The sequence below is a fragment of the Oncorhynchus mykiss genome, chromosome 3 (genome assembly GCF_057628025.1).
Source record: "Oncorhynchus mykiss isolate SJ-2025 chromosome 3, ASM5762802v1, whole genome shotgun sequence".
Taxonomy (NCBI): Eukaryota; Metazoa; Chordata; class Actinopteri; order Salmoniformes; family Salmonidae; genus Oncorhynchus; species Oncorhynchus mykiss.
Window position 1 is genome coordinate 73,596,638 of NC_143024.1, and position 144,179 is coordinate 73,740,816.

The 144,179-nt window shown below is 40.5% G+C and overlaps 4 protein-coding genes across 23 annotated transcripts in view; 2 read left to right on the forward strand and 2 right to left on the reverse strand.

The window, feature by feature from the left end:
- Positions 1 to 2,830: 2,830 nt before the first annotated feature.
- On the reverse strand, positions 2,831 to 7,503 carry LOC110520322 (dual specificity protein phosphatase 19-like). Its single transcript, XM_021597555.3, has 4 exons — positions 6,970 to 7,503; positions 6,594 to 6,640; positions 6,350 to 6,502; positions 2,831 to 5,028 (listed from the first exon to the last, which is right to left on the reverse strand). Exons 1-4 carry the CDS (start codon positions 7,190 to 7,192, stop codon positions 4,810 to 4,812), a joined length of 642 nt encoding a protein of 213 aa, XP_021453230.2. The 5' UTR covers positions 7,193 to 7,503; the 3' UTR covers positions 2,831 to 4,809.
- A 259-nt stretch (positions 7,504 to 7,762) lies between these two features.
- Positions 7,763 to 66,753, forward strand: LOC110520324 (nck-associated protein 1). Of its 16 annotated transcripts, none has more exons than XM_090230089.1 (32): positions 7,786 to 8,099; positions 17,501 to 17,518; positions 18,724 to 18,834; positions 24,002 to 24,088; positions 25,492 to 25,548; positions 27,391 to 27,533; positions 27,828 to 27,918; positions 28,150 to 28,287; positions 28,485 to 28,533; positions 28,934 to 29,090; positions 29,253 to 29,309; positions 29,419 to 29,515; positions 32,409 to 32,515; positions 32,868 to 33,000; positions 37,598 to 37,679; positions 38,182 to 38,240; positions 42,592 to 42,737; positions 43,473 to 43,605; positions 46,382 to 46,501; positions 49,524 to 49,663; positions 50,629 to 50,760; positions 54,467 to 54,685; positions 55,097 to 55,227; positions 55,487 to 55,584; positions 59,045 to 59,138; positions 59,398 to 59,480; positions 59,663 to 59,743; positions 59,996 to 60,089; positions 62,905 to 63,021; positions 63,221 to 63,330; positions 64,106 to 64,195; positions 65,586 to 66,753. In XM_090230089.1, exons 1-32 carry the CDS (start codon positions 7,980 to 7,982, stop codon positions 65,700 to 65,702), a joined length of 3,411 nt encoding a protein of 1,136 aa, XP_090086215.1. In that variant the 5' UTR covers positions 7,786 to 7,979; the 3' UTR covers positions 65,703 to 66,753. The 16 variants fall into 16 exon arrangements, with proteins under 16 accessions (XP_036830727.1, XP_036830728.1, XP_090086217.1 ...); XM_036974831.2 differs by having other exon boundaries at positions 7,839 to 8,099; positions 23,996 to 24,088; XM_090230088.1 differs by having other exon boundaries at positions 7,849 to 8,099; positions 23,996 to 24,088; positions 59,401 to 59,480.
- A 4,254-nt stretch (positions 66,754 to 71,007) lies between these two features.
- On the forward strand, positions 71,008 to 78,175 carry LOC110520325 (secreted frizzled-related protein 3). Of its 3 annotated transcripts, XM_021597566.3 has the most exons (6): positions 71,008 to 72,044; positions 72,235 to 72,273; positions 72,450 to 72,509; positions 72,799 to 72,864; positions 73,232 to 73,436; positions 75,342 to 78,175. In XM_021597566.3, exons 1-6 carry the CDS (start codon positions 71,585 to 71,587, stop codon positions 75,478 to 75,480), a joined length of 969 nt encoding a protein of 322 aa, XP_021453241.2. In that variant the 5' UTR covers positions 71,008 to 71,584; the 3' UTR covers positions 75,481 to 78,175. The 3 variants fall into 3 exon arrangements, with proteins under 3 accessions (XP_021453241.2, XP_021453242.1, XP_021453243.1); XM_021597567.3 differs by lacking the exon at positions 72,235 to 72,273 and having other exon boundaries at positions 71,019 to 72,044; XM_021597568.3 differs by lacking the exons at positions 72,235 to 72,273; positions 72,450 to 72,509 and having other exon boundaries at positions 71,019 to 72,044.
- A 46,274-nt stretch (positions 78,176 to 124,449) lies between these two features.
- Positions 124,450 to 144,179, reverse strand: part of il1rl2 (interleukin 1 receptor-like 2) — a 26,486-nt gene continuing 6,756 nt past the window's right edge. For all 3 annotated transcript variants that reach the window (XM_021581389.3, NM_001124360.1, XM_090218665.1), the window contains 9 exon segments: positions 128,087 to 128,306; positions 127,650 to 127,818; positions 127,207 to 127,384; positions 126,899 to 126,961; positions 126,669 to 126,804; positions 126,360 to 126,499; positions 126,085 to 126,228; positions 125,765 to 125,923; positions 124,450 to 125,673 (listed from right to left, as the gene is read on the reverse strand). In XM_021581389.3, coding sequence (XP_021437064.2) covers positions 125,234 to 125,673; positions 125,765 to 125,923; positions 126,085 to 126,228; positions 126,360 to 126,499; positions 126,669 to 126,804; positions 126,899 to 126,961; positions 127,207 to 127,384; positions 127,650 to 127,796 — 1,407 coding nt within the window. In that variant the 5' untranslated portion in view covers positions 127,797 to 127,818; positions 128,087 to 128,306 and the 3' untranslated portion in view covers positions 124,450 to 125,233.

Genomic DNA, 144,179 nt, shown 5'->3' on the forward strand with positions numbered 1-144,179 from the left:
TCTTCCATGGCCTGCATACACACCAGACATGTCACCCATTGGGATGCTCTACATTGACGTGTATGATAGTGTTCCAGTTCCCTCCAATACCCAGCAACTTCACTTTTTTAAGGTATCTGTGATCAACAGAAGCATATCTGTATTCACAGTCATGTGGAATCCATAAAATAGGGCCTAATTTATTTATTTCAATTGATGGATTTCCTTAAATGAACTGTAACTCAGTAAAATTATTGAAATGATTGCATGTTGCATTTATATTCTTGTTCAGTGTACTTTAACTATTGAACACTGGAATACTTTGAGTTTGTCACGCCCTGACCTTAGAGATCCTTATTTATTCTCTATGTTAGGGTGTGACTCGGGTGGGAAAATCTATGTTTTCTATTTCTTTGTTGTTTTGCCGAGTGTGGTTCCCAATCAGAGGCAGCTGTCTATCGTTGTCTCTGATTGGGGATCAGATATAGGTTGTGATTTTCTGTTTAGTGTCTGACGGAACTGTTTGCTTTCGTTTCTGAATTTGTTATTTTTGTTTGAGTGTTTCTTGAAAATAAATATCATGAAAACTTTCCACGCTGCGCTTTGGTCGACTCTTCCTTCCACCGACGACGAGCGTTACAGAGTTGGGTTACTACAATTGTTCTAGGCAACGGGTTTCCCCCAAAAAAAATGTTAGCAGAACTAATTACTTTCTACAGTTTATAAAAAACAATTAAAAGTTGTAGTCTGTCAGAGACAATGTGAGTGTACAAAACATTATGAACACCTGCTCTTTCCATGACATAGACTGACCAGGTGAATCCAGGTGAAAGCTATGATCGCATATTGATATCCCTTATTGATCACTAAATGCACTTTAATTCATATAGATGAAGGGGAGGATGCAGGTCAAATAAGTAGTTTTAAGCCTTGAGACAATTAAGACATGGATTGTGCATGTGTGCCATTCAGAGGGTGAATGGGCAAGACAATATATTTAAGTGCCTTTGAACAGGGTATGGTAGTAGGTGCCAGGCACACAAGTTTGTGTCAAGAACTGCAACGCTGATGGGGTTTTCACACTTAACAGTTTCCCCTGTGTATCAAGAATGGTCCACCACCCAAAGGACATCCAGCCATTGGAGTCAACATGGGCCAGCATCCCTGTGGAACGCTTTCCGACTCCATATTAGGAAAGTTTTTGTTTTGTACACTTAGTGTAGGTTAAGTTGAAACATTGAATGAACTGAATGACATAAATACCTGCATAAATATTTTAAATCGTAAGCCCTTTATTGAAGTGCACAATATATGTAGTGTTTAGCCTACAATATATAGAAACTTGACTCTTTTTTAATTCTCTATTCAGCGCACTGACATTCACTCTTGACTACAGGGTACAGTTAATGATGCGTTGATGAGGGCAACGAAAGTTTCAGCACTTGCCTTCTTCGCTGATGACAGACACCTTCTGCACCTCTCGAGCGACCTTTTGAACCGCATTTTTAATGACGGCGCTCGGTCCAGCTTCGGTCAGGTGGTCCTCGTTCTCTGCTGTCCAAACCGGTTCTTCTCGCTCGGTGACTATGACGGAGACAACTGCCGTTTTCCGTCGCGTGAGGGTCGAAGAGAGAGTGCCCATGTAGAATACGGAATTCCCCGCCGAAACTTGTCAACGTGTGAGAGGTACAGCCTTCCCGCGAGCGAAACCTCACAGCGATAGAAAGCCCATGGCCACACCTGTTGGATGCAATATTCGCCTGTAGATTTTTTTCTCACAAAATATGGAGCATGCCATACAGCCTAGTTGTAGCCTATTAGTAGTTTCGTGGTGTCACTTCCCAGCTATTGATGTTCAGTAGTCTAAACACAGTTGTCTTTTCTACCACAGCATCCTCTCGATTAGGCTGCAATATTAGAACCGCTCTTATTAGGCTGCAATATTAGAACCGCTCTGTTGGGATTGAACCTGACAAGCATAAATGCAAACGGCATTTTCCATTATTGTGGCCTATTCAAACATGTGAGTGGATAGTCAGATTAATATAATAGTTCGTTGAAAACGTTTACATGCTTTGCGAGAAGAACGACTCCCTAATGATCCTGTTTACATGGACACATCTGACATCAGTACCTGATGGGACTTTTGATAAATGCAGGAAATCGCCAATCAAAATAAACGTTCTAACACAGTGACCATGTCATTTTTGCGAATCATATTTGATTCTGAATTCGGACATATAAAGTCTGGACATGAAAACTATTTCTAAAATGCATACTTTTATTTTTTGTGAACTCACTTCACTCGCGCATAAGAGGGAGGTTTGCGCTGCTGGTGCTGGCACATGCGCAGATCAAATACACCGATTGTACTTGGATTACTATGTCATAACAATTCGAAAGATTGTTCAGAAAACCAGGTGTTTTAATCGGCGTATGTTTACTTAGATTTTGGCTTTGTGCCGATTTGATAAGCAGAGTAAGGTGTTTACGTGACTATTTACATACTCTGCTTACTGCAATATCAGGTTAATATCGAATTATTAGTGTGCATGTTAACATACTTAATGTGTAGGCTAATAATAATGTTCTAATCATCAAATTACACTGCTTTGACGATGTGTGATATTAAGCCCATTAATCGAGTGCATCTGTCCAAAGAGTTTAGTCCTGTCTAAGTAGCTTATAGCCTACTAAATGTTATATTAAATGATTATAACATGTTTATAAGTGGTTATTATGCATGAGGACATAATACTGCCATTGTAAGCAGATGTAATTAATGTCACGATAATCAGCCAACAAGGATAGAATAGGATAGAATAACGTTATAAACTCAATTGAATGGAGATTTTCTCTTCAGTAGCAATATTTTATTCAAACATATTCTGAATTTACACACACACATTGATCCAAAGGGTGAATTTCTGCATTAATCAACAGGTTATTGACAACGCAATTCACACTAGTTCCCGAAACATATATTATGTTGTAAATGTTAGCAGTAGCCTAGCCTACATTGAGTATGGAAGAATAAGTAACTAGAATAATTATATGTTTACATTCTAGAACAAGAGTTCATAACATTTTATCAAACATGTTCATATAAAATAATTTAACATTAATAAACATCATATTTCAAACACCCACAATCATAGTAATTTTTTTGCAATAAAAAACAACATTTAAAACTTATAATAATAACATAAAAACATAAAAACTGTTACAACAACAACAAAAAATCTAGCCTCCACTATATTATTCTCTTAGTTTATTCAACGTCGCATAGATCAGGGGTTTTCAAATTTGGGGGAAATATTTTCGAGGATTTTATGTGAAAAAAACATTTTTTATGAATATCGCTGCTACAACAGAATACCATCGTGGATACTATTGTTAAATCTCTGCGTCCAGTATGGAGGACGTTAGAGGTAATTTCACGAGCCAATGCTAACTACCGTTAGCACAATAACTGGAAGTCTACAGGAACCGTTAGCATGCTAGCTAGTATGCTACCATCTGACTCTGGGGAAGTAGATAAATGGCTTCATAGCCATAATCTCGAATTATCCCTTTAATATGATGCTAATTACCAGGGTTTTTTCTGTATAGAAAATTCTTAGGCCGCCGTTTCAGGATGGAAAAACAGTTTTAGTGTCAACTTAAACTACCTAAACCAGATAGAAAGCATGCAGAAAAGATATTGAACTATGTATAGTTTTAAGTAGTAGCATCTTTGAGAACTAACAATCAAATAAAAGCTAGACAGTCAGGGAGAAATGAAAATTCCAGGGCACATGCACATTGATTTAATAATATTTGAGCAAAAGCACACAGCAGTAGCCACGGAAAAATGCATAGAATTGCTGGAAATTAGCTTCAAATCTGCTAAATGTTCTCTCAACTCAATAGAAAAATATGTAGAGTTATATGAAAGTTATATGAAAATATGAAAATTTGCTTCACAACAGCAAGTTGAGTCGAGTTTACACTTGCAATGAACTGCGGCTAGGTTAAAATAATTAAACAGTCCAAACCAAATCTATTAATTTAAAAATGATTACTTATACTTGCAATTATCATTCACCTAATGATAAGACAATACATTATTTTACTTTTTGCTAACAAATGATTGGGGTCCCGGGGTTGTCGGTTTGCATGGGTGGGGGACCCTGGGCAAGGAAAGTTTCTGAAATCCCTTGCCATAGATAACATCCCAACATGCAATAAATAATATGTTAAGACAAAGTAAGGATGTCCATAATATTTCTTAAACCAAGATATAAGTTAACAAAATTAAAACTATATTAAATAATACAGTTTAGTCAGTTTTCTCTAACTTTCACCTCACACATTTTGGGACAAAAAAGGAAAGACTCAAAATGAACTTAAGAATTGTTGTACAGACATGGTTCATCAAGTTGAGAATTGTATATTTATACCTTTCTTACATTCCATTGTGGCCTCATTACCACACTCAGTGGTTTATAGAAATTGATAACAGAGATGTTTAACTATTGAATAACACTGGACCCACAGTGTATATTGACAGGGCATTGTAGGGCTTTTGAAAAAATGGCGTCAAATGAACACCTCAACATGATGTTGGGGTACCTTGGGTATTAGGGGACATAGTAAGATTCAAATGACATCTTATTCCCTATATGTTGCACTACTTTTGACCAGGGCCCCAGCGCATTATACTATATTATCCTATATGTATAGGAAAATAGGGCACAATTTTGGACACATCAGAATGGCCTCCTTGTGAGAAACAGTGGCTGATGATGAAATGCATTACTCTGGCCCTGGAGGTGTTGCTGTTGTTGCTCATGCATAGCCCACACCATTGGCTTCTATGCCCCCTTTCGGTTTGAAACCTTTCAACTGTTCAAGAAACCCTGGGTTTGGGCACGTGGCTGGCCGAGCCGATTTCACCAAGGTAAACGCATCATTGAAAGGCTTTCCTTCTGTGGACATCAGGTACCCAATGACGACCGAGGCTGACCTCGAGACTCCAGAATTGCAGTGAACCAACACAACTCCTTTCTGAGGGGGAAGACGAGAGAAACAAGCCTTATGTTATTAGAATGTGCATAAACACACTTCAGCTCAGCTTGAACAAAAAAGTAATCAGGTGGTCAACTGAGGGACTTAATTTTAAAAAATGTGTTCCTTACCCCAGGAAACCTGTTGAAGTGTCCTGGGGTAAGGAATGTTTTGGGGGAATATGATGCCTTATGTCAGTTTAGTGCTATCCAGTCCAAAGGCATGAGACCTGATGTGCTCGGCTGCTTTAAATTTGAATCCAATGTCTTCAATTCACACAGGTCAATCTAATAAAATACTTTCATGCTAATCACACATAATGGGAAAATTACAAGCTATAAGGTGATAGAGTTATTCTCCCACTTAGCTAAAGGCAACATGGAGGCTTTGATTAGGCAGTTGGAGTTACCCCTGCATGGTATCCCAGATTACATAGGGAAGTAAAAAGAGCCACTGACCTCCATTCAACAGAGAGTGGAAACTTATTTCCAATAGGACCAGTCATTGTAATCATAAACCTTTGGTGAATTTGCAACATGTGACAGTGTCGGGTTGTTGCGTGATAGGCACAGCGATTTGGTAAAAGGTTGTATAGCAAACAAAGGGCCACTAGTGATAAGATCTTTCTACAACATGCTAAATTATGCATGGTGAAAACTCAGCCCTGTATTATTTACTACAGTGTGGATACAGAGGTAGGGAGGATGCCTAGATACCTACTGGTAGGGAGGGAGGCCTTGCATTGGCTCACTGCTGTCCAGTATCAGATATATGCCAGGTCATCAACTTGAACACTCAAAGAAATGACTATTAAAGTAAAGTAATTGTACCTACAGTATGTACTGTATAGAGCAAAGTGATTATCAAATCAAATTGTATTTGTCACATGCGCCGAATACAACAGGTAGACCTTACCGTGAAATGCTTACTTACAAGCCCTTAACCAACAATGCAGTTCACTAAATGGAGTTAAGAAAATATTTACTAAATAAACGAAAGTGAAAAATAACAATAACGAGGCTATATACAGGGGTGCCGGCACCGAATCAATGTGCGGGGGTACAGGTTAGGCAAGGTAATTTGTACATATAGGTAGGGGTAAAGTGACTGCATAGTTTCTCCTTGATATAAAACATCTTTCATGATGTGTCATCTTTCATGATGAGTAGGAATGTTGAAACTGTCAGGTAAGATGAATGCAGTGAAAGATACGGTATTAAAGCATAAATTGAAAAAGAAAACAGCGAAAAGGAAACTGGATATTGCAGCCCCCAATTACACTACATTAGCCTACAATGTTGTGAAAACACATACAACTTACCTCTGCATTTGCTTGGTCTATGAATTTTGAGCACTCTTGGAAATAGGATGTTATGTCAGTATCAGGAACATCCAGAATGCTCAGTGTTTTATAAATGAACAGGTCTGGAAATGCGTTTTCAACACCGTAGGCTACATTCAAAATGTGGGACACCTGAAATGGAAGAAGAACATCTATGAAACACCAAAACAAGACAGAAAATAGTGTTAAATATAAAGCTTATCTCTATTAAATAAAACAATACCTTATATTTTCTCAAAGTGCCAAAGTCATGTGCAGCATCTTGTGAGCCTACAACAAGAAAAAACAACCATCAAATTGTAAGCCTGTAAGAAATTGTTTTAAATTGAAATATTATTAACTGAGCATAGATATTTTTAGGATATTTACTTCATTAATGATAAAGATGTTGTTTTTTTTCAAAAACATGAGTTTAAACTGTCTATAGGGGGAAAATTTAAATGTGTTTACATGCAATAATCCAGTAGACTCCGTCTCAGAGACAACAAACTGAAAACGTAAGGCCTCATATCATACTGACAGCTACAGTATGTGTGTCTGTGTAGGCACCTGTCAATTATCCCCTGTCAATAACACATATCTCATCGACATCCACTCACCTAATAGTAAATAAGGTTTAATAACTCCAACTTGTACGTCCCAGCTGTTGTCCTGTACATAGCCGCATGCTATCTCAGGCTGACTTTTATCCTCTACAACATGTATAGTCGACCCTTTCCATGTCTCAATTATCCTCCTGCCGCTCAACGTCGTCACGCGGGTGCATTGCTTTCTCAAATTGGTCTTGGAAAATGTCTTGATTTCCTGGGCAAGAGACTGCATCTCCTTTGTCTTCTCAAAACAAAGCAAAGGAGAAAAAAAGAATCCAGTGTTAGATTGGTCTGCCGCTCTACCACTCTAGGCTACTCCATAGGATGTAATGTTCACAGTGCGAAGCTCCTGCTTCAAATGGACTCCTGCATGTTGATGGGCAGGTTTTGTCAACTCCAACTTGAAAATTGAGAACTCAGATTAGTCACTCAGCCTTTATGGGGGACCAGAGTCTTTTTCTAGGCGTCACAGATGTCACTATCACATGATGCCATCATGAAGCGTGTGTGTGTGTGTGTATGTGTGTGTGAGTCCCATAGGCTATTCAGTTTGGTGCAGTGGTATAGTATTTCAAAGTCTATTTTACATGATTTCATCATAATGTTCAAACATAGCTGAGGATTTAGGACATTAATATAAAATGTTCACATTGAGACATCCAGCCACACTTTGTTGTTGCCTTTGTAATGTAGGCCTTCAATGTAGGATCAAATACTTGAGAACTATTTTGTCGTGGGTGTAACCGCCTACATATAGGCCCATATTCCTTCCCTATAATAAAATGCGGGTCACGTGACGTGCATTTGGATTGCAGGAAACAGCCTGTCAGCCTCGTTTTCGTAAAATAGGACAACACCTAGTAAAAACCGCGACGGGAGAGAGGAGTGGGGATTGGCGAAACCGCTCCACCCACATAATGGGCGAATTGTAACATTGTAGCACTGGAGTGTCACTATTTTCACAACAAACAAAACGCAGCAGCAATTCTACAACAAATATTTTACAAGAATCAGTAGCTATGTCGGCAACACTGTCGCGCGGCTCGCTCCAACCTGGCCAGCAAAAACTGGCCGAGAAATTTACCATTTTGAACGACAGGGGCATCGGAATGCTCACTCGCATCTATAATATCAAGAAGGTAAGGTACCAGTGTAATTCTTCGGTTCATAATAAATTGTACTGCATTCAAGAGATTGAAAGATCAAACCCCCCCAAACTCATATGTGGTGTATGGCAGAAACCTTTATTTTGAAACCCAATTCATGACAGCTACGGCTGCAGAATGCCAGTCAAGGAAGGCCCTCTTGAAAATGTGTTGCAGATAAGCTAACGTAATTTGGCTAGCCAAGCCCACTCATCAATAGGACAAATAAATCACTGTTTTCTGAGATTGGTCTATTTCAATCTTCGTGTAAAAAGAATAATAACTCATAGGCTACTTACTGAAAGCTATGGTTCACTGGCTTGAAATAAAATAGTATCTCACTGAAATAGCCTATAAATAATAACATGCCTAGCTTTGCAGTAATTGTTGCTTGATGGCTAGCTAGCTACATAGTTTCTCCCGCATACTTGCATAAAGCACCACAATATGAGTTAAATACATTGACAAAGGAATGCTTTTCTAGGTTCTTTAGCCAATGCTAAGATTGAAGTCAGAGATCAATATAATGGGAACACATTTATAATCAGTCAGATTAGCAGTTACCATCTGACAGACACATATTGGCACATCATGACTGAAGCATACTACTTACTAACCAATGGCACGGCAGTATCTACAGTTGGTATACATGTATGTTATATGGTTGTTATGTAGTTGTTATAAATGCCTGATGCACCGGAGCACATACTGTATCCTGGTCCTGGTTTGAAAAACATTCAGTAAACACATTTTCCTGAGATGGAAGGGAGAAGTATTTTAAAGAAGCCACAGTTTTAGAGATACTTATGATTTGTTTGTTACACTTACTCATAGTGATAGTGGGGATGTTGTGATATACCGATTCCACACTAGGGCCACTTTCCTGGACACAAATTAAGACTTGTGCTTTTTAGTCCAATACTCTTAATCTGTGTCTGGGAAATTGGCCCATGGTGTTTAATTTGCTCATTGTAAAACCCTACAGAGAAAACCACTCTTAGTAGCATTATTACTAGTGTATTAGTATTCACTATTAATTTATAATTTAAAAAAGTCATCAACGTTTATTGGTTGCGTACACAGTTTAGCAGATGTTATAGTGGGTGGAGCAAAATGCTTGTATTACTAGCTCCAAATGATGCAGTATAATGTCAAACAAGTACACAAATAATTAAAGAGTAAACAAGTTACAATAAGCAATCAAGAACGTCAGGATGAATCCAATTAACAACTCAAATAGCACTGTAACAGTAATAAAAATGCAATCTATATGTATGTACACCGGGATAATGATATGTACATCAGTAGATATCAATGATAAGTACATCAGTAGATATATTAGTGAGCAATGTCAAGAATCCAGTATATAAATAAATATGCAGTGTGTATAAACAGTGTAACTAAATACAAAGTACAGTTGTATGAATATTAGAATGCATTATGTCGGGAATACAGTATTTAAATACTCAGTGTGAAACAGGAAGTGTCCAGTGGTTCAATGTCTCTGACATGGGACAGCAGCGTTTTGTGTGTGTGTGTGTGTGTGTGTGTGTGTGTGTGTGTGTGTGTGTGACCTGATAGACGGCTAGTGATGTCTGTTCAACAGTCTGATATCCTGGTAATAGAAGCTGTTTCTTAGTCTCTCGGTCTTGGCTCTGATGCACCTGTACTGATTCCATCTGCTAGACGGTAGCCAGGTAAACAGTCCGTGGCTTGGGTGACTGATATATTACTTATTCATAGTGGGGACTGGCGAGGTGTGTCATGAATGGCAGATTCCATACTAGACGTTAGGTTTGGGCGACATACCATTTATAATGTATACCGAGGTATTTCGAAACACCAAAGGTATGATTTTCAATACCATTAAAACTGTAGCAGCTCCGGGGCTGTGTGCTACGCCACTGCTTATAAATATAAGTATAACTATATGAAATCTATATCCAGCTCAGGGCTCCTGCTATGTATTTGGTTTGCTAACTTGCTAGCTAAGTGGCTAGATGTAATGATCAAGCTTCTTGGTTACAGCAGAAACATTCAATCCCATCCTGGATCAAGATCCCTGCTAAAATTGATTTGTGTGTCCCTTGTGTGCACATTCAGTAATACCTTATACCTCAGTATGGTACAGAGACGGTATGACAGTATGAACATCTGGGTACCAACCAACCCTACTAGACGTTTCACAGAGACGTGTAACAGAGACGAGCATTCTTAGAGTGTAGCTGTCCATTTTAATGACTTTGATACAGTGACAGTCAGTTCTTTAATGATGAGAGAGAGTACTGTGTTTGTGTCCCAAATGGCACCCTATTCCTTACATAGTACACTACTTTTGACCAGGGTAGTATACTATATAGGGAATAGGGTGCCATTTGGGACGACGACTGGGTATTAGAGATTCTTTGCTGACTTGGCAGCAGATAGAAGATAGCTGGAGGCTGTCCAGTGTGTAGTTGAATGGAGGCTAGTGGAGAATCATGCCTCTCTACCTTGACTGTCTGTCTGCTAGTACCCTCCAGCCAACCAACCCTTGTGCTGAGGGTCTACCTGGCCTAGTAGGCCTATCCCTTTATAGGCACCTCACAATCATCTTCTGTGTCTCACTCCCTCAACTCTCAATTCAAGTTAGATGTGATAGAAACATTATGCAGATACAGAATTCAGATGAAAAAAACGTACCCCAGGACACAAGATGACTATCACGATGGCCGCAAGATACAGGATTGTCACAACACGCGAGAGCTTAGTTGTGTGACAATTTGTCACTCTCTGTTGCAGTCAATTTGTGTGTAATATTGAGCCTATGACTCATATATTTCCATTCATATACCTCAGTTTTTATGTTCAGCACGACACAATAGGCTACATGCCAAAGGTTTTATACCCATGGTACATTTCTTTTTTTATCAAAAAACATATTGTACTTATTGAAACTGTGGCGGCAGGTTGATGCTTGTGCATTGAACTAACAGATCTGTTGCTTAGCAACTGGTAGGCATTGATACTAGCTGACAGAAGAATTTAGGAAGATTCTCAGATGTCTTTTTCTGTTTCATCTGTGATTGTAGGCTACTGTGATTGTAGGCTGGTGCAAAGGCCTACCTCAGTAAATCAAACAACTGTACACTTCTGCAGTAGGCCTACGGCACACGTTTACTGCCCATTACTACTGCACAAGCCTTCTAAGCATTACACTGTGAGTCCACACATGTTGTTTACGAAGCATGTGGCAAATACAATTTAATTTGATGTAATACTACTACCACAGGTGTATCCCTTTACTGTAGTCTACTGCACAAGTCTACTAGGCCTACCTCAGTAAATCAACCTGCTTAGACAAGCTGCTTTATCAGACAGAATTAAACAGACAATTGGTCCAAAATAGAGATCTATTGTATTTTGTTCATATCCACTCGGCAAGTAACGTGAATCTGAAGATTCAGTGGCCAACAATATGGGATTGTGTACCAAGAAGAGCCTATAGTTAAGCATTAACATTGTTGACAGCAAAACAATGAGACCCCTGCTATGACAGCTCTCTGCAAGTTGGACACTACTGTCTGGGCCAGCAGTATTGCTTTTTATATTGATGTAACTTACACAACCGCCTGATTCCCATGATAATATTTCTGATAATATTTCTGTCACGATAATGTTTATGTAGTGTATCAGTGTCACCGAGTGCAATATTTGTTTTAAAAGTGAGTAACCGGTATAATACTTTACGGTGTAGTTATAGTACATTGTAAGACTTGTCATAAGCATGTATGACCCCCTTATAATGCAATGTAGCGTTTAAAAAAAGTATTTGTTGGTTTCCAGAATGATCAAAAATAACCTTGTTTGTGGAGAGGAGAGCTTCTTATGACGTCATATAATTGAAAGGGAAATCTAAACCGGAAGCAGCCCAGAGCCCCTCCTCAGAACCCTCCTAGTCTTTACAGAGACAACAGGAAGCCCACTCTTATGTAGGATGTTCTTATGCAGGACTTGTCAGTAGAGAGGAGATATATATCAGGGAAGATGGTACTGTACTGAAGGCCTACTGTATCTAGCAACTCAGCCTGAGAAGAATTACATTAAACTATGCACCCAACACCAATATAGTGGAAGTTTAACTGGCAGTATGGACCCCACTGTATGGTAGGTACATTATTAGAACAGAATAGCAATACACAGTTTAATCCCAATGGGAAATACTGTACTTACAGAGACACAGTCACAAAAACAGCAATCAATGTAGTAAAAAGAGATAGCAGTTCAGCAGAAAAAACATAAATCATCCATCCATATGTCAATAATCAGTTCAACAGTTCATTAGTACACTGATGTAGTGGATGATAAAGGAATTCAGTTAGCTCCTTTGTATTGTGTGTTTCAGTCCAGATAGACAAGAGTCCTGTCATAGACAAGAGACTGACTGAGAGTGCAGGGAGGGAGGGTCTCTACTATGCGGTCAGAGGGAGGGTCTCCTATGAGGAAACAGCCTTGACCTCAGTCTGTTACTCACTCTCCAATGACCCTGTTAGCATTGGGAAAGCACTTGTGAAGCACTGTTACAACTGGAGAATCACAGTTAGCACTGTATTAGCACTGGGAAAGAAATGTTCGCCCTGGGGACGTCAGTACACTGTCAGTCCTGGAAAAATCACCTGGTACCGATAACCTGGATGATGAATCGCTGAAGTTGGTAGCGGAATACATTGTGACTCCTGTTTGCCACATGTTCAATTTAAGCCTAAACAACGGTGTGTCAGGGAGGTAAAGGTAATTCCGCTACCCAAGAATAGCATAGCACCCTTTAGTGGTTCAAACAGACAACCAATCAGCCTGTTTCAAGTGCTTTTAAAAAAAAATGTGTTTGATCAAATGCAACATTATTTGACAGAAAATTAACAACAGACTTTCAGCATGCTTATAGGGAAGGGCACTCAACATGCTCGGCATTGACACAAATTACTGATGCTTGGCTGAAAGACATAGGTAGTAAGAAGATTGTGGGAGCTGTTCTGTTAGACTTCAGTGCAGCTTTAGATGTCATTGATCATAACCTATTGCTGAAAAAATGTAGATTTGCATCCTCTGCCTTATTATGGATTGAGAGTTACCTATCTAATAGAACACAGAGGGTTTTCGTTAATGGAATGTTCTCATGTACATTCAGTTGAGTGTGGTGTACCGCTGGGCAGCCGGGTAGGGCCATATCTGTTTTCACCTTTTAAAATGTTTAATTTTTTTGTACCTTTATTCTTAACTAGGCAAGTCAGTTAAGAACAAATTCTTATTTTCAATGACGGCCTAGGAACAGTGGGTTAACTGCCTTGTTCAGGGGCAGAACGACAGATTTTCACCTTGTCAGCTCGGGGATTCGATCTTGCAACCTTACGGTTACTTGTCCAACGCTCCAACCACTAGGCTACCTGACCTTCCACTGCCCTTGAATAACGCCTGTGTGTCTACATATGCTGACAGCTCAACAGTATACACGTCGGCTGCAGCAGTAAAATAAATAATTGACACCCTTAGCGTAGATCTCCAGTCAGTTTTAGAGTGGGTAACTAGCAATAGGCTGGTGCTAAGTATCTTTAAAATATTATTGAATAAAAAATAAAAATAAATCTATAATTAAATAATGTGGTGATTTAAGCAAGTTGAGGAGACTAAACTGCTGGGTGTAACCCTAGATAGCAAGCTATCATAGTCAAAACATATAGACTCAATGGTTGCTAAAATGAGAAGAGGTCTGTCGATTGTCGTGACTTGACTTTAACATTAATCTGAAGACTGTTATTTATCTTAATTGTTACCCGATTTTCAATTAATCATGTAACAATTAACTCATTAGGATCTGGGCCACCACGAGAGCAGTTCTTTAAACAGTTACCATTTCCCAAATTAAACGCTAAAAGGTCTTTACCAATTATGTCTATAAACAGTCAACTTATTAATCATAACTCAATATCACATGACTGGAGACTTAATACGCTGAAAACAGGTCCCTAACAGAATGACAACAACATGGATGCTTATTAAAGGAGAGATGGAGACGGGGTCTGATTGAAGTTATTCATTGCAAACTTGACCTGACCTATTTGGATTCTTGTGGACAGCCATGATAGGGCATTGCTCTGCCTTCTTGACATCTGAGTTGACCAGACCGGTCCTACAGCCTTACTTTTGTTACACCTGGACTACTGCCCAGCTGTGTGGTTATGTGTGGCAAAGAGAGACATAGGTCAATTGTAGTTGGTCCAGAACAAAGCAGGACGTATCACACTTACATGTACACGGAGGACAAGTGTCAGGAACATGCATGTCAGTCTCTACTGGCTCAAAGTTGAGGAGAGATTGACTGCATCACTTTTGGTCTTTGTGCAAGGTGTTGAATGTACCAAATTGTCTGTTCAAGCAGTTGGCACACAGTTTGGACACTCATCAGTACAACAAAATACATGCAACCCGAGGTCTCTTCACAGTCAAGGTCCCCAGGTCCAGAACAAAGGCTGGGAAGCACATATTTCCGTGTCATATCGCCAATTGGCAACCCATTCCTTATGGGATTAATTGACACATAAACAAACATTACAATAATTCACTATGGTAATTCAATTATAATTCTTCTTCCGGTATTCTCTGCATTGTGCATCACATAATGAGTGAAAAAATAACAATCATTGGATTGTAGTATTAAATATCGCCATGACTACATGGAACTCTGCCACCCCAGGTAACTCAAGCTAGCAATAAAACCAGATTTAAAATACAGATAAAATAACACCTTACTGCACAAAGGGGACTGTGAAGACACACAGCCATTTTATATATATATATTGTAATGTGCACTGTATTATGTATTAGACCTAGATATTGTGTGCATGTACTGATATGTAGGCTATGTGTGATGTTGTAAATTGATGTATTTACGTCCTTGACTAACAGTGTTCTGTACTACGTATCATGTCATGTTTTATGTGGACCCCAGGAAGAGTAACTGCTCCTTTTGCAGCGGCTAATGGGGATCCTAAGTGCTGCTCATTAAATTAAATTAGACCAACTTACCTTTAACTAGGGTCTCAGACCATGGTTGTGTTGGATGAAGTAGAGAAATATATTTTCTGTTTACTCCTTTTGATTTAGCACATTTTTAATAAAAATACAGTATTTACAACAAAGTGAATTTTGTCATTTTACTGTTAGACATTTTTTTTTTATTGCAATGTATATTGCAATGTATCTGGGAAATTAACAGTACAGTGAGTAAAATGTGTTGCCTTATACTTTACGGGTTGTGTGCATGAAATGTATTAGCCCATATTCTTTTTAAGTTAATTGGTAGATGGTTCATTGGATTGTAGGTTCCTTGGGTTTACATGCATGTGTCTGTTCCTACTTGTACTAATCAAAGACTACCTTACAGTGAGCTCCAATAGTATTGCGACAATGACACATTTGTTGTTGTTTTTCTGTGTCTGTAAATTTCTCACTAATCATTATTCACGATTCATTCAGGACTATCCGTAATCATGGTAGCATCCACATTAATGTAGAAGTGTTTAGAAACATATTCTGTTCTTATTTACAATAAAAGTGACTCCTAAATGACACAATACATTATTTACCATTAATTTCTATTGGGCATAAAATAATCTGAAACATAACCAAAACAAGCAGCAAATACATCCAACAAGTTGTAGCGTCATAAGCTTGATGTAATCATTGCGTGCTAGGATTATGGGACTAAATACTAAACTTTTGACTACTTTAATACACATACAGTGCATTCGGAAAGGATTCAGACCCCTTCCCCTTTTCCACATTTTTTTACATTACAGCCTTATTCTGAAATGAATAAAATTAAATAAATCTCATCGATCTACACACAATACTCCATAATGACAAAGTGAAAACAGGTTTTTAGAAATGTTAACACATTTCTAAAAAATAACAAACATAAATACCTTATTAGAATAAGGCTGTAACATAATAAAATGTGGAAAAAGTCAAGGGGTCTGAATACTTTCCGAATCCACTGTATAAGTGAATTTGTCCCAATACTTTTGGTCCCCTAAAATGAGGGGTCTATGTAGAAAAAGTGCTGTAATTTCTAAGCGCTTCACCCAAAATGGATTTATACTGAACAAAAATATAAACGCAACATGCAACATTTTCAGCAATTTGACTGAGTTGTAGTTCATATAACGAAATCAGTCAATTGAAATACATTTATTAGGCCCTAATTTACAGATTTCACATGACTGGGCAGGAGCGCAGCCATGGGTGGGCCAGGGAGGGCATAAGCACACCCACTTGGGAGCCAGGCCCACCCACTGTGGAGCCAGGCCCAGCCAATTAGAATGAGTTTTTCCCCACAATAGGGCTTTATTACAAACAGAAATGCTCCTCACTTTTATCAGCTGTCTGGGTGGCTGGACATTCCCGCAGGTGAAGAAGCTAGATTTTGAGGTTCTGGGCTGGTGTGATTACACGTGGTCTGCGGTTATGAGGCCGGTTGGACTCACTGCCAAATTCTCTAAAACGACGTTGGATGCGGCTTATGGTAGTGAGATTAACATTATATTATCTGGCAACAGCTCTGGTGGACATTCCTGCAGTCAGCATGCCAATTGCACGTTCCCTCAACATTTGAGACATCAGTGGCCTTTTATTGTCCCCAGTACAAGGTGTACCTGTGTAATGATCATGCTGTTTAATCAGCTTCTTGATATGCCACACCTTGAAATGCCACACACCTGATATGACACACCTCAGGTGGATGGATTATATTGGCAAAGGAGAAATGCTCACTATCAGGGACGTTAACAAATTTGTGCACAACATTTGAGAGAAATAAGCTTTCTGTGCATATGGAACATTTCTGGGATTTTTTTATTCCAGCTCATGAAACATGGGACCAACACTTTACATGTTGCGTTTGTATTTTTGTTCAGTATAAATACCCTCAAATTAAAGCAGACTGTTTGCAATTTAACCTCAGAGCCAAATCAAAATGAAATTGTCACTGTCACAATATTTTTGGAGCTCTGTATATCCTTTCTTAAACTTAAAGCCTTGATACTCTACAGTCTACAGTGTTACTACTCTAGGAGGAGTGTCTCCACCATAGGCTGAGCTAGTTGTTGAACAATGCTTTTACAAGCAGCACATTAATTATTGTGCACAGTGTATGAAGCCAAACTATTCCTCAACAAACTATCCTGGAAGTAAAACCTAAAGCCTTTTTCATGTAGATGCATGGTTCTATGTTTTAAACATGACTCTACCTGTGTTTACCTGACTTTACCTGTGTTTACCTGACTTTACCTGTGTTTACCTGACTTTACCCGTGTTTACCTGTGTGGTTTTCTCTCTTTCTATCACAATGCTTCCCTCAGCAAGGACAAGTTTGGAAGGTTTGCTCAGCTCTTCCCTAAATCTCTCCCTCTCCCTCTACCCTTCCTTGCTTTCCTACCAGTATCATGTCCCAGAATTACTTGTATGCTTTTCAGTACTAACAACGTTCACAATTCAACAAACAGGCCCATCCCAAATTTCAATTGAATCTCTCTGATTATTTCACTAGGTCAAAATAGATATCATATTTGCTAGTGTGAATTTTTTTCCAGTTGATTTCTTACATGATATCTAACAGTTGCAGACTATCTAGCTTGTTATGAAAAGCAGTGAGCAGCTATAGCCTAACAATTAGATCAGAATACATTATTTTGGTTTGTGAGCATCAAATTGAACAGTTTCACAGTTCCAGGACATGTGCACCACAAAAACAAAAATAATGTATCTTTAGGGATTGACGAGGCAATGGGAAGACATAGGGCCTAGTTGAATTCAGACACTTCATTTTGCAATTCAACACAGCTCTGCTCTCCTCTGCAAAATGAAAGTATTCCCTGCATGGATCCATGGCATCATATCACTAATCTTAAATCCAGTCTTGATCATATTGGGATTTGAACATTTATAACTGTTCTCATACTTCTATCAAGCTCATATTATTTCTTTACATGTCTGTCAGCTGTACTGTGTTCATTTGAGTGTATTGCGAACCTCAACTCTTACGTGTTATAGACTCAATACTAAAACATTGCTATTCCTGTTTTGTCAGGCTGAAGTGCATGCCCAGTGTCATATACCATACACCACCCTACCTCAAACATACATCTGCAAACTATTTGTTGCTTCTAACATCTAAAATGTAACAAACACACAGTTCAACTATCTTCTCTCCCAGTAGAAGTATGCCTATGCACTGCTTTCTCACTAACTGCTCTCCAACCTCCCATATACCACTCTGTCAGTAGAAATGTATTCTCTCTCTTTCTCTCTCTCTCTCTCTCTCTCTCTCTCTCTCTCTCTCTCTCTCTCTCTCTCTCTCTCTCTCTGTGTCTCTATCTCTGTGTCTCGCTCGCTCTCTCGCTTGCTCTCTCTCACACAGTCTCTCTCAATGTATTTTCAAGTCGTGACCGAAATACCACTTTCTTAATTTGACTTATCATCCTATCACTTCTTATCTGCCAATGTTTTGTTGTTGATATGTTGTTAGTATTATTGTTGATGCATCTTTAGCATTTGTCTGTGTTTTTGGCCCTCTTCATTATAGGCTTGTGGTGACCCCAAAGCAAAACCATCCTATCTAATAGACAAGAACCTGGAGTCCGCTGTCAAGTTCATTGTCAGAAAATTCCCAGCAGTTGAAACACGCAACAACAATGTAAGTCTGTCTTTTGCATGTATATTACATATATATTACATTCTATTTAAGCTAATTTTAAGCCTTTGTATCTATACTATATGTAGTCCTTTCTCTATTTGAACTACTAGGTCTGTACAATAAATGTTGTGTTTTGTCATATTTATTTTTTATTTTTTATTTTTTGGATCAAATAGGAATTGTAAATTAAATTGTATCTGAGATTCATCATCCTATCTTTTCATTATTGGTGTACCACCCACATGTACATTTCCATAAATGTTATGTTATGTATGCTAATTCTATCTTTATAGCTAAACATTTTCAGTACAACTAATATATTCTCACCATGTTTGTCTTTTCAAGTAATTTTTCTCCCCAATGCTCAGCTGTCACCGTTGGCTGGCTTTATATTTTGTTAGAAATGTTAAATTGCTTCTTTGGTGTAGCTGTGATGTGTTTTGCTATGTTGTTGTACTTTTTGCTGCAGTGTTTTATGTTTTACTGTCTGTGTTTTTCTTTTGCATGCTAAACTTCTTGGCTTTTTTCTGGAATATTCTTTTGGTAAGTTGAAGCTCCTCATAGTTCCTTTTTTTTCTACTGAGTGGCCGCAGATTCGACTTTTCTGGACTTTATTTCTCAACAGCTAAATGTCCCGACGCTTCTGAGCATGTACAGGATCCTATCCTTCTCTGCTCTACTCCTAGAGAACAGGCTAGTCTTGCGAAATGGTGCTCTTTTAATAAAGTTTGATCAAAGTTTAATCAATGTCTGCAAAAACACGATGATAGCATTCTACATAACAAAACTGACTATAATAGTATAACATTACTGTAAGACAAAAACAACAAGGTCATTTCTTATGAGATTTTAGGATGATTGAGCAAATGGTTGCATTTTTCTCTCATGTGACCAAAACTCAACAGGACGCGCCACTAAGCAAAATATGTGTTTTGATTGAAACTAAACACAGGTAGGCAATGCTACAGTGTGTTAACACCATCTGCTATAAAATTTGCTCACTGCATTCGGAAAGTATTCAGACCCTTTAACTTTTTCCACATTTTGTTAAGTTACAGCCTTATTCTAAAATTGATGAAATAGTTTTTTCCCTCCTCAATCTACACTTGGGGATGGGGAGTGTTGGTGCACAGATATTTTCAGGTCTTTCCAGAGATGTTCAATCAAGTTCAAGTCTGGGCTCTGGCTGTGCCACTCAAGGACATTCAGAGGCTTGTCCCGAATTCACTCCTGCATTGTCTTGGCTGTGCTTAGGGTGGTTGTCTTGTTGGAAGGTGAACATCCACCCCAGTCTGAGGTCCTGAGCGCTCTGGTGCAGGTTTTCATCAAGGATCTCTCTGGTCTTTGCTCCGTTTATCTTTCCCTCAATCCTGACTAGTCCCTGCCGCTGAAAAACATCCCCACAGCATGGTGCTGCCTCCACCATGCTGGTCTGGTTTCCTCCAGACTTGACAGTTGACATTCAGGCCAAAAAAATCAATCTTGGTTTCATGAGACCATAGAATCTTGTTTCTCATGGTCTGAGAGTCCTTTAGGTGCCTTTTGGCAAACTCCAAGGCTACATTCCAAACATATAAAAGACACACCCAATCCCCTCAGTCCTTAAATTAAGTGGACACTTCTGATGACATATCATGACGTCTGACGAGTATACACTTGCAGGGCGATGGAGGAAGGAATTTTAAATGGACCGCCCTTGCCTGGAAATTCGTCGCTCGTTCATCCCGCGATGATTGTGTTTTCAGACACCCTTAGCTTGTGGGTGCTTTATATGCGCTACAGTCAATTATGATTGCATGTCTACTTATATTAACTATATAATTAATAATATATGCCTACTGTATGATAGCTAGCAAATGTATTAGCTAACTAACGTTAGCCTGCCTAGCTGAAACATCTGAAGAAGAAAAATGTTTTATTTCTACAATTTCCAAAAGATAACCAAATAAAAACATCATTACGTTTATGAGACGTGTTTGTGCCGTCATGTGCATTAGTAGCACAATTTCAAAACTTTTACATTCGTTTTTACTTACACTTGTATGTTGACTTATCCATAGTGACGTTGAAGTTTAACATTTCGGCTGACTTTTCTTAGCGAATGTACAATCATTGCAAATTGAATTATGGGGCGTTTCAGGCCCTGAAGTGAACATAATTGTACATTCGCAAACTAGATCAAAAACGAGGGCTGAGGGGCTTACGTTGCAAACTCCCCTTGTTTGGCTAATCATTTGGACCGATGTCCAAGATGGTGACGGGGAGTCCCCCAAGGGCATAAGGCGAGGCTAAGTGGACGAGGGTGTCTTTTTATGAGTTTGAAATGCTGCCAAATTGGGCTGTCATGTGCCTTTTACTGAGGAGTGGCTTCCGTCTGCAGAGATGGTTGTCCTTCCACAGAAGAACTCTAGAGCTCTGTCAGAGTGACCATCGGGTTTTTGGTCACCTCGCTGACCGATGCCCTTCTCCCCCGATTGCTCAGTTTGGCATTGTTCGGAAAAGGCATTGTTTGTCACCAAACTGTTCCTGGATGGTTGGGAGAAGTTGCTCTCGGAGGATGTGTTGGTACCATTCTTTATTCATGGCTGTGTTCTTAGGCAAAATTGTGAGTGAGCCCACTCCCTTGGCTGAGAAGCAACCCCACACATGAATGGTCTCAGGATGCTTTTGTTAAGTTACAGCTTAATTTGAAAATTGATTAAATTACTTTTCTCCCTCATCAACCTACACACAATACCCCATAATGACAAAGCGAAAACCGGTTAAGAAATGTTTGCAAATTGCATGACACAGGACTGATGGTAGCGCTCACATTGTCTTCTCCGGACAAGCTTTTTTCCGGATGCCCCAAACAATCGGAAAGGGGATTCATCAGAGAAAATTACTTTACCCCAGTCCTCAGCAGTCCAATCCCTGTACCTTTTGCAGAATATCAGTCTGTCCCTGATGTTTTTCCTGGAGAGAAGTGGCATCTTTGCTGCCCTTCTTGACACCCGGTCATCCTCCAAAAGTCTTCGCCTTACTGTGCGTGTAGATGCACTCACACCTGCCTGCTGCCATTCCTGAGCAAGCTCTGTACGGGTGGTACCCCAATCCCGCAGCTGAATCAACTTTAGAAGACGGTCCTGGTGCTTGCTGGACTTTCTTGGGCGCCCTGAAGCCTTCTTCACAACAATTGAACCGCTCTCCTTGAAGTTCTTGATGATCCGATAAATGGTTGATTTAGGTACAATCTTACTGGCAGCAATATCCTTGCCTGTGAAGCCCTTTTTGTGCAAAGCAATGATGATGGCACATGTTTCCTTGCAGGTAACCGTGGTTGACAGAGGAAGAACAATGATTCCAAGCGCCACCCTCCTTTTGAAGCTTCCAGTCTGTTATTCGAACTCAATCAGCATGACAGAGTGATCTCCAGCCTTGTCCTCGTCAACACTCACACCTGTGTTAACGAGAGATTCACTGACATGATGTCAGCTGGTCCTTTTGTGGCAGGGCTGAAATACAGTGGAAATGTTTTTGGGGGATTCAGTTCATTTGCATGGCAAAAAGGGACTTTGCAATTAATTGCAATTCATCTGATCACTCTTCATAACATTCTGGAGTATATGCAAATTGCCATCATACAAACTGAGGCAGCAGACTTTGTGAAAATTAATATTTGTGTCATTCTCAAAACTTTTGGCCAGGTCTGTATATAGTCAGGTGTGTGCCTTTCCAAATCATGTCCAATCAATTGAATTTACCACAGGGGGACTCCAATCAAGTTGTAGAAACATCTCAAGGATGGAAACAGGATACACCTGAGCTCAATTTCGAGTCGCATAGCAAAGGGTCTGAATACTTTTTTAAATAAGGTATTTCTTATAAGTTATTTCTGTTTTTTGCAATACATTTGCAAACATTTCTTAACCTAATTTCGCTTTGTCATTATGGGGTATTGTGTGTAGGGAGAAAAGTAATTTAATCAATTTTCGAATTAAGCTGTAACTTAACACATTGTGGAAAAAAAGTCAAGGAGTAGGAATACTTTCCGAATGCACTGTAATTCAAAACAACACAACACTGTTCTGCTTCTAAACAACGCTATACCTCAAGAAGATCTAAGTGCATAACTTGCATTGGTATTCAGATGCTGCGTGGATGTTTCACCGGTAAAACTTGAATGAATTATCATTCATAATTGACAGTAGACATGTGAAAGGAGGTTGTCTACGAGTAGAGCAGAGACTGAGTGTAAAGTAGAGAATCCCGCACATGCGCAGAAGCTTAGGACTTTTAGCTGTCGGGAAGAAGGGTCCATTAAAGTCAGATCCGCAGCCTATGACTTTTTTCTATGTTTTGCATGTTCTCTTATTTTCTATGTAGTAGATTCTTGTTTAAGTAATATTGCTAATGATTCATGTTTTTATCATCTTTCACACCTCAAGATCGTTCAAGTTTTTCTATACTGCTAGGTAACAGTTAACTGTTAGGTAAAATTTTGTTAGGTTTTTGTTTGAAAAGTAGAATAAGTAACATTTATGTTGTAGGGAAAGAGACCAGGGCTGTCTAACAAATGGCACCCTATTCTCAATATAGTGCAGTACTTTTAACCAGAGCCCTATTGGCCCTGGTCAAAAGAAGCACTCTACATAAGGAATAGGGAATATGAATAGGGTGCCAATTGGGATGCACACCAAAGATAACAATCCAGCCAACATGACTTCACATTTGGTTTGTGAGAGGCTATCATTGGCTAAATAAAGGCCCCATTGTGACAGTGCTAAAATGCAGAGATGTTATCAAGCGCAACATTAGTATTTTGGAATAATAAAGTTGTTTTTTGCTTAGAGCGCTACGTTTTTGAGTTGTCAAAATGTCACCCTGACCCGTTGTGTGATATCCTTGGTAGTATTTCTCAGGATATCAAGGGATGTTAACAGATTGAGACCACTTACACTATCCAGAGAAAACATGCACTACCAAGCACAGATGGCAATGGGAACAAATTCATGATGAAGTATAAGATGTTACCACCATACTACCAGATTCCATCAGCCTATTTTACTGTGCTCATCATTCATTATCCATACCATTAAGCTTTGTGTGTCCTGTAAAGTTGAACTTGAATATAAAAACAAAATGTTTCAGTTTACAACCATGTTTTTCTTTACTTCTACAGCAACAGCTTGCACAACTACAAAAAGAGAAGTCTGAAATCCTTAAGAATTTAGCGTTGTATTACTTCACATTCGTAGATGTGATGGAATTTAAGGTATGTGCAACTAAGCATCATTCAATGTAGTGAAAAAAGAGTATCTTATATCTTAACATTAAAAACCAAAGTCTATCAGAATTCCAGTCATTCCAATAAATGTTATATCACTTGATCTTCAAGAATAGGACCTGGAAATATGGAAGTATAGATTAGCCAAATTGTTTTACCTGAGCATAACCCCACAACTAAGGACTTATTGGCCAGCCCTACACTGTTGTTTATGATTTTTGTTGTCATGGAGGACTGATTGGGCTCATTGATTCGAGTTGAAAAATAAATGCTACGCTCATGGAATGTTTAAAGGGCAAATCCACAGAGGAAACTATAGCAAAACGGTCTCCCTATCTCTGTTTTGGTGAAAAGCTGAGGGATGGGCCTGGAGAAATAAACCACTCTCAGATTAATAGACATAGCTATGGATGCAAGGACTGATCATCCATGATATCAAAATTGTTTTAACCATGTTATGAGACTATACAGTGTTTGTTTACATTTTGGGTTCTCATGTAGTGTGACAGTTGAACTAAACTCATGAGGCATTTATAAGTTATATTCTTCAAGAATCAATGGATGTATAGATGTATATTTATACGTCCAAAAATGGATGTAGCAACTACAGATTGCCCCTTTTAAGTCTATCAAAAGTGTGTGAGTTTTAGCATGTGTCCATTAGACCTATGGATTTTGTTTGTTTGTTAGCAGCATGAATTAGATTGAGCAATAAAAGCCACTGGTTTCAAAAACAATGATTTATAGGCAGCTTGAACTTGTTGAATTCAACCATTATTATTAAAATTAGAAATGTGAACAGCGATCCACAACAACCACAATTCGTAAGGCGCAAATAGCTAAATGAGAGAGCAGCAGTGTGATTCACATCAATGTAGATATCAATAATAAGTGATATCCGTATCGCCATAGACTACACCACTGCTGTCATCCTTACCTCCAAGCGTTTATTCAATTTGGATCATCTTTGGATGCCGACAGCAGTCGCACCATTGGAAGACGTGTTGGACTGTAGCCTACAAAAGCCCATTCCTGCTCTTTTCCCGCGATCCAACTACACATTTGGTGTGTCATCATAGTGGTCTCTGATTTATGGTCAGACTCACTCAGGTGGAACAAACTTGCCTTTTTTCAATGCTGATTTGAATGTCATTGAGCAAACATTCTTTCTCAATTTAAAAGTAATCCTCAGAAGTAATCATCTAGTTTTTCAAAAGTATCTGTAATCTGATTAGAATATTTTAGCTGGTAACGTTACAGATTACAGTTACGTTACTCCTCAACCCTGATTGTACATGTATAATGATAATCCATCACAAATAATAGTTACTTATCATCAAGTTACTATACTGTGAAATGTACATCCGTCTAATATCTTTCTCTCCTTCCAGGACCATGTCTGTGAGCTACTGAACACTATCGATGCTTGCCAAGTCTTCTTTGATATTGTAAGTTAAAAGGCACATTGATCTGTACATAGCATAACAGGATGCTTTCTCAAATGTTTTCTCAAAGATTATATTTCATACACTGCCTTCAGAAAGTAGAATTAGTCCTTTTGGAAGTTTTTCTTGGTAAGCCATTTTCATTATTTTTGTCTCTGTTGTTTAGCACCCCTTCTTTCCTTTGTTTGCTTAAGCGGAGGCCCACCTGAACTCTTGCCTTCAGAAAGTATTCATACCCCTTGACCTATTCCACATGTTATTGTGTTACAGCCTGGATTCAAAATTGAGTATAATTCTCACCAATCTACACACAATACCCCATAATGACAAAGGGAAAACAACATGTTTTTTGAAATTTTAGCAAATGTATTGAAAATGAAATACAAAAATATCTAATTTAAGTATTCACACCCCTAAGTCAATACTTTGTAGAAGCATCTTTGGCCGTGATTACATCTTTGTCTTTCTGTGTAAGTCTCTTAAGAGCTTTCCACACTTGGATTGTGCAACATTTGCCCATTATTCTTTTCAAAATTCTTCAAGCTCTGTCAAATTGATTGCTGATCATTGCTAGACAACTATTTTCAGGTCTTGATATAGATTTTCAAGTAGATTTAAGTCAAAACTGTAACTCATCCACTCACGAACATTCACTGTTTTCTTGGTAAGCAACTCAGTGTAGATTTGGCCTTGTATTTTAGGTTATTGTCCTGCTGAAAGGTGAATTAATCTCCCAGTGTCTGATGGAAAGCAAACTGAACCAGGTTTTTCTCTGGGATTTTGCCTGTGCTTAGCTCCATTCCGTTTATTTTTTATCCTGAAAAACTCCCCAGTTCTTAACGATTACAAGCATACCCATAACATCATGCAGCCAACACAATGCTTGAAAATATGTAGAGTGGAACTCAGTAATGTGTTATTTTGGATTTGCCCCAAACATAACAGTTTGTGTTCTGGACAAAAAGTGAATTGCTTTGCCAAATTCTGTCAGTAATACTTTAGTGCCTTTTTGCAAACAGGATGCATGTTTTGGAATATTTGTATTCTGTAGAGGAATCTTTCTTTTCACTCTGTCAATTAGCTTAGTATTGTGGAGTAACTATAATGTTGTTGACCCATTCTCAGTTTTTTTTCCTATCATAGCCATTAAACTCTGGAACAGTTTTAAAGCCACCATTGGCCTTGTGGTGAAATCCCTGAGCGGTTTCCTTCCTCTCTGGCAACTGAGTTAGGAAGGATGCCTGCATCATTATAGTGACTGGGTGTATTAATACACCATACAAAGTGTAATTAATAGCTTCACCATGCTCTAAGGGATATTCAATGTCTGCTTTTTTTATTTTTACCCATCAACCAATAGGTGCCCTTCTTTGCGAGGCATTGGAAAACCTACCTGGTCTTTCTGGTTGAATCTGTGTTTGAAATTCACTGCTCGACTGAGGGACTTTACAGATAATTGAATGTGTAGGGCACAGAGATGAGGTAGTCATGTTAAACACTATAATTGCACACAGAGTCCATGCAACTTATTATGCAACTTTTTTAAAGCACATTTTTTACTCCTGAACTTTAGGCTTGCCATAACAAAGAGGTTGAAATCTTATTGACTCAAACATTTCTAAAAACATAATTCCCCTTTGACATTATGGGCTATTGTGTGTAGGCCAGTGACAAAAATATCTACAGTTAATCCATTTTTAATTCAGGTGTAACACAACAAAATGTGGAAAAAGTAAAGGTGTGTGAATACTTTCTGAAGGCATTGTAGATTGAAATGTTTTTAGGTTCAGATTTAATAGTTTGGATGTAGATTCTATTTTTGTTCCCATATCTCTTTTTTTACAGACTGTAAACTTTGACCTGACCAAGAACTACCTTGACTTAGTAGTGACCTACACTAACCTAATGATGCTATTGTCTCGGATTGAAGAGAGGAAAGCTATCATTGGCCTCTACAACTACGCCCATGAAATGACACATGGATCAAGGTATGTAGGGTGGTGTCTCTTCCTGTCTATGTCCTTTCTCTGGCTCATCTCTGAAATGTTCGATCTGCATTTGCACCATCCCTGTAAAATAATATTAAGATCATACTTTAACACATTGTTAACGTACTGTTATACCAATTGACAGTGGCCGTATATTAAAATCACGCAGTAATATAAAAATGCATTCTTAAAACATTGTATGGTAGTTACAGACCTAGTTTAGACCTAGTTTAGATACACCTGAGAACTACCAATGTCAACAACATCTTTATTTGTATTTATTTTTTTATTTAGTGATCGAGAGTACCCGAGGCTGGGACAGATGATTGTTGACTACGAGAACCCGCTGAAAAAGATGATGGAGGAGTTTGTTCCCCATGGGAAGGTGAATATAAAGTGTCACCTGTTTCTCAACATTTTATGTTCTTTTCCTGAGCACTGACAATGAAAATACATATTTTGGTTACAATTTATAATATAACTTTCGGTTACACTTGTATGCATATATTGCTTATACAGTTTTATAAATGTATAAATAGTTGATTAATGCTTGTTCATGAAAGTTATTATTAACTGTCATAAACCAATATATCTCTCTCTCCTCCCTCCCCTGTAGTCGTTGTCAGACGCCCTGCTCTCCCTCCAGATGGTGTACCCCAGGAGAAACCTGTCTGCTGACCAGTGGAGGAACGCACAGCTACTCAGTCTCATCAGTGCACCCAGCACCATGCTCAACCCAGCCCAGTCAGACACAGTGAGAACCCAATATATAGCATATTCCACTTAGTTTTGATACAAAGGGATGTGTACAGTACAGTGGGTGTGTACAGTAATGTGATCCCCGCAGGAGTTTAACCTATTACTATGGTGTTGCTAGTGCTACATCTTTCAAATCACACCATTTTCTGCTCACAGGCATGTGCATTTACCTATGATTCTGATTTGTTCTAGATGCCCTGTGAATACTTGTCCCTGGACGCCATGGAGAAGTGGATAGTTTGTAAGTGTTTGTTTTTATTTAACCTTTATTTAACTAGGCAGGTCAGTTAAGAACAAATTCTTATTTACAATGACGGCCTACCCCGGCCAAACCCGAAAGACGCTGGGCCAATTGTGCGCCGCCCTATGGGACTACCAATCACGGCCGGATGTGATGCAGCCTGGATGTGTGCATAGAGTGGAGTCTGATCTAATTGATTTAATAGGTTTATACCATTGGAGGGAAGGGGGAGCGTGATCGTTTTTAATTGTAATTCATTGTTCAGGTACAGGCTTGTGAAGTCATACAACACTTTAAAAAATATAAATCAGTTGAAATATTCTCATTCTGCACAAATACTGTTCAAAATCATATTTCTGTGCCTCTAACTTTCTACCTGACTCTAACTTTTGATTGTCAGTTGGCTTCATTTTATGTCACGGGGTCCTGAACAGTGATCAGGCAGCTCTGAGCCTGTGGAAGCTGGCTCTTCAGAGCAGCACCTGCCTCTGTCTCTTCAGAGACGAGGTGTTCCACATCCATAAGGCTGCTGAGGACCTGTTCATCAACATCCGCGGGTGAGGGACACTAACTTTCTGAGCTAGTTTCCTGAAGCTAGATTAAGCCTAATCCTGGACTGAAAAGCATGCTCAATGGGTACAGTTTGAGCATATTCCCAGACAGCTGTTAAGTGTGTGTGTGAGTAAGTATGTTAACTATTCTCCCTTTTCATTTCATAGCTACAACAAGCGTGTGAATGACATCAAAGAGTGCAAAGAACAAGCTCTGTCACATGCGTAAGTGCCTCATAAATGCATCTTATTGCACCAAGAGGTTTTAAATGGTATTTGTCACAGTATCCTCTCATTATGAAATTGTTGCCAATTGGTTTTTGTTTTGTTACAGAGGTTTGATGCACAGAGAAAGACGCAAGTTCCTGAGATCTGCCCTGAAGGAGCTGGCCACAGTCCTATCTGACCAGCCAGGGTTACTGGGGCCTAAGGTACTGCACTAGTGCTCTATTTTGGTATTTTTACACTTTTTGTATTTAGACAGTATGGAAATCAGATGGGGGTACGGCAGGTGGGAGAAACAGTGGGAAGGGTGGACACAGGGATTGAACCCCAGTCTCAAGTGGGAAGATTTGTATGTGTGACTCCTGCTAGGAGTGTTGCCACTTAATGACGGCTCTTCACCTACCCTGCTGCGCGACTGCTCTCTAGTTGTGTTAACATGATAATGTTACATAAGACTAATGTAGCGGACACAAGTCAGGCAGGGTTTTATTTAATTTATTTTATTTAACCTTTATTTAACCAGGTAGGCTAGTTGAGAACAAGTTCTCATTTGCAACTGCGACCTGGCCAAGATAAAGCATAGCAGTGTGAACAGACAACACAGAGTTACACATGGAGTAAAGTCAATAACACAGTAGAAAAAAAAGAGAGTCTATATACATTGTGTGCAAAAGGCATGAGGAGGTAGGCGAATAATTACAATTTTGCAGATTAACACTGGAGTGATAAATGATCAGATGGTCATGTACAGGTAGAGATATTGGTGTGCAAAAGAGCAGAAAAGTAAATAAATAAAAAGAGTATGGGGATGAGGTAGGTAAAATTGGGTGGGCTATTTACCGATAGACTATGTACAGCTGCAGCGATCGGTTAGCTGCTCAGATAGCAGATGTTTGAAATTGGTGAGGGAGATAAAAGTCTCCAACTTCAGCGATTTTTGCAATTCGTTCCAGTCACAGGCAGCAGAGAACTGGAACGAAAGGTGGCCAAATGAGGTGTTGGCTTTAGGGATGTTCAGTGAGATACAACTGCTGGAGCGCGTGCTATGGGTGGGTGTTGCCATCGTGACCAGTGAACTGAGATAAGGCGGAGCTTTACCTAGCATGGACTTGTAGATGACCTGGAGCCAGTGGGTCTGGCGACGAATATGTAGCGAGGGCCAGCCGACTAGAGCATGCAGGTCGCAGTGGTGGGTGGTATACGGTGCTTTAGTAACAAAACGGATGGCACTGTTATAAACTGCATCCAGTTTGCTGAGTAGAGTGTTGGAAGCTATTTTGTAGATGACATCGCCGAAGTCGAGGATCGGTAAGATAGTCAGTTTTACTAGGGTAAGTTTGGCGGCGTGAGTGAAGGAGGCTTTGTTGCGGAATAGAAAGCCGACTCTAGATTTGATTTTAGATTGGAGATGTTTGATATGAGTCTGGAAGGAGAGTTTACAGTCTAGCCAGACACCTAGGTACTTATAGATGTCCACATATTCTAGGTCGGAACCATCCAGGGTGGTGATGCTAGTCGGGCATGCGGGTGCAGGCAGCGAACGGTTGAAAAGCATGCATTTGGTTTTACTAGCGTTTAAGAGCAGTTGGAGGCCACGGAAGGAGTGTTGTATGGCGTTGAAGCTCGTTTGGAGGTTAGATAGCACAGTGTCCAAGGACGGGCCGGAAGTATACAGAATGGTGTCGTCTGCGTAGAGGTGGATCAGGGAATCGCCCGCAGCAAGAGCAACATCATTGATATATACAGAGAAAAGAGTCGGCCCGAGAATTGAACCCTGTGGCACCCCCATAGAGAGGGGGTTGCTCATAGCCCCGCCTGCGAGCTTCAAATCCAGTGTCTTGGTCTAACGGTCTAAGACGTTGGTTGCTCCAGTGGGAGACCTGAGTTTATATCCCGTGTGTTACACAAACAACACTGCAATACTGCTCTAGTTGTGTTAATATGGTAATGGAGTTGGACTAACACAATCTAGATTACTGGGCCCTAAGATACCACACTACTGCTCTCTAGTTATGATAATGTTACATTAGACCAGGGGTCTCCAACAGGTCCACCTATTGAGTAGCACGCCAAACAACTCTGAAAATAGATACAATTTTCACGTTCCACCGCAAACTGTCATAAACACATCTCACAAGTATCAGACATCACATCTCCCAGGTACTATCTAATCAATGCAACATTAACATTATCCCGGGATCCTGGGATAAAAACTTTGCAGAACCATCGCTAGACTGCACTCCTCACTCGATAGATTCACAATTAAATGGCCAGATGCACAAAAATGTTTTATTCAGATATGAGTTGAGCGTTGCCATGGACTCAGAACATCCAATTTTGTTGTTCTCTATGAACAATTGTAATTTCGAGAGTGGAAATATATATATATATATATAAAAACCAGAAAAAATACAACTGAGGAAACATAATTTGGGAAAATATATAACTGAATTTTAATATTTTTTTAAAACAGATTTTATAGGCCCCCACTTAGAGTTGTTTATTAACCAATATTTTACAAAGTATATTGACAAAAAACATAGTACACTACTTTCTCTAGTACAGTAAGGACCCAGTAAGAGTTGCAGGGAAGAGGAGAAGAGAAGAATGTGCCTATTTGAAAGCTAGAAGAAAAATTGTAGCTCATGACATACACCACAGTTGTCTACTTATCTTAACACGATAATGTTACATCATAATAACACTAGTGGGCAGCATGTAGCCTAGTGGTTAGCGCGTTGGGCCAGTAACCGAAAGGTTGTTGGTTTGAATACCTGAGCCGACAAGGTAAAAAATCGGTCAATGTGCCCTTAATCCTAATTTGCTCGAGGGCCATGGTACTACTATGGCTGACCCTGTAAAACAACACATTTCACTGCACCTATCCTGTGTATGTGACAATATAAAATATTTATTTATTTTCTAGTCTTTTTTTTTGTTGAGTTGGACTAGCACTATCTGCACTCTAGTTTTGTTAACATGATTGTGCTAGTTGGACTAACTGTAAAGTGATCAGAGGATTAGGATTCAAATCCTGAAAGACGTGACTAATTGATGGATGAAAGTAACTATATAACTTGACTCCTGTCCTCTTCGTAGGCCCTGTTTGTGTTCATGGCTCTGTCATTCGCTCGGGATGAGATCATTTGGCTGCTACGACATGCAGACAACATCCAGAAGAAGAGCACAGATGACTTTATTGACAAGTAAGACACATCCTACTGATTCAACTTGTAACTATGGGATTTCCCTTTACCCCTCATGAAATGTTGTGGCACTGTGTTTACCTCCTTGAAAAGTCTGTGTCAAAATGTTTCTTCATGGCACTTTTGTTCTTGCTTGATTTTGGCCATTAGGAGACTGAAAGTGATGTGTCTTAACTTGAATGTTGACATGCACCGTTTTGTGGGACAATATCAAAAGCAGAGAAAGTAAAGAACATTTTTGAGTAAAATGACCCTTTAAGGAATGCCATGGTGTGAAGGAGTATTGAGCATACTAATGAAGTGTAGGTCTATTCTGTTCTTTTAGATAACTCTTGCTATTCTATGTCCTCAGGCACATTGCAGAGCTGATCTTTTACATGGAGGAACTGAGGGCCCACGTGAGGAAGTATGGTCCTGTCATGCAGAGATACTACGTCCAGTACCTGTCTGGCTTTGACGCCGTGGTGCTCAACGAGCTAGTACAGGTGAGACTGCTCTCTGGAGCGAACATTGGTTTGCCTCCCAAATGGCACCCTATTCCGTATATTGCAATACTTTTGACAATGGTTCCTAGAGCTCCGGTCAAAAATAGTTTACCTAATGTAGGGAATAGGGTGCAATTTTGTATATTTAGTCAATGTTATCCCTTTGTTTCATAATATCCTAGTATTTATTATATATTATAAACTGGGTGGTTCGAGCCCTGAATGCTGATTGGCTGACAGCCATGGTATATCAGACCATATACCACGGGTATGACAAAACAGTTATTTTTACTGCTCTAATTACATAGGTAAACAGTTTATAATAGCAATAATGTAACCTCGGGGGTTTGTGATATATGGCCAATATACCATGGCTAAGGGCTATATCCAGGCATTAACGGGGTTCTTCAATAATTTGGCAAAATATTTGTTTGATGTGCATTTTTTATGTGTAGCTGTTTAGTTACGTGGGGAATTTATCACACAACATCAGCTGATTCAGGAAAGGGTTTTCTGAATGATAGTCAAGTGATAAAGATCGTGTGTGATACTGCAGACGATTGAACAACAGCCAAAGTGCGGGAATTAATGTTCATCTGGAGAATTGACAGAACATTTTGGTGTCTGTTGTTACGGCGGTCAAGATAATTATCCGTGGACAATATTGGCAAGATCAAATCAAATTGTATTGGTCACATATACATATGTGACAGATGTTATCGCGGGGTGTAGCGAAATGTTGTGGTTGTAGTTCAATTCCTGAGGTAAGATTACTGTCCGTGTACGTTTTTTGATTTCCGAGTTCAAATGGAGCAATCAGGAGGGTGAAAACGGCGTATTTATTCTTTTTTTTTTATAGAAATAGAAAAAAATAAAAATGTGTTTTTTGTTTTTGCGTTTAAAACCAAGCCCTAACCCTAACCCTTCATATTTTGATTTTCACATGTGGGTGGGGTTAACTGTTGATTGCCTGTCATTGGTTAAGTGCAAAGCCAACATTTCCTGTCCTTTCAAAGTAGGAGTTCACCCTTCTAACTCCATTCTATGAAATAATTATTTATTAATTCATCGATTAATAGCTGCACATACCGTGCCACAGTGCCAAGATTAAGTAAGATTTCTCAATTTCTGCATAAGATTTAATGTGTATTGACTTATTAATGAACTGCTGTTACTGTAAATGGTTAGCAGACTGATATATCCTAGCTACCTTATTAACCATTGGTTATCTTATTAAATGATGCCATACAGCCAAAACAACAGTATATATTGATAGACTAGAGATATTCCCCTAGCTATAGTTAGTCAGTGGTTGCACATCTAACTAGCTGGAATGAAGCAATAATGTGAATAGTAGACATGCAAACTGTTTACAGCAGGTCTTCAGCTACACAGAGTTGTCTGATCAGCCTGATAGGGTGCCGTGGGTGTGTCCAGCTTACACCTGTGCAAATCCATGCTGTAGATCCACCACACACCTCAAGGATTGTGGGGCCCTGTCCAGAAGCAATCCCTAGCTCCTACCCCTAGACACTTGTTGAGATCTGAGAGGATTTGAACAGATGTAAGCAATATTGCCAAAATTTCACCAAGCCTTTCAGAGGGTACGGTGGAGGTCTCACCATGTCACCACCCATCAAACAATCCCTCTCAGATCTCCACAAATGTGACTCGTTTCAGGAAACTAGGTGTATGTCATGTGTCGCTACTTCACAGGAGCCATTTGAACATAAACCTTTTTTTTAATCTAAATGCGTTTATTTGGCAGGAATGCCTTCTGGAACGTGAACTTTCATGTGCCTTAATAACAAACTTGTATGCCATCTGTAAATACAAATAAAATGGTTAAATTACCAGCCTAGTTGGTTTAGCCACGAAAAAGTGAGCAACCTTCACAATAGCCATGATTGGCTGAGATAATGCCGAGAGATGAGTTCGGATTGGTCTGCCATGTATTGTGCTTCTGTCTATAGTATGAGCTGGTCAGTATGTGTAGGTAATCCTTTCTAACTCTCCACTTTCTGGAGGACCTAGTTTTGAAATCAGTGGAATTAGAGTATGATAGCTAAGGAGATGGAGGAAATCCTGGCATTTGATTGCAAATATGCAGATGGAGTCGAAAAGAGAATACACAGAAGGCTGTTGTATAAAACATTACATCTTCAATCTAAGGGCTAGCATGGCATCCGTGACAGAGAGGGAGAAGCATCCAAATCAAATTGTATTGGTCACATACACGCGTTTAGCAGATGTTATTGCGGGTGTAGCGAAATGCTTGTGCTTCTAGTTCTGACAGTGCAGCAATATCTAACAAGTAATATCTAACAATTTCACAACATATACCCAATACACAGAAATCTAAGTAGTGCGCAGTGCGCGCTAACCAAGGTTGCCAGGTGCACTGTGTTTCCTCCGACACATTGTTGCAGCTGGCTTCCGGGTTGGATGCGCGCTGTGTTAAGAAGCAGTGCGGCTTGGTTGGTTGTGTATCGGAGGACTCATTCAACCTTCGTCTCTCCCGAGCCCGTACGGGAGTTGTAGCGATGAGACAAGATAGTAGCTACTAAAAAAACAATTGGATACCACGAAATTGGGGAGAAAAGGGGGGTAAAATAAAAAAAATAAAAACACACAAAAAATAATAGACTAATAATAGATTATAGATTATAGATTATTATTTAATAATAGATTATTAAAGTGACTAGTGTTCCATTTATTAAAGTGGCCAATGATCTCAAGTCTGTGTAGTCTGCAGCAGCCTCTCTGTGCGAGTGATGGCCATCCATGTAAGAGAGTCTAGCTAGCTACATTTTCAGATATTACATGTTTTTAACTTTGTCAAAGTAATTTTAATGTCAACTGTAACGTTACGTGTAGTAATATTTGTATCTCAGAGCCATTTGCATCGCTAGTTATAGTCTAATATTAGCTAGCTAACATTGAACCTGGTTGATTAGCTACCTCCAGATTCACTCATAATATGAGTTGGTATTATGGTTCATTGTTTAACTTGCTAGCTACATGCCTAAACAAAAGACTCCACTATGCAAGTTACTATTTAAATATAATGTTTATGATGTCACTGCGACACCTATCGATAGATTTAGCAGGTAGATTTTAGAGCACTCTCGTCTGAGTGTGCCAGAGCGCAGAATAACTGATGAATTTATGAGCGCTCAACACCCGTTGAATATGGCCGGTGTCAGTAAACGTTAGGAAAAAAGTATAATACATGTTTTGCCAGCTGCACAGTCGCAGTCACCAACGCTCTGGAAAACATAAAATAAGCCTAACCAGCTCTGCTATGGCGTGTAAAATGGTCAGAGTGAGCTGTTCTCTCATTTGTGCCTGGAAGTAGCTAGCAAGCTAGCCAATGTTAGCCAGTTAGCATTGGTGCTTGACTGATGTTGTTAGGTCAGAACACTCAGAACAACCCTACTCCTCGGCCAGGGATCAAGGAAATGCAAATGTTTCCCCCATTCCTCACCTCCCTCTTAAAGCACATTTGGGGAGAGGAGTGAAGGTTCCTCCCCTCAGGCTACAATGCACTTTCAAGGAGAGGCAAGGATGGGAGGAAATAAGGACAGAGGAAGCAAGAATTTGACGGCTAGTTTTCAGACACAGACTCACACACACACAAGGCTTGAAGAGTTTACTGATTATAATGATTTCATTATTGGTTATTATTGTCAATGATTTTGTTGACAAAACCCATTGTATTATACTATTGTATTAAATTATTATATCACCTATTAAAACATATAGACATGCTGTTTATTTTTTTCTGAGGGTGATTGACCATCATCTTGAACTTCTTCCATTTTCGAATAATTGCGCCAACAGTTGTTGCCTTCTCACCAAGCTGCTTGCCTATTGTCCTGTAGCCCATCCCAGCCTTGTGCAGGTCTACAATTTTATCCCTAATGTTCTTACACAGATCTCTGGTCTTGGCCATTGTGGAGAGGTTGGAGTCTGTTTGTTTGATTGAGTGTGTGGACAGGTGTCTTTTATACAGGTAACGAGTTCAAACAGGTGCAGTTAATACAGGTAATGAGTGGAGAACAGGATGACTTCTTAAAGAAAAACTAACAGGTCTATGAGAGCCAGAATTCTTACTGGTTGGTAGGTGATCAAATACTTATGTCATGCAATAAAATGCAAATGAATTATTTAAAAATCATACAATGTGATTTTCTGGATTTTTGTTTTCGATTCCATCTCTCACAGTTGAAGTGTACCTATGATAAAACATTACAGACCTCTACATGCTTTGTAAGTAGGAAAACCTGCAAAATTGGCAGTGTATCAAATACTTGTTCTCCCCACTGTATATCAAAGCATTTAGAGATGTTGACCCTGATGTCACACATTGGCCCATTTATTTATGGTAAGACCCATATGCAGGTTGATATTTTGAAGGGAAAAAAGCAGAGCTGACCACTAGATGGAGACCAAGTATTTTGTTGATGTTATTCTTTGCTTGGCCACATCTCGCTCTCTGAGATGCAATGTAAAACTCTCTTGTATTTGCTCAGTTGATCCCCTCACAGCATTCTACTGTAAACAGTGTCTGAGGCTTTCCTCTGCTCTCCTCTAGAATCTGTCCGTCTGTCCTGAGGATGAGTCCATCATCATGTCCTCCTTCGTCAATACCATGACGTCCCTCAGCGTCAAACAAGGTATTCAACCTAACACGGCCTGCCACTCATATTACAGAAATAACATAAATATATACAGTTTCTCATTTAGACCCATGTTGTTGATCCAACCTAAAAGAGAGTTAATTCCATCTTTTTGCTGTATATGTTCCAGTTTAGAAAACCTCTACTTGTATTGGCCAATGCTTACCGTAGTTGTTTTTATGTTGACCCGACCTAACACAATTAAATGTATTCTGTTGCGGTACAGTAAATATTCCAGTTTAGAAAATGTCTAATTAATCATGCTTAGTTGTTTTTATCTATCTATATTAGCCTTAAGCACTAAAAGCCTTTGTCTGTGGAGACAGGTGTTGTTTTGGTAATGGCTGAGTGATGGACAGATGAAAGGAGGGAGGGCAGATGGTGGGCTGAGTAGGAGCCTGAGCCGCTCTCCACCTCTCCTCCCGCTCCCCTCCCTCCTGTGTCCTCCTGTGTCATGGTGATCCCATATCTGAGTGAATTGTCTCTGTCGGTGTTACAGTGGAAGACGGGGACGTGTTTGATTTCAGGGGCATGAGGCTGGACTGGTTCAGATTGCAGGTAAGACGCCATCAGGAAAATGAGACTAGCTTTGTGGCTGTGAGGCAGACCTGGGTTCAAATAGTATTCAGAATCCTTTCACAATGCTGGACTGGGTTTGACACTTTTGAGACTATTCTATTGGTTCAATTGCACCAGGCAAGCTCAATGGAACCAAAAGAATAGTCTGGAAAGTGTCAAACCCAACCCATCTGGCAATCCTGGCAGGCTAGAGCAAAGGCTTAAAGTATTTGGAAGGATTTCAAATATTATTTGAACCCATGTCTGGGCTTTGAGGCCACTGCTAGGTGTGTGTGTTGTAATTAGCACTGTGTGTGTCATAATGAGCCATAATTAGCACTCTGGGCCAGTAATGAGGGGGCAGTGTTTAGCATGCTACCCTACTCCTGTCAGCCTACTCCTGTTTCCTATCTATAGGCCGCTGTGCTGTGCTGTGCTGTGCTGTGCTGTGCTGTGCTGTGCTGTGCTGTGCTGTGCTGTCGTGTCCTATAGCCCATTGTGTGTGTTGGGGAAGGGGAACGGAACCTCCGGTAGATACAGTAGACCAGGTTCCCCTCCATCTCATCAGCCATAATTAGCACTCTGGGACAGTAATAAGGGAACAGTGTTTAGCGTGCTACCCTACTCCTGTCGCCTATCTATAGATCAGAGAATGACCTGAGCACCTATCCACAAAGCATCTCATAGTAGGAGCGCGGATCTAGGATCTGTTCATATGATCTTATTTATTATGATCTAAAAGGCAAAAATGATCCTATATCAGCAATCCTACTCTGAGCTGCTTTGTGAATACAGGCTCAGATCTTGTATTCAGAGTAGGAGTGCTGATATAGGATCAGTTTTGTATTTTAGATTGTAATGAATAAGAGGGGGATCTGATCCTGGATCAGCACTCTTACTCTGATGCTTTGTGATACAGGCCCTCTGGCTGCTGCTCTACACCGTTCACAGACAGCCTCTCGTACTGTACACTAGGGTAGCAAATACAGAACTGCTCAGATAACAAGAAGCAGGGCGATGGTTTATTCACTATGCATCTTTGCGTTCGGTGTTTTCCAGGGACAAAGCAAATTCAGGAAGTATTTAAACAGCCTGTACAAGAACCGCTGACAAATGTATGAACAGCTAGCTATATATACAGTATAGGCCTACATATTCAGGTGCTGCATACTGCCAAGTAGTGTGGTTGTATGAATGTCACTGAGTAGTCCTTATTTATCGAGGTGGAGTTCTTCATGTGAGGATCAGAACCTAAACCTGTCTGTTCCACAAGAGCACTCTTGTGCTCTCTTCCACCAGCTCTATGTCAACCACATAACCCACACATGAATGAATTTAACAGACTAGTAATGGAGAAGATATGGCCTGAAATACTGAAAGGAGGAGGAGTACGCTCTGTCTGTCATTAGTGACAAATGTCTAACCATCATAAAGAAATATTTTTATTTTTTAATTCATGTGCGTGTTATTTGAAGTTATGAAAAATACAATGTCATGCATTTCAGAGATACTGTATTATGGATATAGGAGGATAGATTCTGGGCCCCATTACATTTCTTAAAAACTATTTGGAATTAATGACAATAAATATTATTCTTTGAAGCTGTGTTTGCTTAAGAATCATTGCTCACCTATTAACCCATCCCTTAACCCATCTATCCCTGTCTCGCTCACTCTCTTTCTGTCTTGCTCTCTCAACCATGCTTGGCTCCTCAGTACTTTGCTGAGATCATCACAACCACCCCTGCTGCCAGGGACCCACATCACTCTCCCTGATCCGTTGGTCGACTCTTTGTTCCACCGTTGTCTGATTGGCCCAGCCCTCCACTCAGATGGATTTTCATGATGCGTCCCAAATGGCACCCTATTCCCTGTATAGTTCAATACGTTTGACCAGGGCCCTATGGGCTAGGTCTATGGGCCCTGGTCAAAAGTAGTGCACTTCATTGGGAGTAGGGTGCCATTTGGAACAGAGGCTATGCCATGGCCATCCCAATCAGTTCCCTCTGAGATGTTGTCTGATCTCAGCTCAGGGCCTCGGCAAGAAATGCTTCAACTTGGAAAAGTTTCTCAGTTTAGTCGGTAAATTAGGCCAGGGAAGGCAGGGGGAAAAGAGAAAAGCTTCCATGTGTGGAATGGGAACTGTTTTCCCAACACAGCTGAACAACTATTTTCTCAAGTCTCATGGTTTTTCTACTGGCTGCTCTACACCCTTCACAGACAGCCTCTCGTGCTGTACACTAAGATAGAAAAAACAGAACTGCTCAGATACCAAGAAGCAGGACGTTGGTTTATTCACTATGCATCTTTGGTTCATTGTTTGCCAGGGACAAAGACAATTCAGGAAGTATTTAAACATATTGTACAAGAACAGCTGACAAATGTATGAACAGCTAGCTATATATACAATATAGGCCTACATATTCAGGTGCTGCTGTCATCCCTAAAAACAGCTGGTTGTAAGTAAGAATATGACAGTGAATATCAAGATGGAGTTCTTAGTCCTGAAAGATTAATGTTTGGATCAGAACCTAAGTCTGTGTTCCACAAGAACACTCTTCTTCTAAAGGTACTCTCTTCTCCTTCCATAACCCACATGCCATGTGAGCCATTTCAGCACTCTGGCAGACAGACTTTGTCATAAGCCATATCAATGTCCTTTCTGTTAAGTACTTTTCATTATTTTCAAGAAGAAAAAAATCGTTCATAGTTTTACTTTGGAAACTTGCTGTTTGTGTGATCCATTAAGTGAACGTGTTGGATGAGAAATACAAACTGCCATTACCACAGTGATGTCATGTTAGTGATATTAATCTAAACAAAGTCTTGCATGTCATCTAACTCCAACTAGCAAACAATGGTTGAGACACAGTTGGACTGGATGGAGGGAAGAGAAGATAAACCCTAACCCTTATTTTTCTCTCTCGTCTGTCTTTCTTCATGTCTCCTTTCTCCACAGTGCTGTTTTCTATTTCTGTTCTGATTATGGCATTGTGACAACCATGCAACAGCACTTTAAAGTTTCAAAATAGGCCTTGAATATCAATACTCTTACTCTTAAGTTTTCCTCTTGCCTACTTTTTCTATTTATTGTCCTTTCTCAGACATTTGAACCACAGGTGGTTGTGTGAGTTTAGCACCTGCTAAATGTCTTTATGTGGTTGTGGTACCAGGTTGGCATCAAACGTTCTTTTATTTGGCAGGCATTTTAGAGATGTTGAGAACCAGCGGAACATGTTCGAGTCAACGCTCTCGCTGCATTTTCTCACACTTGTGTAGCTCGAAATCACTTCTTTCCAAAAAGTGTGTGTGTTTTTATTTGATGGATTTCACGCTTTATTTTTGGACTTGGATTCTTTAAGGACTCGTTGTGCCCTGGTAACACAGCTGTTTCACTGCCCTTGGTGTGTGTCCCAAATGGCACCCCAAATGGCACCCTATTCACTACATAGGGCTCTGGTCAAAAGTAGTGCACTATGAATAGGGTGCCATTTGGGATGTAGTTTTGGTCTCCAAAAAAATAACTGATGGCATCGCTGCTTCAGGGCTTCAGAACTGTGGCCATTTTCCTTTTTACGATCTCCACGATCAAAGAAAGCAATGTCTTGAACTCTGCAGAGTATCTGTTTTGCATACTGTCTTGCTTTGGGAGGAAATTGTATTGTTTGGCCATTGTCAGTAGTATCAAGTATCAAGTTAACGCAGACATCTTCCCAGAAATCTTTCCTTAGATGTTAATGACATGGTAACTCATCCAACCACACTTTTCCTTCCAGACTCCCACTGACTTCCAAATTTAAATCGGATCATGTTTTTATTTGATTCTTAAGAAAGGGGGAATTTTGGGGAAAGAGAGAAAGGAATGCTACTAATAGGAATATGATTTGTCCAAAAACCTGAAACTACATGATACAAACAATGACTACCTCATGAAGCTGGTTGAGAAAATACCAGGAGTGTGCAAAGCTGTCATCAAGGCAAAGGGTGACTAATTTGAAGAATCTCAAATATAAAATATATATTTTATTTGTTTAACCCTTTTTTGGTTACTACATGATTCCATATGTGTTATTTCATAGTTTTGATGTCTTCACTATTATTCTACAATGTAGAAAATAGTAAAAATAAAGAAAAAACATTCAATGAGTAGGTATGTCCAAACTTTGGACTGGTCCTGTAGATATAAAGCCACTTCAGCTGGAAACAACATGGCATACATGAGTAAAGAATGATGAACTATTAAGGGTTAATACGTTTTGTTTTCCCCTGGGCTGACCTTAATAGTGTCTCCAAAGAAAGTGTTCTCCTGGTAAGGCCTATACCAATAATGCCTTGTTTCCCCCTTGGTTAGGCCTATACCAGTGTGTCCAAGGCTTCTCTGGGCATCGCAGACCACCGTGAGTTGGGCAAGATGATGAATACCATTATATTCCACACCAAGATGGTGGATTCCCTGGTGGAGATGCTGGTGGAGACATCTGACCTCTCCATATTCTGGTAAATAAACGAACCAGAACAGCCCAGAGGGCAGGAGCATATATCTCATGTTTCCATAGCTTGAGGCAGCTTGATGTACAAGTACACTCCCTGGACAATACGTTTTCCACAGGGCTTATTCTTTTAGGGTCTACATTTACATTTACCTCCATGTTCAGTTCAGTTACACAGACATTTAAAACATAGTAAAAACTAATAGGTCATATAGTCTCTCCATCTTCTGGTAGGGGCTCTACATTTGGGACTCCAATTCAGAAAAACATGAAGAATTATTGCTGGGTAGTTTAATTGAAGCAGTAAAATACTAAGAAAAACACATCAAATATACATACAAAAGTAAAAACTGCAACACAGGAAAATGCATAACATCAATACAAATAGATTGGATCCAGTTAAAAATAGTTTTCAAGGAAAACATAGTAAAAGGTAATAGGCTATAGAGCCATCACTCATCCTATAAAACCCCATGGTAACTAACTGTCTGTTAGGGGTTTTGTTATGTTATTTTTCTTTGTTATGTTTGGTGTAGACAGGTCAGGACAGGAGATGAGATGGTTGGACAGATTAGGTATTATTGGACCAGAGATATATGATGAAGTTGGCAGCTCATGCTCTTTCCTCTCTCCCTTTCTTTCTTCCCTATTTACTCTCTCTCTCTTCTAATATCTTTCCTTTCTCTCTCTCTCCTTTGTTCTCTCTCTTTCCTTTCCTCTCTCTCTCTCTCGCCTCTGATAGCTTTTACAGTCGTGCGTTTGAGAAGATGTTCCAGCAGTGTTTGGAGCTGCCCTCCCAGTCTCGTCACTCCATCTCCTTCCCTCTGCTCTGTACCCACTTCATGAGCTGCACTCATGAGCTCTGTCCTGAGGAGGTGAGTGAAGTGTCGCATTGAGATATGATGTAACGACCATATCACAAAACATCACAGTAAGCATCACTAAGGTCTGGCTGGTCACTCTGGGATCTAGTCATTTAGGAAACAATCTTATTTTCAACCTAAATAACTAATATGTTTAATTGATCAGATCGGCCTTGCAAAATACGTTTTCAAAATTCTTTCCTAGTTGAATGTCAAAAGGTACTCAAGGGTCTTTCCTACTTAAATAATGGGTAAATTAATACATAAAATACATGTTTATTAAATGAACCCAGACATGTTTGTGTATTATACTTGCAATGTAAAGATTTCAAATGTTTTGTATGCATACTAATAAGTTTGACTTGATCTCTTTCCAAGAGCTGGAATCTTAGGTTAAGCTCCTGGTGCAGTAGCAACCTATTCAATTTGGAGTTTCATCTCATGCAGTAGTTTTCTAGCACTTATGGGGACTGCTAGTCTCAGAGAAGCAGGCCATTTCATAGGATGTCTCACACACTGAATAATGTCATTGTTGCACCTGGGGATTGGAGGGAGGGAGGAGGGAGGCTGCATGTGTGTAGGTCTCCATCAGCTCCGTCTCAGTGCTGCTAGGGCCCATGGTGCATCCCAAATAGAACACTGTTCCCGAAACAGTGCACTACTTTTGAACACATGGGTACTGGTCAAAAGTATTGCACTACATGGGGAATAGGGTGCCATTTGTGACATAACCTGTGTTTCCTTCCATGCTGTTAGGGCATGTGACCAGAGCAGCAGGATGGAGTCAACAGAGAATCAGGAAAGTCACAGCAAATTTTTGTGGGTTGTGGAATGTCGCAGAACGAAGCGTCCAGAGCTGTGGTCAATGTACCCAGATGTGTACCGAGAAGCAGAGGGCTGAAAAGCATGATTTATTAAATCTGTAATTGAACCATACACTGGTACATCTACTAGCTACTCTCAGGGGGAATGTGAAAGCCCTCAGCACACACAAGCTCCACAACAGATTTCTGTTTCCCTCTCTTTTGAAATACACCGGGCACATATCATGAAGTGTTTGTTCCTAACAAACATGTAGCCTTCTAATATCCATTTAGTTTGGTAAATAAGACATATTTTCACTCCTAATTGGTTGAAAAACGGTACTGAAATAGGCGGCACAATAAGTGGCACAATAGGCGTTCTCATGTGGCCGAGCAAAGTGGTCAAGGGAGAGCCTTTTGCTTAAGAGCTGTCTGAGTGCACTTAGAGAAATAAAAGAGATTTATTGAGACATAGAAGGCTTGGATTTCACTTATTCAAACACAAAACTCCCTTTCTCAGCATGTCTTCAAAATGTTCCTCTTCCTATGTCCATTCCGCACAGCTTTGGACAGCTGCAAAAGTTATTTATGTTGGAAAAGCTCTAAATGTTTCCAAGAATATTTCCATCTTGCACAGAAAACTTTTTACAGCAGTTTATAGTAACAGTAAAAGGCCTGCATCTCAAATGGCACCCTATTCCCTATATAGTGCATTACGTTTCACGAGATCCCTATGGGCCCTGGTCAAACGTAGTTCACTATATAGGGAATAGGGTGCCATTTGGAACAAAACTAAGATCACGGAACTTCAGTCAAAGGTCAGTCTTAGCATCAGATAGACTTTTCTCGCAGCTTAGAGGGTGTGTGCACTGTTTGACCAGAGTTGTGTGTGGGGACTGTGTGTGACCAGTTTTAGTGTGTCAGTGTATACTGTTTGGTCAGTGGGGAATGTTACGGGTTGGCTACCTATGAATGACAGGTTCACTCAGACCATCTCTTCCTACAAACCGCAGGTTCTAGATCTGTTTGGCAATGACATCTACTGATGGAATTAGATCTGGGACCAGGCTAACAAACAGCCATTCACCAAACCATCTACTGCGCAACCACCAGCCAATCTCCTATATACACTACATGACCAAAAGTATGTGGACACCTGCTTGTCGAACATCTCATTCCAAAATCATGGGCATTAATATGTAGTTGGTCCCACCTTTCCTGCTATAACAGCCTCCTCTCTTCTTGGAACATTACTGTGGGGACTTCCTTCCATTCAGCCACAAGAGCATTAGAATATCATTGTATACTGTTGCGTTAAGATTTCCATTCACTGGAACTAAGGGGCCTAGCCCGAACCATCAAAAACAGCCCCAGACCATTATTCCTCCACCAAACGTTAAGGTTTGCACTATGCATTCAGGCAGGTAGTGTTCTCCTGGCATCCACCAAATCCAGATTTGTCCGTTGGACTGCCAGATGGTGAAGCGGGATTCCTCACAGCAGAGAACACGTTTCCACTGCTCCAGAGTCCAATGGTGGTGAGCTTTATACCACTCCAGCTACCGCTTGGCATTACGCATGGTGATCTTAGGCTTGTGTGTGGCTGCTTGGCCATGGAAACCCATTTCATGAAGCTCCCAACGAGCAGTTCTTGTGCTGACGTTACGTCCAGAGGCAGTTTGGAACTGTAGTGAGTGTTGACCAGGGCAGCTCTAGCAGGGCAGAAATCAGACAGACTGACTTGTTGGAAAGGAGGCATCCTATGACGGTGCCACATTGAAAGTCACTGAGCTCTTCAGTAAGGCCATTATCCTGCCAATCTTTGTCTTTGGAGATTGCATGGTTGTGTACTCGATTTTATACACCTGTCAGCAACGGGTGTGGCTGAAATAGCAAAATCTACCAATTTGAAGGGGTGTCCACATACTTTTGTATATATAGTGTAGCTTTCCCCAAGATAACAACATTTTCTTCCCTTCCTACAGAGGCACCACATAGGCGACCGAAGCCTGTCCCTGTGCAACATGTTTCTGGATGAAATGGCTAAACAGGCCCGCAACCTCATCACAGACATCTGCACCGAGCAATGCACGCTCAGCGACCAGGTGAGGTTCTGTTGTCATGGTGATTAATCACAGTCCATGCTAAGTAGTGATACAGTGCCTTGCGAAAGTATTCGACCCCCTTGAACTTTGCGACCTTTTGCCACATTTCAGGCTTCAAACATAAAGATATAAAACTGTATTTTTTTGTGAAGAATCAACAACAAGTGGGACACAATCATGAAGTGGAACGACATTTATTGGATATTTCAAACTTTTTTAACAAATCAAAAACTGAAAAATTGGGCGTGCAAAATTATTCAGCCCCTTTACTTTCAGTGCAGCAAACTCTCTCCAGAAGTTCAGTGAGGATCTCTGAATGATCCAATGTTGACCTAAATGACTAATGATGATAAATACAATCCACCTGTGTGTAATCAAGTCTGCGTATAAATGCACCTGCACTGTGATAGTCTCAGAGGTCCGTTAAAAGCACAGAGAGCATCATGAAGAACAAGGAACACACCAGGCAGGTCCGAGATACTGTTGTGAAGAAGTTTAAAGCCGGATTTGGATACAAAAAGATTTCCCAAGCTTTAAACATCCCAAGGAGCACAATGCAAGCGATAATATTGAAATGGAAGGAGTATCAGACCACTGCAAATCTACCAAGACCTGGCCGTCCCTCTAAACTTTCAGCTCATACAAGGAGAAGACTGATCAGAGATGCAGCCAAGAGGCCCATGATCACTCTGGATGAACTGCAGAGATCTACAGCTGAGGTGGGAGACTCTGTCCATAGGACAACAATCAGTCGTATATTGCACAAATCTGGCCTTTATGGAAGAGTGGCAAGAAGAAAGCCATTTCTTAAAGATATCCATAAAAAGTGTTGTTTAAGGTTTGCCACAAGCCACCTGGGAGACACACCAAACATGTGGAAGAAGGTGCTCTGGTCAGATGAAACCAAAATTGAACTTTTTGGCAACAATGCAAAACGTTATGTTTGGCGTAAAAGCAAAACAGCTGAACACACCATCCCCACTGTCAAACATGGTGGTGGCAGCATCATGGTTTGGGCCTGCTTTTCTTCAGCAGGGACAGGGAAGATGGTTAAAATTGATGGGAAGATGGATGGAGCCAAATACAGGACCATTCTGGAAGAAACCCTGATGGAGTCTGCAAAAGACCTGAGACTGGGACGGAGATTTGTCTTCCAACAAGACAATGATCCAAAACATAAAGCAAAATCTACAATGGAATGGTTCAAAAATAAACATATCCAGGTGTTAGAATGGCCAAGTCAAAGTCCAGACCTGAATCCAATCGAATCTGTGGAAAGAACTGAAAACTGCTGTTCACAAATGCTCTCCATCCAACCTCACTGAGCTCGAGCTGTTTTGCAAGGAGGAATGGGAAAAAATTTCAGTCTCTCGATGTGCAAAACTGATAGAGACATACCCCAAGCGACTTACAGCTGTAATCGCAGCAAAAGGTGGCGCTACAAAGTATTAACTTAAGGGGGCTGAATAATTTTGCACGCCCAATTTTTCAGTTTTTGATTTGTTAAAAAAGTTTGAAATATCCAATAAATGTCGTTCCACTTCATGATTGTGTCCCACTTGTTGTTGATTCTTCACAAAAAAATACAGTTTTATATCTTTATGTTTGAAGCCTGAAATGTGGCAAAAGGTCGCAAAGTTCAAGGGGGCCGAATACTTTCGCAAGGCACTATAAATGCTTTTTGAAGTCGGTTCGATTATTTCAAAAATAATCAAGATTTTTGATTTCATTAAACATTTTTTGTAAACATTTAATGCACTACAGTATGTATTATGTGGGTTGAATGCTGTAATAACACAGAATACAACAATGAATAAAAGTCCCATGATGGTAGTGACTGCCCATTACTGCTTATCACTTATTAACCATCATTTATTCACATTACTTTACTTTAATAAAATATTAAAGTTTTTGTCATCTCTATAAAGCTGCTGCCTATGCTGTGATAAAATCAACATTTTAGTAGTTCTTCAATGTAAAATAAGGCATACTTTTATGACTGCTGAATCAATCACTTCTTAGATCATGTATTTTCAGGTAAAAATACCTCTCGAAGTATCATGTATTTTCAGGTAAAAATACCTCTCGAAGTATCATGTATTTTCAGGTAAAAATGCCTCTCGAAGTATCATGTATTTTCAGGTAAAAATGCCTCTCGAAGTATCATGTGTTTTTAGGTCAAAATACCGTTCGAAGTATCTTCTATTTTCAGGTCAAAATACCTCTCGAAGTATCATGTATTTTCAGGTAAAAATATCTCTCGAGGCAACTGCTCTCTATGTAGCGCATTCTTCTGGTCTCTTACGTAGCGGGTGTAAAAGAAACACAGACCGGACAAGTAGGCGCGCAATTGATTATGGTCAAGCTAATTATCACATTTTCTGCCCTAAATTATGTAGAACATTGGCTTGTTGGAAACTACAACTCCCTACTACATCGCACCGTTCATGTATGATCTGATTTATCTCTAGAGAAAATTCAGCGCAATGTGCACATTCAGCTCACAGAAAAAAACAAAACTAAATGGAATTCAAATCATTTAACCAATGTTGTTCAGTTAGTTGTTTTAAATACCTTTCGGTTAATCGCTCAGCACTAATGCTAAGCAACCAGGTGAGTGCATGTTGTCATGGTGATTAATTAATCAGGGGTTTGGAGCGAGGGGTCTGGGTCTGCTCTCATAACCGCTTGTGTCATTCCATAACCATCTAATTTATTATAATTTCTGAAGGGCCGTTTCCCAAACACAGTTTAGGCCTAGTGATTTAGGCTTACAGTGAGTGCATAACTTGTTGATTCGTATGTTGGAACTGAACCTATCCACTAGCCGTTTAAGTTTTTCAACTGTAGGTCTTAAGTCAGATACTTTTCGTAATTCTATTTCGGTCATAGACAGTAAATACAACACAATATAGCCTAAGTTGTGCACGTTCCAACTAAGTGCTTTCGAAATATAATTTGTCACTTCATTCCTTATTGGTCTGTGGGTGTTAAAGGGGTTTTCCTGTTGCTCCTGTTGTAGCTGCTGCCAAAACATTGTGCCAAAACCATCAGTCAGGCGGTGAACAAGAAGTCAAAGAAGCAGATGGGGAAGAAAGGCGAGCCTGAGAGAGAGAAGCCTGGAGTAGAGAGCATGAGGAAAAACAGGCTGCTGGTCACCAAGTAAGTAGTGTATACTCTGTAGGGTCCCTCAGTAAGGTTAGGGACTCTTTCCCAATGTGTCTTTACTCGATTCGTCCTCTCCTCTTTCTCAAAACAAATTGGAGAACGTCCACGGGGATGGAACCTTGGATATTCTCCTCCAATTCCGAGGAATAAAGGAAAGACAAATTTGGAAAGAGGCCTGAAACACAGAGACATGGCCACTTCCACCCCCACTTCTGCACTCCATGACCTCCTCTCCACTTTCAGATGTTTTCAACAGTACACTATTAATCGATGGTTTTGCAAGTCATGGTCTACATGCGTCCAAAATGGCATCCTATTCCCTACATTGTGCACTAGTATGGGCCCTGGTCAAACTTTATTTCCCACTGTGTTTGAATAATACCATGCTAAAATATATTTCCACCACTTGCCCTCCTGCTTATTATACTACGCTACTCCTAATTCTCGACTCTACTCCTAATTCTCGACTCTACTCCTAATTCTCGACTCTACTCCTAATTCTCGACTCTACTCCTAATTCTCGACTCTACTCCTAATTCTCGACTCTACTCCTAATTCTCGACTCTACTCCTAATTCTCGACTCTACTCCTAATTCTCGACTCTACTCCTAATTCTCGACTCTACTCCTAATTCTCGACTCTACTCCTAATTCTCGACTCTACTCCTAATTCTCGACTCTACTCCTAATTCTCGACTCTACTCCTAATTCTCGACTCTACTCCTAATTCTCGACTCTACTCCTAATTCTCAGCATCCAGTAAGATACATAGAAACAGACCACCAGCAGGGCTAGTATAATAATATAGATTCAGGTCTGAGCCAAAAAAGGGGGGTGTAAAAACAACAGTAGCTGTGGTGCTGGAGGAATTTAATCCATCTGCTCTGTCACAGATTTCCCCTTTAATCTGAACGAAATGAGGTTTTAATGCCTAACTGATGTGTGTGTGTGTGTTCTTAGCCTGGATAAGCTTCACACGGCGTTGTCCGAGCTGTGTTTCTCCATCAACTACGTACCCAACATGGTGATATGGGAACACACTTTCACTCCTAGGGAGTACCTCACCTCACACCTGGAGATACGCTTCACCAAGTGAGTACACAAATGTGCTTGCAGACACACACATGGACACGAACACACAAACACACTCAGGGTGTCCACTCTTTTATTACAATACCAGTCTTCACAGGAGGCTATGGGTGAATTCCTGCAGATAGTCTGACTGCTCTCTCTCTGTTTCCACTGTGTTGTAACGTTAGCTGGTCAGTTATGAAACTTGCTTCTCCTCCCCCAAACACCAATCCATTGATTATCTCACGCAGAAAGGCATTGAGGCTTAGTTTATTGTTATAAATCAAGGAACATTGTGATCCATTTGTAGATATTACACTAAACAAAAATATAAACTCAACATGTAAAGTGTTGGTCCCATGTTTCATGAGGTGAAATAAAAAGTCCCAAAAATGTTCCATAAAAAAAGCTAATTTCTCTTACATTTTGTGCACAAATTTGTTTACATCCCTGTTAGTGAGCATTTCTCGTTTGCCAAGATAATCCATCCACCTGACAGGTGTGGCATATCAATAAGCTGATTCAACAGCATGATCATTACAAAGATAAAAGGACAATAAAAGGTCACTCTAAAAATGTGCAGTTTTGTCACACAACACAATGCCACAGATGTCTGAAGGAGCATGCAATTGGCATGCTGACTTAAGGAATGTCCACCAGAGTGGTGGCGGTGGGGTTATGGTATGGGCAGGCATAAGCTACGGACAATGAACACAATAGCATTTTATCAATTGTAATTTGAATACACAGAGATACCGTGACGAGATCCTGAGGCCCATTGTCATGTCATTCAGCCACCATCATCTCATGTTTCAGCATGACAATGCACGGCCTTGTCGCATGGATCTGTACACAATTCCTGGAAGCAGAAAATGTCCCAGTTCTTCCATGGCCTGCATACTCACCAGATATGTCATCCATTGAGCATGTTTGGGATGCTCTGGATTGACATGTATGACAGCATGTTCCAGTTCCCGCCAATATCCAGCAACTTTGCACAGCTATTGAAGATGAGTGGGACAACATTCCAGGCCACAATCAACAGCCTGATCAACTCTATGTAAAGGAGATGTCGCGCTGCATGAGGCAAATGGTGGTCACACCAGATACTGACTAGTTTTCTAATCTATGCCAATACCTTTTTTAAGGTATCTGTGACCAACAGACAGATGCATATCTGTATTCCCAGTCATGTGAAATCCATAGATTAGGCCTAATTTATTTATTTCAATTGACTGATTTGAACTGTAACTCAGTAAAATCTTTGAAATTGCTGCAAGTTGCATTTATGTTTTTGTTCAGTATAATTACAATCCCAAGGCAGAGTTTAACAAAAAACCTCTCAGGGGTTTATGATTTTATCTGTGTGATTTATTGGTCCAGCAGACATGTTTTCTGGGATCAGAGTGATTTTTGACGCGCGTCCAGAATTGGGCCTGACCGGTCCAATGAAATAAACATTGTGCTGGAGAGGAACAGGTATTTTCCTCTGTGGGAGTTAGGGTTGTGACGTATGTGCTTTGGCTGGCCCCTCTCTCTCTCTGTGTGTGTGTGTGTGTGTGTGTGTGTGTGTGTGTGTGTGTGTGTGTGTGTGTGTGTGTGTGTGTGTGTGTGTGTGTGTGTGTGTGTGTGTGTGTGTGTGTGTGTGTGTGACATTGGCTAACCCCTCTCCCCCGGGCCGTGAACTTCTCCCGTGCTTCCCAGATATGAGAGCCTATTACCATTAACACACAACGGCACGCTCACACATACAAAGGCATTCACTGGGCCTATTACCATGCACATAAACACACACCCTATTACCGCCACTTACCACTACGCCCTGCTCTGCTCCTTAAGGTCAGCGCAGGATAAAAGTTTTACTGCCCTTATGTTCCCAGTTCCCAGCACACTTCAGACAGATGAGAAAAAATGCTAATTACTAAATGTTCCTAATGATCGATCAGGCGCCATAGTTTTTAAACCCTGCCATGTTTGATCCGATCTGCCTGCTCCACACCTTCAGCTGCGCAACCAAGTTATCTACGTAGAAATATGGAAAAGTTAGGGATTGGGGAAAACAATACAGCCATTGTTGAACATTGTTGAAGACTCGCCCAAACTCCCTGGAGTCCATGTAACTAACAGGCACCATTTTCTGATGTAAAAAGTACTTTATAAATACATTATATTGACTGATTGATTCCTATATGCCTAACCTTAACCTTTGGATCTGCCGGTTAAATATCTACTTCCAGGACAATATCAACGCCCTCTCAGCCTCTGTCAGTGAATTGCAAAGAATTGGTCATCATGCTCTAGATCAGCAAACACGTTTGGTCTTCGCCAAAAGGCATGTGGGAGACTCCCCAAACTTAAGGAAAATGCTATATCTGGCACAAACCCAACACCTCTCATCACCCCGAGACCACCACAGTGAAGCATGGTGTTGGCCGCATCATGCTGTGGGGATGTTTTTCAATGGCAGTGACTGGGCGCCGCTAAATACAGGGAAATTCTTGAGGGAAATCTTTCAGTCTTCCAGAGATTTGAGACTGGGACAGATCCTAGTCGATCGCCAAACACCTCTGTAAAAAACACAACGATAAGCGAATTATACTGTTGGAGGTAGGTGCACCTGATTCAGCTGCCCTGCGCACTGGGTAGGCAACGTGTTCCCATTTTGTACCTTGAGACATATGAAAATGGTTCAAACTGCCTTCCCGGCGGGCCTGGGGGGAGCAAATCAAGTGCACTATAGGCCTACCACTGGCCGTTCAGATGGCTCAGATTACCGTGTCTGCAGTAATGTTGCAGGCACAAAAGAAAGCCACAGCAAAGTTAATACAATGAGATTTCAAAATGTTTAAAACCATGACCAGAGAGAGACGGTCAACTAATACAGCAAAGAGATGCTGTTTTTATGAGTGAGTTCATGTTTAAGTTCTTAGTCAGCACTATCAACACTTTCTATTTAACTCTTTTATAAACCTAAAACATAAAATGCACGTTCTCCCTACTTCATCTCACGTTACAACCAGCACTGCAGCTGCAATGAATGAGTAGGAAAGTGTATCTATAGGCTTGCGTTGTTATTATTATTAGCAGCTTGGGCAAATTTTTATATCAAGGAATATTTCAATTTCTCTGGTCATAGGAGTAACAACATTCATTTGTGCATGAGGCAGAAATAATGCGTTGTGACTCGAGTTTCACCATCAGCTGAAAGACTGCGTCCCTTTTTGGTTAGTGTCAGTGGAGGAAAGGGACAGCAGAAGGACGTTGAGAGGCGGACCCTCAGTCTGCTGTTCTCTCCCTCCGCTAAGACTGACCAGCAGATGCAGGCACCATCAGCCCAGTAAAATAAAAAAGCTAATGATTTAAATGTATGCTCACTCAGCTGTGCCTCACAAGTAATACAACAACTGATCTATTACCAGCCTACCTCAAATGTAGATTTCTTTTTTTTGTCTGAGAAGAACAACAATGCATTGGCAGAGCAATTCAAGCAAAGCCAATATGGGGTGATAAGGTTTTGGGCCTATAACCTACTGCACAAATCTCATCAACCCCGTTTTTAATAGGGTAATGTTGCTGCATAGGCTTACGTTTTTAAGTCATGTATAAAAAAAAAAATTACGGTAGATCTTGGCTTGCATTTTGACTCAGAAAGTGATCTTGCCTCAAACGTTGGTGACCACTGCTCTAGATTGATTGACAGATTGATCCTGTTTCGTTCCATCTCTAGGTCTATCGTGGGGATGACCATGTATAACCAAGCGACCCAGGAGATAGCCAAACCGTCTGAGCTGCTGACCAGTGTCAGGGCTTACATGACTGTGCTCCAGAGCATAGAGAACTATGTTCAGATAGATATCACCAGGGTGTTCAACAACGTGCTGCTGCAGCAGACACAACATCTGGACAGTCACGGAGAACCAACCATCACTAGCCTCTACACCAACTGGTGAGTCCTAACCCCTTAACTTCTTAACCCTAACCTCCTAACCACCTAACCTTAACCTCCTAACCCCAACCAACCAACCAATCACTTGCCTCTTCACCAACTGGAATACATTCACAAAACAATATGAATTTCCACTTTCTGTCTGTTTGAGAATAACAGCTCTGAGCCTTGATTCAAACCAACGCAGGTAAATGTCCTGTGCACTGCGATTGAGTTTGAATGGTGACTTCTGCTTGAGCCGACATCTGCGATGAACGTGGTCTCTGTGAACATCTGAGAAATTGCCTTTAAAAGTCTATCGCAGTGCGCAGGTTGTTCATCTGGGTTGTTTGAATACCAGCCTTGATCATGCCTTCTATTCCATCAGATAACCACCAACATGACAAGCCATACATTCTCTCTGTACTACAGGTATCTGGAGACTTTACTGCGCCAAGTTAGCAACGGACACATAGCTTACTTCCCAGCCATGAAGGCTTTTGTCAACCTACCTACGGAGAACGAGCTCACCTTCAATGCAGAGGAATACTCTGATATCTCAGGTAAGTTATGCTGTCCTTTTAGACACCAATAGACTCATGGTACTGAGAGTATGAGTAATGATTTACTACTTAGAATATTTAAACTGTGTTTATAGCCATAGCAACATTCAAGCCAACAAAAAGTAGACAGTAGATGACAGAACATTTCCATGACCTTGTGTTGGATGGGTTGGATTAAAGTAGACCACCGGTCATTCATGGACGTATTGGGCAATAAAGTCATCTTATTCCTATTTTCTTCTTCTTCTCTTCTTTTCAGAGATGCGGTCCCTGTCGGAGCTGCTGGGGCCCTATGGGATGAAGTTCCTCAGTGAGAGCCTCATGTGGCACATCTCCTCCCAGGTGGCCGAGCTCAAGGTGAGGAGTCACTTGGGTCACAGAGATCAAGGGTTAATGGTAGAGGTCATCCAGGGTTAACCCAGGTCAGGCTGGGTCATGTTCATTAGGGCACCTCGTAGCAAAATATTAAATACATTTAGCATTTCTTATTGCACACTTCCAGAAAGTCTGTCCCCTGTTTTGGACAGGTTTGTTCCTTTTGGTGCCTAAAGAACACAGCCCTGGTTTCTCTCTTCTATAATTCTTAGTGTGCATCCGAAATGCGACCCTATCCCCTATATCAGGGGTATTAAACTCTTACCCTACGAAGTCCAGAGCCTGCTGGTTTTATGTTCTACCTGATAAGTAATTGCACCCACCTGGTGTCCCAGGTCTAAATCAGTCCCTGATTAAAGGGGAACAATGAAAAAATGCAGTGGAACTGACTTTGGGGTCCAGAGTTGAGTTTGAGAGCCCTATATATTGCACATATTTTGACCTGGGTCCTATGGTGGTCTCCTATGGGATCTGGTCAAAAGTAGTGAACTATATAGGGAATAGGGTGCTATTTCAGATGAAGCCTTGGCAGTATGAGTCATTAGAGGTTAGAGGGTCTTTCCAGAAGCAGAGTTTTCCCCTGGAAACAGAACCAGACCCACAGCAGAACAGAGGCAGTGTGGATTACTGGTATCCTCTAACTGCTAAGTGACTGACACTAAATTAATTTAGTGTTAGTGATAAGTGTTGTGAAAGCAGCTAGCCAGACTAATACATCTAAATTAGCAGCAAAATCAGTCCTAATAGATCTACACTACCATTCAAAAGTTTGGGGTCACTTAGAAATTTCCATGTTTTTGTCCATTTAAAATAACATCAAATTGATCAGAAATACAATGTAGACATAGTTAATGTTGTAAATGATAATTGTAGCTGGAAATTGCTGATTTTTAATGGAATATCTACAGTGGGGCAAAAAAGTATTTAGTCAGCCAAAAATTGTGCAAGTTCCCCCAATTAAAAAGGTGAGAGAGGCCTGTAATTTTCATCATAGGTACACTTCAACTATGACAGACAAAATGAGAAAAAAAAATTCAGAAAATCCCATTGTAGGATTTTTAAGAATTTATTTGCAAATTATGGTGGAAAATAAGTATTTGGTCAATAACAAAAGTTTATCTCAATACTTTGTTATATACCCTTTGTTGGCAATGACAGAGGTCAAACGTTTTCTGTAAGTCTTCACAAGGTTTTCACACACTGTTGCTGGCATTTTGGCCCATTCCTCCATGCAGATCTCCTCTAGAGCAGTGATGTTACTTTGGTCCCAGCTCTCTGCAGGTCATTCACTAGGTCCCCCCGTGTGGTTCTGGGATTTTTGCTCACCATCCTGTGATCATTTTGACCCCACGGGGTGAGATCTTGTGTGGAGCCCCAGATCGAGGGAGATTATCAGTGGTCTTGTATGTCATCCATTTCCTAATAATTGCTCCCATGGTTGATTTCTTCAAAACAAGCTGCTTACCTATTGTAGATTCAGTCTTCCCAGCCTGGTGCAGGTCTACAATTTTGTTTCTGGTGTCCTTTGACAGCTCTTTGGTCTTGGCCATAGTGGAGTTTGGAGTGTGACTGTTTGAGGTTGTGGACAGGTGTCTTATACTGATAACAAGTTCAAACAGGTGCCATTAATACAGGTAACGAGTGGAGGACAGAGGATCCTCTTGAAGAAGAAGTTACAGGTCTATGAGAGCCAGAAATATTGCTTGTTTGTAGGTGACCAAATACTTATTTTCCACCATAATTTGCAAATAAATTCATTAAAAATCCTACAATGTGATTTTCTGGATTTTTTCTCTCATTTTGTCTGTCATAGTTGAAGTGTACCTATGATGAAAATTACAGGCCTCTCTCATCTTTTTAAGTGGGAGAACTTGCACAATTGGTGGCTGACTAAATACTGTTTTGCCCCACTGTACATAGGTGTACAGAGGCCCATTATCAGCAACCATCACTCCTGTGTTCCAATGGTACGTTATGTTAGCTACTCCAAATTTAGCATTTTAAAAGGCTAATTGATCATTAGAAAACCCTTTTGCAATTATGTTACCACAGATAAAAACTTTTGTGCTGATTAAAGAAGCAATACAACTGGCCTTCTTTAGAGTAGTTGAATATCTGGGGCATCAGCATTTGTGGGTTAAATTACAGGCTCAAAATGGCTAGAAACAAATAACTTTCTTCTGACACTCATCAGTCTATTCTTGTTCTGAGAAATGAAGGCTATTCCATGCGAGAAATTCCAAAGAAACTGAAGATCTCGTACAACGCTGTGTACTACTCCCTTCACAGAACAGTGCAAACTGGCTCTAACTAGACTAGAAAGAGGAGTGGGAGGCCCCGGTGCACAACTGAGCAAGAGGACAAGTACATTAGAGTGTCTAGTTTGAGAAACGGAATCCTCACAAGTCCTCAACTGGCAGCTTCATTAAATAGTACCCGCAAAACACCAGTCTCAACGTCAACAGTGAAGAGGCGACTCCGGATGCTGGCCTTCTAGACAGAGTTCGTGTCCAGTGTCTGTGTTCTTTTACCCATCTTAATCTTTTCTTTTTATTGGCCAGTCTGAGATATGGCTTTTTCTTTGCAATTCTGCCTAGAAGGCCAGCATCCTGAAGTCGCCTCTTCACTGTTGACTTTGAGACTGGTGTTTTGTGGGTACTATTTAATTTTATTGCAGCAGGCTGACAAGATATTATGACCTTTTTTTAAAACGGTTCTTTAGATTATAATATAATTGGTATTTTACTCTAGAGCACACATTAGTGTTGGAACGTAGCGCTGGCACATATTTATTATTCTCTAACATGCAAACGTTTCCCTTCCCTTCTGAAAGCAATTTGTGAAAATAAAATATGTTTCTGTCTGATTCACAATCAGATGTAGGAATAAAGCATTGGTTTTATTCAGTCTCTGTACAAACCAAGCCATGTTCATCAAATGACTTAACACAAAACACGTTGTCGGCGAACGCTCTCAAAGCAAACTGAACAAGTAGAAAGCATGCAACCCATTGTGAGCTGCACACATGACTGCCTGAACATTGCGCCAAGACACCCATCGCAAAAAAAGTACAGGCTTCTAATTTTGTATGCATCCCAAATGACACCCTATTCCCTACATAGTGCAGTACTTTTGATCAGAGCCCATCATGCACTACTTTTGACCAGAGCCAAAGGTAGTGCAGTATATAGGCTCTGGCCAAAAGTAGTGCACTATATAGGGAATAGGGTGGCATTTGGGACAAACATTTGTAAGATCCCCTGCATAGTGCACCATCTGTTGATGGTAAGGGCCTTTTCCTGTTGTGCGAAAGAAGGGGAAAGTCTTTGGAATTAGGATCCCTAGTTGATTCCCCAAATAATCCCCTCACCACTTAGGAGGCTCTCTCACTCTCCCACTTCTACTCCTCTCCCACAACTCATTCTTCTTCTCCTCTCCTCAGAAACTGGTGGTGGACAACGTTGAGATTCTGACCCAGATGAGGACCAGCTTTGACAAGCCTGAACACATGGCTTCTCTGTTCAAGAAGCTCTCATGTGGGTACTCTGTATTTATATTGGCCTGGTCAGAGTTTTCCTGGGCCAGACAGACACAAGGCTCAGTGCTGCCAAGTCCAAATAAGCAACATATACATTTCTCCCATAGTACTGTTCTGCCTACATGGTTTTGGTTATGGCTGCAGAAGGGAAAAAGTGACATAACAAAACACCTTAGTCTAATTTGTATACCTGTAAAATGACTAGAGACATGTCAGTTGTCTGTGAGACTTGCATGTTCTTTGTCTTGGTGTTACAGCAGTCGACAGTGTTCTGAAACGGATGACCATCATCGGAGTCATCCTCTCATTCCGATCCCTTGCTCAGGAGGCACTCCGAGATGTATGTCGGCCCTTTAACTTTCCACAACTTGAATGGCATCATATATTGACACAATACAGTACACAATTATTTTGATCGGTCTCAAGCTGGTTTTCTCATATTACACCCTATGCCAAAGTTAGTTGAATTTAATATTTCTGTCATTGTATTGAAATAAAGCATGATCCTCTTCTTGTCACCAGGTGTTGTCCTGCCACATCCCATTCCTGGTGAGCTCAGTGGAGGATTTCAAGGATCACATTCCAAGAGAGACCGACATGAAGGTGAGAGACACAGTAGGACCTTTAAATTAAGCTTAATGTGGTCAAGGTTGTGGGTTTAGTTCTGACATGGATCACATAAGAATACTAAGTCCCACAAGGTTCACATACACATACATTGTACTGTAAATTTCTTTGGATTTAAGCATCTGCTAAGTGGCATAGCTATATAATTATGAATATTATATATGAATGGCTATTGTGTTTGAAGCAGTCTGATTCTCTGATGTCCTTTATGTCTCTGTTGATCATCAGGTGGCCATGAATGTGTATGAGCTGTCATCTGCAGCAGGTCTGCCCTGTGAGATAGATCCTGCCTTAGTGGTGGCCCTCTCCTCTCAGAAGTCAGGTGAGATAGGATGCACCATAGACAGCCATTTTAGAATCTTAATAGATTTTCAAGACAATTTAAGTTAAAACTGTAGTACGGCCACTCAGGAACATTTAATGTCATCTTGGTAAGCAACTCCAGTGTATATTTGGCCTTGTGCTTTAAGTCCTGCTTATTGTCCTGCTGAAAGGTGAATTTGTCTCCCAGTGTCTGTTGGAAAGCAAACAGAACTGGGTTTTTCTCTAGTATTTTTACTTTGCTTAGCTGTATTCTTTTTATTTTTATCCTAAAAAAACTCCCTAGTCCTTGCCGATGACAAGTATACCCATAACAGTCATGATTGGCTGAGATAAGGAGTGTTTGGCCATCCTGAGATATGAGTCCTGATTGGTCTGTCATGTCACAGGGTTCTGTCTACAGAATGGGAGCTTTCCTAGTTAGTATATAGATCATCTTTGCTACCGCAGATTTTTTGGAAAGATATAGCTATGGACAACTGCAAAAGTGTTGCTACAGCTCCCTAAATTTAGCTGGGTTTAAGTAGAGAGACTTACTTTCTGGAGGACAATGCCATGCTGACTCACACGTGTTTACGTGGGTGGGGTGGGGCTAAGCCTTAAGAGGGTGTGAACGGTGCTGAATGAATATAAACAAAGAAGCGCTCTCTAGGAAGTGTGAAAATCTCTTCAAAATCTTTCAAGAGCATTTTCTCATATGTTGAATAACATGATTATCAACTTCTCCCATGTTTCCTCCAACTACAGTGTATTATACCATTTTGTACTTTTATAAAATATGAAAATAACATTTGACTTAAGCCTCAATTGAGAAATCTGGACACATACACTATATATACAAAAGTATGTGGACACCCCTTCAAATGAGTGGATTCGTGAATTTCAGCCACACCCATTGATAGAGTTGTTATTGTGAAGTGGAAATGTCTAGGAGCAACAACGGCTCAGACGCAAAGTGGTAGGCCTCACAAGCTCAGAGAACGGGACTGCCGAGTGCTGAAGCGCGTAGCGCGTAAAAATCATCTGTACTCGTTTGCAACACTCACTACCGAGTTCCAAACTGTCTCTGGAACCAACGTCAGCACAAGAACTGTCCGGAAGCTTCATGAAATGGGTTTCCATGGCCGAGCAGCCACACACAAGCCTAAGATCACCATGCGCAATGCCAATCGGCGGCTGGAGTGATGTAAAGCTCGCCGCCATGCTTCACCATCTGGCAGTCCGACGGACATATCTGGGTTTGGCCGATGCCAGGAGAACGCTACCTTCCCTAATACATAGTGCCAACAAATTTGATGAAAGAGGAATAATGATCTGGGGCTGTTTTTCATGGTTCGGGCTAAGCCCCTTAGTTTTAGTGAAGGGACATTTTAACACTACAGCATACAATGACATTGTGGACGATTCTGTGCTCCCAACTTTGTGGCAACAGTTTTAGGAAGGCCCTTTTCTGTTTCAGCATGACAATGCCCCCGTGCACAAAGCGAGGTCCATACAGAAATAGTTTGCCGAGATCGGTGTGGAAGAACTTGACTGGCCTGCACAGAGCCCTGACCTCAACCCCATCGAACACCTTTAGGATAAAATAGAACACCCACTGAGAGCCAGACCTAATCGCCCAACATCAGTGCCCGACCTCACTAATGCTCTTGTGGCTGAATGGAAACCAGTCCCCGCAGCAATGTTCCAACATCTAGTGGAAAGCTTTCCCAGAAGAGTGGAGGCTGTTATAGCAGCAAAGAGGGGACCAACTCCATAATGTCGCCCATGATTTTGGAATGAGATGTTTGACAAGCAGGTGTCCACATACTTGTGGTCATGTAGTGTATGTTAAGTTGTTTAGCTGAAATGATGACTATTACTCATATGCCTCATAGCCTGAGTTCCATGTCCACATGCTGTGTAAAGGGATAACTGACTCACTGTTGAAATCTCACAGTTTGAAAAGTAATCTGTCGATCATGTCAGAGAGCGTGAGAGTTGGACAAGCATTAGAACTGCATTCCACTCTGTAGTCAAAATAAAAGTTTTCATAAATGAAAAATAAATACGTCCTGCCAATTTCAGAATCGCAACAGATAGGCCAGGCATTTGTTTAGGTAACATTTGGACATGTTGATGCTTATGCACACTGGTATTAAGTTGTCAAGTCATGTAGCCTGCAGCCTTATCCACAAAGTCCAGTCCAATTTCTGCACCCAACAATTCCCTATATAGTGCACAAATGGGCCCTAGTGTGCTTCCCAAATGGCACCTTATTACTAGAGATTCCTCTCTGGGCGCATCCGAAATGGCACCCAACCCATATATAGGGGTTTGGTCAAAAGTATTGCACTATATAGGGAATAGGGTGCCATTTAGGACGACGCCAATGGCTCTCCTCAAGTTCCCAACCCCTCTCTGTTGCTCTAAGGAAAATACTAAATAACATTGTTTTAACTCAGAGCTACTAAGAGCCCTGGGGGCCTTTTGGCCAGTGAAGAAATTTCTGTTATACACCGCGGCTGTTTTTATACAAACCTCCGTTTACTTTCAAAATAGTTATCAACCCTCAACCTCATCTCCTCGTATGTGTCACAAATGCCACCCTATTCCCTATGTAGTGCACTACTTTTGACCTGGGCCATTTGGGAGGCACGCCTACCCCTTATTGGGTCCACATAGTTGAATCCCCTCCCAGTCCTGTAAATATAAATTACAGTTAATTAGGGAGCCATAATGCAGTTTGTCTTGGCTAGAGGGTCTTCATTTTTGGATAATATCCATAATAGATCCCCCTGATGGTGTTAACGGACATTTGCTTTCTTTGGTAACAGAGAACATCAGTCCGGAGGAAGAGTACAAGATAGCGTGCCTGCTGATGGTCTTTGTGGCGGTCTCTATGCCCACCTTGGCAAGCAACGTCATGTCCCAGTATAGCCCTGCTATCCAAGGTACCTGTTCTTAGATACATGAAGTATATGTTCTATGTATATTATATGTTCTATGACATTTGTTGTTATACTTATTGATATGGTTCCTTCATAATCGTCCTTGTTAACAGAGCTGTGAGATACAGTAGACCGTTTTACCCACAGTGTTTAAAGACATAGTTGAGACACTAATATCTTCTTGTCTGTCATCCTTTCACAGGTCACTGCAACAACATCCACTGTCTGGCTAAAGCTATAAACCAGATCGCTGCAGCTTTATTCACCATCCACAAGGGCAGCATCGAGGACCGCCTCAAAGAGTTCCTCGCAGTACGTTTTATAGTGATAGTCCATTTGGTTTATACCACACATTTATCTTCACCCTTTTTAATTATTTATTATAAGCAGCTCTCTTCCTTCATCTGTTTTATATTTATTCTCTATTTGGGCCTGCATCAAAAGTTGTGCACTATGTAGGGAATAGGGTTCTATTTGGGACGCATCCATGTTTAAATACACACAATGTGGGAAAAGGCAGGATAATTTTTTATTTTCATAACCAGGATTTAAAAACATTAATGTTCCATAAACCTTCTGTGATTCTAAATCATTTTTATTTTAATATCTTAAATGAATTTTTCTGCATGACTAGTGATTTTTCTGCATTGCTGAGGGGGAGGGCACAGCGACCCACTAACCTTGTTTTCCCCTCTATGTATTTCCATTGGAATTATTCCTCAATGTCCTGTTGCTTTTAATTGTGTTCCAATAATGTATTACTATAACAGTGTTGAAATCTTTAGTGCTGTTTCCCATCTGAAACCATGTGAGACACAGCCCAAGCCAGGTCCTCTTTGAAATGCTGTGTTTAAATCCATGTGTCAAAGCTGAACCCACATGGCAAGTTTAGAATGGTAAACTGGTGGTTTGGGGTTATTCATAGTGACTGTGTTAAAGACTTTAAATGTCCAGTAACATTGTAAAACTGATGGAAAGAGACACAAGTGCTTCTACACTTTCAGGGTCGGTTTCCCCAGGCACAGATAAAGCTTAGTACTGGACAACAAAAAAATCTGATTTCATTTGTTCTTTCTCTCCTGTGCAGCTTGCCTCCTCCAGTTTGTTGAAGATCGGCCAGGAGACTGACAAAACCACAACAAGGAACAGAGAATCTGTCTACTTGCTCCTGGACATGGTGAGTCACATACTGTATGAGTGTGTCCCAAATGGTACCCTATTCCATATATAAGGAATAGGGTGCCATTTGGGATCCGGACTAAACTACAACACACATCATGTTCTATTTAACCTTTATTTAAGTCCCGTTAAGGTCAGAATAACTATTTCCCAAAGGGAGACCTGGGAAAGTCATTTAAGAGAGTCATATACTATTAATTTACGATACTATATCAAACCGAATGACTAAGAATGATAAAGTTATGCCTACTCTAGCTATCAAGTTGTCTCATCATCTAACTATCACCTAGCTATCATAACACAGTGTCACATCTAACTATCATCTAAATGTTGTCACATCCTCTGACTATCATCTCGCTACCATCTTAACATGTTGTCCCATCATCTAACTATCACCTAGCTATCATAGCACAGTGTCACATCTAACTATCATCTAAATGTTGTCACATCCTCTGACTATCATCTCGCTACCATCTTAACATGTTGTCCCATCATCTAACTATCACCTAGCTATCATAGCACAGTGTCACATCTAACTTATCATCTAACACGTTGCCCCATCATCTAACTATCACCTAGCTATCATAACACAGTGTCACATCCTCTAACTAACATTAACACAGTGAAACATCCTATAACTATCATCTAGCTATCATCTAACACGTTGTCAAAATCATCTAGCTATCATCTAACACGTTGTCCCATCATCTAGCTACCATCTAACACGTTGTCACATCATCTAGCTACCATCTAACACGTTGTCACATCATCTAGCTACCATCTAACACGTTGTCACATCATCTAGCTACCATCTAACACGTTGTCACATCATCTAGCTACCATCTAACACGTTGTCACATCATCTAGCTACCATCTAACACGTTGTCACATCATCTAGCTATCATCTAACACGTTGTCACATCATCTAGCTACCATATAACACATGTAATATACTTGTTCTAAGGTCAACATTCTCATTAGTCTCTGGCCAGCCCAAAGCAGAAATAAAATAAAGAGAATCGCAAACCTCTTTCGACTTGAAAATGAACAGAGCACTATTTTATTTGACTGTGTATTGAAAGTTACATATGCAGTCATGCATACACATGTATTGTCTGTTGATCAGAGGGGCTTACTGGTCTGTAGGATTTGTAATTACTTGACTTTGAAGAATATTGTAATGGAGGGAGGTTTTTGAATAGAAAGACAACCAGGGTGGAAAGAAGGAAGAATCACCCACAGTTTTTATCCTGTAGGGGAACTGGCATAATATAGAACACACTGGTCTAAAGTACTGCAATATATAGGGAATGGGAAGCTATTTGAGACATTCTCACAGTGGTTATTTTAGGTTCTATCCATATCCATCCATGTGTTCTCTCTACCAGATTGTGCAGGAGTCCCCGTTCTTGACCATGGACCTTCTGGAGTCCTGCTTCCCCTATGTGCTGCTCCGTAATGCATACCATGCTGTCTACAAGCAGAGTGTGTCTTCCTCCGCCTGAGAGCCCTGAGAGGAGGAGAGGAAAGAATGGGTTAGAGGAGAGAGAGATTAGAAGAGGGAGAGAGCGAGTGAGAGACTCCTCACCTTGTCTGGAGTTCAGCATGCAGATAGTGAAGAGGAGACAAGGGCCGTATGTATCAAGCGTCTCAGAGTAGGAGTGCTGATTTGGGATAAGTGTTGCCTTTTTAGATCATAATGAATAACTTTAACTTGACAGGGGGGAGACCTGATCCTAGATCAGCACTTCTATTCTGAGAAGCTTGATATATGCAGGCAGCCCCAGAGCTCTTTACTGAGAATATAAATATATGGCTTTGGACAACATGAGTCTTATATGATGATATGACCATTGTGGGTGTGCTGTGTTTCAACTTACAGTCTTAAAGAAAACAAAAAAATAGTATTATTGGTTTTGTGGGATCAGGGTTTTTCTTTTCATACAGTTTTATGAATTAATCATTTGTTTACTTAATCTGATGTAAGCTTTGTTGACAATGATCCGTGACAATACACTACTACTTAATTTAATTTTTGAATATTGTCTTAATTTTTAACCCATTCAATATTTAGAAACTTAACACTAAAAATGCTATTATCGGTGAAGGGGAATGTGCAAAACTAATTGCAGATATTTGGAAAATGATGATACACAGTTATATTCATCATCATTATCTGTCGGTTATTACAGTATGTGTATCTTTGTGAATTTGTGTTATTTACATTTTTTGTGTTTCTTTGAGATATTTGCCAAACTGTTGAGAAAACATAGCATCTTATATTATTTGGAGCTAACCTGAAATGTTGGTATTAAACTTAAATATTATGAAAACTGATGGTTGATATTTGTACAAAGCATAGAATAATTTTTTAACTAAATGCCTCATTGGCATAACTACTCCATAGTACCTGTCTGTACGGTATATAATAAACATTCTTTCATATTTATTGAATGTTTATACATAGTTTTCCTTTTACCACTTTTATATGTTTTCAATGTTTCAATGAACCGTGTATCCTCCATAACGTGATAAATAAATCTTAGGCTATATCCACTTACTGGCCTAGAGTCTCATTTGTTTCAAATGTTTGAATACACTTCAGGATATAAGCTGCACACAAAATACCATACATACTCACACACACACAGATTTGCTATGATTAGCCCAATAATTTTAACTTGAGTGTTTCCACTTGAGACATTTGTTTAGGGAAATTTCCACAGTTCTAGCAATCACAATTGGCAACAAATTGACTCACATCTGACCTGATTGTCATGTGTTATTGAGTTTGCTTCTCAGTGCTTAGAACTTGAAGGTCTTTCCTAGTAACAGTTTCCTTTTTTGTATGTAGGCCAACATTGGTCTTGGTTGTTTTGTGTATTTTTTTATTTTTTTTTGCTGTCAAAATATTAGTGGGGAAGTGTTCCCATGGCCTGAGAACACAGAGTCCTGGCAGGCAGCCCTCACATTGATGTTTCCCTGGTCATGTTGTTAAACACCCCTCAGTCACATGATCACAGGAACGAGCGCGTGCGCACACACACACAATCCATGATCCAGTTTGACGAGGAACAAACATGAACATTCTAATAATGGCTGGCAAGGTCAATCAGAAGTCCCTTTGATCTTCTACAAATCTAAACCTTAAATCCTAAATCTGCTCTCTATTCCACTTTTACTGTATGTGTGATAAACTAAACAAAAAGGTATGTTAAAAAGCTTTCAGAAGACTAATTTGCTCCACTTTACTTAATGTTGCATGGATCCAGTTCATTCTGAAATAGAGCACACTGGAATGGTGAATACTGGATCTTATTTAACAATCTGACCCTATATGACCTCTTGGTCAACTTGTAATGTAAACAATCCCTTTAAAATCCTCCATGCTGACCATTGTACACTGTTTAGTATATCGAATCCCTGAGCTGAAAAGGTACAAATCTGAACAAGTCAGTTAACCCACTGTTTCCCAGTAGGCCATCATTGTAAATAAGAATTTGTTCTTAACTGACTTGCCTAGTTAAATAAAGGTTAAATAAAAATTAAATAAATAATGATATTTAACATGTTATTAATCTGGTCAATACCCAATGAGCCTATTAACACTCATCATTGTGTTGAGTTCACGCTAATAATTAGGCTTGATTAAAGCTGCTTGTGTACATAGCACTGTCATCATAATATGGGTGCGTTCGTAAATTCACTCAGAGGGCAGAATAACTGATGAATTTACAAACACGCAACGCCCGTTGAATATGACCGGTGTCAGTAAATGTCAGCAAAAAAAATGTATTAAATTGTTGCCAGCAGCTCGGTTACAGTCACCAACGCTCTAGATCACATGAAAACAGCCTAATCAGCTCTGCCAGGGTGAGGAAAATGGTCAGAGTAAGGTTTTCAAGCCAATTTTAATCAGTTAGCTTGGGTGCTTGACTGACGTTATGAGGTCAGAGCGCACTGATCAACCCTATGCGGAAGATGCATTTCAGGTGAAGTTGTACAACAGTTGTACAACTGACTAGGTATCCCCCTTTTCCTTACCCTTTCCCTTACTCCACAGTCAAAGAGTCCAGTGTGCTCTCTGAATGCTCAGTGAGCGAAACGCTCTGAATTTACTAACAGACAATCTGACAACGCTCTGAATTTACAAACTCCCAGAGCGCTCTCTGACAATCCAGAGTGAATTTACAAACACACCCCATGTCTTCATAATAGGCAGAATGATTGTTTACTTCCTATAAAAATGTATAGGCCGCTTTACTTAAATAAGTTAGGTTATCTAGACCAGGGATGGGCAACTTTGATGAGTGTGGGGGCCACAACAAAGCTGAACTCATCAAGAGGGGCCACAGTGGCTCACGGGTCTGCATACCCACATCCATACCCACACATCCATACCCCCCAACTTGTGAGTAAAACACTTTAGAGAACCCCCTTTATTGAGAGGAAAGAAGAAAAAATAAGTTTTAAGAGTTAATTTCCTGCAATTATACCCAATTTCCTGCAATTATACCCATATTGTAATGAGGAATATAGAACATGATGCCGTTTAAACCAGGTTTGCTGCAATTCAAAACAATTTGTCATTTTTTATGATATCTGAGTTAGTGACTAAGAAAAAAGTGGGCCCCAGTAAGTAATTCGACCATCATTACTACAAGTATAGATAGCTGGCTAGACAAATTTACCAATCGAAAAAATATTAGCTGACGTGCTAATTGAGTGAACCTTTGTACACTGAGTGTACAAAACATTAAGGACACCTGCTCTTTCCATGACATAGACCGACCAGGTGAATCCAGGTAAAAGCTATGATCCCTTATTGATGTCACTTGTTAATTCCATTTCAATCAGTGTAGATGAAGGGGAGACAGGTTAATAATGATTTTTAAGCCTTGAAACAATTGAGATATGGATTGTGTATGTGTGCCATTCAGAGAGTGAATGGGCATGACAAAATATTTAAGTGCCTTTGAATGTGGCATGGTAGTAGGTGCCAGGTACACCGGTTTGTGTCAAGAATTGAGAATCTTGAGCAAGAGAATCTTGTTTCTCATGGTCTGAGAGTCCTTTAGGTGCCTTTTGGCAAACTCCAAGTGGGCTGTCGTGCCTTTTACTGAGGAGTGGCTTTCGTCTGGCCACTCTACCATAAAGGCCTGATTGGTGGAGTGCTGCAGAGATGGTTGTCTTTCTGCAAGATTTTCACATCTCTACAGAGGAACTCTGGAGCCATCGGGTTCTTGGTCACCTCCCTGACCAAGGCCCTTCCCCCCCGATTGCTCAGGTTGGCAGGGTGGCCAGCTCTAGGAAGAGTCTTGGTGGTTCCAAACTTCTTCCATTTAAGAATGATGGAGGCCACTGTGTTCTTGGGGACCTTCAATGCTGCAGAAATGTTTTGGTACCCTTCCTAGTGGTTAGAGGATTGGGCCAGTAACCGAAATGTTGCTAGATCGAGTCCCTGAGCTGACAAGGTAAAAATATGTTGTTATGCTGCCCCTGAACAAGGCAGTTAACCCACTGTTCCTAGGCCATCATTGTAAATAAGAATGTGTTCTTAACTGACTTGCCTAGTTAAATAAAGGTAACATTTTAAAAATGTAAAATTCCTCATCTATGTCTTGACACAATCCTGTCTCGGAGCTCTGCTGAAAATATCTTCGACCTCTTGGCTTGGTTTTTGCTCTGACATACACTGCCAACTGTGGGACATTATATAGACAGGTGTTTTATAGACAGCCTTTCCAAATCATGTCCATCAATTGAATTTACCACAGGTGGACTCCAATCAAGTTGTAGAAACATCTCAAGGATGATCAATGAAAACAGGATGCACCTGAGCTCAATTTCGAGTCTCATTGCAGGGTCTGGGTTCTGAATATTTATGTAAATAAGGTATTTCTGATTTGTTTGTTTTTAAACCTGTTTATGCTTTGTCATTATGGGGTATTGTGTGTAGATTGATGTGGGAAACATGTATTTAATAAATGGTAGAACAAGGACGAAATGTAACAAAATGTGGAAAAAGTCATGGGGTCTGAATACTTTCTGAATGCACTGTAAAAATACACACACTACCGGTCAAAACTTTTAGAACACCTACTCATTCCAGGGTTTTTCTTTATTTGACTATTTTCTACATTGTAGAATAATAGTAAAGACATCAGAACTATGAAATTACTCATATGGAATCATGTAGTAACCAAAGAAGTGATAAACAAATCAAAATATATTTTATATTGGAGATTTTTCAAACACTCTTGGCATTCTCTCAACCAGCTTCACCTGCAATGAATTTCCAACAGTCTCCGGCCTGTGTAAGGCCTATTTGACCAAGAAGGAGAGTGATGGTGCTGCATCAGATGACCTGGCCTCCACAATCATCCGACCTCGACCCAATTGAGATGGTTTGGGATGAGTCGGACGGCAGAGTGAAGGAAAAGCATCAAACAAGTGCTCAGCATATGTGGGAACTCCTTCAACTGTTGGAAAAATCATTGCAGGTGAAGCTGGTTGAGAGAATGCTAAGAGTGTGCAAAGCTGTTATCAAGGCAAAGGGTGGCTATTTGAAGAATCTCAAATATAAAATATATTTTGATTTGTTTAACACTTTTTTGGTTGCTACATGATTCCATATGTGTAATTTCATAGTTGTCTTCACTATTATTCTACAATGTAGAAAATAGTACAAATAAAGAAAAACCCTTGAATGAGTAGGTGTGTCCAAAAATAAAGAAAAACCCTTGAATGAGTAGGTGTGTCCAAACTTTTGACTGGTACTGTATATATATATTTGCGTGTGTGGAAATTGATCCGCCAGTTGCCCATCCCAGAACTAGTTTAATGTACATATTTTTCAAAGAAGGCTATGGGGCAAGTTCTCCAGTCCTGCTTGGTGTTGGCTTGAATCAGGAGTAGGAGGGTCAGACAGGCATGATGATGATAGAGGAAATTTGTAAAGGGTAAAAAAGCTGGTCCCGCAGACTGAGGTCAGTCCGATTCCAACGAGCAATCACTGCAGTGCTAACTAGTCTGGGAAGGAGGAGATAGAGAGAGCGGAGCCACAAGCCCACCCGCAATATGATCACACACGCGCCAATGGAATAAGCAACAAAACAGTTGGAAATCGAAATCAATCTTCACCGTCCACGAGGAATTCGATATCAAATAGGTTATTTTGGTTTTACGCACAAAAGATGACGTTTGAACCTCTTTCCTTTTACGTGACGCAAAGTTTAGACACGTCCGGGTAGACAGACAACTTTAGGCTAGCTATATATTTTAGGATTTCATTACGCGTTTAAGTTTATCCATTCCGACTTCATAACCAGACATTGCATTTAGATTTATTGTTTATCCTAAACCAACTGTCAGCATATAACTGAGGATGATCATGTTTTCCCACGAGTTATTCGTCTCTTTCCTCGCGGTTACCTGTCTGTTTAGTATACCCAGAGCGTCTTCGGCGGCATGTGAGCCCATTCGGATCCCTCTGTGCAAGTCCATGCCCTGGAACATGACGAAAATGCCCAACCACCTCCACCACAGCACCCAGGCGAACGCAGTCCTGGCCATTGAGCAGTTTGAAGGGCTTCTTGGCACCCAGTGTAGTACAGATTTACTGTTCTTTCTGTGCGCCATGTACGCCCCAATATGCACGATTGACTTCCAACACGACCCTATCAAGCCCTGCAAGTCGGTGTGTGAGCGTGCGAAATGCGGCTGTGAACCTGTGATGAAACGGTATAATCACACCTGGCCAGAGAGCTTGGCCTGCGAGGATCTGCCAGTCTACGACCGGGGAGTCTGTATCTCACCTGAGGCCATTGTAAAAGCAGAAGGACCAGGTAGGATATGGGGGATGATGAAGATTCCATAGCGTAGTTCTGAAATAGGTATTGTGAATAAATACAGGCTAACTCACATAATAAAGACAAAGATAAAAGGAAAAAAGTATGACGATGAGAATATCTGTAGTCTATAAAATTCTCTACAGCAGCCGCTTATAAGTAAACTTTATTCCTGTCTGTTACTTAGACAACCCTTACTATCAGGACCCCACAAAATGCTCATCTGGTAAGATGCATGTGGCCCTTGAATGTTCTGTGAATTAAACATGACCATTTATTATGTTACCACTATAAAATGACAAAAAAAAATGGAACTACACTGGCCTATGACATTAGAGGCTACTTGTGAAGTTAATACTGTTATTGAGTGAAAATGTTCTCATCATAGTTGGTTTTATTCAGAATCAACTCCTGACTTTCCAAGTGATTCTCACAATGTCAACTGTAAAGGAGCCAACAATGGTAAAATAATAATCACATTTTCTTTGCTTCATCAAACATTTGGATACTTTTACATGGAGCTGTTAGTACATACTGCAAATGTAGCTTAAAAATTATGTTTGGCTATTGAATTTAGTGCAAAATAATCTGAACAGTATTATATTAGAATATGGTATAGATTTTCACCTCATGTTTTTCATTACATGAATTTCAAGAATGTAATTTTGCTATTCAAAAACGTGTAGATTTATAGGGCTATTTCAATCCCAGATGTTCTACAATGTATCACATTATTCATTTATTGTTTCAGATCGTTGCAAGTGCAAGTCAGTTAAACTGGGTCTCAAGACCTACCTAAAGAATAATTACAACTATGGTGAGCTATTACATATTTACTGTTTTCTGAATGATTTTCATAGGCAATTATTTTTGCAGTTCATAAGAGTGGGAACATATTATAGAATGAGAGTGATGATGTTACTTAGAAGCTGATTATAACAATGCATGATTTTATCATTGTCCTAAAACTCTGAAGGATGATTTTCTAGACACAGATTGCTTTTTAGTCCAGGACTATGAATGTATTCTCAATGGAATCTCCTCCAAAAGTAGTCTTGGACTAGGCTTAGTTAGTTTCCAGGAAACCGGCCCCATATGTTCAGTCAAACAAGTAGGCTTCAAATGTAAAGTATCCTTTAAAATAATCAAACAAACTAAAATCGTGTTTAATGTTTTCTTCCCAGTGATTCGTGCAAGGGTGAAGGAGATTAAAAACAGGAATCATGACTTGACTGCAATCGTGGAGGTCAAAGACATCCTGAAGTCTTCCTTTGTTAACATCCCTCGTGATACCGTCACACTGCACTACAACTCTGGCTGTCCCTGTCCTCCTCTCACCGCCAACGACGAGTACATCATCATGGGTTATGAGAATGAGGAGAGGTCCAGGTATGTCTTGAGCCAGTCATATTACTGGCTCTCTAATAGCAACAATCATTCATGGGATAGTTGACTATTGTCTACATCAGGATAGCGGTCAATTCCAAATGTCATAATTGAAAAGCAATGGAGCTGAAATGGAATGGAATTTACAGCGTACTTTCTGAATTGACGGAATTGAAATGTAAACAACTCCGACCCTGTTCTTCATTTAATTAAGGAAGGCTGTAGGACCTACTGTAGCCTACAATCATTAATGGGATAGTTGACTATTGTAGTTCATACCACATTGTAACCCATGCCATCTATAGTGTCTTCAGAAAGTATTTACACCCCTTGGCTTTTTTTCAATTTTGTTGTGTTAAAATGTATTTAATTTAGGTTTAATTTATTTGCACCAAAGAAAAGTGATAAACAACAATACAGATGAAAACAAAATAAAAAATGATGTGCAGGTATGGTTGGAAGGACAAGGGCTTTATATAAAAAAAACAGAATATATATACAATACATAAGTACAAAAATAAAAAAGGCTTGTTAAAACAAATAACAAAACCTGCTAATCACAAATGTACAAATGAACCGATCAACAATCACAAAAAAATCCAAATAAACGGTACATGTTTTGTTTAAATGTGTGTGTGCATGTGTGGATGTAAGAGTTGGGCTATATGGAGGAGATTACTGAGTAGTTTGGTTCATCAGGCTGACCCCCAATCTTGACTTGAAGTTATTGAGGTTTTGGCAATGTGAAGATAACAATTCCAGAGTATGGTACCTTTGTATCTGATAGAGAATTGACTATGTGAGGTGCGGCAGTGTGGAGGGTGAAGGTTATTGCAGTGTCTTGTGTTTATCTAGATGGATTTCAGAATTAACCATTGAAGGGTTTAGGGAGGTAGAAGTTGCCAGGCACGCTGATTTGAGTGTGTCAAGAACTGCAACACTGATGGAATGTTCACACTCAACAGTGTCCCATATGTATCAAGAATGGTCCACCACCCAAAGGACATCACAGGTATATGGCAACCGCCTCAAGGAACAATAAAAAAACACAATATTTACATCTTACAGTTAAATGAGGAAAAGGAATGACACAACTGTGGGAAGCATTGGAGTAAACATGGGCCCATCCCTGTGGAATTCTTGACACATTACAACAACACAGCCCTAATTAATTGAGGCTGTTCTGAGGGCAAAAGGGGGTGCAACTCAGTATTAGGAATGTGTTCCTAATGTTTTGTACCCACAGTGTATATGTCTTGTTCTTTTAGGTTATTGTCCTGCTGAAAGTTGAATTAGTTTCCCTGTGTCTGTTGGAAAGCAGACTGAACCAGATTTTCCTAAAGGCTTTTGCCTGTGTTAAGCTCCATTCTGTTTATTTTTATCAACATAAAAAAACTCCCTAGTCCTTGCCAATGACAAGCATACCCATAACATGATGCAACCACCACCCTTCTGGAGAATATGAAGGGAAAATACTCCCTGGTCTTTGTGGTTGAATCTGTGCTTAATTCACTGCTCAACTCGGTGACCTTTACAATTATCTGTATGTGTCGGGTACAGAGATGGGGTAGTCATTTTAAAATCATGTTAACAATTATTATTGCACACAGTGTCCATGCAACTTATTATGTGACTTGTTAAGCTTATTTCTACTTCTGAATGTATTTAGGCTTGCCATAACAAATGGGTTGAACACTATTGAATCAAGACATTTCAGCTTTTAATTTCTAATTAATTTGTAAACATTTCTAAAAACAAAATTCCACTGACATTATGGGGTATTGATCATTGTCACAAAATCTCAATTTAATAAATTTTAAATTCCGTCTGTAACACAACAAAATGTGGAACAAGTCAAGGGGTGTGTGTACTTTCTGAAGGCACTGTACCTGTCTGTCATACATGTAGGCTTCTGCTCATCGAAGGCTCCATTGCACAGAAGTGGAAGGACCGTATGGGGAGGAAGGTGAGGCGTTGGGACCAGGTACTGAGGGACCAGAGCCGGGGGAACTCTGGCAGAAGCAATATGCGGCGGACCCACCACTGATCATCTAAGGCGTGTCCCTGTGCAGTGATGACAGGGTTGCAAAATTCCTCTAACTTCCCAGGTTTTCTAGAAATCTTGGTTTGAATATTTTGGAATCATGAGGAAATAAGCAGGAAATCTGCAGTCATTAAACCAGGATTTATGGAAAACCTGGGAATTTGGGGAAAGTTACAGAAATGTTGCAGCCCCAAGGGATGACATATGGGACAACATATGGAGACAAGATGGAAAGAAAAGTGTTTGCAGACAGAAAACTGAGAAATTGCACTATTGCACGTTTATTTTTTAACCATTGTCACAATTTAGATAAGTCATAGCTGAATGTAGATCATTTTTTAGTTGTTGTTTTGTATTATTTTTGTTTAATTCTTTGTTTTCATAATCTTTTTTTTGCACAAACAACATTTTCATTTAACCGTGCTAAATGTGTGGGTATACATTTGGAGAATGATTGGGAGCCTTGCATGGGACTTTGCTGGAGGAGTGACAATGACTGCATCCCAAATGGCACCCTATTACTACCTACAGTACCAGTCAAAAGTTGGGACACACCTAATCATTCAAGGGTTTCTTTATTTTTACTATTGTCTACTTTGTAGAATAATATTGAAGACATCAAAACTATGAAATAACACATATGGAATCATGTAGTAACCCAACAAGTGTTAAACAAATAAATATATTTCATATTTGAGATTCTTCAAAGTAGCCATCCTTTGCCTTTGACAGCTTTGTACACTCTTGGCATTCTCTCAACCAGCTTCACCTGGAATGCTTGTCCAACAGTCTTGAAGGAATTCCCACATATGCTGAGCACTTGTTTCCTTCACTCTGTGGTCCAACTCCTCCCAAACCATCTCAATTGGGTTGAGGTCGGGTGATTGTGGAGGCCAGGTCATCTGATGCAGCACTCCATCACTCTCTTTGGTCAAATAGCCCTTACACAGGCTGTAGGTGTATTTTGGGTCATTGTCCTGTTGAAAAACAAATGATAGTCCCACTAATTGCAAACCAGATGGGATGGCGTATCGCTGCAGGATGCCCTGGTAGCCATGCTGGTTAAGTGTGCCTTTAATTCTAAATAAATCATTGACAGTGTCACCAGCAAAGCACCATCATACCTCCTCCTCCATGCTTCACAGTGGGAACCACACATGCAGAGATACTCTGCGTCTCACAAAGACATGACGGGTGGAACCAAAACTCTCAAATTTGGACTCATCAAACCAAAGGACAGATTTCCACTAGACTAATGTCCATTGCTCGTGTTTCTTGGCCCAAGCAAGTCTCTCCTTTATTATTGGTGTCCTTTAGTAGTGGTTTCTTTGCAGCAATCCGACCATGAAGGCCTGATTTACGCAGTTACTTGAACTCTGTGAAGCATTTATTTGGGCTGCAATTTCTGAGACTGGTAACTCTAATGAACGTATCCTCTGCAGCAGAGGTAACTCTGGGTCTTCCTTTCCTTTGGCAGTCCTCATGAGAGCCAGTTTCCTCATCGCGATTGATGGTTTTTCAGACTGCAGTTGAAGAAACTTTAAAAGTTATTTACATTTTCCGTATTGACTGACCTTCATGTCTTAAAGTAACAATGGACTGTTGTTTCTCTTTGCTTATTTGAGCTGTTCTTGCCACAATATGGACTGGGTCTTTTACCAAATAGAGCTATCTTCTGTATACCACCCCTACCTTGTCACAACACAACTGATTTTCTAAAATGCATTAAGAAGGACATAAATTAAATTTTAAGAAGGCACCTCATGAAGCTGGTTGAGAGAATGCCAAGAGTGTGCAAAACTATCATCAAGGCAAAGGGTGGCTACTTTGAAGAATCTAAAATGTATTTTGATATAACACTTTTTGGCTTACTACATGATTCCATGTGTGTTATTTTGTAGTTTTGATGTAATCGCTATTATTCTACAATGTAGCAAATAATAAAAAATAAGGAAAAACTCTGGAATGAGTAGGTGTGTCCAAACCTTTGACTGGTACTGTATATAGTGCACTACTTTTGACCAGAGCCCGGTGAATGGGTTGCAATTTTGGAAGCACAATTATCAGAAGCACTCTAAAGTAAAAATATCTATATTTATCTAGCAGCTAGACTGCACATTGGATGAAGTGGATGTCTGTCTTTAAGATACCAAACTGCATTAATATGATGGGGTGCTCTGTTAAGCTTTATTTCCTTCAAAGGAAACACAAATGAGTTGTAATCTGGCTACAGCTGCAATGAATGTTCACCTACAAAATGATTAAACACATTTCAAAGGAGAAAAAGGAACAAGAGAGGAAAGAGGGTATATTTTTGGAGTATGCAAAGAAACGGCAGAATAATCCTAGAGGACAGAGTATATCATGTAATTGATGACAACATTGAGATATTGAAATAATGATTGGTTTACATGTAATCTCTCTCTCACAAAAAGTTTGAATTGCTTGCTTATGTTTCACATGCTTAGTAGCTCAGATGTAGCAAGATGATTTACAAAGCGTCTTTCTTACAGACGTTTTTGGTGCTTTGGGTTTTTCTAAACTGAACTGTTGATCTATACATCACTGGTTTGACGTCATACACAACATACAAACATATATCAATCTATGAAATGCTAACGACCTTTCAATTGTGATTGTAAATCTGGTTTCAGTGTTTTATTAAACATTGTCTGGCTGGTGTCATGACCAACACATACTCCATGTCTGTCTGGGGTTCAAGAAGAGATCATTTATCATGAAATCAGCAATACATGCTACACTTGCACATAAAGAATCAGAAAATAATTTGTATAAAAAAAACTATTGTCCTCAGCAAACACCTAGTGTACAGTATTACCCTACCCTGTAAAGCCGAGCCTACTTGAAGAACTCAACCTGTCCACAATTGAAACTGTAAATTGACAGGAGTAAACTGTAACATGGGTAGACTTTACTCGGCTAGCCTACACACTTCCACATATTGAGAGAAGCTGGGTGAGGGGTCTAGACTCTAAATTGACAGGAGTAAAAAGAGGAATGAAGAGTCAAGTGGCTACCATGTTTAGGAAACTAAGGGGTCAGAATCTGGACTGATAGTTAAACAGTTAACCAAACAGCTATCTGGACTAATTATTCAGCTGAGTTATGGCTTGGGGTTAGAAACCGTTTCAGGTCTTGTTGGTTCAAGAGTTGGTGCATTGGTACCGCTTGCCGTGCGGTAGCAGGCAGAACAATCAATGACTTGGGTGGCTGGAGTCTTTGACAATTTTTAGGGCCTTCCTCTGACACCGCCTTGTATATACAGTGCCTTGCGAAAGTATTCGGCCCCCTTGAACTTTGCGACCTTTTGCCACATTTCAGGCTTCAAACATAAAGATATAAAACTGTATTTTTTTGTGAAGAATCAACAACAAGTGGGACACAATCATGAAGTGGAACGACATTTATTGGATATTTCAAACTTTTTTAACAAATCAAAAACTGAAAAATTGGGCGTGCAAAATTATTCAGCCCCTTTACTTTCAGTGCAGCAAACTCTCTCCAGAAGTTCAGTGAGGATCTCTGAATGATCCAATGTTGACCTAAATGACTAATGATGATAAATACAATCCACCTGTGTGTAATCAAGTCTCCGTATAAATGCACCTGCACTGTGATAGTCTCAGAGGTCCGTTAAAAGCGCAGAGATCATCATGAAGAACAAGGAACACACCAGGCAGGTCCGAGATACTGTTGTGAAGAAGTTTAAAGCCGGATTTGGATACAAAAAGATTTCCCAAGCTTTAAACATCCCAAGGAGCACTGTGCAAGCGATAATATTGAAATGGAAGGAGTATCAGACCACTGCAAATCTACCAAGACCTGGCCGTCCCTCTAAACTTTCAGCTCATACAAGGAGAAGACTGATCAGAGATGCAGCCAAGAGGCCCATGATCACTCTGGATGAACTGCAGAGATCTACAGCTGAGGTGGGAGACTCTGTCCATAGGACAACAATCAGTCGTATATTGCACAAATCTGGCCTTTATGGAAGAGTGGCAAGAAGAAAGCCATTTCTTAAAGATATCCATAAAAAGTGTTGTTTAAGGTTTGCCCCAAGGCACCTGGGAGACACACCAAACATGTGGAAGAAGGTGCTCTGGTCAGATGAAACCAAAATTGAACTTTTTGGCAACAATGCAAAACGTTATGTTTGGCGTAAAAGCAACACAGCTGAACACACCATCCCCACTGTCAAACATGGTGGTGGCAGCATCATGGTTTGGGCCTGCTTTTCTTCAGCAGGGACAGGGAAGATGGTTAAAATTGATGGGAAGATGGATGGAGCCAAATACAGGACCATTCTGGAAGAAAACCTGATGGAGTCTGCAAAAGACCTGAGACTGGGACGGAGATTTGTCTTCCAACAAGACAATGATCCAAAACATAAAGCAAAATCTACAATGGAATGGTTCAAAAATAAACATATCCAAGTGTTAGAATGGCCAAGTCAAAGTCCAGACCTGAATCCAATCGAGAAACTGTGGAAAGAACTGAAAACTGCTGTTCACAAATGCTCTCCATCCAACCTCACTGAGCAGCTCGAGCTGTTTTGCACGGAGGAATGGGAAAAAATGTCAGTCTCTCGATGTGCAAAACTGATAGAGACATACCCCAAGCGACTTACAGCTGTAATCGCAGCAAAAGGTGGCGCTACAAAGTATTAACTTAAGGGGGCTGAATAATTTTGCACGCCCAATTTTTCAGTTTTTGATTTGTTAAAAAAGTTTGAAATATCCAATAAATGTCGTTCCACTTCATGATTGTGTCCCACTTGTTGTTGATTCTTCACAAAAAAATACAGTTTTATATCTTTATGTTTGAAGCCTGAATTGTTGCAAAAGGTCGCAAAGTTCAAGGGGACCGAATACTTTCGCAAGGCACTGTAGGTCCTGGATGGCAGGGAGCTCGGCCCCAGTGATGTATTGGGCCGGCCGCACTACCCTAGTGCGTTGTGGCTGAATGCCAAGAAGTTGCTATACCAAGCGATGATGTAGCCAAGCAAGATGCTCTCAATGGTGCAGCTATAGAACTTTATGAGGGTCTGAGGGCCCATGCCAAATATTTTCAGCCTCCTGAGGGGGAAGAGGCGTTGTCGTGCCCTCCCTCTTCACGACTATGTTGGTACAATGCCATCAGAAAGTATTCACACCCCTTGACTTTTTCCACATTTTGTTGAGTTACAGCCAGAATTTAAAATGGATCAAATGTAGATGTTGAGTCACAGACCTACACACAATACCCCATAATGCCAAATTCATTAAAAATGAAAGTTGAAATGTCTTGAGTCAAGAAGTATTCAACCCCTTATGGCAAGCCTAAATAAGTTTAGGAGTAAAAATTAGCTTAACAAGTCATATGAGTTGCATGGACACTGTGCAATAATAGGCTTTATGATGCTTCTTGAATGACTACCTCATCTCTGTACCCCACACATACAATGATCTGTAAGGTCCCTCAGTCAAGTAGTACATTTCAAACACAGATTCAACCACAAAGACCAAAAAGGTTTTTGCCTCGCAAAGAGCGGCACCTATTGTTAAATGGGTATAAATACAAAGAATAAACAGACATTGAATATCCCTTTGAGCATGGTGAAGTTATTAATTACACTTTGGATGGTGTATCAATACACCCAGTCACTACAAAGACACCGTCCTTCCTAACTCAGTTGCTGGAGAGGAGAGGCCAATGGTGACTTTACAACATTTAGTTTAATGGCTGTGATAGGAGAAAACTGAGAATGGATCAACAACAACATAGTTACTCCACAATACTAACCTAAATGACAGAGTGAAAAAAAGGAAGCCTGTAAAGAATAAAAATATTCCAAAATATGCATCCTGTTTGCAATAAGGCACTAAAGTAAAACTGCAAAAAAAAAAGGGTAAAGAAATGTACTTTATGTCCTGAAAAATAAAGCATTATGTGTGGGGCTAATCCAACACAACACATCACACCACTTCATATTCCTAAACTGTGGTTGCATCATGTTATGGGTATGTTTGTTATGGGTATGCTTGTCATCGCCAAGGACCAGGGAGATTTTTGGGGGGATATAAAGAAACAGAACACAGCTAAGCACAGGCTAAATCCTAGAGGAAAACCTGGTTCAGTCTTCTTTCCACCAGACACTGGGAGACAAATTCACCTTTCAGCAGGACAATAACATAAAACACAAGGCCAATTACACTGAATGTTTCTGAGTGGTCTAGTAACAGTTTGAACTTAAATTGTCTTGAAATTCTATGGCCAGAATTGAAAATGGCTGTCTAGCAATGATCAACAATCAACTAACATATCTCTTGCAGCATGAACTGACATGTTGTCCACCCAATCAAAGGATCAGAAAATGCATATAGTACTGAAAACATAAGATACAGCTAGCTAGCTCGGCAGTGCATAACATGTGGTTGGTAGTTAACTCAAAGAGAGACAAAGACAATAGTTAAACAGTTTTGAACATATTAATTTCTTACAAAATTAAGTAGAATCAAAAGAAAAAGAGATAAATACAGTTGAAGTCAGAAGTTTACATACACCTGAGCCGAATACATGTAAACTCAGTTTCACAATTTCTGACATTTAATCCTAGTAAGAATTCCTTGTTTTAGGTCAGTTAGGATCACCACTTTATTTTAAGAATGTGAAATGTCAGAATAATAGTAGGGAGAATTAAGTTTACATACACACAGAAGTGTATGGGTCAGAAGTTTACATACACTCAATTAGTATTTGGTAGCATTGCATTTTGTTTAACTTGGGTCAAACGTTTCGGGTAGCCTTCCACAAGCTTCCCACAATAAGTTGGGTGAATTTTGGCCCATTCCTCCTGACAGAGCTGGTGCAACAGGTTTGTAGGCCTCCTTGCTTGCACACACTTTTTCAGTTCTGCCCACAAATTTTGTAAAGGATTGAGGTCAGGGCTTTGTGATGGCCACTCCAATACCTTGACTTTGTTGTCCTTAAGCCATTTTGCCACAACTTTGGAAGTATGCTTTGGGTCATTGTCCATTTGGAAGACCCATTTGACTATGCTTTGGGGCGGCAGGGTAGCCTAGTGGTTAGAGCGTTGGACTAGTAACCGGAAGAAAAAAAACGGAGCTGACAAGGTACAAATCTGTCGTTCTGCCCCTGAACAGGCAGTTAACCCACTGTTCCTAGGCCATCATTGAAAGTAAAAATTTGTTCTTAACTGACTTGCCTTGTTAAATAAAGGTAAAATATTTAATAACTTCCTGACTGATGTCTTGAGATGTTGCTTCAATATATCCACAGCATTTTCTATCCTCATGAGGCCATCTACAGTGCCTTGCGAAAGTATTCGGCCCCCTTGAACTTTGCGACCTTTTGCCACATTTCAGGCTTCAAACATAAAGATATAAAACTGTATTTTTTTGTGAAGAATCAACAACAAGTGGGACACAATCATGAAGTGGAACGACATTTATTGGATATTTCAAACTTTTTTAACAAATCAAAAACTGAAAAATTGGGCGTGCAAAATTATTCAGCCCCTTTACTTTCAGTGCAGCAAACTCTCTCCAGAAGTTCAGTGAGGATCTCTGAATGATCCAATGTTGACCTAAATGACTAATGATGATAAATACAATCCACCTGTGTGTAATCAAGTCTCCGTATAAATGCACCTGCACTGTGATAGTCTCAGAGGTCCGTTAAAAGCGCAAAGAGCATCATGAAGAACAAGGAACACACCAGGCAGGTCCGAGATACTGTTGTGAAAAAGTTTAAAGCCGGATTTGGATACAAAAAGATTTCCCAAGCTTTAAACATCCCAAGGAGCACTGTGCAAACGATAATATTGAAATGGAAGGAGTGTCAGACCACTGCAAATCTACCAAGACCTGGCCGTCCCTCTAAACTTTCAGCTCATACAAGGAGAAGACTGATCAGAGATGCAGCCAAGAGGCCCATGATCACTCTGGATGAACTGCAGAGATCTACAGCTGAGGTGGGAGACTCCATAGGACAACAATCAGTCGTATATTGCACAAATATGGCCTTTATGGAAGAGTGGCAAGAAGAAAGCCATTTCTTAAAGATATCCATAAAAAGTGTTGTTTAAAGTTTGCCACAAGCCACATGGGAGACACACCAAACATGTGGAAGAAGGTGCTCTGGTCAGATGAAACCAAAATTGAACTTTTTGGCAACAATGCAAAACGTTATGTTTGGCGTAAAAGCAACACAGCTGAACACACCATCCCCACTGTCAAACATGGTGGTGGCAGCATCATGGTTTGGGCCTGCTTTTCTTCAGCAGGGACAGGGAAGATGGTTAAAATTGATGGGAAGATGGATGGAGCCAAATACAGGACCATTCTGGAGGAAAACCTGATGGAGTCTGCAAAAGACCTGAGACTGGGACAGAGATTTGTCTTCCAACAAGACAATGATCCAAAACATAAAGCAAAATCTACAATGGAATGGTTCAAAAATAAACATATCCAGGTGTTAGAATGGCCAAGTCAAAGTCCAGACCTGAATCCAATCGAGAATCTGTGGAAAAAACTGAAAACTGCTGTTCACAAATGCTCTCCATCCAACCTCACTGAGCTCGAGCTGTTTTGCAAGGAGGAATGGGAAAAAATGTCAGTCTCTCGATGTGCAAAACTGATAGACATACCCCAAGTGACTTACAGCTGTAATCGCAGCAAAAGGTGGCGCTACAAAGTATTAACTTAAGGGGGCTGAATAATTTTGCACGCCCAATTTTTCAGTTTTTGATTTGTTAAAAAAGTTTGAAATATCCAATAAATGTCGTTCCACTTCATGATTGTGTCCCACTTGTTGTTGATTCTTCACAAAACAATACAGTTTTATATCTTTATGTTTGACGCCTGAAATGTGGCAAAAGGTCGCAAAGTTCAAGGGGGCCGAATACTTTCGCAAGGCACTGTATTTTGTGAAGTGCACCAGTCCCTCCTGCAGCAAAGCACCCCCACAACATGATTCTGCCATCGCGTGCTTCACGGTTGGGATAGTGTTCTTCGATTTGCAAGCCTCCCCCTTTTTCCTTCAAACATAATGATGGTCATTATGGCCAAACAGTTCTATTTTTGTTTCATCAGACCAGAGGACATTTCTCAAAAAAGTACGATTTTTGCCCCCGTGTGCAGGTGCAAACCGTAGTTTTGCTTTTTTATGGTGGTTTTGGAGCAGTGGCTTCTTCCTTGCTGTTGTTCTGGGATTGATTTGCACTTTTTGCACCAAAGTACGTTGATCTCTAGGAGACAGAACGTGTCTCCTTCCTGAGCTGTATGATGGCTGCGTATAGTATTGTTTGTACAGATGTACGTGGTACCTTCAGGCGTTTGGAAATTGCTCCCAAGGATGAACAAGACTTGTGGAGGTCTACAATTTTCTTCTGAGGTCTTGGCTGATTTCTTTTGATTTTTCCATGATGTCAGGCAAAGAGGCACTGAGTTTGAAGGTAGGCCTTGAAATACATCCACAGGTACATCCACATTTTCTGGAATTTTCCAAGCTGATTAAAGGAACAGTCAACATAGTGTATGGTAACTTCTGACCCACTGGAATTGTGATACATTGAATTATAAGTGAAATAATCTGTCTGTAAAGAATTGTTGGAAAAAATGACTTGTGTCATACACAAAGTAGATGTCCTAACAGACTTCCCAAAACTATAGTTTGTTAACAAGAAATTTGTGGAGTGGTTGAAAAACGAGGTTTAATGACTCCAACCTAAGTCTATGTAGACTTCCGACTTCAGCTGTATTATTTTAATTTACTTAGCTAGTGAATCCAGCTAGATAGTTTAGCCTACTCAAACACCCAGTTCAGAGAGGGATGTTTTTTTCACCTGGCACAGACAGCTGTTATATTGTGCACTGAAGTCAACAAGCAAAGGGAAAAGGTGAGAAAAGGCGTAGATGCGGGAAGGAATTATGTATACGATGAGCAAAGTGATCAGGTGGTTTATATGTGACTGCTAGTTCTGTGTTAGCGTGTGACCAGGGGTGTATTCATTCCGCCGATTCTGTTGAAAAACATTTCTTAAATGGAAGAAAATGGAACGAAACGGGCATAAAGATACCTGCATTTTTCCAATAGGAACTCTTGTTTGCAACTAGATCTGCTAGATGCAGGCAAGAATGTGCAAGTCAGTATTGAATGTGTCGCTGTCTGTCTACTTGATTGCTCTCGACCTGTGCACCTACGTCGTAAACTTTAATTCGTAGGGTAGGTTGTAGCAATCTCATGATGGGTATAGGGGAAATTTGAGTATCTTGTAGTAGCCTAAACCTATCAATGTTACATTGTGCTGGGTGAATGAAATATGAATGACAGTCATCCAATATGCTGTAATAGAAATATGGCCCATAAGAAAAAAGATTGTCCTCCCTCACTGACCATCACTGCCCTAAACATATTACTGACTGGGTTTATAAGACATAATGTATATTTAAATGACTTCCATAAGAGCACATTGAGTGACACACAGTCAAGCCCTACTGTACCTGCATCCTCTCTGATGATCAATGAAAGCTGAACTATAGGCCAGATAAAGTGCACCTTTTATCACTGTATTCTGCAAGGATAATGCTTTTATTTCACATAATGTCTTTGCAACAATTTAATTATGAATCATTATGAATTAATTGATGCATGATTTAAAAACGATTCCCTGACTCAAATTATATTTTCTCTCTGCAGTATCTGCTCATTTCCCATATAAGCTCAGCAGCCATGTTTCCTGTGCTGGGACTCAGGAGAAGGTGGGGAGGGCCCTGGTTCAAAGCCATCCCCGGCTCACATGTTGGGGCTGGGGAGAGAGAGAGTTGAAATGGTTCAGGGATAAAAACACAAAGGCAACACATCAAACTCAGTTCCGTGGCTCCAGCCAGGAACTGGACACGCCCGTGGTCGCCGTGACGACACCAGCGACACGCTGCTTCCACCGAACAAGAGATCACACAGGAACCTCTGTCTTCTCTGTCCTTGTCACGGTACACCCCGACCACCATCACAGAGAGAACACACTAGATCATAATCTCTCATCACCACAAGCGACCCCTCTGGACCAGTTGGAGATGGCTGATCTGTTTCCATCTTCAGTCCTTATCCTCTGGCTTTAGGGGTAAAAGAGCCACACGGTATAATAATTAGCTATGTGTTGAACCTGTGTCCAAACTGGATCCATGGTTGCTTTTGTCCCATGTAACCTTACTTGCGTCAGACAATACCTACCTGGCTGCAACAGACCCTAATTGATTATCTTCGGTAGAAGTGTGAACAGGCCAGACCATAGCCATTAGAATTGTGAAACTGATATGATAGAAATTCATATGATTTATATGTTTAAGGTAATGGTAAGATAATGACTAAATTATTTATATGTTTATGGTAATGTTAAGATAATGACTAAAAATATTCCACCCTGAAATCATATAATTGTATGAAATTTATTAGAACCATAAAACTATAATCTGATGATGTGTGTAGTTTTAGTCAGAATTAGAACAAGGACCTTTTGTTCCTTTTTAGTATGTAAGTAGGGTGCAAGTGGGAAACAAATGATAAGAGGAGCTATCGACAGACTCCTGTGGAATACTGTGTTCCTTACAGGACATTCTGTCTCCACCCGTGGAGGGGAGAAACTGTTAGGCTTGCAGAAAATTATGAAACATGTTGCAGATTAAACAATGTATCTCTGTTGTGGAAAAATGCCGACTGTCTGAGCATGGCATAGTTTAAGATTTGAACTTGTGTGTGTTATAAAGACTGGGTTCGCATTTTTGATTTTAGTGTACTCTCGTGAATAAACATTTTGACTATTGTAAACTGGGACTCTGTCTGTTTCATTCAACCAGAATCTTACAAACTCTGGGTTGCAGACTGATTAGATTAATTGAAGTTTATGAACATTGATAATGAAATTCACATAACAGAAACTCCAGCGTGATAATTGGGACGATGTAGAGACAGGTTCTGTGCTGCTGCTGTTCTGTTTGTTGCCCAGGCCCAGCGTGTATAATACTCTCCCTGGAGAGATTACATTTACTTCCCCTGCTGATGGCTGGCTTCAACGAGGCTTCGCTGAGCCTGTTCGCTGGTCCTCGGGTGATGGAATGATTGCTCCATGTTTATTTTCCTCCTCTGAGGTGGAAAAACCCCACCCGCTCGACCAACCCGGGGCCACTGGAAAGAATTGGTGCAGCGAGCTGCGGAGCGGTGTGGAGCTGGCAGCACGTACACCGTGTGGTAACACCTTATAACCACAGTGTGGTTTTTATGAGGGGAACATTGAAGTTCAAGGAAAACACGCATAACTTTAAAAGCGTACGTCATTTGACATAACTATTAGAAAAAATATTGGAATTTTGTTTTGTGTTATATGATAATATAATTGGATGATTTTAAAGTTGAGAGATTTGGGATTTTATTTGTGCCTACTTTCCTAGATCAGCTTGCTCAAACTGTAGGCCTATGCAGCAGCCACCGACTAGAATGAAAAGGTTGGTTCACACGACGAAAGAGTGTCAGGGGTAAGAAACGTACACAGGAAAGGGTTCATGAGTCCCGTGTGTCCCCTATCCTATCTGTTTATGTGTTTTACATAGCCGATATTCATACCCAGGAGCCCTCTATTAAAGTGAATGGCTTTTCTCCATCAGGTGCCTGACTTACATTGCCAATTAGAGCGCCTGTAAAGTTACCCATAGACTGTAACTTCATACTGGATTACATTGAGGGAGAATAGAGATTACAAATGAAAAGCGTCTTCAAAACAATATCGTATCTACCTGCCCAGGGACTACAGATTAAATACAGATGAAACTTAATAAGGTAAAGGAAAACATCTGAAAAATACTGAGGTCCTAGAAGCTGTGATGGAGGAAACCTTGTTGAGAGAAATAATTATTCTTTGTTACCCTCTTCTCTAGCCCCCAGGATATACACATACACACACCGTGCCTAAGTAAGCATTATGTAGGAGCTGTGGATCTCTTCTCAGAGGATCTGGGCCCGTATACACAAAGCACCTCGGAGTAGGAGTGCTGATCTAAGCAACAGCGCAACATCATCTAATCACCTATGCTTAGTCTAATACAGTGACAAACGATTTAGTCCAATAAACATAAGCTAAATATGATGTAGCTGTCCATGGTACTGATTTATGTCTGTGTGTTTGCATGCGTGCGTGCAAGTACGAAAAAAACCATGTTGACTCACCCTACTTGTAGAGAAACACAATGCCATCCTTCTCTTTCATGTTGCCTAAACGGTCTATAACTCTGTCATTCAGTACACGCTTTTAGTTTTTGTTGTCCTAGGCTACCTGGCTAAAATGCTTACTCGCTAGCCTAATTTCCTTTCATGGGCAACGATGCGCCAGGCCAGCTAGTTGACATTAGTCTACTACATCAAGCTACATGTTGAACTTTCATCCTCTGAGGCCAGAGGCACAATGTATGAAGTTATGGTTGGATCAGAACCACCCTTATAATCATTGGCCAGTATGGAAAATTAAGTAAATCCACAAGTCCAAATCCCTATCCATTGCTAATTTAGGAAAGGGACAATTTTAGCTAGCTAACCACCGCAGGACAACAACACAATGAGATGCAACAATTCAAGTTCTTTCTGTCAATGACATTTGGCTTGTGATATGATTGGTTTGAAGCCAAATCGAAACTGGCTTCCTTTGACACTTTATTTTTTTGTGCACCAGGACCATTCACAGCTGAGCTCACTCAGTTTTGCTCAAGGCTATTTATTTTTTTATCAAGAGAGGCCAAATGCTTGCTGCCTTCCCTTGCATTCAATGCTACAGGCGCCAACAATGTCATACTCTTCTTGGCCAGACAACATCAGATAGATCACCTACACATACTGAGACATATTAGATCAGCATTCCTACACTGAAGGGCTTTGCGGATATGGGCCCTGTTCTCTGTTTGGGAGCTCATCAAGAGTTTAGCATCTCATTGGGCCATCCCTCAGATGTGCGGGGTAGGTTACGATGAGATTTGTATTGTGAATATACGTTACAACATTAGGATACAGGCTACAACATTAGGATACAGTCTACAAGTATAGGATACAACATTAGGATACAGTCTACAAGTATAGGATACAACATTAGGATACAGTCTACAAGTATAGGATACAACATTAGGATACAGTCTACAAGTATAGGATACAACATTAGGATACAGGATACAACATTAGGATACAGTCTACAAGTATAGGATACAGGCTACAACATTAGGATACAGGATACAACATTAGGATACAGTCTACAAGTATAGGATTCAACATTAGGATACAGGCTACAACGTTAGGATACAGGCTACAACATTAGGATACAGGCTACAGCATTAGGATACAGGCTACAGCATTAAGATAAATGCTACAACATTAAGATACAGGCTACAACATTAGAATACAGGCTACAACATTAGCATACAGGCTACACCATTAGGATACAGGCTACATCATTAGGATACAGGCTACAGCATTAGGATACAGGCTACAGCATTAGGATACAGGCTACAGCATTAGGATAAAGGCTACAACATTAAGATACAGGCTACAACATTAGGATACAGGCTACAGCATTAGGATACAGGCTATAGCATTAAGATACAGGCTACATCATTAGGATAAAGGCTACAACGATAGGATAAAGGCTACAACGATAGGGGAAAGGCTACAACGATAGGGGAAAGGCTACAACGATAGGGGAAAGGCTACAATGATAGGACGAAGACTACCTTAGCCGCCCAAACTGGCTCAATTTAAGATCCTGTAGTCTCCCATAACTCTCCCAAGTCTTCAATCAATCATACTTCCTCAGCTCTTGAACATGACACAACAATTTGACCAACTGGAGACATTTTGTTAGTCCCCACAAGGTCAAATGCTATTTCTAGAGGGTTTGGGATTAAGGTTCTAATACGTTTTAGGGCCGGTTTCACAGACATAGCTTAGATTAAGCCAGGAGTAGGCCTTAATGTGTACTAGTTAAACTAGGACATTTAAGTAGCTTTCATGAACATGGCTTAAATATGGCTTAGTTAGTCAGAGAATATGGAGTCTTGGAGTAAGGTAAGTAAGCCTAAATGAAAACACCTGGGATAAGCCTGATTAAGTATGAGCACATGCTGTTGGTCTAATGGTGCTCATAAAAACCCGGAATGGAATAGAAAACACCATTACTGATCTGAATCTTGAGACAAAACAATGTCAGAGGAAAAAATAAAACTTTAGTGAACATGAAAAAACGCTACTAAAACAAATTTTGTCAAACCATCCAGTTATTGAAAGTAAAAACCATAAAAAGCACACTATTTTAATTTTGTACAGAACAAACATTATCAATGAAAAATAGGCCATAATTAATATATTCCATATTTACATGTATATCATCTAGTTGAAGTGCTGCAATGTGAAAGCAACTCTGTGTGCAAGTCCTCGTTGGTCATTGTCTGCCTCAGCCATGGGAACATCTGCTTTATCCTGATCTTCCATTGGAGGACAGCAGTGCCGCTTCAGGTAGTTGTGCAGCACAGCTGTAGCAATGATCACCTTGCAGCATCTTCTTGGCTTGAAATGAAGTGTATTGCATAAACACTGGAATAGATTTTTCCATAATCCAAACATACGCTCGATAATTCCTCTCATGCGCAGATATGAGCTCTATTATATATTTGCTGCTCAGCTGTTGTGGGATTTATGTATGGAGTGAATAAAAAGTTACTCTGACCATATCCACTGTCACAAAGTAGTAGTGCACTATGTCGTTCTCTCTGAAACTGAGCACACACTGAAGAGTTGAGAAAAATCCTTGAATCGTGAGTTGCACCTTTCCAATGGGCAACAATGTTTAAAAACTTTAAATTAGGAGTGCATACACCCTGAACATTCATGGAAAACCAGTTCTTACGGTTCCTGTACTCCTCAACATCAGGAGTTGATGGACACTTGATGGGAACATGACATCCATCTATACAGCCAATCACTCCTGGGAAGTGCCTATATTCATAGAATTGTACTTTATAGTTGGCTTGGCCAGCAGCATCAGGAAACTTGATGTAAAGACTCCTCAGTTCACAAATGGCCCTGCAGACTTTGAACTATTCTACACACAGTTGCTTCACTGGCACCACACAAATCATCAGTTTCATGATGAATGATTTCAGATGCCAAAAACCTTAAAGTGATCAGAACTTGGAGAGAATTGGGTAAAGGCCTTCCTCTTTAAGATAGAGAAGAAAGTCTAGGCTCAAGCAAACATATTATCTCCAATGCATTTTCTTTGTACATACGAAAGCTGTCTCAAAGCTATTTCAAAGTAATTTATTGGATTACTCCTATCCACAAGTACTCATCTGGCTGGTCTCTGTAGTGCATGTTGGTCTTCATTTGGATATTCCAAATAGTTCATTCTCCCTCACAAACAGTACTAAGCAGAAGTTAAACCTGCCTTATCTGTGAAACTGGCTCTTAAGGTTAGGAGTTAGGGTTAGATTAAGGGTTAGGAGCTAGGGTTAACGTTAGCGTTACAGTTGTGTTTTGGGTTTAAGGTTAGGTAAAAATAGGATTTTGAATGGGACTGAATTGTGTGTCCCCACAAGGTTAGTTATACAAGACTGTGTGTGTGTGTGTGTAGCATGACGTTAGCATTACATTAGTCTCAGAGAGGAAAAGGCCCTAACAGGCGATGCTAGAGAGAGTGGAGGAGAGGGAGCCTGGACCTGGTAGTAGTCTTATTAAAGCACTGAAAACATTTCACTCATGTCAGCACCTGAGAAAACATTTGCATGAAATTGAAGGAGAAATTAGCACAATTTTCTGCTGCTGGAATCACTAACCAAGGCCGGTGAGTGGACTGAAAGCCAGATTAAACTACTGTAAACCAGGTGGCAAACCTGGGTGGAGGACTGAGCTGAAGTTTTAAAAAGTAGATTATTACACAGACATTTCCTTATTGTATAAATAATAGAGCGGAATATTAATGATGTTTATACTTCGACTTTAAACAGCCTTTTGCTTCCAAACTTTAACGTTTCTACCTATACATTGGTTAAGACAAGTTGAGAAACAGATTACCGATGTATCAAGGACAAACAGAAAACTTCAGAAAAGTTCATATGAAATTGGAAATAACTGAGTTACAGGGAAAGGCCTTTGACGCCAGTTCCTACTTCACGGGAGGGATGGTAAAACAAAACAAAAAAAATAGCAGAAATGTCTACTTGAACATGTGAACTTTCAAATGCCATAATTATTCACTTTTATGAGATCTGTAAATATGAATAAAAATATAAAGTTATGAGGGGTACTTTCTGTCTTAAAGACAGAGTACTTTCTGGCTAGTCATGATTGGCTGAGGTAATAGGGTGGTTGGACATGCCGAGAGATGAGGCCTGTTTGGTCTGTCATGTCACAGGCTTCTGTCTATAACAGGATGGGGGCTTCCCTGGTCAGTATGTACAGTGCATTTGGAAAGTATTCAGACCCCTTCCCTTTCTCCACATTTTGTTACTTTACAGCCTTATTCTAAAATGGTTGAAATAAATGTTTCCCCTCATTAATCTACACTGAATACCCCATAATGACAACAAAAAAACAGTTCTTTAGAAATTTTTGCAAATGTATTAAAAATAAAACAAATTTTACATAAGTATTCAGACCCTTTGCTATGATACTCAGAATTAAATAGATGAAATAGGTGTTTCTACAATGTCGTGGAAATTCTTACACGGGGACACTCAAAGTCAATCTTAAATGAATCATTGTTAATTTGTCAGGGCGCTGGAGAGGTTCCAATCAATGCAATGCACCATAGTACACATGTCAATCAGGAGATCTGCCTGGGCAGTCCCAGCAGTTGTCATATACGGCTATACACAGACAAGTTATATTTGCATGATTTTACATAATTAACGAATCATTACCGTTTTGTTTCATCCACGTGACCAACCAATACTGTTTCATAACATGTGATAGACGATTACCTCAAAAGGCTTCTTCTCTAAGCTGAGACCTTGAAACTGAGATATCTTTCGTTCTCAAAGGTCTGGGCATACTGCCAAATTGCAGACACTGATAAGTGAAGATTTGTTAAATCAGTCACTTGCATGAACACAGAAATTGGTTATTAGAACAGCACATGAATAGAACACAGAAATTAGTTGTAAGAAAAGCACAAACATTAAAATGACTTCATAACAACTTGATAGGAGTCCACCTGTGGTAAATTCAATTGATAGGTGTGCCTTTCCAAATCATGTCCAATCTACAGTACTAGTCAAAAGTTTGGACACACCTACTCATTCAGGGGTTTTTCTTTATTTATACTATTTTCTACATTGTAGAATAATAGTGAAAACATCAAAACTATGACATATGGAATCATGTAGCTTCACGAGGAATTATTTTCCAACAGTCCTGAAGGAGTTCCTACATATGCTGAGCACTTGTTGGACTGCAGAGTGAAGGAAAAGCAGACAACTCATCCCAAACCATCTCAATTGAGTTGAGGTCGGGTGATTGTGGAGGCCAAGTCATCTGATGCAGCACTCTCCGTCTTGGTCAAATAGCCCTTACAAAACCTGGAGGTGTGTTTTGGGTCATTGTCCTGTTGAAAAGCAAATGATAGTGGGACTAAGCGCAAAGCAGATGGGATGGTGTATCGCCTCCGAATGCTGTGGTAGCCATGCTGGTTAAGTACGCCTTGAATTCTAAATAAATCACAGACAGTGTCACCAGCAAAGCACCCACACACGTCCTCCACTATACTTCACCACACCTATTCCCCAGGCACTCTCATTTGTTGACTTCTGTAACCATAAAAGCCTTGGTTCCATGCATGTTAACATCAGAAGCCTCCTCCCTAAGTTTGATTTATTCACTGCTTTAGCACACTCCGCCAACCCTAATGTCCTAGCTGTGTCTGAATCCTTGCTTAGGAAGGCCACCAAAAATTCTGACATTTCCATCCCCAACTACAACATTTTCCACCATGATAGAACTGATAAAGGGGGCAGGGTCGGAATCTACTGCAGAGACAGTCTGCAGAGTTCTGTCATGCTATCCAGGTCTGTGCCCAAACAGTTTGAGCTTCTTTTAAAAATCCACCTTTCCAGAAATAAGTCTCTCACCGTTGTCACTTGCTATAGACCCCCCTCAGCCCATAGTTGTGCCCTGGACTCCATATGTGAATTGATTGCCCCCCATCTATCTTCAGAGTTCGTACTGTTAGGTGACCTAAACTGGGATATGCTTAACACCCCCGGACGTCCTACAATCTAAGCTAGATTCCCGTAATCTCACACAAATTATCAAGGAACCTACCAGGTACAACCACAAATCCATAAACACGGGCACCTTCATAGATATCATCCTGACCAACCTGCCCTCTAAATACACCTCTGCTGTTTTAAACCAGGATCTCAGCAATCACTGCCTCATTGTCTGCGTGCGTAATGGGTCCGCGGTCAAACGACCGCCCCTCATCACTGTCAAACGCTCCCTAAAACACTTCAGGGAGCAGGCCTTTCTAATTGACCTGGCCCGGGTATCCTGGAAGGATATTGATCTCATCCCGTCAGTAGAGGATGCCTGTTTATTCTTCAATAGTGCTTACCTCAACATCTTAAATAAGCATGCCCCATTCAATGTAGAACTAAGAACAGATATAGCCCTTGGTTCATCCCAGACTTGACTACCCTTGACCAGCACAAAAACATCCTGTGGCGTACTGCATTAGCATCGAATAGCCCCCATGATATGCAACTTTTCAGGGAAGTTAGGAACCAATATACACAGTTAGTTAAGAAAGAAAAGGCTAGCTTTTTCAAACAGAAATTTGCATCCTGTAGCACAAACTCCAGGAAAATAAGAGCACCTCCTCCCAGCTGCCCACTGCACTGAGGCTAGGAAACACTGTCACCACCGATAAATCCATGATAATCGAGAAATTCAATAAGATCTTTTCTACGGCTGGCCATGCATGCTTTCCACCTGGCTACCCCTGGGGTTAAGTGAGTGTTGTGTCAAGAAGCAGAGCGGCTTGGCTGGGTTGCGTTTCGGAGGACGCACGGCTCTCGACCTTCGCCTCTCCTGAGTCCGTATGGGAGTTGCAGCGATGGAACAGGACTGACTACCAATTGGATACCATGGAAAAAGTGGGTAAAATGTATATATTTTTAAAATAAAGGAATTTATTATTTGCAGCAGAGGTAACTCTGGGTCTTCCTTTCCTGTGGCGTTCCTCATGAGAGCCAGTTTCATCATAGCGCTTGATGATTTTTGCGACTGCACATGAAGAAACCTTCAAAGTTCTTGAAATGTTCCACATTGACTGACCTTCATGTCTTAAAGTAATGATGGACTGTCATTTCTCTTTGCTTATTTGAGCTGTTCTTGCCATAATATGGACTTGGTCTTTTACCAAATAGGGCCATTTCTGTATACCACCCCTACCTTGTCACAACACAACTGATTGGGAAAGAAATTCCACACATTTACAAGGCACACCTGTTAATTAAAATGCATTCCAGGTGACTACCTCATGAAGCAGGTTGAGAGAATGCCAAGTGTGCAAAGCTGTCATGTTTACTCCATGTGTAACTCTGTGTTGTCTGTTCACACTGCTATGCTTTATCTTGGCCAGGTCGCAGTTGCAAATGAGAACTTATTCTCAACTAGCCTACCTGGTTAAATAAAGGTGAAAAAAAGGCAAAGTGTAGCCACTTTGAATAATCTCAAATGCATTTTGATTTGTTTAACACTTTTTTTGGTTACTACATGATTCCATAATGTAGAAAATAGTAAAAATAAAGAAAACCCCTTGAATGAGTAGGCGTGTCCAAACTTTTGACTGGTACTGTATATAAGGTCCCACACTTGACAGTGCATGTCAGAGCAAAAACCAAGCTATGAGATCGAAGAAATTGTCCGTAGAGCACTGAGACATAAAAGATTCTCTGGTCTGATGAAACCAAGGTTGAATTCTTTGGCCTGAATGCCAAGGGTCACGTCTGGAGGAAACCCTGCACCATCCCTACAGTGAAGCATGGTGGTGGCAGCATCATGTCTGGAGGAAACCCGGCACCATCCCTACAGTGAAGCATGGTGGTGGCAGCACCAGGCTGTGGGGATGTTTTTCAGTGGCAGGGACTGAGAGACTAGTCAGGATCGAGGAAAAGATGAACAGAGCAAAGTATAGAGAGATCTTTGATGAAGTCCTGAGTGCTCTGGAGCAGGTTATCAAACTAGGGCGGTTCACCTTCCAATAGGACAGCGACCCTAAGCACACAGTCAAGACAACGTAGGAGTGGTTTCGGGAAAAGTCTCTGAATGTCCTTGAGTAGCCTAGCCAGAGCCTGAACCCGATCGAACATCTCTGGAGAGACCTGAAAATAGCTGTGCAGCGATGCTCCCCATCCAACCTGACAGAGCTTGAGGATCTGCAGAGAAGAAATGGGACAAACTCCCCAAATACAGGTGCGCCAAACTTGTAGCGTCATACCCAAGAAGACTCAAGGAAGTAATCGTTGCCAAAGGTGCTTCAACAAAGCACTGAGTAAAGGGTCTGAATACTTATGTAAATGTGATATCACAATTTTTTATTTTTAATAAGTTTGCAAAAAATTCAAAAAAACTGTTTTTTCTGTCATGGGGTATTGTGTGTAGATTAATGAGGGGGAAAAAACAATTTAATCAGTTTTAGAATAACACTAACGTAACCAAATTTGGAAAAAGTAAAGTGGTCTGACAACTTTTTGTCAGGCCACTTTAGAAATGTTTTTACTGCTACATATTTTTTCTTTACTACTGCAGATTTTTTTTGAAAGATGTAGATTTGGGCAACTGCAAAAGTGTTGCAAAAGTTTACAGCTCTCAAAAACATTGTTGCCCTGAATTTAGCTGGGTTTAAGAGAGACTTCTTTCTGGAGGACAATGCCATAACGACTCACATGTGTGGGTGGGGTGGGGCTAAGGCTTAAGAGGGTGTGAACTATGCTGAATGGGCTTAAACAAAGAAGTGCTCTCTAGGAAGTGTGAAAATCTCTGAAGTCTTGCAAGGCCATTTTCTCCAACTTGTCTCTTAAGTGAGATAAGTTTTTCCTTTTAAAGCAACATAACTTTCCCATGTTTCCTCCAACTATAGTGCATGAAATACCATTTAAGTCTGTACTTTCACAAAATGCTAAAAATAAGCAAATCACTTACCTTTGATAAGCCTCAATAGAGAAATCCAGACACAATTGACATCCAAAATGAACAAAATGAGGCTTTTCTGTTTAAGGTTAGTTCAATGGACCGACTGATCTAGTCATCAGCACATGCCTACGCTGTGAATAACACTAATAAGTCCAATTGAGCTTAGTGTCAGGCTACATCTTTTTATGTTGGGGTTGTTTTTGCTTAATGTATTGTGTACTAACAAAAGGCACACCTCAAACATTAACACCAAGTACATAAGCCTTTGATTGTGCTTCACCGTACAGTAAAACTAAAATTTGAATCATGTCATATTTGAGTGTTAAAGGATTTTGGACATGTTTCTGATAAGGGCCCATGATATTCATGAAAGCCTACCATACGGTGTCATAGGAAATGAAGTAAAGGAAAGAAGACATAGGACAGTTTGTCAGCAGTTCCTTAGCGTGTGAAATACCAAGGTTATTATTTATGTCACTTTCTCATCACTGACAGAGAGAAAGGACTGTAGCTGGAACACAGTCATACAGTCAGGGCCTGGGTTCTATTAGCAGGATGTTGGCAGTCAGTCAGAGCCTGGGTTCTTTGGTCAGCAGATAACACTGTCCAGATGACAGACAGATGACAAAATAAGGTGACCTGAGAGCAATAGAGGGAGATCTTATGGAAGTAGCCAAACTATGGAAAGAGAGAGTAGAATGATAGGAGAGCACAGATAAGATAGACAGAAGGGCATAGATAGAAGGATAGAAAGGGACAGAGGATAATATCTTCTGGGCGCCAATTAGTGGAAGTATTGGGTAGCACTAGTGTGAATGGAGACATTTTTAAATGTTTTATTTCACCTTTATTTAACCAGGTAGGCCAGTTGGGAACAAGTTCTCATTTACAACTGCGACCTGCTCAAGGTAAAGCAAAGCAGTGCAACAAAATCAACACAGTTACATAAACACACGTACAGTCAATAACACAAAAGAAAAGAAAAATAGAAAAATCTATGTACAGTGTGCGCAAATGTAGAAGAGTAGGGAGGTAGGCAATAAATAGGCCCTAGAGGTGAAAATAATTACAATTTAGCATTAATACTGGAGTGATAGATGTGCAGATGATGTGCAAGTAGAGATACTGGGGTACAAAAAAGCAAAAAGGTAAGTAATAATATGGGAATGGGGTAGTTGGATGGGCTATTTACAGATGAGCTATGTACAGGTTAAGTGATCTGTAGGCTGTGCTGACAGCTGGTGCTTAAAGCTAGTGAGGGAGATAAGAGTCTGCAGCTTTAGTGATTTTTGCAGTTTGTTCCAGTCATTGGCAGAAGAGAACTGGAAGGAGAGGCAGCCAAAGGAAGAATAGGCTTTGGGGGTGACCAGTGAGATTTTCCTGCTGGAGAGCGTGCTACGGGTGGGTGCTGCTATGGTGACCAGTGAGCTGAGATAAGGCGGGGCTTTACCTAGCAGAGATTTGTAGATGACTTGGAGCCAGTGGGTTTGGCGAAGAGTTTGAAGCAAGGGCCAGCCAACGAGAGCTTACAGGTCGCAGTAGTGGGTAATATATGGGGCATTGGTGACAAAACGGATGGCACTGTGATAGACTGCATCCAATTTGTTGAGTAGAGTGTTGGAGGCTATTTTGTAAATGACATCACCGAAGTCGAGGATTGGTAGGATGGTCAGTTTTACGAGTGTATGTTTGCCAGCATGAGTGAAGGATGCTTTGTTGCGAAATAGGAAGCCGATTCTAGATTTAATTTTGGATTGGAGATGTTTAATGTGAGTCTGGAAGGAGAGTTTACAGTCTAACCAGACACCTAGGTATTTGTAGTTGTCCACGTATTCTAAGTCAGAACCGTCCAGAGTAGTGATGCTGGAAGGGCGGGCAGCGAATGGTTGAAGAGCATGCATTTAGTTTTACTTGCATTTAAGAGCAGTTGGAGGCAACGGAAGGAGAGTTGTATGGCATGGAAGCTCATCTGGAGGTTAGTTAACAGTGTCCCAAAGAAGGGCCAGAGTTAGAGAATGGTGTCGTCGGCGTAAAGGTGGATCAAAGAATCACCAGCAGCAAGATTGACATCATTGATGTATACAGAGAAGAGAGTCGGCCCGAGAATTGAATGTTGCGAGTCGAAAGCCTTAGCAGGTCGATAAATACGACACTTGTTGGCACACTTCTTATCCGGGTTTGGGTCCGGTGTAATGAGATAACTAGACCTGGTGGAATACGACACTTATTTCATAGAGCCACACTCCAGTGTTGGAGTGGGCCTCGTTTTAATACGGTAAAAAGCCTCTCATTTTACAGTGTGTCCGGGATGATTCTGTGTAGCCTAGTTGTGCTAATATGGACCCCTACAAATCAGCCGGGCTAGACAATCTGGACCCTTTCTTTCTAAAATGATCTGCCGAAATTGTTGCCACCCCTATTACTAGCCTGTTCAACCTCTCTTTCGTGTCGTCTGAGATTCCCAAAGATTGGAAAGAGCTGCGGTCATCCCCCTCTTCAAAGGGGGTGACACTCTTGACCCAAACTGCTACAGACCTATATCTATCCTACCATGCCTTTCTAAGGTCTTCGAAAGCCAAGTCAACAAACAGATTACCGACCATTTCGAATCTCACCATACCTTCTCTGCTATGCAATCTGGTTTCAGAGCTGGTCATGGGTGCACCTCAGCCACGCTCAAGGTCCTAAATGATATCTTAACCGCCATCGATAAGAAACATTACTGTGCAGCCCTATTCATTGATCTGGCCAAGGCTTTCGACTCTGTCAATCACCACATCCTCATCGGCAGACTTGACAGCCTTGGTTTCTCAAATGATTGACTCGCCTGGTTCACCAACTACTTCTCTGATAGAGTTCAGTGTGTCAAATCGGAGGGTCTGCTGTCCGGACCTCTGGCAGTCTCTATGGGGGTGCCACAGGGTTCAATTCTTGGACCGACTCTCTTCTCTGTATACATCAATGAGGTCGCTCTTGCTGCTGGTGAGTCTCTGATCCACCTCTACGCAGACGACACCGTTCTGTATACTTCTGGCCCTTCTTTGGACACTGTGTTGACAACCCTCCAGGCAAGCTTCAATGCCATACAACTCTCCTTCCGTGGCCTCCAATTGCTCTTAAATACAAGTAAAACTAAATGCATGCTCTTCAACCGATCGCTACCTGTACCTACCCGCCTGTCCAACATTACTACTCTGGACGGCTCTGACTTAGAATACGTGGACAACTACAAATACTTAGGTGTCTGGTTAGATTGTAAACTCTCCTTCCAGACCCATATCAAACATCTCCAATCCAAAGTTAAATCTAGAATTGGCTTCCTATTTCGCAACAAAGCATCCTTCACTCATGCTGCCAAACATACCCTTGTAAAACTGACCATCCTACCAATCCTCGACTTTGGCGATGTCATTTACAAAATAGCCTCCAATACCCTACTCAACAAATTGGATGCAGTCTATCACAGTGCAATCCGTTTTGTCACCAAAGCCCCATATACTACCCACCATTGCGACCTGTACGCTCTCGTTGGCTGGCCCTCGCTTCATACTTGTCGCTAAACCCACTGACTCCATGTCATCTACAAGACCCTGCTAGGTAAAGTCCCCCCTTATCTCAGCTCGCTGGTCACCATTGCATCTCCCACCTGTAGCACACGCTCCAGCAGGTATATCTCTCTAGTCACCCCCAAAACCAATTCTTTCTTTGGCCGCCTCTCCTTCCAGTTCTCTGCTGCCAATGACTGGAACGAACTACAAAAATCTCTGAAACTGGAAACACTTATCTCCCTCACTAGCTTTAAGCACCAACTGTCAGAGCAGCTCACAGATTACTGCACCTGTACGTAGCCCACCTATAATTTAGCCCAAACAACTACCTCTTTCCCTACTGTATTTAATTTATTTATTTATTTTGCTCCTTTGCACTCCATTATTTTAATTTCTACTTTGCACATTCTCCCATTGCAAATCTACCATTCCAGTGTTTTACTTGCTATATTGTATTTACTTTGCCACCATGGCCTTTTTTGCCTTTACCTCCCTTATCTCACCTCATTTGCTCACATCGTATATAGACTTGTTTATACTGTATTATTGACTGTATGTTTGTTTTACTCCATGTGTAACTCTGTGTCGTTGTATGTGTCGAACTGCTTTGCTTTTTCTTGGCCAGATCGCAATTGTAAATGAGAACTTGTTCTCAACTTGCCTACCTGGTTAAATAAAGGTGAAATAAATAAAAATAAATAAATATATTTGAGACCAGTGTATTGCAGTTCATTTCTTCTTTGAATTAATAAGTCAAATATATTTGAGTAGTAAACAGGGAAACCAACAACGAGTCCCAGACAGTTCGCAAAATAGAACATACCATCGTTTACTAGGCTACCTAAATTATTGGGATCATCTGGTTACCACAAGTATTTGGAATACATTGAGCACGTTGACGAAACAGACCATAGAACGCCTTTTCACACGAAGTTCCGCGTTGGGTCTGTGTAAATGATGCGATTTTATTGGAGACATTTTTATAGCAGTGAATGTCATCTATTAATTTACTCGTATAGTATTTCTAAGTAGAAGCCATATCAGCAAGGGAAACTAATTGTTCTCACTTTATCACATTAAGATTTGTCAGCCTGACCGTGGGGCTCTTTGCCTGAATTATTAGGATTTCTTGTCATCACAACAAAACGACTTATTTTGCTGAAATGGAGATATAATTAAATGTTGCTTTCTTGAAAACAAATGGGCCTGGCTGAGAATAGAACATTCCTTTTTGCCACTGTTTACCTCCATTTTCTGGATTATTTTGTGATCAGAACAAAACTATTTATTTTACTCAACTAGAGATTGAAAAAGTGTTTATTTGAAAATATGGGCCTGGTTTAATTTTTTTAAAAATACGTTAAGGATCCAAAGACAGAGGCCTATTTAATTTATTTCTAACTTTATTGAATATTTATTTAACTAAACAAGTCAGTTAAGGACACATTCTTATTTACAATGAAGGCCTACCAAAGGGCAAAAGGCCTCATGCGGGGACGGGGCTGGGATTTTTTAAAATAAAATAATAATAATATATAAATATAAGACAAAACACACATCACGACAAGAGAGACAACACTACATAAAGACAGACCTAAGACAACAACATAGCATGGTAGCAAGACAAAATATGGTACAAACATTATTGGGCACAGACAACAGCACGACGGGCCAGAAGGTAGAGACAACAATACGTCATGCAAAGCAGCCACGACTGTCAGTAAAGAGTCCATGACTGAGTCTTTGAATGAAGAGATTGAGATAAACTGTCCAGTTGAGTGTTTGTTGCAGCTCGTTCCAGTCGCTAGCTGCAGCGAATTGAAAAGACGAGTGACCCATGGATGTGTGTGCTTTGGGGAACTTTAACAAAACGTAACTGGCAGAACGAGTCATAATTCCAACCATTGTAACCTTCTACAACACTTTCAAATGGGGACTTTTACTTTGAAGGCAAACCGCAAATTCCACTATTGTGCCTAATTCTTATTGTGGCTAGCTTCTATTGTGGTGGAGCCTCACTAGCCAGATGACGCAGACTGGCTGCTTATAACGTTAGCTTTGGGCAACAGGGTTAGGTAGCTGGCTAGCTAGTTCAATTTCAATAGGCGAACAACAAGTGGGTACCCAGTTAATACTTACCACAAGGATTCCTAAGAATAATGAAAATGACTGCAGTTTCTACTGGTCATTGTTTTCGGGCTGGTTGAATTGTTGCTAGCTAGGTACCCCAGAAGTTGCGGTCGAACAAATAATGCCTTATTACCAATGCGGTATTGCTTACTTTTTTGTACCGCTTTGACAGTGTACTGATAGTGGTGGCGCTTGGCTTGCACGTGCGAATTCAGAGCACACATATGGAAGGCCAAAAGGTTCAAATCGTCTTAACACTTGTAATTATCATTTTTCACTTGCTTTTTTTCAAGTGTCAAATGTCACTTTTTGTACATGTGATTTTTCACCTGTCCAGTATGGAAGGCCAAGAGTTTCAAATCGTCTTGATTTGAACACTTGTTATGGGCATTTTTACACATGTTCATTACACCTGTTCAGTGTGTACTTACAGGTGATTGGAACGTTTTGAATATTGTACTTTCAGACACATGAAATTGTGCCACTGCACACGTTCTGAACGCCTGTGTAGTAACGGGTACATTTCATGCTTCTGAAAGTACCACATTGTAGCCCCTCCCGCCTCAATTTCCGTGAGTTTGACTTTGTTTGACTTCTAGCCTGTTGCGATGAATCGCTTACTCAGGGAGGGAGATGTTTCTAGATGTGGATCAAATTGTTACAATTAGTCAGTTACATTTACAGAACGTAAATGCTACAGCAAGGCATTGGTGAGAAAAATGGAGGAAGAAATTAAAACTACTTTTTCCACATAGCATTACAACTTTATTTATTTATTTATTTTACCTTTATTTAACCAGGTAGGCAAGTTGAGAACAAGTTCTCATTTACAATTGCGACCTGGCCAAGATAAAGCAAAGCAGTTCGACAGATACAACAACACAGAGTTACACATGGAGTAAAACAAACATACAGTCAATAATAAAGTATAAACAAGTCTATATACAATGTGAGCAAATGAGGTGAGATAAGGGAGGTAAAGGCAAAAAAGGCCTTGGTGGCAAGGTAAATACAATATAGCAAGTAAAACACTGGAATGGTAGTTTTGCAATGGAAGAATGTGCAAAGTAGAAATAAAAATAATGGGGTGCAAAGGAGCAAAATAAATAAATAAATTAAATACAGTTGGGAAAGAGGTAGTTGATAGGGCTAAATTATAGGTGGGCTATGTACAGGTGCAGTAATCTGTGAGCTGCTCTGACAGTTGGTGCTTAAAGCTAGTGAGGGAGATAAGTGTTTCCAGTTTCAGAGATTTTTGTAGTTCGTTCCAGTCATTGGCAGCAGAGAACTGGAAAGAGAGGCGGCCAAAGAAAGAATTGGTTTTGGGGGTGACTAGAGAGATATACCTGCTGGAGCGTGTGCTACAGGTGGGAGATGCTATGGTGACCAGCGAGCTGAGATAAGGGGGGACTTTACCTAGCAGGGTCTTGTAGATGACATGGAGCCAGTGGGTTTGGCGACGAGTATGAAGCGAGGGCCAGCCAACGAGAGCATACAGGTCGCAATGGTGGGTAGTATATGGGGCTTTGGTGACAAAACGGATTGCACTGTGATAGACTGCATCCAATTTGTTGAGTAGGGTATTGGAGGCTATTTTGTAAATTACATCGCCGAAGTCGAGGATTGGTAGGATGGTCAGTTTTACAAGGGTATGTTTGGCAGCATGAGTGAAGGATGCTTTGTTGCGAAATAGGAAGCCAATTCTAGATTTAACTTTGGATTGGAGATGTTTGATATGGGTCTGGAAGGAGAGTTTACAGTCTAACCAGACACCTAAGTATTTGTAGTTGTCCACGTATTCTAAGTCAGAGCCGTCCAGAGTAGTGATGTTGGACAGGCGGGTAGGTGCAGGTAGCGATCGGTTGAAGAGCATGCATTTAGTTTTACTTGTATTTAAGAGCAATTGGAGGCCACGGAAGGAGAGTTGTATGGCATTGAAGCTTGCCTGGAGGGTTGTTAACACAGTGTCCAAAGAAGGGCCGGAAGTATACAGAATGGTGTCGTCTGCGTAGAGGTGGATCAGAGACTCACCAGCAGCAAGAGCGACCTCATTGATGTATACAGAGAAGAGAGTCGGTCCAAGAATTGAACCCTGTGGCACCCCCATAGAGACTGCCAGAGGTCCGGACAACAGACCCTCCGATTTGACACACTGAACTCTATCAGAGAAGTAGTTGGTGAACCAGGCGAGGCAATCATTTGAGAAACCAAGGCTGTTGAGTCTGCCGATGAGGATGTGGTGATTGACAGAGTCGAAAGCCTTGGCCAGATCAATGAATATGGCTGCACAGTAATGTTTCTTATCGATGGCGGTTAAGATATCGTTTAGGACCTTGAGCGTGGCTGAGGTGCACCCATGACCAGCTCTGAAACCAGATTGCATAGCAGAGAAGGTATGGTGAGATTCAAAATGGTCGGTAATCTGTTTGTTGACTTGGCTTTCGAAGACCTTAGAAAGGCATGGTAGGATAGATATAGGTCTGTAGCAGTTTGGGTCAAGAGTGTCCCCCCCTTTGAAGAGGGGGATGACCGCAGCTGCTTTCCAATCTTTGGGAATCTCAGACGACACGAAAGAGAGGTTGAACAGGCTAGTAATAGGGGTGGCAACAATTTCGGCAGATAATTTTAGAAAGAAAGGGTCCAGATTGTCTAGCCCGGCTGATTTGTAGGGGTCCAGATTTTGCAGCTCTTTCAGAACATCAGCTGAATGGATTTGGGAGAAGGAGAAATGGGGAAGGCTTGGGCGAGTTGCTGTTGGGGGTGCAGTGCTGTTGACAGGGGTAGGAGTAGCCAGGTGGAAAGCATGGCCAGCAGTAGAAAAATGCTTATTGAAATTTTCAATTATGGTGGATTTATCAGTGGTGACAGTGTTTCCTATCTTCAGTGCAGTGGGCAGCTGGGAGGAGGTGTTCTTATTTTCCATGGACTTTACAGTGTCCCAGAACTTTTTTGAGTTAGTGTTGCAGGAAGCAAATTTCAGCTTGAAAAAGCTAGCCTTGGCTTTTCTAACTGCCTGTGTATAATGGTTTCTAGCTTCCCTGAACAGCTGCACATCACGGGGGCTGTTCGATGCTAATGCAGAACGCCATAGGATGTTTTTGCGTTGGTTAAGGGCAGTCAGGTCTGGGGAGAACCAAGGGCTATATCTGTTCCTGGTTCTAAATTTCTTGAATGGGGCATGTTTATTTAAGATGGTTAGGAAGGCATTTTTAAAAAAATATCCAGGCATCCTCTACTGACGGGATGAGGTCAATATCCTTCCAGGATACCCCGGCCAGGTCGATTAGAAAGGCCTGCTCGCTGAAGTGTTTCAGGGAGCGTTTTACAGTGATGAGAGGAGGTCGTTTGACCGCTGACCCATTACGGATGCAGGCAATGAGGCAGTGATCGCTGAGATCTTGGTTGAAGACAGCAGAGGTGTATTTAGAGGGGAAGTTGGTTAGGATGATATCTATGAGGGTGCCCATGTTTAAGGCTTTGGGGAGGTACCTGGTAGGTTCATTGATAATTTGTGTGAGATTGAGGGCATCAAGTTTAGATTGTAGGATGGCTGGGGTGTTAAGCATGTTCCAGTTTAGGTCGCCTAGCAGCACGAGCTCTGAAGATAGATGGGGGGCAATCAGTTCACATATGGTGTCCAGAGCACAGCTGGGGGCAGAGGGTGGTCTATAGCAGGCGGCAACGGTGAGAGACTTGTTTTTAGAGAGGTGGATTTTTAAAAGTAGAAGTTCAAATTGTTTGGGTACAGACCTGGATAGTAGGACAGAACTCTGCAGGCTATCTTTGCAGTAGATTGCAACACCGCCCCCTTTGGCAGTTCTATCTTGTCTGAAAATGTTGTAGTTTGGAATTAAAATGTCTGAATTTTTGGTGGTCTTCCTAAGCCAGGATTCAGACACAGCTAGAACATCCGGGTTGGCAGAGTGTGCTAAAGCAGTGAATAGAACAAACTTAGGGAGGAGGCTTCTAATGTTAACATGCATGAAACCAAGGCTATTACGGTTACAGAAGTCGTCAAAAGAGAGCGCCTGGGGAATAGGAGTGGAGCTAGGCACTGCAGGGCCTGGATTCACCTCTACATCGCCAGAGGAACATAGGAGGAGTAGAATAAGGGTGCGACTAAAAGCAATAAGAATTGGTCGTCTAGAACGTCTGGAACAGAGAGTAAAAGGAGGTTTCTGGGGGCGATAAAATAGCATCAAGGTATAATGTACAGACAAAGGTAAGGTAGGATGTGAATACAGTGGAGGTAAACCTAGGTATTGAGTGATGAAGAGAGAGAGATATTGTCTCTAGAAATATCATTGAAACCAGGAGATGTCATTGCATGTGTGGGTGGTGGAACTAATAGGTTGGATAAGGTATAGTGAGCAGGACTAGAGGCTCTACAGTGAAATAAGCCAATAAACACTAACCAGAACAGCAATGGACAAGACATATTGACATTAAGGAGAGGCATGCTTAGTCGAGTGATCAAAAGGGTCCAGTGAGTGGAGAGGTTGGTTGAGGGTCACGGCGATTTAGACAGCTAGCCAAGCCAACCGGTAGCAAGCTAGCATAGGATGGAGTCTGTTGTTAGCCACCTCTTGCGTTCGGTCAGTAGATTAGTGGGGTTCCGTGAGGTAGAGGGGATTAATCCAAATCACACAACAACAACAAAAATAAGAACAATAGATATAGTTATAGAGGCCCGAGAAGAAAACATAATAATAATAAAAATAAATAAATTGTCCGATTGTCTATTCAGATAGCAGCCGGTAAGACAGCTAACGGTTAGCGGGCCGCAGATGGGCGTTCAGGTAACGTCGCGACAGAGGAGCCAGCCGGATCTCCTTCAGGTAGATAACGTCGGCAGTCCAGTTGTGAAGGCCCGGTGGGGCTCCGCGTAGGCAGTGAAACGGGTCCAGATAGGTGACTGCAGCCCAGGAGTGAATGATGGAACTCAGGAGTGATTGACGGAGCTGGCTAGCACCGGAACAATCGATGTTTGCTCCGGAATCGACGAAAGCCGACTGTCACACGGATAGCAGCTAGCTAGCTGTGAGATTCGGGTATGAATGTCCAGAGAGCAGTTGAAATCCAGGGACATGGAGAGAAAAATTGGTCCGGTATGTTCCGAGCCGCGCTGCGCCGTACAAAACTGGCGATAGATTTTCGAGCTAAAGGATAGCTGATGACCACAAACCGTGGTTAGCTGAATACTAACGATTTGCCAGTAAAGAAGCTAACTAGCTTCTGATTAGCTTCTGGATTAGCTTCTGGGCTAGCTCCTGGCTAGCTTCTGGCTAGTTTCTGGCTAGCTTCTTGGAGTTTCTGGCTAGCTTCTTGGAGGATTACAGATCTGAGGTAAATAATAATTTTTTATAAATATAAATTGGTGAGGCTGGTTGCAGGAGAGTGTTTAGAAGATGAGTTGATGGAAAATAAAAATAAAATGTATGTGAAAAAAGTTGTAAATATATATATATACAGGACACGACAAGACGAGGACAAAAGACGTCTGAACTGCTATGCGATCTTGGAGAAACACTACAAAGCTGACGCTGGTTAGCTAGCTTATTTTAATTGAAATAGCATGACTAGTTAGCTAGCAATAGTCTTCTGTCTAACCTGTAACTAATGGTTGTTACGTTGTGGAACAGACCAACAGTTCTTTGTACTTGTCATTTGTTTGGGACTAATATTAGTTTCGAAAATAAAAATAATGTTTACTTTGTGTATATCGGTTGGCTTTGCTAGTTAGCAAGCTGAGATTTATGTGCTAAAGTTGGCCAACATAGCTAATGTTTTAGGAGAACAGGCTAGCTCCCTGCTGAATCTAGACAATAGAGAATGGGGGATAAGATCTGGCTGTTGGAGTGCCCAGATGAGGTGAGAGCAAACTGCTACAGAGATAAAAAGGTAAGATCTCTATCTTGAGTAGCTATATTTCAAGGTTGAACCAATGCAATATGTATTTTATTGGCTTGCTAAATGAGTTGCTTTTCCTGAAAATGTCTATCTGATAATGTTACACTCCTAGAAAAAAAGGTGCTATCTAGAACTTAAAAAGATATTCAGCTGTCCCCAAAGGATAACTTTTTGAAGAATCCTTGTTGGTTCCAAGTAGAACCAACCCAAAAGGGTTCTACCTTGAACCAAAAAGGGTTATACTATGGGGACAACTGAAGAACCCTTTTGGAACCCTTTTTTCTAAGTGTATCTAGTTGTTGTTCTAATGCAATTTCCATGTTACAGCCACAACATGATGATCATGTAGTCAAGCATATGAAGACGAGCAAGGAGGAGAAAAGCCTGCTTTGGAAGAGCAAGCTAGAACAATAACTAGCGATATCAGATAAACATGTTCAGGAAAAGCAGGGAGAGGGCAAGCTAGTAGTAACATTATTATTTGAAACCTCACATGCTCATAATCTGTATCTGTGTTATATTTAAGCAATAAGGTACCTCGGGTTTTGTTGTATATGAACAATATGCCACGGCTAAGGGCTGTTCTTAGCACGACGCAGCGCGGACTGCATGGATATAGCCCTTAGCCGTGTTATATTGGCCATATACCACAAACCCCCAAGGTGCCTTATTGCTATTAAAAACTATTGCTATTACAACAGTAAACAAGTAATATTGACTCATACCTGTGGTATACGGTCTGATATACCATGGCTTGCTATCTTTCTCATGTTGTACCGATCATCAACATGAACAAGACTGAATTCTGTTGAATTGTCAACTGGTCTAAATTCTTATTAGGAAGATGTTGCTGTTCTGAATGACATGTTTATGTCAGGCAGTTAACCTATTAGGCCGTCATTGAAAATAAGAATTTGTTCTTAACGGACTTGCCTCGTTAAATAAAGGTAAAATAAAAAATGTAATATCTATTCAGTCAAAACTCACTTGTTATTTTATGTTTGCTAAAATGATGTGTGTACTGTTACTTTTTACATACTGAAACAGTCATTAGTTTTGAGCTAGACTATGATTGGGGAAATGTCTACTGTAAATGTCTACTACCTTTTTTAAAATGTTGATGAATGAAATCAGCACCGTTTTTTAATAGTTTGTTGCTACTGTCTAGTGAGGAAGTGGGCACTATGGAATACTTTGGAGGAAGGGAGAATTAATGAGAAATCAGAACTTGGACAATGTCAGGTAATAAGTAGGTAAATGTACAGCCTATCAATGACAAAAGAAACAGTGCAGAGGTAGCCTTAAGATGACATTAGATATTTGAATGTTATGTACTACCAAATAAGTTGTTTTCGGCAATTATCCAAACACAACTCCAAAAAACCCAATAGGCTGAACAGTGGTAATGAATGCGTGTTAAAAAGACCATAACACACGTTCTAATCACATGTAAATGAACACTGAACAGGTGTAATGAAAGTCTGTAAAAATGCCTATAACAAGCATTCTAATCAGCTGCAAATACACACTGGACGGGTGCATTTACCTTAGGGTGCTTTTTTATTCTTTAGTTTTAAATTGTTATTCTTTTGTTGTTTTTTATCCTCTTATATAGTAAATATTTCTGTTTTTATTTTCGTTTTTTCCTGTGAAGTGCATTGTGTTACATTCATGTCTGAAATGTGCTATATAAATAAAGTCTGATTTGATTTATTACTCTGTTACAGAATAAATGGGCTTTGGAATGACCTAGGTTCTTTTTCCACTGCAGATTCCTCAACAGTTTATTAATTCCTTTGTAAAAAACAATATTTTCATCCAGGCTTTGTGTCTTGGAAAGGGTAGTGACTATTAATACAGTACATTGATCTAACAATCAGATGGTGTGTGGGAAAGTAGGTACTTAGTCAAAACACCCCCATCTAGTGGATTCTGTTTGTTTTAGAGGGTCATTACAATTAGTTGGAAATCACTATTCAAGATGAAAGCTAAAGAAACATTGTTTTATAAAATAATGAATAAATGATGGAAGGGATTTATTTTCACATAGACTCATAGCTTGTTACTTCAGAGGCAAAATTGTTGATGTATGAAAATTAAAAAAGATCAACTGTATTCGTGGCATTGAGCTCTAGAATGGCATTTGTTTGTCATCAAAGGGAGTCTGTGTAGTGCAGTCAGTCAGTCAGTTTTTCTTTTCTGATATCAATGACAACAGAATTTGTTTTTTATTGCTCACAGTAAAAAAACAAACACCCTGAGTTAACATAATAAAAATTGCATAAAAAAAACAATAAGAGACAAATATGGATTACACAATGATTGAAGACACAGTATGCATCCCATGGCCCAGAGGGCCAAATTTCACACATTTTCCTACTTTGTTGTGGCAAAGTCTAATGACAATTTTCATTAAGGTCCACGTCTGTGGGTTACGTTTTGGTATGATAACCACTTATAGGAGGTAGCTAAATGGCATTGGTTATTTGGACCAACAGCATTGAGGATATGCAATGTAATTTTGTATTATCAGGGAACAATCTTTGCAAAATAAGGCACTTGATATGTTATTAACTTGAGGTATGAAATAATGTATAAAATAATTGGAATGTTTATGACATCTCCATGGGTCCACTTTCGGAGAGCCAAAGGTCATACTGTATGCATTTTAGGGTATGTTGATGAGACAGATTTGACAGCTCTGGGATGTGCTTTATTATCACATTGTACCATAGATGATAACTACACCAAACTTCACACAGAACAAGGAGCCCCATTGGAAAAGTTTCATTGAGTCATTATAGATTTAAGGTAAAATCAGTCACAACAGCCTGTTTTCAAGTTGGCCGCCATTTATTTAAATGTAGAGGAACTGAATAGATTTTTCAGGGCATACATTAATAACCTCTTAAGGACCCCTTTTTAAAATGTTCACCTAAAATGACATACCCAAATCTAACTGCCTGTAGCCCAGGACCTGAAGCGAGGATATGCATATTCTTGATACCATTTGAAAGGAAACACTTTGAAGTTTGTGGAAATGTGAAATTAATGTAGGAGAATATAACACATTAGATCTGGTAAAAGATAATGCAAAGAAAAAACATGCATTTTTTTGTTCCATCTTTTAAATGCAAGAGAAAGGCCATTATGTCACTTAGGAGTCTAAGTGCAATATATATTTTGGCCACTAGATGGCAGCAGTGTACGCACCAAGTTTTAGACTAATTCAATGAACCATTGCATTTCTGTTCAAAATGTTGTATCAAGACTAGTGAAGTGTGCCTAATTGGTTTATTAATACATTTTCAAGTTCATAACTATGCACTCTCCTCAAACAATATCATGGTATTCTTCCACTGTAATAGCTACTGTAAATTGGACAGTACCGTTAGATTAACAAGAATTTAAGCTTTCTGCCCATATCAGATATGTGTATGGCCTGGGAAATGTTCTTGTTACTTACAACCTCATGCTAATCACATTAGCCCACATTAGCTCAACCATCCCGCTGGGGACCCACCGATATAAATATTTGGTGTAATAGGACTAATAAAGACTGAAAGTGTTACTGTGAGGAAAATGCTACAAGCTGTCCCAGTATATGTAGCATCTGCTAAATTACTCAAATGTAAATGTAATAATGGTAGAAATATGACAAAATGCCAAAAAAAAGGTAAAGTTAAGATGGGCTTATAAGTTTTCTTCTAGGAGATAATATCAGTCATTTAACATGATCTTTATCAATTATGAAGCCTTTGTGCTTTATGTGCATAAATGCTTTAAAAAAATCACAAAATGTGACGTTAGCTGACAAAGATTATCTCATACAACAAAACATATAACATTTAATAAGCCTGCATTTACCAAATAAGTCATTTTAGGCAATAATACAGAAAAACTACAAAAAAAAACAATATATTACCCTATAGGCTGTCGAACGAACCATGTTAATACCTACAAAAATACGCCATACTATTTCTCTCTATAGCTGGAACAGGAAGCTGGCTGGATGAAGTAGCGCCCCCTGGGTTGCCCCAGCCCGTGCAGGGAGCTGACTGAATGTAGTGGTGTCCCCTGCTGGCCCTCACTGGGCCCTCTCCCCCTTCTCCTTGGGACAGGGAGCTGGCTGGATGAAGTGGCTACAGGCGGGGGTCAGACCCCCCAATCTCTGGAGCGAGACTCTAGACAGACAAGCGTTATAATCACCTGTAAATGCACACTGAATAGGTTTAATGAACACATGTAATGCACAATGAACAGCTGTAATGAACGCTTTATACACACTGCACAGGTGTAATGAACGCGTGTAAAAATGACCATAACAAGCGTTCTAATCACCTGTAAATGTACAAAAAAATGACATTTGACACTTGAGAAAAGCAAGTGAAAAATTATAATTACAAGTGTGAAGACGTGTTCCGGGTAACACGATTTGAACCTTTTGGCCTTCCATACACACAACATTCTATAATATAACTGTTATTTGACGTCTCAAATTAAACGTTTATTTAACATTCAAATAGTGTTATTTGACGTGTATCTTTTTTTGACACGCAAAGACCCAAACGGCGTTCCGTAGGCTCCACATACAGTAGCTGGTGTTTGGCAGTTTGAGCTGTCAAATCCGTGAGCGGCTGCTCTGCAGTCATTTTCAGGAAGCCACGTCCAACTCGGGTTAAAAGTTCAGAATGAGGAAAGTGTAGGCTATTTAAGTAATAATACATAACAGCCCATGTGTTATGACATTTTTATCATGGCTGTGATGTGGTCATAGCCGTAAGGCAAAGCCACAATAAAAATGTCATAACACATGGACTGGAGTATATTATTTATTTTATACAATGGGTTACCAGCATTAAAAAGTTAAATTCTTTCCCGAACCATCAATTTAACAAAACGTGATGCTACATTCACAAACATTGGAATTTCAGGCGTTCTCTGGTCATTAGTTCTGTTCATATAGACTGCCATGTAAAGCAAAACTAACCAAAACGCTGGTTGATAGTTTGAGAACTTTGCAGTTTGTAATGGCAAACAAAAATGCTTGCTATGTAGGCTGCCTGTCTGTCTCCTCCTGACACATTCATTACTATTGGACACAGTGGAAATCTCATTTCAATATTGCAACAACCTTGCACATTTTGGAGATAATGTCTATATGCTTTTTACCGTGGAGATCAAGTTTATAAATTGCATGGTTGGACAGTGGATCTGTAAAAGTAGTAGTAGTCAATGGTCCCTCAAAATGTTTGGCACAGAGCAAATTTCAGGTCTGCTGAGCGCAAACTTGAACATTGTGAAAATTCTGTGCAACTTCCAACACGTGTTTACTGTGAACATTGAGGCTTTACCCGCTTTAAGTTACAGTTTTAACAGTGGACATGTAGGCTACTGTGGCTATTTGATCATAATGTAGGCCTACCATCAAAAATAATGGAATGAATGCATCCCATAATATTTTAACATGAAAATAGCTGTCATTCAGCCTACAGTTGCAGCCAATGTTTGGTGTTCAATGTAAGCCTACATTCCATGAACCATGCATGGCTTAACATTAACCTGTTTATCCACTTGTCCTTCAGACAAGGAGGTGACTGAAAATGTTGTTGTGTTATTTGATGCAAGAAACCACTCTACAAAATAAAATGCATTGTTATTCCCATACCATCATTACAGAGAATCAGACAAATTATACTACCCTCTGCCTATTGGCTACTTAGCTTATTCAAGCCTCTCTCAAAATACAACACTGCCCCTTGAAGACAAAAAAAGCTCTTTACCTGATTCGCTTTTCAAAGATGTCTAGAAATGTATATGTTTTGTGCTCTTGCAGGAAGAAATCACTCCCCTATTGCTGTCTATAAATGATCTGTAACTGGGCTAATAGCTCACTGACTAGCAAATGACATGAACAAAGTGTGCACACATGGCTACATGCAGCTCTCGCTTTGATCACAAAACAAGTGCATCTACTCACAACCGCTGGTGCTGTAAACACAGTCCATGTTGTAAGCACAGTCCAGTTCAAAGTAAATGGCACAGATCCATATAACATAGACAATGCAGATCCATATAATATAGACAATGCAGTAGGCCTATATGCAATGGTCTATTTGCATATAGGCCTACTACAGCTCTGATTGTTTATGTCACACCAGTCTGTGTAGAGTACGTGCTAAATAGTGCATGTCAATGCAATAGAATCCTACTCCGAAGCGATCTGCCTACAACAAAATCTCTTGCATAGTTAGTTTTGTTTCAGTATGCTGAAAGTGGATAATATTGTGTTGATTCAATCACAATTGCCCCATAGTAAAGGGAAATGTTTATAGTGTTAAAATGGAAAACTCTAGAACTGTGGTCACCAACATTTTCTGAGTCAAGATCACTTTGATTCAAAATGCAAGCCGAGATCTACCGCTCAGATCTAGCACATTTTTTTAACATTACTTAAAAAATGTAAGCCTATGCAACATTAACCAATTTAAAACAGTACTGAAAAGGAAAGTGGGATACCTAGTCAGTTGTACAACTGAATACCTTCAACTGAAATGTGTCTTCTGTATTCCAGGTCGCAATTGTAAATGAGAACTTGTTCTCAATTTGCCTACCTGGTTAAATAAAGGTAAAATAAAAAATAAATACAAATTTAACCCAACCCCTCTAAATCAGAGAGGTGCGGGGGGCTACCTTAATCGACATCCACATCTTCGGAGCCCGGGGAAAAGTGGGCAGAAGGACAGATTTTACCTTGTCAGCTCAGGGATTCTATCCAGCAACTTTTCGGTTACTGGCCACACTTTTATATAATTTGCTTTTTATTTTACTGGGCTGATGGTGCCTGCATCTGATGGTCAGTCTCAGCGATGGAAGAGAGCAGCAGACTGAGGGTTTGCTTCTCAACATCCCTCCGCTCTCCCTTTACTCCACTGCCCTTACAAAAAAATTGCAGTTTTGAAACTGCAGTAAAAGTGCATTAACTGCAGTCGACTGTGGTATTTTGGACGCAGTAGTTGAACTGCAGTTATACTGCACTCTAACTGCAGTTACACTGCACAGTTTCTGCAGTAAAAAAATCTGTTATTTTGGACGTTATACTGCATTTCTGACTGCAATATTTTTTCGTAAGGGTGACACTGGCGGAACTCGAGTCGCACAGCATTATTTCTGCCTCATGCACAAATTCATGTTGTTACTCCTATGAACAGAGAAAGTTAAATATTTCTCGATATTAAAAACGACCCAAGACACTAATAATAACAATAACGCAAGCCTGTAGATACACTTTCCTACTCATTCATTACTGCTGCAGTGCTTGTTGTAGCTCTGAGTGGAAGTAGGAAGAACCCACATTTTATGATTTATAAAAGTGTTGAATAGAAAGTGTTGACAGTGCTGATTAAGAATTTAAACATGAGCTCATGCATAAAAACAGCATATCTTTGCTGTATTTGTTGACAGTCTCTCTCTAGTAATGTTTTTGAAATTTCACAGTATCAATTTTGCTGTAGCTTTCTTTTAAGTTACTGCTGACACGGTCATCTGAGCCATTCGATTGGCCAGCGGTAACCGTATAGTGCACTTACTTTGCTATCTGGACCCTCTGGGAAGGTAGAGTTTGTACCTTCAGACACATACAATGGTTCAAAATGGCAACAATTCGCCTACCCGATGCGCAGCAGCTGAATTGGGTACACCTACTGACAACAGCCCGAGAGGATTAAAAAAATAAGAGCACAAGGCTTTATGGTTGGGTTTTTTACAGAAATGTTTGTCAATCGACTAGGAATGCCTTGGATATCGACCAGTCAATCGAAATCAACCGATTGGTGACCACTGCTCTAGAAAGTTGAGTGAAGTGCAATCTTGTGCTTCTCTCTGTGGGCTGATATTTCTGTGCAGCAGTCATGGGGAGCTGCTTGGCAGTCTCCAGTCTACTGCAGGCACACGCACATGCATTGCTAGGTAAAGACATAAATTATTGCACTTTTTATTAATGCACTGGCCATGTGTTTGTTGTCTAGTATATCAAATTGAAAATCATTAAAGAAAATAATGAGGATTTGTATCAGCCTTATCGAGGTCTAGATTATAGATAAATCACATTCCATTGTTCCAACTTGCAAACAAGGCTGTATGGGATTTCTCTTAATGCAGTGTCGTGCAGCCTATGGCAATTTCTGCTTCAAGGAGGCTATAGGCCTAATGCCGGGAGACGCTTGTGGATTTGACAGCAGTTGCACCTCGGATACTGCCAAAACAACTGCTATGTGGGTGTCCACTAGCGGAGATCTGATAGAATCTAGCCCTAACATGTATAACAATGTCTAAAATGACGCCAACAGAGAGCTGCCTCGCTTCTAGTCCTTAGGAAACTTAGCAGTATTTAGTTTTTTTGAATGTATTATTTCTTACATTGTTAGCCCAGAAAATCTTATTGGTATTTACATACAGCTGGGAATAACTATTGGATATCGGAGTGGCGTTAACTTACCAGCACTACGACCAGGAATACAACTTTCCCGAAGCAGATCTTTTGTCTGCACCATCCAGAGGCTGACCCAAAACAACGACGCCGGAGAAGAGAGAGTCGGAGCGGTCTTCTAGTCAGACTTAGGAGGCGCACACACCACCCACCGCTTCAGAGTATATTATTCGCTAATGTCCAGTCCCTAGATAACAAACTGGACGAGATCAGGTTGCTTTCCAGAGAAACATCAGGGATTGTAACATACTCTGTTTCATGGAAGCATGGCTCTATCGGGATATACTGTCGGAGTCGGTACAGCCATCTGGATTCTCAGTGCATCGCGCCGACAGGAATAAACATCTCTCCGGGAAGAAGGGGATGTATGTTCCATGATTAACGACTCATGGAGTAATCGTAACAACATACAGGAACTCAAGTCCTTTTGTTCACCTGGCCTAGAATTCTTCACAATCAAATGCTGACCGTATTATCTCCCAAGATAATTCTCTTTGGTTATTGTCACAGCCGTGTATATCCTCCTCAAGCCGATACCACGATGGCCCTCAAGGAACATCACTGGACTTTATGCAAACTGGAAACCATACATCCAGACGCAGCATTTATTGTAGCTGGGGATTTTAACAAAACCAATGTGAGTAAAAGGACACCTAAATTCTATCAGCATATTGACTGTAGGATTCACGCTGGAAAAACACTGGACCATTGTTGGACCATTGAGCGAAAACCTGCAGACACTCGATCCTCCGTGGAATGAGTTTGACACGTGCTCTAATGCGAGTGGGGTGGGTGTGGCTTTGTGCTAATGATCGCAAGAGCAGCTGCTCACCGATTTGAAGGATCCAACTCAGTTTCACCTCCGACACCACCAAAACATCCACTATGCAGGTGTCTGCTATCGCCGGTTAATACTTGATCTGATTCAATCTAGGCTTAAATCTCAACACATAGCCATCGCTTTTAAGAGGGAGGGGGATCTAAATAGGGAGGAGCAGTTAGTCAGTCTACGTTAGCCATCAAGCTAACGAAGTTAGTCCCAGATGAGTTTTCCAATGGAGTCCTCTTTCTCTGGAGAAGTAAATGAACGGTTCCAGCACTGTAGGAGCTGTATCTACTAAGCTTTGTTTCTGGACAAACTGGATCACTCAGAGTTCCAATGCAGCAATTGTTTCCTTGAGAGGATTATAGGCTTGAAGTGGCTTCCTTGATCACGCAGGTCGCCAGCCTACATAAGAAACTGCAGAGTGGAATGTTTACCTTTTCTACAGAGGTGGCTAGACGGGTTGGATGCATGTCCATCTTGTTGTTTGTCTTTATCTGACTGGCCAGTGTTGCCCGGAGTTCATGCGCCAGGGGAGCCATCTCCTGCCTCTCCTCCCCCATCTAATAGCAGAGTCGAAGAAAAACAGCAAGAGGAGCATGGCAATCAACGATGGTAGCATGTCACGAGCCGTGGAAGTCAAAGACAGCAGCTTCCTGCAAAGCAGTCTACACCCCCAACAAGAGGCCCGGAGCGGATACAAACAACATATATTTTCGCCGCACTGGAGCCTGATCTTCCTGCACCTTCGTCGCTGGGGGTGCCTGTGTCTGCGGCATCTGGGCCTACTCCTACTACAATTTAGAAGTCGACATCGGCAACCTTCCATCTGATGGAGACCTGCATCATTCCTATGACACGTGGGAGTGAGCGGATTTCCTGGTCCTTCTCACCAGCTGGGATTTTGGGCAGCTCCATGGTAAAAAATGTGACTGTTCCTGGTGCAAAAACAATGCCCTATGCCAGAAAACAAGAAAATTACATTACTAAGCTGCCCTGAATGTATCATGCTAGGACATTGACATCGATTCTATCGATTCTATTGCTCTGAACAGTTGAAACTGGATTTTTATAAGAGCTGATTGACTCTGCTAGACACTAATAAAATGCACATCATATCTGGCCCTGTGCCCTCTCTGAATTGTGGTATTGAACGCTTTAGCAGGATTCTTTCTCTTCACAACTGGCTACGTGATTATTGGAGCTCAATGGCTGTAACTTTTGTTGACAATTTCGATACCTTTTGGAAACAAAACACGTTTTATAAGGAGGATGGGATCCACCCAAATCATTTGGGTTCCTGGATCCTTTCACAGCATTATAAGGCTTCATTGAGACAATGACTTATCAATGATCCCCTAAGAATAGTAAAGCCCCCTTTACTGGCTCAAATAGCCAACCAATCATCCTGTTAGCCACCCTTAGTAAAGTTTTGGAAAAAACTTACAATGCTATTGGCATTCCCCAGGGCAGCTGTCTAGGCCCCTTTCATTTTTTAAATATTTACTAACGACATGCCACTGGCTTTGAGTAAAGTCAGTGTGTCGATGTACGCAGATGACTCAACACTATACATGTCAGCTACTTAAGCAACTGAAATGACTGCAACACTTAACAAAGAGCTGAAGTTAGTTTCAGAATGGGTGGCAAGGAATAAGTTTGTCCTAAATATTTCAAAAACTAAAAGCATTGTATTTGGGACAAATCATTCACTAAACCCTAAACCTCAACTAAATCTTGTAATAAATAATGTGGAAATTGAGAAAGCTGTCATGGTCAAAACATATTGATACAACAAATCAAATCAAATTTTGTTTGTCACATGCGCCGAATACAACAGTCAAATGCTTACTTACAAGCCCTTAACCAACAATGCATTTTTAAGAAAATACCCCCCCCCCCCAAAAAAAAGTAAGAGACAAGAATAACAAATAATTAAAAAGCAGCAGTAAATAACAATAGCGGGGCTATATACAGGGGGTACCGGTACAGAGTCAATATGCGGGGGCACCTGTGTCGAGATAGTTGAGGTAATATGTACATGTAGGTAGAGTGATTAAAGTGACTATGCATAGATAATAACAGAGAGTTGCAGCAGCGTAGAAGAGGGTGGGGTGGGGGGCAATGCAAATAGTCCGGGTTGCCATTTGATTAGCTGTTCAGGAGTCTTATGGCTTGGGGGTAGAAGCTGTTTAGAAGCCTCTTGGACTTAGACTTGGCACTCCGGTACTGCTTGCCGTGCAGTAGCAGAGAGAACAGTATGACTGGGTGGCTGGAGTCTTTGACAATTTTTAGGGCCTTCCTCTGACACCGCCTGGTATAGAGGTCCTGGATGGCAGGAAGCTTGGCCCCAGTGATGTACTGGGCCACATGCACTACCCTCTGTAGTGCCTTGTGGTCGAAGGCCGAGCAGTTGCCATACCAGGCAGTGATGCAACCAGTCAGGATGCTCTTGATGGTGCAGCTGTAAAACCTTTTAAGGATCTGAGGACCCATGCCAAATCTTTTCAGTCTCCTGAGGGGGAATAGGTTTTGTCGTGCCCTCTTCAAGACTGTCTTGGTGTGCTTGGACCATGTTAGTTTGTTGGTGATGAGGACGCCAAGGAACTTGACGCTCTCAACTTGCTCCACTACAGGCCAATCGATGAGAATGGAGGCATGCTATGTCCTCCTTTTCCTGAAGTCCACAATCATCTCCTTTGTCTTGATCATGTTGAGGGATAGGTTGTTATTCTGGCACCACACTGCCAGGTCTCTGACCTCCTCCCAATAGGCTGTCTCATCGTTGTCGGTGATCAGAGACCTACCACTGTTGTGTCATCAGCAAACTTAATGATGGTGTTGGAGTCATGCCTGGCCATGCAGTCATGAGTGAACAGGGAGTACAGGTGGGGACTGAGCACGCACCCCTCCGGGGCCCCTGTGTTGAGGATCAGCCTGGCAGATGTGTTGTTACCTACCCTTGCCACTTTGAGGATAAGGAAGTCCAGGATCTAGTTGCAGAGGGAGGTGTTTTGTCCTAGGGTCCTTAGCTTAGTGCACTATGGTGTTGAACGCTGAGCTGTAGTCAATGAATAGAATTCTCACATAGGTGTTCCTTTTGTCCAGGTGGGAAAGGGCAGTGTGGAGTGCAATAGAGATGGCATCATTGTCACGTTCGTCGTAATGAGTAGACCAAAGCGAAACACACTGAACAAAACAACAAACAACCAACCAAACGAAACCTGAAGCTACTGTTGTGCACTCAGGCAACTAAATGTAGACAAGATCCCACGAATAACAATGGGGAAATAGCTACGTAAATATGATCCCCAATCAGAGACAACGATAAACAGCTGCCTCTGATTGGGAACCATATCAGGACACCATAGACATACATTTCACCTAGATGACCCACCCAAGTCACTATCACGCCCCAACCAACACAGAGAATAAACAGCTTACTATGGTTAGGGCGTGACAGTCATCTGTGGATCTGTTGGTGCGGTATGCAAATTGGAGTGGGTCTAGGGTTTCTGGGATAATGGTGTTTATGTGAGCCATGACCAGCCATGGCTACAAACATGAGTGCTACGGGTCGGTAGTCATTTAGGCAGGTTACCTTAACGTTCTTGTGCACAGGGACTATGGTGGTCTGCTTGAAACATGTTGGTATTACAGACACAAGACAGGGAGAGATGGAAAATGTCAGTGAAGACACTTGCCAGTTGGTCAGCGCATGCTCGGAGTACACATCCTGGTAATCCGTCTGGCCCTGCGGCCTTGTGAATGTTGACCTGTTTAACTTCTTAAGGTATAGGGGGCAGCATTTTCACTTTTGGATAAATAGCATGCCTAATTTCAACTTCCTGCTACTCATGCCAAGAATATAAGATATGCATATTATTAGTAGATTTGGATAGAAAACTGTTTGAATCATGTCTGTGAGTATAACAGACCTTATGTAGCAGGCAAAATCCCGAGGACTAATCGTTCAGAATTATTTTGTTTTAGGTCTCTGTCTGTTCAGTGGGTTCTCATTGGGAAACGGTATTTCTTGGGGACTTGTTTTCAGTTTCTACCGCTTCCACTAGATGTCACAAGTCTTTGGAATTTGATTGAGGTTATTCATTTGTACAATGAAGAAGTACGGCCATCTAGGAACTGCGTAACACTGTTGAGAGTTGCGCAAGACATGAAAAGTAGCTTGGTTTGTTGTCTTCCTGTATTGAACACAGATAGACCCGTCTTCAATTTATTTGATTTTTAACGTTTAAAAATACCTAAAGTTGTATTACAAAAGTCATTTGAAATGTTTTGGCAAAGTTTACAGGCAACTTTTGAAATATTTTGTAGTGACGTTGCGCAATTTGGAAGCTGTTTTTTTCTGGATCAAACGCGCCAAATAAATGGACATTTTGGATACATATGGACGGAAGTAATCAAACAAAAGGACCAATTGTGATGTTTGTGGGACATATTAGAGTGCCAACAAAAGAAGCTCGTCAAAGGTAAGGCATATTTTTATTTCTGTGTTTTGTGTAGCGCCTGCAGGGTTGAAATATGCTACCCTCTTTGTTTACTGTTTACAGATAATAGCTTCTTATGCTTTCGCCGAAAAGCCTTTTTAAAATCTGACATGTCGGCTGGATTCACAACAAGTGTAGCTTTAATTTAGTATCTTACATGTGTGATTTAATGAAAGCTTGATTTTTATATAATTTTATTTGAATTTGCCGCGCTGCATTTTCCCTGGCTTTTGGCAGAGTGGGACGCAAGCGTCCCCTATACCATAAGAAGTTAAAGGTCTTACTCACATCGGCTACAGAGAGCGTGATCACACAGTCGTCCGGGACAGCTGATGCTCTCATGCATGTTTCAGCCTAGAAGAGAGCATAGGATTTATTTAGCTTGTCTGGTAGGCTCGTGTTACTGGGCGACGACGTCCTCGATGCACTTATTGATAAAGCCAGTGATTGATGTGGTGTACTCCTCAATGCCATCGGAAGAATCCCAGAACCCTATTCCAGTCTGTGCTAGCAAAACAGTAGCTAAGATGGGGAGAAGTCGGTCCATAATAAAGTGCTGATCTGCCTTAACAGAACTATTAAACAAGGCAGATCCTACAGGCTCTCATTTTGTCACACCTGGACTACTGTTCAGTCGTGTGGTCAGGTGCCACAAAGAGGGACTCAGGAAAATTGCAATTGGCTCAGAACAGGGCCCCACAGCTGTCCCTTTGATGTACACAGAGAGCAAACATATGCATGTCAATCTCTTGGCTCAAAGTGGAGGAGAGATTGACTTCACCACTACTTGTATTTGTGAGAGGTATTGACATGTTGAAAGCACTGAGCTGTCTGTTTAAACAACTAGCACACAGCTCAGACACCCATGCATACCCCACAAGACATGCCACCAGAGGTCTCTTCACAGTCCAAGTCCAGAACAGACTATGGGAGGCACACAGTACTACATAGAGCCATGATTACATGGAACTCTATTCCAGATCAGGTAACTGACGCAAGCAGTAGAATCTGATTTAAAAAACAGATAAAAATACACCATATGGAACAGCGGGGACTGTGAAGCAACACAAACATAGACACAGACACATGCATATACACATGATAACACACATGTACACATGGATTTTGTGTTGTAGATATGTGGTACTGGAGTAGGGGTCTGAGGGCACACAGTGTGTTGTGAAATCTGTTATGAATCTGTTAATAATTACATACAGTCATCAGTGATCTAATCCTACAACCTCATGACACCTTCTTAGTTCTAGGGAGGTGTATTGGTTAGAGATTATGGTTTCATGATTTCTCAGAAATTAATCACTCATCTAACCCATCAAACACACTTTTAATTGACATGCAGCATTCACAAGAGCATACACTCTTTCTCAAACATGCACACAGAGGCAAACATGAATTCAACTTCATTAACTTAAAGGTCTCGAACATATCTATCCTTATATTCAGCAACTATTGATGGAACTATTGGAAGAAAATAGTCCAGTTCATCACATTTCATAATTTATCAAATGTACAGTGTAAAGTGAGCTAATAAAGTACAGTAGTTATACAATAAAAACAAGACAAAACAAATGTAGAGACTGTACCATTTAGAGATTACTAAGTCAGTGGAAACCTTGGTTGAGACCATGCTGTTTCCAAACCAGCCAGATGATATCCTGTTTATACTGAGACAACATAGCGCCAGGCCAGCTGTACCAGTACCACTGCCCTGACGCATTACACAAATAACTCTGTTACTGCTAGAAAAAGCTTCTCAAGTGCTCTTGCACAATTCTTAGAGGACACTCGATTACACTGGAACTAGTATGAGCAAAGTATGAGCAAAATTAGCAAAACTCTATTCAGGAGGAGTGTAACTGTTTCTTGTAGGCCGGATTGCTACAAGAAAAAGCCTCTCAATCTGCACAAGTGCTCTTGTACAATTCTTAGGACACTCGATCACATTGGTGTCTCAAACATATTTTAAAAAATCTATAATTCAACAATTCAAGGGTTCCAGGATCAGGCTTGGCCTCACCAGCCATAGGCATAATAGCCATGTGAATACATCAATATAAACATTGTCAGATAACGTCTAATAGAGACATGACTAATACAGTTCTATACTACAGTTTATCCCAGGTGTTGGCTGCGGTTTCAGAGCCCCTTTGGGCTTGAAGGGCATGTGGTATCTAAGACACTTCCAGAAGTGGCCATTAGGGGACGCAGTGGAGCTGCTCTTTCCAGAGCTGGGCCTCCTCCATCTCAGAGCTCCCTGCTTCCTCCTGATATAGTGAAGTGACTTGGGCAGGGAAGTGTAGTCCACCTTGCCATCTATCTCCACCAGGACAACCTGGAGGCCATTTTGGATCAAAGCGTCGTACAGGCCAATCTGCTGGTCGTAGCTAGGGCGGTCCTGCAGGCTCTGGTGCAGTGGTAACTGGTCCTCAGGATCCATTTTGGGGTGTAGAGGGGATGCACTCTGGGCTGACAGGATGATGATGAGTCGTCTGCTTCTCCGCATTGTCTCTGAGGTGACATCATGGATCGCTACAGAGAAACATGGGACTTTATTTTGTGAACTGGGACAATGCAGTTGATCAACATTCATATCAATCAAAGTGTGTGTGTGTGTGTGTACCTTCCCCAGGGAGGTCATCCCGGCCACTGACAAAAAGTGTGTATCCGTATCGTCTCTCCAACACCTCAGGTAGAACCTGCAGAGCAAACATCTCTGCCTTGGACAACCCATCACCATGGACATAACTGACATAGGCATCATACAGCTTTCCATCTGGTGCTGGCGAAGTAAAGAGGAGAGGAGAGGAGGAGAAGAGGAGGGAAGGAGAAGAGAATATAAACATTTTATCCATAATAAATATACATATTTAGAAAATGGCCATAGACCTTCAGGTTTAGAGCCAGGAATCTTATGTGATTGTGGAGGATCTGTTTACGCACCCCTCTTTTTGGACACTAGGGGGAGGAGTCTCCTATAGGCCAGCACCAGGTCCACTTTAAAGAGGCAGCACATCGCTACTCCAAGAACGACCATAGAAAAGGCCAGGCAGAGACACAGGCATGTGTAGAAACCACTGTGATTGGCTAGAAAGGAAGGAAATCAGCACCTTAAATCAAATCTCTCACAAATGACATGGCCAACGTCCTGTTCAAACAGACTCTTATGGGTGATTTTAAGTCCTCCATGTTACTTAGGACTGTGTTTGGGATCCTACCTGGTTGGAGCCACAGAAACCCTATGTCCCGACCCACGGCGTTCCTGGCGATGCAGCTGATGGTCACGTTGAGGAACTCAGGACGGACCTCATAGATAGACAGAGTGGACCGGCCATAGACCCCACTACTCCTAGAAAGGCTGAGGTGCAGGTGGTGAGAGAGTGAGATGGTCACAGTCACAGTGTAGGACAGAGCTCTACACACATACTCATGCACACGCATGTGTAGCCACACACGCAAGCACGCACACACCTCTGCAAACACACAGACTGAGATACTGTATACTACAGTTTTAAAAGAGTACTCACATTGTTGTCTTTGTCACGTTGAGCTGTTCTATGTGGTCGGTATGTCTTCCATCTACCGTCCAGAACATAGAGCTCTCTGACTCTGTACCTTCACCGACCCCTAGAAACGCTGAACACACCAGCTCTACTCTTGAGCCTGCCGTCAAACAGAAAACACTCTTGAGTCAGTGGCTGTGTCATGGCCCTTTTTAGTATTATCTCCTAAAAAGCATGATGTCCTCATTTCTCACCTGGTTCAACCGTAAAGGTTTCTTTTCTGGGATAGGTTACTTGGGGTTTCAACGGGACTTTTTCTGCCAATACAAAGACCACACAGGTATGGGATAGTCAAACAAAGCCGTATCGATAACGTACAGGTAAACAGAAACGCTCCAATCCTTACAAAGTTACAAATCACCTAATTGTAACAAACAGAGAATAACAAATAAATGGAAAATATAAACAAATTACAATTTCACTCTCGGTTGCAGCCACAGAAAGTGTGGTCAGAAGAAATATATGCTCATGGCATAGAATTGAAATGGAGGTTTAGCTTTACCTTTGTTGACTTTGAGCTGAGTGCTGTGGGTGGCGGTGTAGTTTCTCCCCTGCAGAGAGAACTCTACCAGGCAGGTATAAACTCCAGCATGGCTCTCAGTAGCATTGACCAACCGGAGCCTCTTCGGACAATCTTCTTCAATGATCGTCTCTCCATGCTTGTCGACAGGACTACAGTCCTGCACATCCCATCAGAGATGCTGTATGTCAAACTTAGCTCACGCAATCCTATCTAATTATCCCAAATGTTATCCCAATTATCCCAAATGTTTTTTTCTATTACCAATTTTGAGTACTTGACAGCAATGACACAAAGTATCATGCCCGTTGTCATAAGCTGATGTCAGCTCTTATGATTGTTCATGACATCTTTTATGTCATTACTATGACATTGTAATGCAGGCCTTATGGCACGGGTATGTCTAGATGGGTGTCTGCTCTTACCTTGAACCATCGGATGTGTGCTGTGGGGTCTAGACTGAGGACATCCTGCTGTCTGCAGAACACCACTTCACTCATCCCCTGGGATACAGTCCTGTTCTCAGCTGGGACAGGACAGGGCCCAGGGTCCACAGACAAAACAAACTTCATCTCCCACGATCCAGTGGGGTACCTGTGTCATAACACACATGAACATATGACCAGTGCTCTCCATTTACTATTGAAACAATAAAGTTGAGAATTATTAATGTGAGACATTAATACATTTAGGATCTGGAAAGTGAAGACTGATTCATACGAATCATCCTGATTCAATCTGTGTGCGATATTGGAATTATCTCCAAACATTCTTGAAATCACTTTAGGAACTAAAATATGATGATATGCTTTAACAAAGGCATTTTCTCAACTACATACAGTAACCTAGAGAGGTTTCTTACTTGCTCTCACAAGTGTAGTGTCCGTTATGGGAGGTGTGGGTAGGTAGAAACCACAGAACCTCCCCTCTGACCTCCACCCCAGAGGTTGTGTTAAGGGTCTGGTTCCCCCCTCTACTCCAGGTCACAGTGGTTCGGTCCTCAGCATCATCGTCATCACTACACTTCAGCTGGAAGAAGTGACCTGCACTGATGTGGTGGACCTCTACGGCCCCCTGGTGTTCTGGATGACACAATGAAGAGGTTGTTGTTACTGGTTTATGTCAACTCAATACGACCATCAATTCCCTCAGGGGCAATTTAGAAGGAGGAGGACAGGAGTACTTAAAACAGTATAGGCTTGAGGTTTAGCAGTATAAGACTCGCTGAGAAAACTGGAACCCGATGGCCAGTCAGCTGCAACCCACAAACCATCAGCTGTGACCCTCCAGTGGGTCCTGAACAAATCACTGTTAGCCACTGATGAAGAGTAGTAGCTATCTATGCTAGAGCAAATCTATATTGAGCATTGACAGTAAAATACCAATGTAGAGCACTTTTCAAGGCACTCCAAGCAGGAAATGAAACTGCTGCTGTTACACTTTGAGGTTGCTTGACCTTAATGTTTGCAATATCTGTTTATATGCATAAAAAGAAGGGCAAACCAATCAGCCTTTCTTCTGACGCACATTTCAGATTTAGACCCCATTTAGGGAGACAGGATGTATAGAAGGAGACAAACATTTAATAAGAGAGCCTTTCAAAACCAAGTGAGGGGGAGGGGAGAGGGGGGTAGAGAGAGAGAGAAAGAGCATAATACCACCTGTCTCCCATGACAGAAACAGTAAAGTCAAACATATTACATCAATTTACACACCTAAATTAAACCCCACCTTTGAAAATGTTAATAAAGCCTTGAAAAATGAAATAATTAATGTACAAGTTACCGATAAGAGCTTTATAACCTTTATTTTAAAAAATAATAATTTTACCCCTTTTTTCTCCCCAATTTCATGGTATCCAATTGGTAGTAGTTACAGTCTTGTCTCATCGCTGCAACTCCCGTACGGACTTGGGAGAGGCGAAAGTCGAGAGCCATGGGTCCTCCAAAACACAACCCAACCAACCCACACTGCTTCTTGACACAATGCCCATCCAACCCGGAAGCCAGCTGCACCAATGTGTTGGAGGAAACACTGTACACCTGGCAACCATGTCAGCGTGCACTGCACCCAGCCCGCCACAGGAGCCGCTAGTGCACGATGAGACAAGGATATCCCTGCCGGCTAAACCCTCCCTAACCCGGACAACGCTGGGTCAATTGTGCACCTCCCCATTGGCCACCCAGTCGCGGACGGCTGCTTTATAACCTTTATTTAACTAGGCAAGTCAGTTAAGAACAAATTCTTATTTACAGTGATGGCCTAACCCGGCCATTTGTGCACCACCCTATGGGACTCCCAATCACAGCCAGATGTGATGCAGCCTGGATTTGAACCAGGGACTGCAGTGACGCTTCTTGCACTGAGATAGCCCGAGTGCTTAATAACAGTGGTGTAATGTAACTAGTAAGTAGAAATACTTTGAGGTAAACTTAAGTCGTTTGATGGGTATCTGTACTTCTTTTCGGCAACCATTAATTTTACTCCACTACGTCCCTAAAGAAAATATGTACTTTTTACTCACATACATTTTCCCTGACACCCAAAAGTAAATTTCAAATTCCTAGCAAGACAGGATTCATTCACTTTCCAATTCACACACTTATCAAGAGAACGTACACCGAGGTCATCATTTCTGCCTTTGATCTGATCAGTAAACACATGCTTCGTTTGTAAAGTATGTCTGAGTATGCCACTGGCTATCCATAAATAAAATAGGAAATCAAATCTGGTTTGCGTAATATAAGGAATTTGAAATGATTTATAACATTTACTTTTACTTGAAATACTTAAGTGTATTTAAAACCAAATACTTTCAGACTTTTTCAAGTAAAGCCTAGTATTTTACTGGGTCACTTTTACTTGAGTCATTTTCTATTAAGGTATCTTTAGCATGACAATTGGGTACTTTTTCCACCACTGCTTAATAAGTTAACATAGGGAACACTATATAGCCATACCTTATTTTGGATGCGAAGGCTTTTACAAAGCATAATACAGATCATAGCAAGCAACAGTTGGTTTAGGAGAAACCATTAGAACGATCCTACATGAAAAAAATACTATAGGTCTAAATACTGTAGTATTACTATATTTTTATACTATACTTTCACTGTAGTGTTTTTGCGGCCTGTACTGTAGGGTTTTGTGGACATGACTATAGTATACTATAGTATTGACTGTAGAGTTTTTGCGAACATAACTGTAGTATACTGTAGTATTTACTGAAGTGTTTTTGCGGACATACTGTAACTGTAGAATATTACAGTGTTCACTGTAGTGTTTTTTGTGGACTTTACTGTAGTATACTGTGGTATTTACAGAAGTGTTTTTGCGGACATGACTGTAGTATATTATAGTATTCACTAATATTTTTGCAGACATGACTGTAGTATATTATAGTATTCACTAATATTTTTGCAGACATGACTGTAGTATATTATAGTATTCACTAATATTTTTGCAGACATGATTGCAGTTTACTAAATTATTCACTGTAGTGTTTTACTTTTTTCACATAACTCACAATGTTCCCTAAAAAAGTTAAACTTGAACTGAGTATTTGGTCTCCACAACTGTTCATTTCACTATTAATATTATAGATGTAACGGTATTCGTCGTCGGAAGATGAGGAATCTTCGAGCCAAAGCGCAGAGTGGTAAGTGTTCATGCTTTCTTTATTAAAACTGAACACTATAACAAAAATATCAAAGAGAATAACCAAAACAGTCCTGTAAGGTGCAAACACTAAACAGAAATGAACTACCCACAAAAACCCTGTGGGAAAAAGCTACCTAAGTATGGTTCCCAATCAGAGACAACGATAGACAGCTGTCCCTGATTGAGAACCATACCCGGCCAAAACAGAGAAATACAAAAACATAGAAAAAGGAACATAGAATGCCCACCCAAATCCCACTCTGACCAAACCAAAATAGAGACATGAAAAGCTCTAAGGTCAGGGCTTGACAACAGAACCTTTGTTTTTGATTCAGAACTTAATATATCCATTTAAATCAGAAAATAAACAGAAAGGGCATTGACAAAATTGACACCCTAGACTTAATATTTGGTAGCACAGCCTTTGGTCAAAATAACTGCGATCAAGTGATTCCTATAGCCATTGATGAGTTTCCTGCACCTCTGTACTGGTAGTTTGGCCCACTCCTCTTGTGAAAACTGCTGCAATTCTCCCAGATTTGAAGAATGCCTTCTCCACAAGTTTTCAATGGGATTTAGATCTGAACTCATTGCTGGCCACTTCAGAACAGTCCAGCATTTTGTCTTGAACCTTTGCTGGGTGTGTTTGGGCTCATTTTCATGCTGGAAGACCCATGACATTTGACAGAGACCCAGTGTTACGGTGAGTGAATGAGGACCCAAAAGCGAACTAACTTAAACAGAGCTTCTTTAATAACCAAACATAGGTAGGCTCAGATAGACCGGCAGATTCCGACAGGACAGGACAAGGTTACAGCAAACATGACGATAGTCTGGTTCAGGCATGAAACACAACAAACAAGAATCCGACAAGGACAGGAACAAAAACAGAGAGAGATATAGGGGACTAATCAGAGGGAAAAAGGGAACAGGTGGGAAAAGGGGTGACGAGGTAGTCAGGAGGAGACAAGGAACAGCTGGGGGAAAGCGGGGGAGAAAAGGTAACCTAATACGACCAGCAGAGGGAGACAGGGTGAAAGGAAAGGACAGAAAGACACAACATGACAATACATGACACCCAGCTTTCTAACACTGGGTCCGACATTGCGCTCCACAATGCCTCCAAAATGCCTTGGTATTCTCCTGATTTCATGATGCCAGCAAAGCAATCCCAAAACATCACTGAACCTTGTTAGGGAAGATTCAGAATTTGTTGGTAACATATGTAAGATGTTTTATATTCATCAAATATGTGTAAGTTAATTCTCATCAGAATGGTATTTTTGTGTAATTCTGTGGTGAGGTTGCGTCTGTTCTATGTCAAAACTAAGTTGCCTGGGCCGCTGAGAGGGGAGAGGTCAAAGTGTCATCATGTGTAAACATATCTTTCACTCTCTACCTTTCCCATAGTGGGGAAAGGAAGGTTGCAGTGTCTGGAATCATTCTATGCTCCCTCTTATGTTGTTTCTATCTTAACCTATAGCCTCACCCTCCTCTCCGTGAGTTTGTCCAGGAGTTTGTATTTAGAGTTGGTTGTATCTAAATGACAATTTGATATATGCCTGTTGATTTGGAGGATTGGTTTATGGTTCTGGGGTTTGGGAAAGGAGACAAAGGTGAACGATGAATTATGTCTATGCTGTCTTATCCTGTGTGTGTGTCTTTACTATAAAGGACCTCATTTACAATGTGGAAGGGGGCTCTCAGAGAATTCACTGGGAGACACTGAATTTATCTGAGAGTCACGGGATTGTGATAGAGCTCATATAATTAAAGATGGACTTTTATAACTAACTCTGACTTGTGTGTGTGGTTTGCTCCCATGATTTGGTAAATAGAGGAAATTTCCACGACATTTGGCGACGAGGATGGGATGTGAATCTTCACTCGGTGACCGTTCCTACGATCTAGGTAAATAAATCGTGCACGAGGGATCCCCTAAACTTGGGATCTCAGGGAGAACCACACTTCGGGAAACGAAGCAGATGGACCAACCTTTGATCTAAGAGGAAGCGAGCCGAGTGGATACCACATCTCGAACTGAGTTTTTTTTAAGAAAAAGGTGAGCGAACCACACACAGATTTGAAGTCAAGTTTTTTTTATTATGCCTGTTACGTATACTCTGAGCGTGAATTCCTTTGTAAGGAAGGCACCTTGGCGGCGTAAGCAGGGCCGAGTCAGAGGAGAGTAATCTGGGGGTTTTGTGGACTCAAAAGATACTCTGCGCTGTCCGGTTGCCAGTGACCAAGAGCCCTCCTGACACTGAATTGATCACAGTGGGGATTTGGTGAGGTCTGTCGGGGTGAGGGGCCAGGGGGTCTGTGTGTTCTAGGTGAAACACGGCACTTGGTGAAGCCCTATTGGAAGAAGGACCTCATTCTGTGCGTCTGTGTGATTTGTCTAAGTGACCCTCAGATGTGGTGAATTCCAATTATTATAAATGTGCTAGCCAGGTATGCCCTAGGGTTACTCTGTGTGAGTCGGACCGTTCTGTGTGAGCGGGGTAGGGTTACTCTGTGTGAGTCGGACCGTTCTGTGTGAGCGGGGTAGGGTTTACTCTGTGTGGGCAAACCTTTTGATGTTCTGTGTGGACGTCAGAAAAGTTCTATGTGAAAAATCTGACCAATCCTGTGTGGATGATCCTGAAAGTGTGTGAGTAACTAAGATTTCTTAAGTTTTATATGGATTCTGTGAATTATTTGAAATTATGATAAATGGTATGTGTGTATAAAGTAATGCTGAAAATGATTAGATACAATTTAAACCACCCATTCGTAGACGTACGTAGGTTTTGAGTTGATATCTTAAATGGATAATTTGATAAAGATGAAGTTTTTAAGCACTATTACAATAATCTACAAAATCTGGGAAATTGAGCTCTAGAAACTGATTAGAGTGTGTCCACTTTTGGTTATTTTACCCTAACGGTGTAACTATAGAACGCATATTGGATTATCTCCGTCTGGGTGAAACATTTGAAATCAAACTGCCCTTAAGGTCTGAACATGTTATAATTTTTCTTCCCAGTATGAGAGAAATTGCGGGATTTATTGAATAAATTGTTTTCCATAAAGTTAAATAGAATTCGAGGGATGCTCGATGTAATTTATAATGTTGTACAAAGCCTAAGGTTTTCCATCAAACTAATTATCCTTGCGTGACTAATGTGATGTAGTAAAGTAATTGAAAGACGTTGCATAAGTAAACATTATCTATTTTTATTAAAATGAGCAATAACTGTTTCCTAGTCATTAACTGTCGATGTTATTCTTTGATTGCTAATATGTGTAATTTGGAATTTGAGAATCATAGCTGGAATTTGAGAATCATAGCTGGAGTAACGTTTGTACTATTAAAATTGGGCTATTATTCTTTTGGGAATTACCGATAGTGACGTGTTTTGATGTTACTTTGTAGATGAGGTTTATATCTGGAGAATTTTGGTTATTGGCAATAGCATTAGTGGTTCAGTGGTAGAATTCTCGCCTGCAACACGGGAGGCCCGAGTTCCATTCCCAGTCATGGCGCTGGCTCAATTTAGAGTTTCTGATTGTAAATAATCTAGTTGTATGTTTTGCCTGGAAAGTTATGGTCGCTGGTGTTTGTATAAGAGATAAATTGAACGTTTTCAATAGATTTTTTAGGTTAAATTGATAGGCTAATTCAATTTAAAAGAATAACGAAGCGAATTCTGATGCAAGACGATGTCTGTTCACTAAATTATCTGCTCAATAATGTATTGAGAATTGGGTCGTATTTAAATTACTGTATCAATAGAGAAGACAGTTACCTAAGTTAAAGACACTGAATGATAGCGGGGAGAGAATGGCGATAGGAAAGTGGTTACCGAAATGTTTTTCATTCTTATAGATTGACTGACGCATGTTATAATTTTTGCGCTGTGTGTGTTATTTTTAAAGAAATATGATACATTTCATAAGTGTGGAGAGCAAAGAGAAGAGGAAGTTATAAAGTTGGGGTTTTAATCTTACGATAGAGGTAAGGAAAAACGTTGAAATGAGAGGGGTTATATTTTTGCCCAACTGGGGGAAAAAGAAATAGGAAAGTTGAGTTGAAAGTATGGAAGAGAGTGGGTTGTTATGTTGGCTGCTCATTGTCAGGGAAAGTTGCTGGAGGCAGGTAGATTGTTGTAGAATAACGTACATTTGCGTTATTAGTTTGAATATACAATAACCTTACTCTAATTGTTTTAACCGTTGTTCAGGTACATTTTTTTCTGTATTTCTAGCAGCTGATTCGCTAGGTGAGCATCATAGATTTGTGGCGTTTATATTTACTGTATTAGGCTATGAGAATTGGTAGACTGGATGTCTGAATCATAAAACATCGTAAGGATAGCTTCTGATTGTTATTGATTCTTGGTTTGATTGTTTAAGTAACACCAGTTAATTTGAGCAGGAAAGTTCATGTACTCTAAGGTTATGGTATGTTTCCATTATGTGGAACAATGTCAGGTCATTAAAAGTGATTGCTGGATTGAATGGTATGAGAACCTGTTGACAGAAGACTGAATGGGTATGAATGTTGAAAAGCAAGATTGGGCCAAAGACTAAACTAGTATGTTAAGTGGGGGAGTATCATAGATTTTAATTATAGTGTTGTTATAGTAGTTATATAGTGCAGTCAAAACAATTTCATATGTTTTGGTAAATTAGCTAGGTTGAATTTGGTATTTGAGTTCCTTTATTATTTGCTTTTTAAAACAAAGGTTGGAATCAAGTATGATGCCTTGGCACTTAAAATCAGATACCACCAGGAGCTTTTTACATCAGTAGTTGTTTTTTGAGGAACATGCAGACTGTGTTTTATTTTATTGAGATGTAAACATGAGTCTCTGAGCAATTTTGTCATCTGAATCATTATAGTAGTGAGTTTTTGTGTAGTTTGTTATTTGCATGAATTTATCACTGTATCATCTGCATACATTGGAACTTCAGACCCTGTACAGACTAAAGGAAGATCATTAATGGATGTGCTGAACAGTATTGACCTTTGTGGATATCAGTGGGGGAAAAAAAAAAAAGTTTATTTTTATTTTACGATGATGAGACAGCACCGACTTTTGAAGGATTTTAGATTTGTTTAAAAAAAATCAGAATTGTTTTTTTACTAAATTTACATCAACAGATTGAAATTATTAGGTTGCTGATTAAGAGTTTTTTTTAGGAGTTGATTTAACTTGATTAAACATTGTATCATGCATATACATTGATTTGATTAAAACTTATGATTAATGATTTGAGGTACAGTGGAATTATCATTAGGTTTGGTTTATAGTTTGAGTTTGAGTTTCTGAGTCATGTAGTGTAATGAATAATAAGTGTTATTGTGTTTTCTCCGGGAAAATTGATATTTCACTGTCTCTCTCTCTGGAATGTTTCCAGGGAATATACTCTTGGGGAGAGTGAGTGAAATTGGGGCCATAAACTACCACATTGAAGGGGCCACTCACCACATTGGGATTGTAATGAGTTTTTATTTTCTGACTTTTCATTACACACGCAAATTCTTTTGATAAAGGAATGTTCTGGGAACATGGAAATATGAAAATGTTTGGAACTAGTTGATTATTGTTTGCAAATTGTTTCATATAGTGAAAAACACTGCTTTGAAGGGTTTTGTATGACCTATGACCTTCTGATGACTTTCCGTTGTGGCTTGATCACCCGCATTGGAAAGCCATTTGGAAAATAAATGTATGGTCATTTGTAATACTGCTTTCAAAATAATTTGTGTAATTGGTAAATATGTTTCTTAATCCATATTTGTAATTTGGACCAGTGTGAAGAGGGCATTGCTTTTAACTAAGGGTATGCTGCTTTAAGTCTATTTTCCTATGACCATAGGGGTTAAATAATTTTTCTTTGTGGAGTGATTTTTTTTAGTTTAGTGATTTTAATTTGATTAGGTTAGCTGAAATTTTGTTTTACATTACTCTCATACGGAGAGATGTGTGTAAAACATGGGGGAGGATTCTGTTTTTTGAGGGTTTGAATTGAAGTTATGCAACTTAAGTGATATGTGAATGAGTGTATTGTATTGTTGAGTGTATTGTATTGTTGAGTGTATTGTATTGTTGTGTTTGTTTTGTTCTATTCCCGAGAGATATAGGTCTAATTTCTTGATCCTGGGCTCTACGATGGAGTTGACAGTGAGATGGGGAGTATAAACCAATTTGAAAGAATAGTTTCAATAGAATGTGTGGATATTCTATTTGAAATATGTTTAGATATGTGTATTAAGAATAATTGGTAAAAGTAATAATTTATCATGTAGTTAATGAACTGAAATAAACTGTTGTTCTGATCTGTTCTTTCGAGGTTATCATGAAGGGTGACATCAGACGGTATCTTAATGCATGGAAGAGATAATTTGGACCGAATGGTGTGTGTACCTCAAAACCCCCTCTAACTGGCTGAAGAAGAGAGACAAAGGCATTGAAGGAGGCTTTCCAAACCACTTCTACCGAGAGAAAAGAACCAAGCCAGAAATTGGTGTACAGTATCAGATCTATGCTATCAACTGCTTTTCTTTCATGGTTCTGTCATACTGTGAGGAGTCCACTTGGAGTGATCATGGAGAAAGATCTGTTCTGACATTTTCTTATGATGCTGGTATGTTGGTTGACGAATGGACAAGACATTAGTGGTAAAGATGAGACATTGAAATTGGGACATTATCATGGGCCGTCCATTTTGAACTGTAAAGCTATTTGAAGAAAAACGAAGATGCCAGAAGATGCCGTGCCTGAGAGGGGGGGGGGGGGGGGTTTAATCTAACTGTGCCATTAAAATTGTTTATACTTTTGTGGTATCAGATTGATTGAAGAGGTCTACACCATGTAAATTGTAGTAATTTAGATTAAGAATGCATTGAGATACTGATCTGTATTAAAATCATGATTAAAAAAGTTACAGTATAATTATCCCATAATTCTACTATTATGTAAATCTGCTAATATTGATGTGTGTTAAATTGAGGTTTTTACTTTGAGTGATAAGACAAATTTGAATCACTGAGGAGTGCTATTCTAAATATTGGTTTGATAAATAGTTGGGTTGTTACTTATGATTTGTAATATGAATGATTTCAATGACCTATTCTCTATTCCTAAGTATATTTCTGAGCATGAGTACTTAGAGGGATGTCTGTCCTATATGTTGTGAGGAGGCCTGTATTTAGACACTGGTTCTCGTGTAATTGAAAGAGCATAAATATGTTGTGTTTTTATTTTCCTCAAATGGATTATTCTGTGTTATTAAACATGTGTAAGGAAGGTTGTCTTGTAGAATAAAGGTTGTTGTAATCTTAGTTTCAGAAGGGAGGAAGCTTACATATAAGCTAAGGTATTTGACATTGAGGGGATTTGAATTTTAAAATATTGAGTATGTTACTATTCTGATTCTTCAAAAGGGTCTGAGTCCCTTGAGAGGGGAATGTTAGGGAAGATTCAGAATTTGTTGGTAACATATGTAAGATGTTTTATATTCATCAAATATGTGTAAGTTAATTCTCATCAGAATGGTATTTTTGTGTAATTCTGTGGTGAGGTTGCGTCTGTTCTATGTCAAAACTAAGTTGCCTGGGCCGCTGAGAGGGGAGAGGTCAAAGTGTCATCATGTGTAAACATATCTTTCACTCTCTACCTTTCCCATAGTGGGGAAAGGAAGGTTGCAGTGTCTGGAATCATTCTATGCTCCCTCTTATGTTGTTTCTATCTTAACCTATAGCCTCACCCTCCTCTCCGTGAGTTTGTCCAGGAGTTTGTATTTAGAGTTGGTTGTATCTAAATGACAATTTGATATATGCCTGTTGATTTGGAGGATTGGTTTATGGTTCTGGGGTTTGGGAAAGGAGACAAAGGTGAACGATGAATTATGTCTATGCTGTCTTATCCTGTGTGTGTGTCTTTACTATAAAGGACCTCATTTACAATGTGGAAGGGGCGCTCTCAGAGAATTCACTGGGAGACACTGAATTTATCTGAGAGTCACAGGGTTGTGATAGAGCTCATATAATTAAAGATGGACTTTTATAACTAACTCTGACTTGTGTGTGTGGTTTGCTCCCATGATTTGGTAAATAGAGGAAATTTCCACGACAACCTCCTCCATGTTTGACGATAGGGAAGGTGTTATTTTCTTTGAAAGATTAATGTTGTTTTTTGTAAACATAGAGATGGTGTGCTTTACCATAAAGCTCTAATTTGGTCTCAGTCCACAGGAAATTCTCCCAGAAAGAACTTGGCATGTTCAGGTGTTTTGGCAAATTGCAGTTGGGCTTTATTATGTATTTATCTCAGCAGTGGGGACTTCCTGGGTCTCCTACCATATAACCCCCTTTCATTGAGTTGGTGACGGATGGTGCGAGTTGAAACTGTTGTACATTGTGTCTGAAGGTCAGCTTGAATCTGGGTGTCAGTTGACGGAGGTGCTTTCTCCACCATCCAAACAATCCTTCGCTGCAATCTTCCATCAAGTTCTCTTGCTGCCACATCCAGGGAGGTTGGCTACAGTGGCATGGGCCAACATTACATACGGTGGAAACAGAAACAGCCAGGTCTCTGTAGCCTTGAGATTGTTCACGCTTGGCTACAACCTTGTGTCGGACCTCCTCAGATAATTCTCTGGTTTTCTTCCTTTTTTCCATGCTCATTGCGATACACACAGTAACACAAAACAGGATAATTATTATTTTTCTCTATTCAAAATGGTTGAATTAGTGAGCTCAATTCCAAAATAAAGTGTTGTGTTTTTGCGGACTTTACCGTAGTAATAACAGTAGTGTTTTTTGCAGACATGACTAGTATTTGCTGAAGTGTTTTTGCAGACATGACTGTAGTATTTGCTGAAGTGTTTTTGCAGACATGACTGTAGTATTTGCTGAAGTGTTTTTGCAGACATGACTAGTATTTGCTGAAGTGTTTTTGCAGACATGACTGTAGTATTTGCTGAAGTGTTTTTGCAGACATGACTGTAGTATTTGCTGAAGTGTTTTTGCGGACATGACTGTAGTAACACCTGCCGACACAGGTGTGTGACACAGGTGTGTCGCCTATTAATTTGGGTCAACAGTTCTGAGCAATGGAACGAACCAGACAACACCTTAGCAAAAATATAAACACTTAATTACAATTGTAACATCAAAACGTAAGCCAGGTTCAAGGCCCATTAAAGGGAAACAGTAGATGCGGGTACTGGAGGGCGCTGCCAATAAAATGCTTGGACCTCAAACCAGCAAAGCCTCCCCAAACAAACCAATTAAATGAAACCACAAAGACATTATTGCAGTGGCTTTACATAATGAACATCTCGAATATTGTGACATGAATAAACTCACTGATTGTCAAACAACACATACCATTATGAACAATCGACCACACCTCAAACATTTCGTCAAGACAGCATGGTCACAAAATGGTTGCTCACAGAAATAAAACAGCAACGACGCCGTACAGCCTGCCTACACACACACACACACACACACACACACACACACACACACACACATTTTAGTCCCAGTAACCTCTCTGCCGAATCCACAATAATGTCCATCTTCCTGGAATTTCCCTCCACTTTATCTGTGACATTGATCCCCATTGCCATAAAAATCACAAAGTCCACCTTCTTTACACTTAACATCCCTGGATCCTGCTGGAGGGAAGCCAACTCTGCAGGCTGTATTGAAGGCATTTCCAATACCATGGAGTCCTCAAAAATACCTTTCGTTCCCTCCACCCTTTTGTCACCCTCTGCATATGAAATGTTCTGGACAGCCCTGACTTTGGCAACCTCATTCTCTTTCACAATTGTCGGGCACTCCAAAGATGTAGCTTCATGCCTTCCACCACAGTTGCAACACTTCACAGTCTTCATAAACATTTACCATGACCTTCATTTCCACATCTCGGATTCCTTCGCTTGCAGACACTCTACATGTCCGGCAGGTAGCCTAGTGGTTAGAGCGTTGGGCCAGTAACTGAAAGGTTGATGGATTGAATCCCTGTGCTGACAAGTTAAAAATATGTTGTTCTGCCACCGAGCAAAGCAGTTAACCAAATGTTCACTGGGTAGTGAAGATGTGGATGTTGATTAAGGCAGCCCCCCCAACCTCTCTGATTCAGAGGGGTTGGGTTAAATGCGGAAGACACATTTCAGTTGAAGGCATTCAGTTGTACAACTGACTAGGTATCCCCCTTTCCATTGTAAACATTTCCTGAATGTTCTCCCCTAAAACTTGGTTCCTAGCCTGTCACACAATATTGTTCAGATACAAGATTGTGGTGATGCCCATCTACTGTGGGACTCCAGTTAAAGTGCAGGCGGTGGCAGAGATGCAGTTAAGTTTAAGAGCCTTTACAGATTCAGATAATGGAGATGATACATGGCAGGGAATGATTGAAAGTTGTTGACATTAGACTTATTAAGAATTGGTATGGAGTATGGATTATCTAAAAAGGAGACAGAGAGGTGCAAATAATAAATGGCAATGAACATACATAATTAAATTGTCTGTTAATGACAATAATCAATGCATATAAATGGGTAAAGGTAAAGCTATGCATAAATATAGCAGGAGTAAACAATAAATGGCCAGAAAGGGGGTGCAATAGCATGCGGCATGGTAGGCCGAAGCTATAGCAGGCCAATGTATCAATGGCTACATAGCATAACATGGCAAGCAAACAGACAATATAAAGCTAACAAAACTACTTTGACCCTATCAAAGGGTTGCACCATGCCAACAACCTGGGAGGACAGGCCACCACCACACAACACAAACTAACTCTTCTGAAGTCAAATCTAGTATACCCAAATACTTGCCTGCAGCTGACACCACAACATCTATTTTCTGAGATTGACATTCCATTTCTGCGGTACAGTAGATAACCATTACTAAAAACGCCAAGAAGCATATATCACTTGTTGGCTTATCCCTCAGTGCTGGCACAGATCTACTACTCACAGGGATCCTCTCAGGATCCCTCACATTTGACCCATCCTCCTCTACTTTCTTCACTGCCTCAGCATACGACACCTCCTGCACTACTCTGACTCTAGCCTCCTCAGCCTACCACTCTCACACCTGACACTTCTAATCCACAGCAATATGGGCACCCTTACAGTTGACACACAATTATATCCACTGTAACTACACAATCCTCTATCTCATACCATCCTGCACACTTACCACACTTCCCATCTTGGAATCTCCCTCCTACAAACTGCTGCGACATGACCATAAACATTCTTCACAAAAAAAATACAGTTTTATATCTTTATGTTTGAAGCCTGAAATGTGGCAAAAGGTCGCAAAGTTCAAGGGGGCCGAATACTTTCGCAAGGCACTGTATACGTTTTTTTATGTGCAAACATTTCTAACTGTTTTTGCATTGTCATTATCGGGTATTGTGTGTAGATTAATGAGAAAAACCAACAATTTAATTCATTTTAGAATAAGGCTGTAACATAACAAAATGTGGAAAAAGTCAAGGGGTCTGAATACTCTCCGAATGCACTGTAGCTACAGTGCCTTGCGAAAGTATTCGGCCCCCTTGAACTTTGCGACCTTTTGCCACATTTCAGGCTTCAAACATAAAGATATAAAACTGTATTTTTTTGTGAAGAATCAACAACAAGTGGGAAAACTGAAAAATTGGGCGTGCAAAATTATTCAGCCCCTTTACTTTCAGTGCAGCAAACTCTCTCCAGAAGTTCAGTGAGGATTTCTGAATGATCCAATGTTGACCTAAATGACTAATGATGATAAATACAATCCACCTGTGTGTAATCAAGTCTCCGTATAAATGCACCTGCACTGTGATAGTCTCAGAGGTCCGTTAAAAGCGCAGAGAGCATCATGAAGAACAAGGAACACACCAGGCAGGTCCGAGATACTGTTGTGAAGAAGTTTAAAGCCGGATTTGGATACAAAAAGATTTCCCAAGCTTTAAACATCCCAAGGAGCACTGTGCAAGCGATAATATTGAAATGGAAGGAGTATCAGACCACTGCAAATCTACCAAGACCTGGCCGTCCCTCTAAACTTTCAGCTCATACAAGGAGAAGACTGATCAGAGATGCAGCCAAGAGGCCCATGATCACTCTGGATGAAGTGCAGAGATCTACAGCTGAGGTGAGAGACTCTGTCCATAGGACAACAATCAGTCGTATATTGCACAAATCTGGCCTTTATGGAAGAGTGGCAAGAAGAAAGCCATTTCTTAAAGATATCCATAAAAAGTGTAGTTTAAAGTTTGCCACAAGCCACCTGGGAGACACACCAAACATGTGGAAGAAGGTGCCCTGGTCAGATGAAACCAAAATTGAACTTTTTGGCAACAATGCAAAACGTTATGTTTGGCGTAAAAGCAACACAGCTGAACACACCATCCCCACTGTCAAACATGGTGGTGGCAGCATCATGGTTTGGGCCTGCTTTTCTTCAGCAGGGACAGGGAAGATGGTTAAAATTGATGGGAAGATGGATGGAGCCAAATACAGGACCATTCTGGAAGAAAACCTGATGGAGTCTGCAAAAGACCTGAGACTGGGACGGAGATTTGTCTTCCAACAAGACAATGATCCAAAACATAAAGCAAAATCTACAATGGAATGGTTCAAAAATAAACATATCCAGGTGTTAGAGTGGCCAAGTCAAAGTCCAGACCTGAATCCAATCGAGAATCTGTGGAAAGAACTGAAAACTGCTGTTCACAAATGCTCTCCATCCAACCTCACTGAGCTCGAGCTGTTTTGCAAGGAGGAATGGGAAAAAATGTCAGTCTCTCGATGTGCAAAACTGATAGACACATACCCCAAGCGACTTACAGCTGTAATCGCAGCAAAAGGTGGCGCTACAAAGTATTAACTTAAGGGGGCTGAATAATTTTGCACGCCCAATTTTTCAGTTTTTGATTTGTTAAAAAAGTTTGAAATATCCAATAAATGTCGTTCCACTTCATGATTGTGTCCCACTTGTTGTTGATTCTTCACAAAAAAATACAGTTTTATATCTTTATGTTTGAAGCCTGAAATGTGGCAAAAGGTCGCAAAGTTCAAGGGGGCCGAATACTTTCTCAAGGCACTGTATCTTGAGGTATTTGTTGTAACTCTAAATGAAGCAACACAAACATTGGCACAGACAAATGCACACACACACAGACATACACACACACACACACACACACACACACGATAACATACGTAATGTACATACACACAGATTTAGTACTGTAGATATGTGGTAGAGTAGGGGCCTGGGGGCACACAGT

Coding starts and splice junctions, on each gene's coding strand:
- LOC110520324 (XM_036974828.2), top strand. CDS start 7,980: ATGTCGGCAACACTGTCGCGCGGCTCGCTCCAACCTGGCCAGCAAAAA. Junction 27,919..28,149: donor AGTTTGTTCCCCATGGGAAG/GTGAATATAAAG, acceptor CCTCCCCTGTAG/TCGTTGTCAGACGCCCTGCT. Junction 28,534..28,933: donor CATGGAGAAGTGGATAGTTT/GTAAGTGTTTGT, acceptor TTTGATTGTCAG/TTGGCTTCATTTTATGTCAC.
- LOC110520325 (XM_021597566.3), top strand. CDS start 71,585: ATGATCATGTTTTCCCACGAGTTATTCGTCTCTTTCCTCGCGGTTACC. Junction 72,045..72,234: donor TGTAAAAGCAGAAGGACCAG/GTAGGATATGGG, acceptor TCTGTTACTTAG/ACAACCCTTACTATCAGGAC. Junction 73,437..75,341: donor GAGAATGAGGAGAGGTCCAG/GTATGTCTTGAG, acceptor TCATACATGTAG/GCTTCTGCTCATCGAAGGCT.
- LOC110520322 (XM_021597555.3), bottom strand. CDS start 7,192: ATGCAGTCTCTTGCCCAGGAAATCAAGACATTTTCCAAGACCAATTTG. Junction 6,641..6,969: donor TAAACCTTATTTACTATTAG/GTGAGTGGATGT, acceptor TTCTTGTTGTAG/GCTCACAAGATGCTGCACAT. Junction 5,029..6,349: donor TAGACCAAGCAAATGCAGAG/GTAAGTTGTATG, acceptor CTTCCCCCTCAG/AAAGGAGTTGTGTTGGTTCA.